This window comes from Diabrotica virgifera, chromosome 7 (assembly GCF_917563875.1).
Source record: "Diabrotica virgifera virgifera chromosome 7, PGI_DIABVI_V3a".
Lineage (NCBI taxonomy): Eukaryota > Metazoa > Arthropoda > Insecta > Coleoptera > Chrysomelidae > Diabrotica > Diabrotica virgifera.
The window spans coordinates 174936889-175050471 of NC_065449.1; the positions used below are offsets into that span (position 1 = coordinate 174936889).

Consider the following 113583-nt stretch of genomic DNA (forward strand, 5'->3'; position numbering starts at 1 on the left):
ATTCCTATTTTTAAGTAGTGGGGGGGCTGACTCAGCCCCCCCCCCCACTAAAGTATCAAATTCCTGCTCAGTGGAACGAGCTCAAAATTTTTAGTTTGCGGAATATGAGAGCTCATAAATAGCTCACAAATCAGGGCTATTTGTTTTTTGATTTTTGCAAGTGGGGGGGGGGGGCAGCTCAACACGGTTGGTCAAAAGTCAGACCATAGGAAAATGAGATCATATTATTAGACATGGGATGGGATTCGTTTTTTCGCATTCGTAAGATCCACATCACACAAGAGACACATCACTACGCGAAGCTACCGACATTTTGTAACGTCGTATAATTATCTAATTGTAATTATATTTGTTTGTCTAACCGGACTGCCCTTAAAATAATTAGTTCATTTTGAAGTTGTTCGTTTTTAATTTTATTTAAATAAATCATTCTAACAAGTGTTAAGTTTTTCATCACCTGATGCTAGCTTACACAAGGATAAATGCGAAGATACAAATCCGCCTTCTATCCAGATTTTCTAGATTTTTCTGGCGGATTTTTTTTGCTAGTGCAAGTTTGTCTAGATATTTTACAGTTAGGTATAGCCTCCCCTATTGTAAAAATCACGAGCCGCCACTGCATATACTATTTTGGTACATATTTTGGTTCTTCTGGAGACAACACTCTACGTTTCTCCAAATTATTCATTTTACTTTGAAGTACCGCTTCACTACACTACTATAAAAAAATAGGTATGTACTTATATACAACTACTACACCCTAAAAAGGACGAGGGTTGTACAACAGACGAAACAATCGAATAAAAATTATTTAACAGCCAATGCTATAATAACAGGCATAAACACTGCATTGATTGTGATTGCAAAAACCATTGGCATGTTTTAAATAAGATTTTTGCTTATTATGTATTAAACAACACCAATACAACCCACGACCATCCATTAATTTTTAACGATACACAGAATTGTAATTTGATGACAAGTTTGAATTTGATCTCCTTTGTTGATAACAGTGTCATTAACAGAAAGATATTTTTAAATAGCATGAATCATTTTTCAATGATTGTGTGTCTTTAAGAAATACATACACACTAAACAAATTTTTAAAGTGTGAATAAAGAAGATTGCATTTATTATGACACATGGTATATACTCCTTATTTTTCAAATAATATGTTCTTGTAAAGGCATAACTTTGATTATTGGGTAAACCTACTACCTCAGAAGAAATTAAAAAAAAATAACATGTAATAAATTCACTGTTTACATAAATATTCCGTACTCGTACTATTGCAAAAAAATATTAAAACCAATAAACGATAACTTGTTGAGGAGTGCTGATTGAAACAACAGACCAGTAAAATGTTATTCATAAAGGTAGTGTAAAATATATCGCCGCTTATCTGCTCCGCTAGTAACAAACTTATCAGCATTTAATGGCAAAGCGGTCTTGTTAGCTGAAAAAAACTTTACCTATGTAATTTTTTATTAGGATACTGAAACATTTACAATAATTATTACGTACCTGTCGCTTTTAAAAACTATTTAAAAAGTCACTACAATTGTAAACTTGCTTTTTCCTTTGCCATCACAACAATAAAAACTAATATACACAACATTTTTGTTTATCTATAATCTCCATATTGAACAATTAGTGACAGATGATTTTAACACCCAATCAGATCCCGTATAACGTTTAAGCGACTAATACCATTTAATACCATGCTGTCGGTGTGCGCATGCGCCAGGGAATGTAAAAATTCAGCCTCGTGTCTAAAGAAGTATAACTTCAAAAATGTAACACTTTGCATACGGTTACTTATTATACTTATTTGGCTCGTTCAGTGTAATATACGAGAAACGACGCGTTGTTATTCGGTGGAGGGTTTCTTCCCGGTCCGCGTTTCTTTAACGAGTAGTACAGACTTGGTGGTGTTGAATAGAGGTAACATCAAGCTCATCAATATATTATTGACTTTCTTCAAGACCATGTTTTGGCGAATCATTTGCCCTTATATTGGCGACAATTTTGTTCTAATGCACGATCATGCACGACTGCACATTGCAATTATAGTACAAAAATATCTAGAGGAAAATGTAATCGACGATATGAGATGGCTAACGAATAGTGCAGATCTCAATCCTATAGATATAGTCTAGTAAAATAAAATTACACTACATGTAAATCAAAATGTTAATTCCTACAGGTTGAAACAAATTTTATATCAAAGTGTAGGTGGGTACAAAAGATATTTTCGAGAAAGTATCCAAATCATACAAGGGGATCATTCTTTAAATAATTAAAAATGGGTCATTTTTGCAAGAAAATTACTTTTTTAACCGCTGAGGTCATTCAATTACTAATGAAGGTATATAGGACTGTTTTCTGCAAAGTTTAAGGGTAAATCTTTAACATAACACTTACTAAATTAAATTTGACCCCCTATTTATTTAAATAATAATACATAAAACTTTAAAAAAAAATTTGCAAAAAATTATTTTTAGCGTTTTAAATAAGCACTATAAAATATTTTGTTTTGCAGAAGAAGTTGCGCTATGTTACCAGTATTAGTAAAAAAAGATTGGTCCAAAAATATATAATATTTTTTGAGATATTGAATTTGTTTATTAAATGTTACTCTATTTTCAATTGAGAAAACGCGGTTGTTGCCAAAGAAATATTCACCTGTATTAAATGTTATTCTTTTTATTTTTATGTATGTTTTCGATAAATGTATTGATAAAGTCAAATTTCAATTAAACTTCCCCCTAAAATGGCACTTGAAAATTATTCAAATTTGTTTATAATTTGTTTTTTTAATAATGGTTCGGGGATTAAATATTTTGAAATGCCGTTTCGATAATTGGGTTCCTGGGAATTTTTCACTAATTAACAAATTTTTTTTTCTTTTTTTCCTCTTCTTTTTTTTTCTTGGAGTTATATTACTACCGGCCCTTTTAGGGTTAAGTTTCATTAAGAATGTCGAATCTCTAAGTTGTATATTCTAGACCTAAAAATATTAAGATCCATCTAAAATCACTTAAATAAAATGTGGCTACTTACTGAGTTACAAGGTGTTTTACTTAAAAATTTAAAAATTGTTTTTAACAAGTACTTTCAAACTATTTGACGAATCCTTATCATACTTGGCAGAAAGTGTGGGTACTATACAGTCTACTAAATGGTGATAAACAAAAGTTTCTAGCTACTACCAGAGGCGTACAACAGGGGATAGTTAATGGTTAACCCTTTCCAAATTCTACGCCACTGACGGAATTACTATTTTAGCAAAATTTTTGGATTCTCCAATAATTTTTATGTAAATTATATATTCTTTACTGGTAACGATTAGGTCATTAGTTTTCGAGATATTGGACGTTAAAAATGAAACGGCATAGTTATTTTGATTCATTCATTCATTTATTTTAAACTTCCAATATCTCTCAAACTGATGACTTTATCGATACTAATAAAGTTATTTACATCCAAAGTATTGGAGAATCGAAAAATTTCGCTAAAATAGTAATTCACTCAGTGGCGTAGAATTTGGGAAGTGTCAATCATTCACTATCCCCTGTCGTACGCATTTGGCACTAGCTAGAAACGTTTATTAATCACAATTTAGTAGGGTATATGATAGCCACACTTTCTGCCAAGTATGATAAGGATACGTCAAATAGTTTTAAAGTACTTGGTAACAATAATTTTTAAATTTTTAAATAAAACACCCTGTAACTCAGTAAGTAGCAACATTTTATTTAAGAGATTTTAGTTAAATCTTAATATTTGTAGGTCTAGAATCTTCAACTCAGATATTCGACATTCTTAATAAAATTTAACCCTAAAAGGGCCCGTAGTAATGTAACTCAAAGAAAGAAAAGAAGAAGAAAAAACGACAAAAAAATTTTGTTAATTAGTAAAAAATTCCCAGGAACCCAATTATACAAACGGCATTGCAAAATACTTAATCCCCGCGACGTTATTAAAAAAACAAATTATAAACAAATTTGAATAATTTTCAAATTTCATTCTAGGGGGGAGTTTAATTGAAATTTGAATTTATCAATATATTTATTGAAAATATACATAAAAATAAAAAGAATAAAATTTAATACAGGTGAATATTTCTTTGGCAACAACCGCGTTTTCGCAACTGAAAATAGAGTAACATTTAATAAACAAATTCAATATCTCAAAAAATATTAAATATTTTTGCACCAATTTTTTTTTATTAATACTGATAACATAGCGCCACTTCTCCTGCAAAATAAAATATTTTATAGTGCTTATTTAAAACGCTAAAAATAATTTTTTGCAAATTTGTTTTTAAAGATTTATGTATTATTATTTAAATAAATAGGGGGTCAAATTTAATTTGGTAAGTCTTAGGTGAAAGATTTGCCCATCAACTTTGCAGAAAAAAATCCCATGGACCTTTATTAATAAGTGAATTACCTCAGCAGTTAAAGAAGTATTTTTTCTGCAAAAATGACCCCTTTTTAATTATTTAAACAATGATCCCCTTGTATGATGTGGATACTTTTTTGAAAATATCTTTTGTACCCACCTAAACTTTGATATAAAATTTGTTTTAACCTGTACGAATTTACATTTTGACTTTTTTTTTATTTTATTAGGCTAATAACGTTTGGAACTTGTTTGGTAGACGTCTGTGGAATTTTCCGGTTCAACCAAATACTCTGCAGGAATTGGAACAAAGGCTTGTCCAAATTTGGAATGAACTGGATGAGAATATTTTAAGACCGTTTAGTTCGAATATGAACCGTCGATGCCAAGCTGTCATTCGTAGCAAGGGCGAAAAAGAGGGTAGGTGTAAAATTTCGAGCCAATACTTTTTAAATGCATTTATTTTTTTTTTTTTCGAATCTTGAAAAAAACTAATAAATATTTTTGAAAAATTTAAACGAAAAACGAAAGATTATATTAATACCGAGTATTACCGAGGACCGAAGGTCCCTTAAAATAAACAAAGAGTTTCTTTTGAATAAGATATTTGAAATTAAAAATCACACTCAATTTTCTCTTCTTTTGCACCCCTATAACTGTAATTAAAATAAACGTTTTAGAAGTTTTCAGGGACTTTCAACTCTCATTAGTAATGCAATCTTTCATTCTGCGTTTAAATTTTTCAAAAATACTTATTAGTTTTCTCAGGATTCGAAAAAAATTAATGCATTTAAAGAGCATTGGCCCGAAATCTTGCGCCAACGCTCTTAACCAAAAAATTTTAACAATTTCATTTTTTAGAAATAGCGATTTTGTTGTTTATTGTTTTAAAATTATGATAAGTTTATAAATATTGAACGTGGTTAGCTACAAAATCATCAAGTCATTTGTTTTACAAAGTAAATTGCTATGAAATAAACTTCGATTTATTTCAGTCATTATGTTCGTGTTAATATGGTAAGTTTTAAAGTGTTCTTTTAAAGTGTAAATTTCTTGAAGCAGTGTAGATTAACATTAATGTCCGGGATATAAGATAACAATTTTATCCAGCTAACAAAAAATAAAAAACATCATTCCTAAAAGATAAAAAAAAACCTAATATTTTTCCAGTGGGTGTTAATAAAATGATATATTGGTAGGACGGTGATAAACTTTTTCCTGTAGAATCTTATAAATAGTTCATCAATTTGACTGCAATTTTTAAATCAAAATGATCTCTCTACCAGTTCTTTTGATGATTTGTGTAACTATCGGAGAAATCTCTGTTTATGGAAGTAGGGTAAGCTTGGTTTTTTACTCTAAGTTTGATTTTTTGTTTTTATATAAAATTTAACAAAATAATAATAAAATTATTATTAGTATTTTATATTTAAAAATTATTTTTTTCTTTTTTATATTATTAGAGCTGTATGGGGTTAAAAATTTTAACAACAATTTTTAAATAGGTAAGCCTTTTTGGACAGCATCCTCATAATAAATTATTTAAAAATGTAAAGACTGAAAAAGTTTTGTACACACTTATGACAACAGGTGAACAGGGAAAGTGTACTTTTGAAGTGTGTAAAACAAATAATTCCTAGCTGAGCGCTTTCGGCTTATAAAGCCATCTTCGGATCTATGCTACCATAGAAAGGTCTCTAATGAATAATTGATCTTAGAATTCAAAAGTTTAACTTACGTCAAATGGTTCAAAATACCACTATGAAGAGAGATGGATCCCATGTACGCTATTCAAAAAATAATTCTATTACTTGTGCAGTTTTTTAATGCATTAAAAAAACTGCACAAGTAATAGAAGTATTTTTTGTATATCGTACATGGGATCCATCTCTCTTCATAGTGGTATTTTGAACATTTTGACGTATGTTAAACTTTTGAATTCTAAGATCAATTATTCATTAGAGACCTTTCTATTGTAGCATAGCTCCGAAGATGGCTTTATTAGCCGAAAGCGCTCAGCTAGGAATTATTTGTTTTACACACTCCAAAAATGCACTTTGCCTGTTCACCTGAATAAATTATTTGCTTATAATTATACATTTACTCAGTTTTCTCAGCCATGTCTTTTTATTTGTTCTTTGTAGGCACGTGCTACTTCTTTTTTTTTTTTCAAGATAATATCATCATCATAATTACTTCACTAATGTAACTTTATTAATCAAATATACACACCAATTATATAATACAGTTGAATCCGCTCACTAGAATACCATTTATAGGAATATCCCGCTTAAAATATAACGTTGAAATCTCGAAATGTTTCTTCTAGTGACCAGTGATCAGTTTTATTAGAATATCCTAGTTATAGGAATAGTCTGGGCTGATTATCGGAGAATAGGCCATTTTTGGGAAAAGTTATTTACCAGCAATTTTATTGCTGGAATCGAATCTTATAATTGTATATATTAATAATATAGACATGCAAAGTCCGCAGATAGTGTGCTACTTTTTTTATAAACAAAATGGCGCACGAAAATCGTGTTTTTTTTCAATTTTTGCTCTATAACTCCAAAGATTTTAACTTTAGACCAAAAACACTCAAATAAAAATTCACCGCAATTAAATTCTGCATAGAGACGTGTTTTTCCGATTTACTTCGACGAAAACTTTCCCCCGAAAAAGCAAGTTTTTCCAACAAAATCTTTAATTTTCAACTAAACTTTTAGATAAGTAGTTGTTAATCAATAATTAAATAACTTTGCAACTTAAAAGCCCTTTCCCTATATATTATAATTCCAGAAGTCGATGGAAATTGAATGAACAGTTTAGCAACAATTGAAATGTTAATTAAAAATTTACGGTCGCTATAATAACGACAATAATTGGGATACATAAGAATAACTATGATTTTTTCATAAAAACACACTATATCTATCTAATGTACTTTACAGAATTGAAATTGGACTATTTAAGCGGTCTCAGGAATATTTTAAAATTATAAACAATTTTTTGGCTTATAAACAAATAGAATAGCTCGGGAAATATTAAACTAAATTAAATTGGGAAAACGGTATTCGAAAAACAGAGGCAGGACGCTTCTTTTAAAAGAAAAAACGTTTAATTATGACGAGTGGTTCCTGAGCTACAACCGGTCAAAATTGACCGGAATTTACGGCAAAGATATAAACAATAGGATCATAATTTTCAAACCATCACCTTTTTGTTCTTATCCTCTTTCTCTATACCAATTTTTGTATCTTTAAAATTCTCATAACATATATTATTATAATAAAAACTATCGATAATACGTGTGAAAATTGCCAAAAATAGCAAAATTCCAATCAAAAATTAGGTTGGAGAAAATGTAACCCTCAAAGTTCAAAATCGGTATACGTTAAAAAAATGCATTTTCTCGGCTTCCCATGGAGCAATTTCCTTCATTCTTTTTTTGATCCCAAGTAACTCGAGTAGAGCCATCGAACTAACGCATTATTAAATGTCAAACTTGCTTTTGTTTTGTTATAATAAATAAATTTATTTATTATAACACAACATTTTAATTTGTTTAAATAAAAATTGTTTAAATAATTATACAGCTTTCAAATGAGAATATTTATGTTTTTAACTTTAAAAGGTACACTTGTAGTAAGTTTATCTAAAAAAAAGCCTACAACTGGCAAAGTTGTGACACAAAACAAAAGCAAGTGTGACATTTAATAATGCGTTAGATCGATGGCTCTACTCGCGGTATTAGGAACAGAAAAAGAATGAAGGAAATTGCTCCATGGGAAGCCGAGAAAATGCATTTTGTTAACGTATACCGATTTTGAACTTTGAGGGTTACATTTTCTCCAACCTAATTTTTGATTGGAATTTTGCTATTTTTGGCACCTTTCACACGTATTATCGATAGTTTTTATTATAATAATATATGTTATGAGTATGTTAAAGATATGAAAATTGGTGTGGAGAAAGAGGACAAAAACAAAAAGGTGATGGTTTGAAAATTATGATCCTACTATTTACATTTTTGCCGTAAATTCCGGTCAACTTTAACCGGTTGTAGCTCAGGAACCACTTATTACAATTAAACGTTTTTTCTTTTAAATGAAGCGTCCTGCCGCTGCCTTTCGAATACCGTTTTCATGATTTAATTTAGTTTAATATTTCCCGAGCTATTCTATTTGTTTTAAACCAAAAAATTGTTTATAATTTTAAAATATTCCTGAGGCCGCATAATTAGTCCAATTTAAATTCTGTAAAGTACATTAGATAGGTATAGTGTGTTTTTATGAAAAAATCATAGTTATTCTTATGTATCCCAATTATTGTCGTTATTATAGCGACCGTAAATTTTTAATTAACATTTTAATTGTTGCTAAACTGTTCATTCAATTTCCATAGACTTCTGGAATTATAATATATACGGAAAGGGCTTTTATATTACCAAGTTATTTAATTATTGATTTACAACTACTTATCTAAAAGTTTAGTTGAAAATTAAAGGTTTTGTTGGAAAAACCCGCTTTTTCCTGGGAAAGTTTTCGTCGAAGTAAATCGAAAAGACACGTCTTTATGCAGAATTTAATTGCAGTGAATTTTTATTTGGGTGTTTTTGGTTTAAAGTTAAAATCTTTGGAGTTATAGAGCAAAAATTGAAAAAAACACGATTTTCGGGCGCCATTTTGTTTATAAAAAAAGTAGCACACTATCTGCGGACTTTGCATATCTATATTATTAATACATACAATAATAAGATTCGATTCCAGCAATAAAATTGCTGGTAAATAACTTTTCCTTGTATTTTGCTAATTAGCCCAGAGTAGAATAATTTGGAACCTACTATTGGAACAAAAGCTGTGACTCTTCCAGTTTTTATTCTAAATATCTTTCAGTATTTTTTGCCTCTCTTTTTCTCTAGTTCTTTTGGAGTATTGGGCGCTTATGCGTTTCTTGGCCAAAAGTGTAAGATTGCTGTCTGGCCATGACAGCGCATCTTCTTTTATTTTTATTTTCTGAATAAACTGTAAACCCTCCCTCCATTGTCTTCTATTTTTTGCTCTGTTTTTGACTTTAACCCATATTAGTCCAATTTTTTCGTGTTTTGTCTTTTACCCTCTGGTTGGTATTGAAGTGCTTGTCTTGCTATGTTGCTTTGATCTTTCGTCAAACTGTGACCAATCCATTTTCATTTTTTTTTCTTTGGCTGTAGTAGATAAATGTTATTTTGCTGTGTTCTTTCTCATGGTTCGGTATTAGTTATTTTGTTGTGCCAGTTTATTTTCAGGATTTTCATTAGAGATTTGTTTACAAAAGTTTGCTGTTTTCTAATTGTATTTTCGTCCAGTTTCTATGTTTCTGCTCCGTAGAGTTAGCCCGATCAAATGACAATCTGACCCCCAAAAAAATAAAGGAAGGATAAAAATTTGGGAATAGGTAGTTGAAATTGTCTATTATTATATAAGAAAAAGTTTACAATTCTACATCCCCTCCATTTTTAAAAAATAGAGGGGAATACCTCCCTCTCGAAGTTGAAAATATACATTCAAAATAAGTCCGGAATTGGATAAAATGAACAATTCTAAGCAACTTGTGTTTTATAGAGCTTTTTCCCTAAGTCAATACTTTTTGAGATATTTGCAAGTAAATATGTTCATTTTTTAGAGAAAAAAAATTTTTTTTTGGACTGGTTTTTCGGATATAACTCAAAAAGTAAGTATTTCAGCGAAAAAAATATTCTTAGCAAAAATATAGCTTATAAAAAACTGCAAGAAATGGTGTATGCTTGACGTCTGTAGTCTCGTAGACCAAGTAGAAGCAGAGTTGTTGCTAATGAAAAGTATGTTCTTCTTCATAAAATTCCAAATCAAATATTTAAATGTGAAATAACCCAAAAACGGAGCACTTTTCGGGAAATTCATTTAAACATTTTAAAATGTTTAAAAAAAGGATTATTTTTGTTTTTAAAAAACTTGTAACATTAAAAGTAAGTGAGTTACGCTCAAAATATTGTTGGTCCCTTTTATTTTTTGTTAAAAAAATCGCGAAAATCACCCCCTAATTAGCATCACAAATAAATTTTATTATTACCACTTCACAAGTTACTTTGCTTATGTATTATTTATATGGTCTGTACGTTTCATCGGTTCAAAGTGCTTATTTTTGAAAAAGCTGTAATTAAAATGGCTTAAACGAGTAACTAATCACGAGTTTAGACAAATTTTGAACAGCCACGGCATAATCAATTTTAGTATAACAAGAAAACAAAAATGGAAAAATATTCAGAAAAGCAAAACGTACATTTTATTACACTTTAAAATTTTTGGTATTACTACTAATTTTTAAGATAATCCCATGAGCAATTCCATTTTTTCAAAATTAAAAAAAATGTTTTATGTTAAACAAATTTTTTTTCAAAACTGAGCACTTTGAACCAATGAAACTTATAGATAATATAAACAATACATAAGTAAAATAACTTCTAAAACGGTTACGATTAATTTTATTTGGGAAACTAATTAGGGGGTGATTTTCGCGATTTTTGTACCTAAAAATAAAAGGGACCAACAATGTTTTGAGCGTAACTCACTTATTTTTAATGTTTTAATTTTTTTAAAAAACAAAAATTAACCTTTTTTTAAATACTTTAAAAAAGTTTTAATGAATTTTCCCGAAAAGTGCTCCGTTTTTTGGTTATTTCACATTGAAATATTCGATTTGGAATTTGACGAAGAAGAACCTACTTTTCATTAGCTAAAACTCTTCTTATACTGGGTCTGCAGACCTGACACGTACACCATTTTTTGCAATTTTTTATAGGCTATATTTTTACTAAGAATATTTTTTTTGCTAAAGTACTTACTTTTTGAGTTATCTGCGAAAAACCGTCTATAAACATGTTTTTTTTTTGTTAAAAATGAACATATTCACTCGCAAATAACTCGAAAAGTATTGACTTAGTGAAAAAACTCTATAGAACAAAAGTTGCTTAGAATTAGTCATTTTATTCAATTCTGGGCCTATCTTGACCGTATATTGTTTCACTCACGAGAAAATGTTTTTCGCCCCGTATTTCCCACTTTGTGTAAAATGTAGGGGATGTAGAATTGTATACTTTTTCTTATATAATTATAAACAATTTCAACTACCTATTTCCAAATTTTCATCCTTGCTTTATTTTTTTGGAAATTTTCGTAAAATTTTGTGTTCCCTGATTGGACTAAGTGGTATACTTTTAATTTCTGTTGTTTTCGATATTTCATTTGTTTGCCAAATTCTATTTAAAGCGTTGAATGCATGTTGTGCCTTTATGATTCTCGTCTCTATATCATTTTTACACCCTCTGTTCCCTTCCATGACTGATCCCAGATATGTGAACTTATCTACCTCTTCTACTTCCTTACCGTTTATCATTATTATATTATTTGGATGGTTATTATTTTTTAAATGTTTAGTTTTCTCTGTAATTATTCGGAGTCCGATCGTGTCGGACTACTGTGCCAATTTGTCAATTTTTGTTGGCATATGATTTCGGTGCTCAGTTAGTAGGCAGATGTCATCTGTTCGAGATCTTCTAATTATTTGAATGGATTCCACCTGATGCCTGTTCGATCGTCAATTACTTTTCTCATTACCCAATCTATCAAAAGAAAGTATAGGGTAGGCGATAGTACACTACCCTATTTGACTCCATTTTCTATGGCTATATCTTCTGGTACTTCACCCGAATCTTCCAGTTTGGCTTTGTATCCTTCGTAGAAGATGAGTTTCCTTTGTGAAGTTTCTGATTTTTTGTGGTATCCCATATAATCTTAAAATTTTCCAAATCTGCATCCTATTTACATGGTCAATAGCCTTTTCGAAGTCGATAAAGGTCACATCTATATCTTTATTCCATTCGTTTGTTTGCTCCAATATAATTCTAAGGGTGCAAATGTGGACAATGGTGGAAATTTTGGCACGGAAACATGCTTGGTGGGTTGTCAGTTTCTTTTCTGGCTTGTTTTTTACTTTTGCGTTATGACCTTGTATTCCCTTTTCAGTGCCTGCTCTTCTTCCGATCCTTCCTTTTGTAGAATTTCTTTTTTGATTTTGTTTCATTCTTCTGTCAATAGTAGTTTTAATTTGTCTTCTTTTTAATCCGATTAATTCTTTTGCTGTATTTATCATTACGTGTTTAAAATGTTTCCGTGTTCCTTCGACTGACTCTCCAGTTTTTTGTGTTACTGTTCGCTTAATTGTCAGTTTTTCACTGAATGTATTTCTTGTGCATTCTTTTTTAGAACATCGACGTTGTATTTTCCCTTCTGTTGTTTTTTTTTTGTTACCTCTGGGTAATTTCATTCTTACTGTAGCTTTGACTAGCATATGGTCTGATCCCACATTAGCACCTCTGAAGCTCCTGACGTATTGCAACCAGCTCCTCCATTTATATTGAATTGTTATGTAGTCTATTTTGTTCTTGTATCTCCCTCCTGATGATTTCCATATTTTCTTATGTATCTATTTACCTTTAAACATATTTCCACCTATTTAAAGTTAATTTGGTTCGCAAAATTCTATTAATCGATATCCATTGACGTTTCTCTTTCATATTCCCTTCTTTCCCATCACTTGTTAATGTCCTGTAATATCGTCTCCTATTTTAGCATTAAATTCTCCGATTACTATTTTTATATCTCTTCTACATTTATTATTAATCCTATTAAAATTGTTTGTAGTTGGTCGTAAAATTCTTCCTTCACATCTTCGTTGTGTTTATTCGTAGGAGTATAATTGACATTTATTTATTACTATTATGTTATAGTATTATTTTAATAATCTGCTATGCGGACGATGCAATACTAATCTCTCAAAGTGAAGATGATTTACAACGTATGCTGCACCAATTCAACATAATCGCCAGAAAATTTAACATGTTAATTTCCTCAAAAAGAACAAAATGCATGGTTATAAGAGCAGATCCAATAAGATGTAAATTGGAGCTGGAAGGACAGATAAAATAAAAAGTGATGGAGTTTAAATACCTAGGGATCACACTATTTAGCTACGGAAGGCTCGAAACAGAAGTGGAAGATCAAGTGAATAGAGCAAACAGAGCCGCAGGTTGCCTGAATGACACAATATGGAGAAATAAAAATATCGTAAAAGAAATGAAAATCAGAATTTACAAAACAGTCATCCGATCGGATATACGCGGAATTTTACGAAAAAAAGTTATTTTTATAAAAGTTACGCATGCCTCAAAACCTAAGATTCAATCATCAGATATAAAATTTTCTCAATATTATACGAGGTATGTCAAAAAATATGAATTTCGGTCAAGGGTAAAGTACCTGTATTTCTCTCAATATCGAAAATTCTTATGATAAAATGTTGTTTGGAATTAAATACTAAGATCAAATATGCAATTACATGCTTCTAAAAAAAAATAAAAATTTTTTCTCAAAATGGATAGGTACCCAACATCGTTTTTAATTATTACAAATATGATAACTCGTTTATTATTCGTTTTACTGAAAAAAGTTATTCTTCATAAAAAGCTTTGCATGGTCTAAAATCTAAGACACAACCATACCATGAGATATCAACTTATATTAATTTTGTACGAAGTAGGTGTGTCAAAAAATATGAAATTCGCTCAAGATTTTAGTACCTTTATATTTCACAATATTTCAATTAGAAAGATGTAATTGCATATTGAAACATAGTTTTTAATTCTAAATAATTTTTTTAATGACCGTTTTGAATATTGTGAAAAATAAAGGTACTTTACTCTTGAGTGAAATTCATATTTTTTGACATATCTCGTATAAAATTAATAAAATGTGATATCTGACGGTTGCATCTTCGGTCTTAGGACATACAGAGCTTTTTATAAGGAATACCTTTTTTTCGTAAAAGTAATAATAAAAGAGTTATCGTATGTGTATTAAACAAAAACGAAGTTAGTATCAATAAATTTGAGAAAAATTTGGAAAATATTTTTTTCCAATTAGAAGCATGTAGTTGCATATTTGATCTTAGTTTTTATTTTCAAACAACTTTTCATAATAAGAATTTTAGATATTGAGAGAAATAAAGGTACTTTACTCTTGAAAGAAGTTCATATTTTTTGACATACCTCGTATAATATTAACAAAATTTGATATCTGATGATTGAATCTTAGGTTTAAGAGCATGCAGAACTTTTTATAAAGAATAACTGTTTTTCGTAAAATGAATAACAAAAAAGTTTCCCATATGTTTCCAACTTAAGTAGACACGCTGTATATCGTATATCTATATATCATTTACATTTGTGTTACCAGAATATATCATTAATTGTTGGTCTTCTACTCGGCTTGCTCCACTGCCATTCAGTTGATCCACTGCACTAATCTCTTGGCTTATTTGCTCCAATTTGCCAGTTCCATGTAGGTTTCTTACATTCCATGCTCCTATGAATATGTTCTCTCTTGTCTCTATTTCAGGTTTATCTTTTGTTTTTGCTTTATTTCTATTTTTATCCTTGCTCAATTCCTTTTTCTGTGCTGTGTCTGTTATTACTTGGTCTTCTTTTAGTATTTCTTACTAACCCTATATTATCAGCATACATTTAGGACCAGGGAATGTTGCCTTTTAGTTTGGCTGATATCTGATCCAACACTTTTGAGAATAATTTATGTAGTGTTTTGGCAATAGTTGATATGTGCATCTAACCTAATTTTTCAGTAGAGCATTTTGAAAGTTTGAAAGGTCCTCTAAATTCATTTAAAAATTTACAAAACGAGTTGCCATAGTGATATTCAACTTATCACATTACCGTTGTAATGAAATTGATTAACTAGTGTTAGATAATTGTTTAACCAATATCTCTGTTTAATGATTTCCTTCAGAATACACAAAAAACAGGATAAATAGCATGTTTTGCTAACCCAAAAACGGAAAGTAAATGGACATATCAATAACTGTCAACATAAGAAATTAAGTTAGATATCTGCTAATAAATGTTCTGCCCTACCTAATAAGTGCCACAGCGGACATATCATATATTGTCATTCTCATTTTTAAGGGTTTTACTTCCATCATAGACATACCAAACTCTACCAGTATAAATAAATACCTATTACTAAAGACCATAACAAGCAAATAATCTCATTTTGGCAAAAATCGGAGTTATCAACTTTTGCCATGCCACTACAGATTTAGAATTAAAAAATGAATAACCATTTTCAATTTCGTTGCAAAACGAAAATACAGCCGAACCATATTCCAGTCCAATCAGAGAGTGCTGCAAGCACCTCTACCGGTTTCGAAATCTCATCAGGAGGCACATATGCTGCTCTCCCTGATCCAACCAAAACAAACCCCAGCGTGCAGTCCCGAATTGCAACGAACGAAATGGCATAGATGCCCTAGCGGCAACTGCTAGCAAAAGACTAAGTTTTCACTCTAATGGCATATAACATATCCCACCAGAATGAAAACAATGGGAACCTTCTCTGGTTACACCTCCGAGGCTTCTACAATTTGCAAGCCATACGGATGCTGAGACTAAGGAAGATGAGGGAATTCTACAATTTACAATTCACGTCACATCTGCTCAGCGCGGTAAAGTTCCAACGAGACTGGTTCCCTTCATACTCCACACAGAGTAAATGTAAATCAAAAATGAATAACCATTTTCAATTTCGTTGCAAAACGAAAATACAGCCGAACCATATTCCAGTCCAATCAGAATCTCGTTGGAACTTTACCGCGCTGAGCAGATGTGACGTGAATTGTAAATTGTAGAATTCCCTCATCTTCCTTAGTCTCAGCATCCGTATGGCTTGCAAATTGTAGAAGCCTCGGAGGTGTAACCAGAGAAGGTTCCCATTGTTTTCATTCTGGTGGGATATGTTATATGCCATTAGAGTGAAAACTTAGTCTTTTTATTTAGAATTAAGTATTAATCCTGGTGCCATCCTACTTTTTATCATCCTCTTTCACACATGTCCTCACACTAGTTGTTATTTATTGTAAATCATAATATACGTCCCTAACAATATTCTTCCAGAACTTATTTTTTATTGAGCGCCTACCACAGAATCTCTCGATAAACTCTATATGGTTTCAATCAATACCATATGAGCATTTACTTCTTAATTTTTGTACTTTTTCATAAACTGACATTGATATTTTGACAAATACATACATTTATATCGGATACATCTATTGTGATTAAAATATTTTACTTTTTATCCCCTATTTGACTATTTTGTATATTTTTGTTTTAGCTTTCCAATTTTTTAGTCTTTATTACCCTTTTGAATCAGCTTTTCTTACTGCTACTTTTGCTGCATTTTTGGCCAACGTATACTACTGAAAATCTGTTTCTGATCTATTTAGTTGCCAGCGTTTATATAATTTTCTCTTTTTGTTTGTTTTGTTTGGCCACCATCAGGATTCTTTTTTATTAAATTTTTTTGAGGTATAGTAAGTTTTTCCAAGTATTTCAAATTATGTTGTTTCCTTTACTGGTTTTGCTTTGACTAGATTTTTTTCTCATCTTTTAACATGAATCGCTTCGGTTTCGCTGGCTTTATCCGGTATTTTGGTTCAGTTTCGGTTTTTACTCCTTTGTCCAGTAGAGGCAACTTATATGTTATTGGACTCGGTTCTGCTAACTATCACTTTGCAGTTTGAACTAATAACCTTCTTTTTGTTTAAAGAATATGTTAACAAGCGTCATATTTAATACTGTTGCTAATTCCAGAATATCGTTCCCAACCTCATAGACCTGGATCCCGCGTAAGAAAAAAAAGTTGATTAATAGCAAGCTGAAAATTTGTTAATAGCTTAACGGTGTCTAGTCGGACAAACATTGATGCACGGGAACACTGGAACAGGGGAAGTTTTAACGGTGACACATGATAAACGTGTCGTCCTGACAAGTTTATGATGGTGAAAAATAGCAAGTTGTTTTTAAGTTTATTCAATAGCCAACGTTATATAATATATGAAAAAATGTTTGTCCGACAAAAAGGTTGGGCATTTTAACGAGTCCGACACGTAGAACATGTCACATCACAGGAACTATGTTGGTGATGAATAGCAGTCTGATTTTTGCATGAGAGTTTAATGAAAGGTTAAAAAAGCAATTGGAAGTTCTGTCGGACAAAATGAATGGGAAATTTTCCTAGTCAGACATTCTAAACACGTAAGATATAGACAAAAATGTTGGTGATAAATAGCAAGCTAATTTTGATTTGTTTATGTACAAATTATATTTTGTAACGCAAAAAGTTATATGTCGGACAAAAAGTTTGGGCAAATCTAAGGAAATAAATAAAAAACATTTTTTCAGAATGACTTAGTCACATATTGATAAAGCTATTTTAGTTGTATATTATTATTTATATTCACATATTTGCATGTGCATATATATACATGCACACTCCAAAAACAGTGAGGTAAGTATCAATGCATGTATATATTGCAAAACAATTATTTTTTTGGGTGGAGTTTGTTCTAGATATTCTCAAAATGACAAAAAAAATGTCAAAGAACATGTGAAAGCAATCTCTTAGGGTTTTCTAATTAGGCGCATCAGAAAGTATGGAAAATTTCCTACAAAAAACGTTGTATACATTTTTTTCCATACTCAAATCCCTGTAAACGACATTGAAAATTCTGAAGAGTCTAAAACTTTGGTGCTTATAAGAATAGACGTAAATATGACACATTATGCTTAGAAGTATGTATTAGAAGGCTGCATTTAGTCCAGAGAAATAAGGTTTTTCTCGTGACACTTCCCCCTCCAGGCTGACACCAAATTTTTTGAGTAGTATGGACATCTATATTATTAACCTATATGTTTCCTGCAGCCGATTTTGATGATATACATAGTTATAAACAAATGAAGATCGAAAAACGGTAAATTATCGCTTTTTTCGTCTATTACCAAAAAGTTAAGCACTTTAAACAAATTTGAGAGTAAGAAACTCATAAATCGTATAAAAAACTTCAATATGGCATTCGCTGAATATGTCCATCCTTATTGGTTGCTTAGAAAATTGCAAAATAAATCATAAATATTGAGTTTTTATAAATATTCATAACTTAGGTAAAAATTAACTTAGAATCTTCTTATTACACGAAATACCGAGACTTCTTGTACTTAAATTATATTTTAAATTTCAAAGCAATTGGTCAAATAGTTTAAAAGTTATTTAATTTGTTTTTCCCAAATTAATTTTTTTTGCAACACTGTAAGTCAGAAAATTATGAGGTTACAATAATACTTCGGACAGTTTATGAAAGAAGAACATTTATACTATTACCTTAATTAAAAATAAATGACAAAAAATAATTTTAAACAGTGTAAAATTATTTTGCAAAAACATGTCGATTTTTTGCTTACTTATAAACAATTAGAATAACTTTTTAACCGTTACCCGTAGAAAAATTATTTTTTCATATTTAGAAAGACTGAATTTTTATACACATTTAGAAAGAAAAACAACTGTTCTAGGAGATTTAGGGACAAAGTTAGCCCCCCCATTTTTTTAATTCACATTTTTTTGCAAAATTATTTTGCAATATTTATAATTATTTTTTGTCATTTTTTTTAAATTAAATTAATACTGTAAATTTTCTTCTTTTATAAACTATCCAAAATATTACTGTAACTTCATCATTTTCTGACTTACAGTGTTGCAAAAAAAATTAATTTTGGATAAACAAATTAAATAACTTTTAAACTATTTGACCAATTGCTTTGAAATTTAGGGTATAATTTAAGCACCATAAGTCTCAGCATTCCGTGTAATAAGAAGGTTCTAAGTTAATATTTACATAAGTTATGAATATTTATAAAAACTCAAAATTTATGATTTATTTGGCAATTTTCTAAGTAACCAATAAGGATAGACATATTCAGCGAACGCCATATTGAAGTTTTTTATACGGTTTATGAGTTTTTTACTCTCAAATTTGTTTAAAATGCCCAATTTTTTAGTAATAGACGAAAAAATCTTCATTTGTTTATAACTATGTATATCATCAAAATCGGCTGCAGGAAACATATAGGTTATTATTATAGATAACCATATTACTCGAAAAATTTGGTTTCAGCCTGGAGGGGGATGTGTCACCAACACGATATTTTTTTTCCTTATTTCTCTGAACTAATTTGTCAGTGTGACACTTTGTGCTATACAAAGTAGTATTTGAAAGCACATGGTCTCTGAGTTTCTGTTTGCCACGTGTGTTGGAAATTAAATTTTATATTAACTATGGAGTGTTTTTGTGTCTATTTTTGAGTGTCAACAGTTTAAATTTTAAGTCGCCAAATCAAAAGTGAAACCATTCAACGGAACATTTTTGAGTAATTTTCGAACATTTTACAAAGTTAGTAAAATAATTGGTCATCAATTCAATGATATTCAGTTGCCAGATAATTGTGAAAATTCTATTGAATATCATTCTTCGTGCTATAATGCTTTGCTTGATTGAAAAAGGGTACCTAAATAAATTATTACTAAAATTGTATAACGTAATTTTTCTCATTTGTAATTTTTCTCAACTTTCTACAAATGAAATAATAATGTAATTAATATGTCACATGGCAAGAAATAATTTTCTGCCAAAATAAATCGATTAGTTTAAATTTGAAGTTACGATTGCAATTTATTATGAATTATTGTCAAAAGTGACAGTTTTTCTTAAATTAAAATGTATTCATAGACATAAGGGTAGACAGGGAATACAGTGCAAAAAGTCGATAGGTGGTCTATCTATCTCTTTTAACCAAGCGATCCCGCGCATGTGGCAGACAAAGATAGCTAGACCACTCAATCCATAATATAATTTGCCTGATCTACTATAAATGTATTACGGTGAGGTATCTAAATGATGTTGAGATAAATCGAAAGATATCGATTGTAATTGATTGCAGGTACTTTTGACATAGAATAATCACCCCTTATTGAAATTTCAAAAATTATTTTTTTAAATTGTCCGACTACAAAATCTAACCCTTATTTTTTTCCGACAACAGTCATTCTTGGTAAGGAATAATTTACTTAATTAAATTTCGTCTTTGTCGGAAAGCTATTTATCACCAGCATTTTTGTCTATATCTTACCTGTTTAGAATGTCCGACTACGAAAACGTCCCATTAATTTTGTCGAACAGAACTTCCAATTGCTTTTTTAACCTTTCATTAAACTCTCATGCAAAAATCAGACTGATATTCATCACCAACATAATTCCTGTGATGTGACATGTTCTACGTGTCGGACTCGTTAAAATGCCCAACATTTTTGTCGGACAAACATTTTCTCATATATTACATAACGCTGGCTATCGAATAAACTTAAAAACAACTTGCTATTTTTCACAATCATAAACTTATCAGGACGACACGTTTATCATGCTCCACAGTTAAAACTTCCCCTGTTCCAGTGTTCCCATGCATCAAAGTTTGTCCGACTAGACACCGTTAAGCTATTAACAAATTTTCAGCTTGCTATTAATCAACTTTTTCTTTCTTACGCGGGATCCAGGTCTATCATGTCTAGTTCCAAATCATAGTTCTTTTTGTATTGCTATATAATCTCTTTTGGATTGGTCCACATGTACACCCCCTATTACGACTTTCTCCTCTGATGGAATATTTCTCTTTATATGGAATTGGTCATGGAAAACTCTTTTATTCACACAGCTTAAATACACACACAATTATACAGATATTTAACACTTTTGTCAAGTACAATTTTCGCTGTTATTATTTATTGTTCTCATTTATTTCTCGTTTTTTTTACTCAGGTGGCTAGAATCCAATATTAATTTGGATAGGCGATGATCTCTCATCATCTGTAAATGTTCGTACCAAATAACCTGTTTTTGCTGCATGATTGTGGCTTTTATATACATGACTTGTTTTATTCTGTCATTTGTTACTTAAATAACTCTGGATATACCTGCTAATCTGCGCCAAACTCCATTTGCATTCAGATCTCTTAGTGAGTTACTAGTGTAGATGTGGTCGATGCAAGATTTTCTATCTCGAAATCCAGATTGCTATTCCAGTTCAAGTGTTTCATATTCGTTTTTGACTAGGACTAGAATGTTCATTACTTTTGCGTAAAATCTACACAGAGTGTTGGCAATTAAGATGTAGCGGTAGTTTTTGCAATTTGCCTTATCTCCTTCTGTATCTTAATTAATCGATGTTATCCATCCTCTACGTCAGGAAAATATATAATAGAAAATGATGAATACCTACATAAAACAGTAAATGTACATACACTGCGCGTCAGAGAAAACGGGCACCCCAAAAATGGGTCATTTTGATGTATTGAATTTCCTAAACCTTTTGTCCAATTTCAGCGATTTTTTAATATGATATAGCCTTATTTTTTAACAATATCGCTGTAATAATATTGTTGCTAGACAGGTAAATTGTCAATGTATACCGGGTGTACCAACCAAACTGCGTTTTTTTCTCAAAGTTCATAACACCCTGTGAAATATTTTAGTTTTTGCAAAATACTGAAACCCAAATCCTAACTATAGCGTCAGGTTTTCTTGGCATTCTATTTTTTGATTCATTCGCTTATGTTGAATAATAAAAAAGGGACTTTGACAACTAGCCGTGTTCTTCATCTATACAGGGTGTTTCTAAATAAGTGCGACAAACTTTAAGGGGAAATTTTGCATGAAAAAATAATGGTCGTTTGCTTTATAAACATATGTCTGCAAATGCTTCGTTTCTCAGATACGGGATGTTGAATTTTTTTTAACAAACTGACGATCCACTTACTGCTCTAAGAGTGGTTGAGATATGTAAATGAAAAGTAGGTTTTAAAAAATAGTTATTGCGCATTTTTTGACATACAATTAAAATTTTTATGTTTACCATAGGCATGCATTTACCATAGGATAAAATGACCCGTATGCACGCCAATGGTAAATACATAATTCTTAATTTTATATCAAAAAATGCGCAATAACTATCTCTTAAGACCTACCAGTTTTGGAGCAATAAATAAATCGTCAGTTTGTAAGAAAACATTCAACATCCCGTATCTCGGAAACGAAGCATTTGCAGACATATGTTTATAAAGCAAACGACCATTATTTTTCATGCAGAATTACCCTTTAAAGTTTGTCGCACTTATTTATAAACACCCTGTATTGATGAAGAACACGGCTAGTTGTAAAAGTCCATAACTTTTTTATTATCCAACACAAGCGAATGAATCAGATAACAGAATGTTAAGAAAACCTGAGGCTATAGTTGGGTTTGAGTTTCAGTATTTTATAAAGGATATAATGTTTTACAGGGTGTTGTGAACATTGAGAAAAAAACACAGTTCGATTGGTACACCCGGTATACATGACAATTTACCTGTCTAGGAACAATATTATTACAACCATTTGGTTAAAGAATAAGGCTATAAAATATTAAAAATTACTTAAATAGGACAACAGGTTTAGGAAATTCAAGAAATCAAAAATTACCCATTTTTGTGGTGCTCGTTTTCTCTGACGCGTAGTGTATTTTGGTATTTTGACATAATTTTTTTGACTTGCATATTTCTTGTTTGTTTATTTTTTTTTTTTTAATTAGGTAACTGACGATGACCCGATGAACTTTAAACTAACAAAATTACTGGATGTGAAATTAGAAAGCAAAACCGATTCTTGGAAAAATGATCTAAGTCGCTTATTTCATGAACAAATTGACAACAACGAATCAGGTATGTCAAATTTAATTACTTAATATTTTGAACAAAATAAAAATATTTGTTTGTGGACATCGCACACATCTTATGGAAAATATAATGTCACTCAAATTCAATAAAATTTATACGATTAGAATTGTCTTAAAATGACGGTCAATTCTTATCATTGCGCCAACTCTTTATTATGATTAATTATGGCGTAAATTGCAATTAAAATTTATCGAAATCACATTTTTGGAGTTCATAAAGTCCATAAATACAGAGTTGGCGCAATGATAAGATTTGACCGTTAATTTAAAACGAATCTATTCGTATAAATTTTATTGAATCTGAGTGACATTATATTTTCCATAAGATGTGTGCGATGTCCTTTAGTCCAGGAACCGAAGCTTTTCACCTCGCAATTTTTACAGAATGAATTGCTTGAAAATTTGAGAATAAGTAGTGGATAGTCCAAGGATCAAAATCTATATGATGCCGAAAAGGCGCTTTTACCATGGCGGTGGTTACCACCCCATCTCGGGGGTGGAAATTTTTTATTATATTTTGACCACAAAAGTTGATAAAAACGTTCATTCTAAGTAAAAACTGTTCTATACATTTTTTTGATAAAATTAACAGTTTTCGATTTATTCGCTATCGAAAGTTAGTTTTATATCGAAAAAATCAATGTTTTACCAATTGTACTCATTTACGATTCACTCAAATTTTGCTGTAGAAAATATTTTTTCAAACCAAGTTCTTGGAAATTAAATAACCTACAATTTCATATTTAAACATTTTTTCGTATCTCTGATGCTAATCTTTCTATTCTGAAAAAAATGGCATTTTTTACAAATTACAAAAATTCGTTATTCGCTTTTAACTCTAGTTTTTTAAAAATTAATCATTTTAAGCCACTCAAACTTCTAGAATCTATTAACAATACATGAATAAAGAAGAATGAATAAGGCCAATCACTAAAAACACCCCTAACTTACATTGTTTGGCTTCCAATTGGATTTCTCGTTTTTTTTTTAAATACATTGATTTTTTAACCGTAACTTTTTTATTTTTTATCTTAGAAAGTTTGGTAAAAAAGAATTTTGTGGGTTTTTACAAGATCTATAAGCGTATTATTACTAAATCTTTTAAAAATCCTCAGTCAAAAAGAGGTGACTTTGAAAGGGTTGGTAAAGATGGTTTTTGCATGTTATTACATGTTTTAATTGTCAATAGTCCACTGAATTTTTGCCGTAGAAAAAAATTTTTGCAAACCAGGCTCTTGGGAATTAAATAAGCTACAATTTCATTATGAAATATTTGTTCGTATCTCTGATGCTAATCTTTCTATTCTGAAGAAAAAGCCATTTTTTTACAAATTACAAAAATTCGTTAATCGCTTTTAACTTCATTTTTTTAAAAACCAATCATTTTTAAAAACCAATCATTCTACGCCGGTCAAACTTCTAGAACCTATTAGTATAATAATACATAAAGAAAGAAGACCAAATAAGGTCAATGACTAATTTTAATTAGGGTGGTGATTAGGGTGGTTGCTTCCGATCACTTTTTTGCTGAAAAAAATAGGGACTGACATTCTTTTCATTATAAGTCACTTAATTTTTGAGCTAGAGACTTCTTTTCTATTTCTGAAGATAGATGTTTTTAATTACTTTAAATTAGGTTTAACAAGTTATCCTCGAAAAACGCATAGTTGTCCCCTCTTTTGACTTTGAAACTACAATATTTAGCATTTGACGAACAAGAGCTAACATACAATAAAGTAAAGCTCGATTACTATTGGTATTAAAGAAAATTAAAAAAATGGTTTTTTAATTTTTTTTTCAAAAGCTACATTTTTGTTAAGTAAAGTTGTTCAGATAAAACGAAAATTTTGGAGTTATTAGCAGAAAACTTATTAAAAACATTGATTTTTTCGATATAAAACTACCACTTTCGATAGCGAATAAATCGAAAACTATTAATTTAATCACAAAAATATATAATTTTTTTTGCTTAGAATGAATGTTTTTACCAACTTTTGTGGTCAAAATATAATAAAAAATTTCCACCACTCAGATGGGGTGGCAACCACCCCCATGGTAAATGCGCCTTTCGACATCATATAGATTTTGATCCTTGGACTATCCACTACTTATTCTCAAATTATCAAGCAAATCTATTCATTCTGTAAAAATTGCGAGGTTTTGTCCTATTTTAAGCTTCATTACTTGGACTAATTTATTGAGTTTATACATTTTGTTACATACTTATATACACATCGGAAAGGTCTAGGGATATTTTCATAACATAATAAAATTATTAAAAATAAATTCAAGTGGTCGTTTAATTTAAATTGTATTTGTACTGTTGCTCATTCATTTTTGTGAGTAAAACATAAGGGCAAAAGTGATAACGAATATTTTACAAGCCTTCTATATTACATAACAACTGCCTGACATAACCTTACAACATGACTTTGACATTTATATTGCAGATAGTTATCTTTGTTTCACATTCTTAAAGACAAAGAGAAACAGTGTAGCCTATAGCTGTTTGGTAAATACACATACACATATGTTTTTACTGACAACAGCGCTTTCCTGTAAAGCCGCGTCCTCACTGGTACATTTTTCGTGCGTATTGAACTAATGGTTCGTCGCAAGAATTTTCGTCGCAAATTTTTAACAGTGAGGACTGGGTGCTCGTCCAGCAAAAATGTAAAACATACCGACAACCGATGGAGCGTGTGCGTCGAAAATTCTTGCGCCCGATTTATGTATGCGACGAACACGTCCACATTAGCACAATGTTTACCTCGCGCACGCAAATATTTGCGACGAACAGCTGGTTCGACGTAAATTTTTACCAGTGAGAACGTATCATAACGGTAGATGAAACTAATAGAAGTAGAAAGAAAGAAGAAACTAAGTAGAAAAACTAATATATGAGGAAAAATTTGTTTGTCGTTAAGTTTGTTGTACTGGTGGGTTATGATGTCAATAAATCTATAACGTGCATTCCTAATTATTAGACTTTTAGTTTTTTTATATAAACTTGTCAGTGATGAAAAATTTCGATATTTTTTAATATTTGTAACGATGCGTTACCTACTGTAAATTATTAATACCCAGTACTTGATACTCGTTAATTTTCGTACTTTTACATTTTCACGTTTTTTACGATTTACGTTTACTTTTAGTTTTCTGGTATTCTGGTAGTGAATGTACTCACTTAGTCCACTGAAATATTCTCAACTGCTCAAAATTGGCAAAGAAGACGAAAACCTTTTGCAAATATGTTTTCGACCCTCTGGAATCCGAATCTGAAATTAGTTTTGCGAGAAAATGCCGGGAAATCCGAAAAAATCGTAAAATAGGGATTTTCCGCAATTTTATCGAAAACTACAGTGGCTAGTGGAAAAATAATCAAACCATGGTGTTTATTGGACGGTTTTACATAAAAATATATGTGCTTTTTTGCGAGAAAATGCAAGGAAATCCAGAAAATTGTTAAATAGGAGATTTTACGCAATTTTCTCGAAAACTACAGTAGCTAGAGGAAAAATAATTAAACCATCGTGTTTATTGGATGATTTTACATAAGAATAGATGTTTACTAAAAAATAAAAGTAATCCCAACGATAAGGAATTAAATTCTTGTGTAAAGTGATAAAAACTTGTGTGATATCGAATGTAAACAAAGCAGGTTTTACAGTAGGTGGAAACAAAACAATATAATATTATTGTGAATGGTGTATTTCTGCAGGAAAATAAAGCATATTAATAAACAGAATCAGCTGAAAGTAGAAAACTTTATTATAATATAACTAATGTTATTATAAACAGATAACCAGGGCCGGATTTTGATTTTTACCTAGGAATAAAAGTGCTGGAAAATTAGTAACGGCCAGCGCGGGCGCGAGTGGGAATTTGAACTATGAGTAGAGTTCTCCACCAAACTTCACCCGTGACGCATTGACTAATAACTCTAGCACGAAAAATAACTAGGAATTAAGAACAATGAGTTCTGATAGCGAATTAGCTGATGAAATGAAAAGGAGAAGGGAAGAGGAGGAACATGATGAAAATGATGAGAGAATTAGCAATGGATATAAAAGACATAAAAAAGAACAATATAGATCTGGAGACGAAATCACACAACTATAAAATGAAATTAAAGAACTGAAAGATCAACAAAGCGGCTACAAAGATGAAATAAAAAAGCTGCGAGAAACAAACGAAAAAGCTATAAAACAAATAGGTCGATTAGAAAAAGAAATTAGTAAAGCAAATGAAAAATAGAGAAATTGGAAAATGAAAGAAAGAGGAAAAAAGTAATAATCATCATCATCAGTGGTGCTACAGCCCTATGAAAGAGCCTCGACCTTCCCAAGTCTATTACGCCAGTCAGTCCTATCCATTGCCAACCGTTGCCAGTTTGCTGCGCCTATTTTTCTCCCATCCTCATCTACGCCATCTTTCCATCTAAGTTTTGGCCTACCCCTATTTCTACTTCCCACCGGTTGTGACATAAGGATTCTTCTAAGAGGGTTGTTATGCTGTGATCTTGCTAGATGTCCTGCACATCTTAGTCTTCCTATTCTTATAAGAGGTACTACTTCTTAAAAAATGTAATACAAGGAATAAAAATTGATACAAATGATCAGAAAATTTTACGAGGGGCTATGGAGAATTTTATAGAAATAGAGCTACAAGTTTCAGTAGATGTAAATTGAGCAAGGAAAATAGGAGAAAATACTGTCATAGTGGAACTTAACAGCGTGAAAAACAAAATAGAAATAATAAAAAATAAAGGTAAATTAAAAACCAAAAAGGACGAAAGAATCTATATTAATGATGATATGTCAAAAGAAGAAAGATTTATCCAGAAAGAAATTAGAAGCAAAGCAAGAATCCAGAAAAAATGTAAAAATAGGATATCAGAAGCTAATCATTAATGGTGAAATATGGACATGGAATAGCAGTCAACAACAACTCATAAAAGAGAAAAATATACAACCAAAAAACTAGCAATACAACTAAAGCAGACTGAAATAACGGAGACGACATGGCAAAGTAAAGCTACACGAAATAGACAAAATGTACAGATTGTTAATGAAAAGAAGCCCGTAAACGAACATATATTAGTAGGAACATGGAATGTAAGAGGAACATACGAAGAAGGAAAACTGAAACACCTAGTAGATGAATGCAAAAAATATAAATTTGAAATAGTAGCACTACAAGAAACGAAACAACTAGGCCAAAACTCAATGGAAATAAATGACTATTTATTTTTTAATAGCGGAGGGGAAAATAGAATGTTGTGTGTGTGTGTGTGTGTGTGCTATCGGATTTCTTGACTGTGGACTTAATCCATTAGCCGAATAGAATGTTGGGCACAGGATTTGTAGTAAACAAAAAGTTGAAAGATCTAATCGTTAATTTTAAACCAATTTCAGAGAGAATATGCATACTAAGAATAAGAGGAAAATACCAAAAAATAACATTTTTAAACATACACATGCACCGATGTGGGGTGTAAGAATGTGTTATAGAGGTAGCACCTTTTATTGGAACGACCACATGAAACGTCATCGACGGGAGATTGTTTTTGATAACTTGTCCTCATAAGGCACTCAACTCTCACCACTTATGGCTTCACGTGCCACATCCCGGGCAACTGCATTGGTCTGCAGGCTAAACTAAGTGAGGGTAGCCAGACATGGTGATAGGTTGGACAGTGGCAGCTGGTTGTTACAAAACTGACCATGCGGCGAGAATCATAGCCACAGAAACGGCTCATATACAGCGTTGCAGAATTCAAAGGGAAGCCAATGCACTATTTTCCCAAGAGAATTTCTTCCCATAACGATGACAATTTCAGTAAGTGAAGATGGAATATGTAGCGATCCGACTCACGCCATCTCGGTTCCGGGTCGGATGGTGTGAAATTTGCTACCGGCTGCCAAGGTGTGAGGGACCAGGCACCTGGCAGAAATTGTGAGACTGAATCCAAATTTTCATTTAATTTAAGAAAATGTCAGCGAATTGGTACATGGAACGTCCAGGGACTGATCCAAAACCCAGGAAAGTTACACATAATTGAAAAATAAATGGCAGACCACAATCTTTCGGTACTGGGACTCTCTGAAACTCACTGGAGAGGTAAAGGGCATTTTAAAACAACTGCTGGCAACGTCGTCTATTTTTCAGGCCCAGATAACAAAAGTACAAATGGAGTCGCAATAATTGTACCCTCTAAACTTAAAGACTGCGTAATTGGATATAATACTATTGATGGCAGGATAATATCCCTTAAAATGAGAATATCCTCCAATAACCTACACCCTGTCTAGGTATACGCTCCTACAACAGCTGCACAAGAAGAAGACATCAACAGGTTCTATGGTCGTCTAGAAGAAACTGTTCGCGCTATTCCGAAACGTGAACTCATCATAATTTTAGGAGATTTTAACGCCAAAGTGGGGTCATCTAATGAAAATATTGAAGGAGTGCTGGGCAAAAATGGACTGGGACAGAGAAATGTGAATGGCGACCGTCTAGTGGAGTTCTGTGTAGAACAACATCTTGTAGATCAACATCATAGACCTAGAATGTAGAAACAACAAGGAATCAAATAGACTATATCCTAATAAGATCAAGATGGTAGTCGTCGGCCATCAACTGTAAAACATATCCTGGCGCAGACTGTGAAAGCGATCATCAACTACTCCTGGTATTGAACGTTCGACTTCGTTTTTAAAGTTCCCAAAAGAAGACCCCAGAGAAAAGTCATGTCTCTAAATCCATCAAAAATCAATTACTTCCAACACAACCTAGAAGAAGCTCTCTCTTTAGACCAAGTAGATAGTGACCCTGAAAGCACTTGGATTTATTTCAAAGATAAAGTAATCGACGCTGCAAAAGACTGTGAGACAGCGGTTTCCACTGGCCTTAAGCCATGGATATCCGATAATACGTGAACTGTTATTCAACACAGAAAATAACACAAAGCTAGACACGGAACAAACGATGAATACAGAGATTTATCGAAAGAAATCAAAAAACAGTGCCGCAAAGACAAAGCTGATTACATCTCTCAAATATGCAGAGAGATAGAGGAACATGGCTGTGGAAATGAACTGAGGGATTTATTCCAGAAGATCACACTCCTTACCAGAGAATTTAAACGTCAAACGTGGTCTGTAATAGATAAGGAAGGTAATCTAAAGACCGATACTGACGAAATATTGGAAAAATGGCGAAACTACTGTGACGAGCTATATAAAAATAACGAGGTATCAGCAGAAAATCAGTGGCCCTCTAACTACCCTAGAGAACCTACTGTCTTATTCGCTGAAGTCAAAGATACAATTAAATCACTAAAGAGAAATAAATCCCCAGGCATTGATTCAATACCATGTGAAATACTACAGTTACTAGGTGACAAAGGACTACATATCATCCATTCTATCTGTGTCGCTGTTTGGAATTCAGGAAAATGGCCATCTGATCGGTGCACCTCAATTTATATCCCGCTACACAAAAAAGGAACTACTACCAGATGTGAAAACTACCGCACACTGTCACTAATAACACATGCTAGTAAAATCTTGTTGCAATCATCAAAAACAGATTAAAAACCTATCTACATTACCAAATACCTCAGGAACAAGCCGGATTTGTAAAGGGTAAAGGTACAAGGGAACAAATCCTGAACCTGAGACAACTTATTGAAAAGTCTAGAGAATTTCAAGTACCTATGATTATATGCTTCGTTGACTACCAAAAGGAATTTGATTGTGTAAGCTGGATAAATATGTGGTCAATTTTAATAGAAATGGGCGCACCAATGCACCTGGTGACACTTATTAAAAATCTGTACCAGTCTAATATAGCGACACTACGACTAGATCAGAAGTTCTCAAACCAATTCAAGACCGAGAGAGGTGTTAGACAAGGATGCGTGTTGTCACCTGACTTATTTAACATTTATGGTGATCATGTCATGAGGATGGTTTTAGAAGGATGGGCCTTTAGAAGGATAGAAAAATCTCCAACTTGAGATTTGCTGATAACACTACACTTATAGCAGCAAATGAGCAGTAAATGTTTGATCTTCTGCGAAGAGTTGAGCACGAAAGCAATAAAGTTGGTCTGAAAATCAATAAAGCTAAGACAAAAATAATGGTGGTCGGCAGATTCGACACTATTCAACTGACTAACATGTTACAGGAATACCAGATAGTAAACACCTTTGTCTATCTCGGGTCTAGTATAACTAACGATGGCAACTGTGAAGCAGAAGTTCGGAGACGTATTGGTATGGCAAAAAATGCGATGAGTCGCCTAACTAAAGTTTGGAAAGACAGATCTATCTCTCAAAATATCAAGATGAGACTGGTAAATGCCCTTGTATTCTCAATATTTCTATACGGAGCAGAGACTTGGACTCTTTTCGCATACGAGCACCAAAAAATTGATGCCTTTGAGATGTGGTGCTGGAGAAGAATGCTGCGCATACCATAGACAGCTCATAGAACAAACGTTTCCATTCTAAACCAACTCAATATTAAAAAAAGGCTGTACACAATATGTCTGCAACGAATTCTGCAATTATTTGGTCACGTGGTTCGCAGAGGTGACGACAGTTTGGAGAGATTAATAGTCTCTGGAAACATTCCGGGGAGAAGATCAAGAGGACGCTTACCAACTAGATGGTCCGATCAAATAAAGAATTCAGCTGGAAACTCATTCTGCGAAGCTCTTAGAGTAGCTGAAAATAGAGACCAATGGAGAAAGATTGTTAGGAATATTGGAAGAAATCACGATCCTCACTAATGGGGAAACGACAAGAGGGAGAGAGAGAGATGCACCGACTGAAGAGAAAAACATAGAGATAAAGGAAGACTTCTACGGTCAAATAGATACAGTATTCGAAAATATTCCCAAATACGATATAAAAATAGTACTAGGTGATGCTAATGCCTAAATAGGAAAAGAAGAAATATATACACCCACCATAGGAAAATAAAGTCTGGATGAAACAACGAATGAAAATGGTCACCTCTTAATAGATTTTGCAAAAGAAAGAAACGTGATCGTTATGAGCACGTACTTTCAACACAAAAGAATGTACCAAGGAACGTGGAGATCACCACATGGGAAAACCATAAACCAAATAGATCATGTGCTCGTCGAAAAAGACATGGAAAAATGTATAAAGAACATAAGAACATATAGAGGACCAGATGCAGACACAGATCACTTTATAGTCGGAATACAACTAAAACAGGTTATACCAGTTCTTAGAAACCAACAGAAAAAAAGGTACAAAGTAACTAAACCTATTAGACTACTGTCAGAAGAAGAACAAAGTAAATATGAAAGACTAGTCACTAGAGAACTGGAAAATATTGCAGAAAATGGAAACATCGAACAAAAATGGACGCAAATAAAAGTATGTATGACCAAAGTAGCGCAAGTCAGTAATAGAAATATAAAAGATGGATTCCAAGAATGGTTTGATAAGGAATGTAAAATAGAACTGGATGAAAGAAATAAGTTAAGACACAAAATGATGCAAGTGAAAACACCAGAGATGGAGATAAAATACAAAGAACAAAGAAAACGAACTAAAAGAATCATAAGAGCAAAGAAAAGAAAGTACAAGGAAGATAAATTGAAATGCATAGAGGAAAACTATAAAAATGAAGAAGTCAGAAACTTATATCAAGGAGTAAAAAAATGAGAAAAGGGGGTTCCAAAGAAAACCTGTACACTAAAAAAGCAAAAATGTAAGGAATTTAGTAAGCGACGAAGAAATACTGAACAGATGGAGAGAATACTTCGAAGAGCTTCTAAATGAAATTACCAAAACAGAATATGCAGAATAAGAAGAAGAAGAAGAAGAAGAACCGAATGAAAGTATTGATCAGGAAGAAATATAGGAAAGACCGCCTAATGAAAAAGAAATAACAAGTTTCGTGGAGAACTCTACTCACAGTTCAAATTCCCACCCGCGCCCGCGCTGGCCGTTACTAATTTTCCAGCACTTTTATTCCTAGGTAAAAATCAAAATCCGGCCCTGGTTATCTGTTTATAATAACATTAATTATATTATAATAAAGTTTTCTACTTTCAGCTGATTCTGTTTATTAATATGCTTTATTTTCCTGTAGAAATACACCATTCAAAATAATATTATATTGTTTTGTTTCCACCTACTGTAAAACCTGCTTTGTTTATTTCCGATATCACACAAGTTTTTATCACTTTACACAAGAATTTAATTACTTATCGTTGGGATTACTATTATTTTTCAGTAAACATCTACTCTTATGTAAAATCGTCCAATAAACACGATGGTTTAACTATTTTTCCGCTAGCTACTGTAGTTTTCGAGAAAATTGCGTAAAATCTCCTATTTTACAATTTTCCGGATTTCCTTGCATTTTCTCGCAAAAAAGCACATCTATTTTTATATAAAATCGTCCAATAAACACCATGGTTTGATTATTTTTCCGCTAGCCACTGTAGTTTTCGAGAAAATTGCGGAAAATCTCTATTTTACGGTTTTTCCGGATTTCCCGGCATTTTCTCGCAAAAAAGCACATCTATTTTTATGTAAAATCGTCCAATAAACACGATGGTTTTATTATTTTTTCGCTAGCTACTGTAGTTGTCGAGAAAATTGCGAAAAATCACTGTTTTACGATTTTTCCGGATTTCCCGGCATTTTCTCGCAAAGAAGCACATCTATTTTTATGTAAAATCGTCCAATAAACACGATGGTTTGATTATTTTTCCGCTAGCTATTGTAGTTTTCAAGAAAACTGCAGAAAAGCTCTATTTTACGATTTTTCGGATTTCCCGGCATTTTCTCGCAAAGAAGCACATCTATTTTTATGTAAAATCGTCCAATAAACACCATGGTTTGATTATTTTTCCGCTAGCCACTGTAGTTTTCGAGAAAATTGCGGAAAATCTCTATTTTACGGTTTTTCCGGATTTCCCGGCATTTTCTCGCAAAAAAGCACATCTATTTTTATGGAAAATCGTCCAATAAACACGATGGTTTTATTATTTTTTCGCTAGCTACTGTAGTTGTCGAGAAAATTGCGAAAAATCACTATTTTACGATTTTTCCGGATTTCCCGGCATTTTCTCGCAAAGAAGCACATCTATTTTTATGTAAAATCGTCCAATAAACACGATGGTTTGATTATTTTTCCGATAGCTATTGTAGTTTTCAAGAAAACTGCAGAAAAGCTCTATTTTACGATTTTTCGGATTTCCCGGCATTTTCTCGCAAAACTAATTTCAGATTCGGATTCCTGAGGGTCGAAAACATATTTGCAAAAGGTTTTCGTCTTCTTTGCCAATTTTGAGCAGTTGAGAATATTTCAGTGGACTACACTCAAAGCAACGAAATATTTTAAACAAAGTGAAATATTAGATCCTTTTTCTGGTTTCTGGAGCCTAGTTTTGACAATTTATTTTTATTTATATTAAAAAATACTATATTTTTTTTATTAGAGTTGTAGTACCTAATAAAGTAATAATAGTGGAATATCAAAGAAACCGTAAACCGATACTCTTCGGCAGGCCTGTTGTGTTTACATTTCACCGAAACCCAACCCAAATGTCTGATGAAGACATGGAGTAGAGATAGACGTTTAAAACGTAAAAGACATTAACGTAATATTCTCAATAATATTCTCTTTTTTCATTTTTTTCTTTTATCCGTTTTTTAAATCATTTGTAACGCCTTTGTGGTTCAGTGGTAGGAGAGCCTGCCTTTGGATCCAAGGGTTGTTAGTTCGTATCTCAGCTGGGTTGGGAATTTTTCTTTATTAAAAATTAATAAATAAAAAAAATTCTGTCCTTGTGGGATCGGTACTCACCGGAAGGACCGCAGACGTTCGGATACAATTAGCGGTTTGTTGTAGACAGTTAAGTCGACTTAACTAGGTAACAAGACATTTACTCAACAAACACACCACATACTACATCTTACTGAGAAATCATTTGTATCATTCCAATGGCCTTAGATATCGAGGCATAGATATAAGCTAAATTAAAAAAATATCATATATATTTTTTGTATTATTTTAGGTAAATCAGAAGACTCCTTCCAAATACCTATGAAGTTATCTTTTGCAGTTGAGAAAACTATCAAACAAAACGATGAAAAATTAGGAAACGATGTTTTAGAAGGATGTCACAATCTAGTTGGTAGAAGCAAAATACCTTTATGTTATATGAATTCTAAACCTCCATCTAATTCAACTTTTCCACGAAGTTGTAGAGAAGTTAAGGAAAGCGGTAAGTTGTTATTTATAAAAAATGATTCATTATCAGCTTCTTCTTTTTCTTCTTCTTCTTCTTTTTCTTCTTCTTCTTCTTCTTATTCTTTTTTTTTTCTTCTTCTGGATCTTCATCATAACCCTGGATGGGTGTTTACCTAGCTGGATATGTCTTCTATTCAATTATCTCTTATGTTTTTCTTCTCCATTGTCTTATGTCCACGGTTTTAGGTCATCTTCCACGTCATCCAACCATCTCGTTATGGGCCTTCCTTGGTTTCGCCTTCCTATCGGCTTCCATTGTAATATTTTATTTGTTGTTTTTTCATCGTCTTACCTCTACACATAACAGTCTTTGACTTTTCACAAATACGTAGTTCAATATCGTAACCTTCATTCATTTCTCCTGATTCTCCATGTGCTGTCTTCCTCTTGCACCGGGCCATATATCTGAGTTGGGCGTTGGGTTTCATTCCTTTTCCTCATTACCCAGGTTTCACAATCATAGGTTACTACGGGTCCAATTAATATTCTGTAGATAACATTTTGCTTTTGTTGTCTTTGGTAGACTTTTTCCTGACATGACATTACCCTGAACACAATACAAAGAAAATAAAAATGTATACCATTTTTATTCAGTTGCAATGCGAAGCCAAAACCGTCTTAATTTTTACCTACATTAGAGAGTGCAGCCAGCACTCTTATCGACAATTTCACGTCTTGTTAGGGGCTCTTCAGAGAATGCATAGGCTGCTTTCTCTACTCCAGGTAAAAATTCTCTGAAGAGCCTCTAACAAGAGGTGAAATCGTCGATAAGAGTGCTGGCTGCACTCTCTAATCTAGGTAAAAATTAAGACGGTTTTGGCTTCGCATTGCAACTGAATAAAGAAAATGGTATACATTTTTATTTTATATTAGTATTACTCCTATAGAGTAACTAGGTCCATTTTCCGTTGGAACTTTACCAAGCTGCACACGGGGGTTGTGAATTGCATAGTGTAGAATTCCTTCCCTTTTGTCTTCACTGCAGCATCCATCTGGATTGCATATTGTAGAACCCTTGGAGGTGTCACCAGGAAAATGGGTCAATAAGTTTTTCAATTAAAAATCTTTTAAAAATATTTTATTTTACAAATAATTTTATTAGGTTGAAAAACTTAGTTTTACAATACAAAGAGTTTCTAGGGGCTGTAGTTAAAAGTAGATTTATTCCGAAGTTTTTAGCGCTCTGGTCTAGAATAAAAAGGTATCACAATTTTTTGTGAAACAAACTATCACATAAAAACCAAATATTTTGGATTTAACATGTCCACACATTAAAAATGCTTTAGACCACTCATCAGCATGTCTATTAAGCTAGAATAGCCATTTCATAAGGGACCCATGAGACTAATCCTAAATTTTTTTGCTATTTTATTGCTAATTTATTACGAAAATGAAAAATTTATTGCTTCAAACCCTTCAGAGAAACAGGTAGCTATTCCAGCTTAATATTAAGCTAGAAAAGCCAACATTCATTTTTCCGGAACGAAATTAGATAGAGGGTCGCTTCCGGCGGCATATTTTATTGCTAATTAATTGCTGAAAGATTGGGTATAAAATAATTTACAAACTCACCCCCTTCAACCCCTACCGTTATCATCATTACCCGGCATCCACAAAAAGTGAAAATAACCAGTTTCAAAAACTGAAACCAATTGGGTATTTTTTTGCTTATTAATTACTATAGCTCCACGTCAAGAATGAATTTTTTCTTCATTCTCTAACGAGCAATAATGGCTACTTCGGTTGAATACTTAAGTTACAATACCCAACACTCCTATTTCAGGAACGAAAGTAGATAGAGGGTCGCTTCCGGCGGCAAATTTTATTGCTAATTAATTGCTGAAATATGGGGTATACAAGAATTTAAAAACTCACCCCCACCAACCCCTGCCGTTATCATCGTTCCCCGTATTTCACAAAGAGTGAAAATAACCAGTTTAAGGACTTAAAACCAAGTGGGTATTTTTTGCTAATTAATTTCCGCAGGTCTAGGCCAAAAATTAATTTTTTGCTTCATCCTCTAACGAGCAACAATGGCTACTTTGGTTGAATACTTAAGCTACAACACTCAACACTCCAACCCCTACCGTTATCATCATTCCCTGCATTTCACAAAAAGTGAAAATAACCAGTTTAAAGACCTAAAAAGGGTAATAAAATATGACGCTGGAAGCGACCCTCTATCTGCTTTCGTTCCTGAAATAGGAGTGTTGGGTATTATAGCTTAAGTATTCAACCGCAGTAGCCATTGCTGCTCGTTAAGGGATGAAGCAAAAAATTCATTTTTATGGCATAAACCAGCAGCAATTACTTATACCCTATTCCACGAACATACGCCTGTTTTGGATTACTTCGACAACGAATATTTTACTGTGCAAAATAAGAAGAACCAAAGTAAATTGCAAATTACATTGTTGTATATTGGAATAATTATTAGCGCCATTTACTTTCGTACTTCTTATGTTGCACAGTAAAATATTCATTGTCGAATAATCTAAAACAGGTATGTTCGTGGAATGGCCCATAGCAAGAAAATACCCACTTGGTGTTAGGTTTTTAACTGGTTATTTTCACTTTTTGTGAAATCTGGGGAATGATGATATCGGTAGGGGTTGAAGGGGGTGAGTTTGTAAATTGTTGTATACTCATTTTTCAGCCATTAATTAGCAATAAAATATGCCGCTGGAATCGACTCTCTATCTGCTTTCATTCCTGAAATAGGAGTGTTGAGTATTGTAGCTTAAGTATTCAACCGCAGTAGCCATTGTTGCTCGTTAGGGGATGAAGCAAAAAAAATAGTTTTTGGCGTGAACCTGCAGCAGTTACTTAGGAAAATATACCCACTTGGTCTTAGGTTTTTAAACTTGTTATTTTTCACTTTCTGTGAAATCCGGCGAATGATGATAACGGTAGGGTTGGAGGGGGCGAGTTTGTAAATTGTTGTATACCCTATCTTTCAGCAATGAACTAGCAATAAAATATGCCACTGGAAGCGATCCCCTATCTGCTTTCGTTCCTGAAATGGGAGTGTTGGGTATTGTAGCTTAAGTATTAATCTGCAGTAGCCATTGTTTCTCGTTAGGGGATGAAGCAAAAAATTTGTTTTTTGCGTAGACCTGCAGCAATTATTTAGCAAAAAATACCCAATTGGTTTTAAATCTTTAAACTGGTTATTTTCACTCTTTGTGAAATCCGGGGAGCGATGATAACGGTAGGGGTTGGTGGGGGTGAGTTTCTAAATTCTTGTATACCCCATGTTTCAGGAACTAATTAGCAATAAAATGTGATGCCGGAAGCGACCCTCTGTTTCGTTCCTGAAATAGGAGTGTTGGATATTGTAACTTAAGTATTCAACCGCAGTAGCCATTGTTGCTCGTTAGGGGATGAAGCAGAAATTAATTTTTGGCGTAGACCTATAGTAGTAATTAATTAGCAAAAAAATACCCAATTGGTTTTAGTTTTTGAAACTGTTGTTTTCACTTTTTGTGGATTCCGGGGAATAATGATAACGGTAGGGGTTGAAGGGGGTGAGTTTGTAAATTCTTGTATACCCAATCTTTCAGCAATCAATTAGCAATAAAATATGCCGCTGAAAGCGACCCTCTGTAATAATTTCGTTCCGGAAATATGAATGTTGGCTATTCTAGTTAATATTAAGCTGGAATAGCCACCTGTTGCTCTAAAGGGGTTGAAGCAATAAATTTTTAATTCTCGTAATAAATTAGCAATTAATTAGGAATAAAATAGCCTGCCGGAAGCGACTCTCTATCTACTTTCGTCCCGGATATATGAATTTTGGCTATTCTACCTTAATATTAAGCTGGAATAGCCACCTGTTTCTCTGAAGGGGATGAAGAAATAAATTTTTAATTTGCGTAATAAATAAGCAATAAAATAGCAAAAAAATATGGGTTAACGCTCATGGCTGCCTTATGAAATGGCTATTCTAGCTTAATAGACATCTCATCAGCGGTAAAAAACTCTAAATCTGTGGAATTTTGAGAATCAACACCGATTTTAATGAAAATTTGGATTTAAGCTCGGTTGACCCTTCTTTCTAAATCTACCCTATGCCGAACCGCGCTTTTGCCCTGGGGGTGAAAACATCCCCATCTAGGGGATGAAAATTGTTCAATCGAAATTGCTTTGGAAATCGATAGAGTGACCAATTTTGAGTAAATTTTGTTCAGAACTTTTTACTATTTTTAAAATTGATACTTTCCAAGTTGTTAGCGATTTAAACTATGCATTTTTCATGGAAAAACTCAAGTTTTATAAAGGTTTTTCGTGAATAACTTAAAACAATTTAGTTTTATAAACAAGTCGTTAAAAACAAAATTGTGGATAATAAAAAAACAAAGAGAATTGCGTCGGAAAGTCCTATGTAAACCCAATAACGACTGAGTTATTGCTCTTTAAAGGATAGATATTTTCGAAGAACTTCGAAATGGAGAACATTCAAAACAGTTTTTTTATAAGAACTGACTGACTTATGATGAAAATAAAATCGCTCTCTGCTTTTTTCTTTTTGAAATGTAAAAATTAATCTCTCGTCAATACAATCCTAATTGAAATGAATAGCTTCCCACTGGAAATTAACTTTATTCCGATATAACTGATACGTTCCATGTGATTTGGCCGGTTTGGGATGCTTAGTTTAAACAAAATAGTTGATTAAATAAAAAATGATATTTTTATTATTAAAAAAACAAGTGAATTTTTCTTAAATAAACCTAAAAGTATTTATGATACAAAAACAAAAAAATCATAATTTTCAGTAAAAGAAATCCTACAATAATTATTTGAAACATTTTTTTATATTATGAATACTTTTAGATTTATTTAAGAAAAATGCCCATTTTTTTAAATATAAAAATGTAATTTTCTATTTACTCAGCTATTTTTTTTAAACTAAGCATTTCAAACCATCCGAATCACATGGATCGTATCAATTATACCTAAATAAAGTTATAGGTCTGGATCCCACGTATGGAAAAAAAGTTGATTAATAGGAAGCTGAAAATTTGTTAATAGCTTAAGGGTGTCTAGTCGGACAAACTTTGATATATGGGAACACTGGAACAGGGGAAGTTTTAATTGTGGAACAGGTTAAAAATTTGGAAGGTCAGACCACGAAAACGGTACATGTATTTTGTCCGACAGAACAGACTTAAACTCTCCGAACAGAGATTAAATTCTCATGAAAAAATCAGACTGCTACTTATCACCAAATGGGCGTTTTAATGAGTGGAACATGTAGAATATGTCAAATGACAGGAATTATGACAGGTGTTAAATAGCAGTCTGATTTTTGCATGAGAGTTTAATCTCTGTTCGGAGAGTTTAAGTCTATTCTGTCGCACAAAATAATTGTGCCGTTTTCGTGGTCTGACCGTTCCAAATTTTTAACCTGTTCCACAATTAAAACTGTCCCTGTTCCAGTGTTCCCATACATCAAAGTTTATCCGACTATACACCCTTAAGCTATTAACAAATTTTCAGCTTGCTATTAATCAACTTTTTTTCATACGTGGGATCCAGACCTATTAATTTCAAGTGGAAAGCTATTTATTTCGATTAGTTTTGCAATGACGAAGGTTTTAATTTTTACATTTCAAAACGAAAGTAGGAGAGAGCGGCGGTATTTTCATCATAAGTGTGTAATTACGTAGGATGTAAAAGACGTGAGTAGCGATAAATACGTTTATTGATATAGACGAACACAAGGATATATTTCAATCCCGGGAGAACCGCCGAACACTGTAACTGATAAATGATACGCGATTAGCTGAAGACTGAATGAGAACTCTCTTTCTAGGCCCAAGAGCCTAGTTTTATAGAAGCTTAAATTGGGTCATAGGTGACGCTAGTCCCCCGTGATTTGTATATCTAATTAAGGTAAATAATTCTACTTTTGTCAGCAGTTTCGTGACATTTCCAAATTATATTGTTGATAATTGACCAATTTGTATCTAAACTAATTAATCTACGTGCGTGAATATAAAATAAATAAATTCGTGCGGTCTACTGGGTGATAAAATAATTCTGTTCAATATCGAATATGAATTCTGAATATTTATTATTGGACATACTGCCCGCCGGAAGCTGTCCCAAGTATCAGTGTTCGAGGTTTACAAGTATAACATAAATATAAAATATAACAACCATATCTCCAATATGACAACATACATAATTTATTAATTAGTAGTTTAAGAATAATCAATATTTTTCCAACTGTTAACTTAGCTTTCACCGTCCGACTCTATATTTAGATCAAAATTGGGACTACTAGATGAAAAAGTGTTGAGGGGGATGTCGGCTTTGGAAGTCGACGGGGAGGCGTCTTTCCGGTTACGAGCTAAAGAAGTTACCTCGTGGTCGGGTGTCTGCCTAAGTGCTTTGCCTGAGCGACATTTTCGTATACCAGGACAGTATCTCCACAATATGAGCAGAGCAATCACCACAATCGAAGTAATGACCCCGGTGGCCGTTAAATAAGTCCAATGTGACTCATGTATCTTTCGCCAGGGCGTATGCGCTACTTCTTGCTCCAGACTTTCTTCGTCCAATAGTATAGTACGGAATTCATCGCCTTGTGTGTTAATGTGTGTGGGTTGAATCGTATTTAACAGATGTCTTGGCATCGTCAGCAACTGCGCTACAGGAGTGATCGGAGTCTTCAGGTAGCTGGTTATCGCTGTCTCCACCCCGCTGCTAGTGGGGAGTAATGTAATGTTTTTCGTTTGGGCGATGCATCGGGGCGAGAGTTTCAGAAATGAGACTCGCTCCAGAACTCTTTCGTTCCGATTTCCATCACAGATAATGGACAGGTGTATCGGAATCGGTGTGATTATTAACCAAAGGTTGGGTGTACCCATCTTACTCCACTGAGCTTGATGTATTGCCCGGGTAACCACTGGACATGTGCTATTCTTAGATCGCTCATAAATTTCTTCCAGTATACAGTTTGGTTTGGTATCCATATTCATTACGGCCGTTGGAGAGCACGCTATCTGTGCCCGTGCCAGCTGTAAGCATCTTGCTTTATCTTCTGCGGTCAATTCGAAGCTTTATCTTCTCGACCTTAAGTGGTATCGCGGTGATCTTGAGCATGCTGTAATTATTTCTCCCTGTCACTATGAAGTAGCCGATGACCTTTATATACTTGTCGTCATGGCTGACCTCTGTTTCTATAATGGGTTGTCGTCGTATTTCCACTCCTTGTGGTAGTATCTTCCCCGCTCTTTCTATTAACTTGGTTATTTGACCCGGCTTTATTATATCAACGAAATGGCCGTGGTTGTAGTGCAGGTTTAATATTCCCTCGTAAAATTGAATATATTCGTTTATGAACTCCGTAACTTGTAATGCTATGGTTTGTATTCGTAACGTGCTATATTCGGTTTCTAGTCTTAATGCTTTGTCTTCTACTTCATTGAGTCCTTTTGATATTTCTTGTAGGCCTGTGAATAGTGCCTTGTTAAACTTGTTCATCTGTTCATTTATCCTCATCTCCGTGTGGTTTATTGACGTTATTGTCTCTAACATTATCTTTGCCTGATGCTGTGACCCCTTTATTAATTCTCTCTGGTTTTTGTCTAGTGTCTCAATGTCACTATAGGCTTCGTCGTTCACTCCAAATATGGAGGTTAATATTGTGCCTAATATTCCTCTTTTTTCTCTTCCTTTTATTTCTACTGTCAACGCTTCACTTATTGACTCCGCCTTCCTTTGTCCTTCCTCTAACTTCCCTATTATCTCCTTACAATTTACGATTTTTGTCTCTTGGCACAGATCCCGTATGCCTTGTATCATACTTCCTATCAGTTGATGCTCCTTTTGAACTCTTCCTTTTTCGATTAGCACTTTTATTCGGAATGTTCCTCGATCTATGTAAACCTCTCCAAGGTCTTCAGTAAATAACCCTGGTTCCGGATTATATATTTTATACAGTTCTGCATTCATGGGTTTCAATAGTGTTAAAAACATTATTGCGATTAATATTTTCTTCCATCTTGATCCTGATGAATTCTTTGGTTTTTCCTGTTTCTCTTCTTCTAATTTTATCAGCTTATGTATAGGTCTTTTTGTTATTTTCCCGTTAGCCTTTCTCACTGACACTACTCTGGTTAATCCCTCCGCTCCAGTGTGTGTTTCTATTACCCTTGCTAGTGGCCATCTACCTGGAGGTGTATCCTCTTCCTTAATTATGACTATTTCTTCTTTTTTTATGTTTGGGTGTGTTTTATGCCATTTATTCCTTTGTTGTAACTGTTGCAGGTACTCTTGCCTCCAAATCTTCCAGAAATCCCTTTTTATTTTTTCCAATATTCGCCACCTTGCTGGCATCTTCAAGTACGTCGTGAGCTCTTCTTCCCGATTCGGTGATACAATTTCTTTCCCTATAAGGAAGTGAGCTGGTGTGATTGCTATTTTTCCTTCTGGGTCTTCTGATGATTCACATAATGGTCTCGAATTCATACAGGCTTCTATTTGTGTTAGCACCGTACTCAGTTCTTCATATGTCAGTACTGTTTCCCCTATGATTCTTTTCAGATGATATTTCATTATTCGCACGGCGCTTCCCCACAATCCTCCGAAGTGTGGCGCATATGCAGGTATGACGTGCCACTGGGTGCCTAGTGCAATTAATCCTTGTTTTATCTCGTCCTCTAGGTTTTGATCTTCTTTTTTTAGTAAGTTTGCCGTTCCTACGAATGTGGTTCCGTTATCACTGTAAATGTTGACGCACTGTCCTCTGCGTGCCGTAAATCTTTTGAACGCCGCAATAAATGCATCTGTAGACATATCACTTACTACCTCAAGATGTACTGCCTTTGTTGACAGACACACAAATACTGCAATGTATCCTTTATAACTCCTTTGTCCTCTGCCTTTCGTAGTACTTATTTTTATCGGCCCGGCGTAATCTATCCCTGTATTCGTGAAAGGATGACTCGGGTTCACTCTGTCCTCCGGCAGGTCTCCCATTAACTGTTGTGCTACTTGTCCTTTATACCTCCTACACTTTATACATTTAGTTAACTGACTTTTCACGGTTCTTCTTCCGTTTATTATCCAATATTTCCTCTTTATGTATTGTAATGTCTGTTGTAGTCCGCTATGTAGATTTTTTGTATGACTGTCCGATATAATTAACTTTGTTAATGCGCTGTCCTTAGGTAAAATTATAGGATGTTTTTCCGCGTACTGTAGCTTCGTGTGCCTTAGCCTTCCGGTGACTCTTAGAATCCCTTGTTTATTCAGGAACGGTACCAATGATGCTAATTTGTTTTTCCTGTCTAGTTGCTGTTTTTTTCCAGTTTATTTATTTCTAGCTTGAAGTTGTTAATTTGTGTGAGTTTTATCACTTTTAACAATGTTTCCTCTAATTCTCGGAGTGTAAGTTGTCCTTGAGTTTTGTCCTTCTTTCTGCAGTTGTTTGCAAATCTCATACAATATGATACCACTCTTCTCATTTTTTCTAAATTCGAAAATTTCTCGCATATGTCTTCCTTTATCGTTACCATGTGCGTCGTTACTTTCGTTTTGACTTCCTCCTCATTTGTTTCAGGTATATCCTCTGCCGGTAACCTCAGTGCTTTTTTACTCGTTAGCCAAGTTGGTCCCTTCCACCATAACTCTGCTTCTAATAACTCTGAAGCTGTACTTCCACGTGAGAGGATGTCCGCTGGGTTTTCTTTCGTATCCACTTTATGCCAATTTTCTGGCGCTATAACTCCTTTTATCTCCTCTACTCTGTTGGCGACGAACATTTTCCATCTTTTTGATGATCCCTTTATCCAAGCCAGGGTTATTGTTGAGTCCGACCATGCATATATTGCCATGTTTTCCCTGTTCAATGCTTGTAGGGTTTTCTTCATTAAATTTGCTAATAGTACCGCGGCACACAATTCCAATCTTGGTAATGTCGTTTTCCCTTTCAATGGTGCGACTTTAGATTTTGCTATCAATAGATTTGTTTTAATTTCCGGGTCTAATACCCTAGAATAAATAACCGCTCCATATCCTTTCAGAGACGCATCTGCGAATCCATGTAGTTCTACTCTGTTTGTTTTATTTAAATTGTTCCACCTGGATAATGTTACTCTCTCAAGATTTATTAATTGTGCCTGATATGCTTTCCACCGGCTTTGTTGCGCGCTAGTTAATTCTTTGTCCCAACTGGTCTTTTGCTCCCAAAGTTTTTGTATGAACATTTTCGCCTGAATTACTACTGGTGCTATCCATCCTAATGGGTCATATAGTTTTGCTACTTCTGACAGTATGTGTCTTTTCGTTATTTTCTTTGTCGTCGTTATTTCTATCTTGAATCTGATTGTATCTTTTTTGGGTGACCAATGTATTCCTAACGTCTTTCGTATTTCTTCTTGCTTGAATGCTTTTGAGTCTACATTCCTCATTTCTTCCGGTACGTTCTCCATTATTTTTTCTTCGTTGCTCAACCATTTTCTAAGTGTAAATCCACCTTTCTTAAAAATTTGTATTAGCTCCTTTCGGGCTGCTTCTGCCTCTTTTAACGTCTCCGCTCCTCCTAATATATCGTCTACATACATATTTTCTTTTATTATTTTCGCTGCTGTAGGGAAATTCCCTCCTTCATCCTCTTGTAACTGTTGTATTGTTCTTAATGCTAAAAATGGTGCTGCGGCCGTGCCGTATGTCACCGTCTTCAATTTATATTCTTGCACTGGATCCTTTGTGTTCTTTCTCCAGAGTATTTTTTGATACATTTGGTCTTCTTCTGGCATTCTGATCTGTCTAAACATTTTCTCCAGATCCGCTGAGTATGCTACCTTATGGGATCTCCATCTCAATAGTATATCTGTCAAATCCTGTTGTAATTTTGGCCCCGTGTGCATAATATCATTTAGGCTTACTGTTGATGAGCTTTTATTTGATGCATCAAACACGGCTCTTATTTTTGTTGTAGTGCTGTCCTCCTTTCTCACTGGATGATGAGGTAGGTAGTAACCTCCTCCCTGGACTTCCGCTATTGCCATATGACCTTGGTTTTCATAATCTTCCATGAATTGTCTGTAATTCGTTTCTAACTGTTTGTATTTTGTTAACGTCCTTTCAAGTTGCATCAATCTGGCGAATGCCTGCTGCTTAGATTCTCCTAACTTTGTGACGTCTTCCTTAAACGGAATTCTCACTTCGTATCTACCTTCTTCATTTCTTTTTACTGTCTGACGATACATTTCTTCACATTCTTGCTCTTCTACTGATAAACTTGTTTCTTGATTCACTTCTTCTAATTCCCAGAATTTCTTTATTTGTATGTCCATTTCTTGTCTGGATATCATACAGCATACTTCTGCTTTAGTAGTCTCCCTTTCTTTCGCTATCCCCGAAATTATCCATCCTAGTTTGGTGTTTTGACTTAGTAGTCCATTACTTCTTGTGTGCATCCCTTCTGTCAATATGTAACTATATTCTTTTACTCCTAGCAATAAGTCTATTTTTCCTACCCTGTAGTATCTTGGGTCTGCCAGTAGCACATTCTTCTCGTTGTAATCCTGTAGGACTATGTCCTGTTCCGGTAAATCCCTTGTTATTTTCGGTAGTACCAGTGCCTCTATTTCCATCTCGAAGTCACTTTGGTAATGATTTCCGATCAATAGTTTCATACTCCAGTTGGCTGTCTTTTCCCCTGACGAGCCTATTCCGGATATGGTCGCCTGTATTGGCTGCCTTTTTGTTCCTAGCGCCGTCGCCGCTTGTTCCGTTATAAATGCACATTGTGACCCTTGGTCGATCAATGCTCTCATTATGTGAGGCTCTCCATTCGCATCCCTAACGCGTACCACTGCTGTGGCTAGTAATGCTTCACCTTCCTTATGGCTTGCACAGTTAACTGAGTTCTGTCCTCTTTGCTGTGTGTTGTTGTTTCTTTGCCCATTGTTCCCTTGCGTATTGTCTCGTCTTCCGTTATTTTGTTCTCTGGCATTGTTGGAATAATTATTTCCTCCTCTGTACCTGTCCGCTTGGTACCCGTTTCTTCTACTGTTTGATTCTCTTTCATTTCTTTCCTGTATTTGTTCTCCTCTTGTTTCATTTGTGTTTCTTCTGTTGCCTGTGTTTCCTGTTTCATAATGCAACGTTTGGTGGTGGTCTCCGCCACAGTGTTTGCACCTAACCTGTGAAAAGCATTGTTTCTCCTTCTTATGTGCTAGACAATTCGCACACCATTCTTTTTCTCGTATTATCCTGTTCCGCTCTTTTACCTTGAGTTCCAGAAATTCTCTGCAGTATGGTACTCCGTGATCTCCGTTGCATATCACGCAACCCATTCTTGTTTTCTTACCCGTTCCTCCTTGTTTCTCTTGTCTCTTTTCTGACTCCAGCAGTTCCAGTGTTTGGAATCGTCGCTGTAGAAACGTTTGTGTTGACTTGAACGTCGGTATCTCTCTACTGTCTCCGCTGTGGTTTTCGTATAGTCTCCTTGTCTCATTGTCCCATTTTGTTATGCTAATTCGCGCTATCAATGGGCTCCACGCTTCCGTGTCTGTTCCCAACCCTCCTATGGCTTCCAGGCACTCATGGAAGGTGTCATGTAGTGATTTCAGTGCTCTAGCGGAAGAATCCTTTACTTCCTGTGCTAGTAACATCCTGTCTATTAGTTTAAACAGTATCATCCTCGGATTCTCATATCTTTCCTTTAACATGTTCCATGCCACTTCGTAGTTGGCTTCTGATATGTGCAAGTGTTGTATCATCCTGTGGGCTTCCCCTCTTACTTGTGTTTTGAGGTACTGCATCTTCTCTGCTCTCGACAACTGTTCGTTTTCATGTATTACCTTTGTAAACAGATCGTGGAAAGTTCTCCACGTTTCATATCTTCCTTCATACACCGGGATTTTTACCCGCGGTAATGTTACTTCCTCTCTTCTCTGTGTGCTGTCTGGTCGTTGCATTGCAGGCCGCATTTTCTTTATCGTTTCCCTGACCTTCCTCCTTAGCTGATCTATCCTCTCTACTTCGTCACTGTCTATAACGTCTAGCTCATCATTTACTGTTGCTTCTATGATGAGTGTGTTTATTTTCTCCATGTGTTCTTTCAATTCTGCTTGCAGTTCTTCATCGTACTGCAACTCCTGTTCATATTCTTGTAATAATTCCTCGATTTTTTGTTTTCTTATTTGTATCTCCTTTCCTTTTGTTGTCTTTCCTCTTTTCAATATTCTTCCATATTCTTCCAATAGGGTTTTTCCCTCAATATATGTCTTAAAAACCTGCTCGTAGTATTTTGTTTCGAAGTACTTTTCTTTCGTTACTCCGCTATCTACTAATTTCTCGTGGTTATGCCCAAACCTTGTCCAATAATCCTCTAATCTATCCTGACGCTCTTTAATGTATTGTTGATTCTTGCGAGATCCAGGGTCTCTCTTAAGAGACGACACCTGTTTAGAAATCTCTCCTCCAAGCTCAGCTTGCTTGTTCTGTAACGCTTCCATGTTTAAATCCACGTACTTTCTATTTTATGCAGTAATAAATGTTTTTACCGTATTTTTTCGTAACTATTTATATTTTCAATTTACTGTGATTCACCTTTTGCTGAATCGTAAATAGTAATTCTGTAGACCTTGCTGAGGTTTGCTTATTTATCTGTAGGTCAGTGTTATATGTGGGTTAATGTCAATCAAAGTATTATGTTGCACAGTTATAAATAGAATAATAAGAATACAACCTCTGTATTACGATGAGTATTTAAAATAATGCGATCTAAAATTATGTAAATGAAATACCAAGCACTATGAAATTATTAGGGTATAATGTTTTTTCTTTATCAACTTGTAACATAAAGAAATAGGTAGGTAGTAAATATTTGTAGGGCTAACCGTTTATTATTATTATATAGTCAAAGTATAGTTAATATATAAGGCAAATATAGTTAGAATCAATAAATAAATATATGCAAATATAGTTAACAAAAATAAAAGAGTAAATAGTTAGTAAATATTTAAATTTATTTGAATGGCAACTATTGTATAGAATGCACTAAAATTTTTGTAAATATGTATAGGTCGAATAATTCGGTTTAAAATTGGAAAGAATATTGCGTTATACGATACGAAATAGTTGGAAAAATGTTAATTTGTTCAAAAACTTACGGTTTTTTTTTTCTTTTTTATGTTTCTGGACTGGCTCTGCATGCGCACCTGGATATGCCCTCTGACCTGCAGTTTTCTTTCTGGATCTGCAGTAACTCTTCTGGGTACGGCTTCTGGCCTGTAGTTTTCTGGATACGGCTTCTGGCCTGTAGTTGTCTGGTTACGGCTTCTGACCTGTAGTTTTCTGGATACGGCTTCTGACCTGTATTTTTCTGGTTACGGCTTCTGACCTGTATTTTTCTTGATACGGCTTCTGACCTGTATTTTTCTGGTTACGGCTTCTGACCGGTATTTTTCTGGATACGGCTTCTGACCTGTATTTTTCTGGTTACGGCTTCTGACCGTTATTTTTCTGGATACGGCTTCTGACCTGTATTTTTCTGGATACGGCTTCTGACCTGTATTTTTCTGGATACGGCTTCGGACCTGTATTTTTCTGGTTACGGCTTCTGACCGTTATTTTTCTGGATACGGCTTCTGACCTGTATTTTTCTGGATACGGCTTCTGACCTGTAGTTTTCTGGATACGGCTTCTGCTTCGCTCGGGTTCTGTTCTCCCGGGCCTAGTGTCCTCTATTTGCTACTGATTTCGATTGGTGTGGACTGTACTTGTAGGCCTCCTTTTTTTCTCGATAAGGCCCATGTGTAAATACGTAGGTAGCGATAAATACGTTTATTGATATAGACGAACACAAGGATATATTTCAATCCCGGGAGAACCGCCGAACACTGTAACTGATAAATGATACGCGATTAGCTGAAGACTGAATGAGAACCCTCTTTCTAGGCCCAAGAGCCTAGTTTTATAGAAGCTTAAATTGGGTCATAGGTGACGCTAGTCCCCCGTGATTTGTATATCTAATTAAGGTAAATAATTCTACTTTTGTCAGCAGTTTCGTGACATTTCCAAATTATATTGTTGATAATTGACCAATTTGTATCTAAACTAATTAATCTACGTGCGTGAATATAAAATAAATAAATTCGTGCGGTCTACTGGGTGATAAAATAATTCTGTTCAATATCGAATATGAATTCTGAATATTTATTATTGGACAATAAGTCAGTCAGTTCTTCTGCAAAAAACTTTTGTTAGAGCTTGTTTGAAAGGTTATTAAATGGGCTTTAAAAGATGTTTTATAAATTTTTCTAAAAAATTGCACTACGTTCGAGTTATTTGAGATTAAAGGTTCTACACTTCGATATTATTCGAAAATAACCATCCTTTAAAGAACAATAAGTCAGTCGTTATTGGGTTTACGTTACGTACGTCTCTCAGACGCAGGTCTGTTTATTTTTTTATTAGCTACAATTTTATTCTTTATAATTTTTTCTATAAAACTAAAATTTTTATGTTATTTATATGAAAAACCATTATAAAACATGAGTTTTTTCAATAAAAAATGCATAGCTTCAATCGCTAATAAATTGGAAAATATCAACTTTGCAAAAAAAGCTTATAGAAAAAAATTTACTCAGAATTGGTCAGTCTATCGACTTTCATTGTTATTTTGATTAAAAAAATTTTCATCTTCTAGATGCGGTTGCGGTTGTTTTCACCCCCGGGGCGAAAGCGCGGTTCGGCATAGGGTAGATTTTGACAAAGGTTTTCATTTACTATTGAATGAAGTTTATACTTTGTGCGATTCATATTCTATTTGACTCCATTTACGTTTATTTATTGTTTAATATTTATAATTTCAGGAAGAAATATATCTGGAATCTATGAAATTAAGCCTAGAACTAGCAGTAAACCATTTGCTGTCCTTTGTGATATGGAAACCAAGGGAGGAGGATGGACCCATCTTCAAAAAAGATTCGATGGTACGGAAGATTTCTACCTACCATGGAGAGACTACAAGCATGGTTTTGGTAATCTGAATGGAGAGTTCTGGATTGGACTTGAAAATATATATCACATGACAGGTAACCGCCAATATTTATTAATTAGTATATTGATCCATACTGAGAAGGTTATATATGTGGTTATATTATATTACACGAGCGGGACACCCTCAAAAAAGCGCTTAGTTTTGAAGATACTGACCACGGATGGCCGAAGGGCCACGTTTATTCATACTTTATATTTTCGAGGGTGCTGAAAGCGATAATGAGGTTTATTTTAAATTTCATGTGGGAGAAGATTGTCAAAATCGTAATTTTAACCTAAAAATGAAAAAAAAAATGAAATCACGTTTTTTTGCGTTTACCTCGCTACAACTCTGTTCCGTTTTAATATTTTTTTTCTGAAATTTTTACAGTGTATAGCTCTAATATTTCTGAAGACAACGGTACCTGTTTCAAGCTTTTATTCTTATCCTGATAAAGGTTATGAATTTTTCAAAGGAAAAGGTGCGGATTTGTGCATTGCAAAGTTTAATTGCAAAAGTTGTGTGACAAAGTTTAAAATTTAGCTTTTTAATTACGTTTATGTTAAAATAAAGAGTACAAAGAAGTTTTATGGAAAGTTTTAGATCAAAATGTTTTATAGAAAAAAAAATGGTGCAACTTTTAATGTAGACATTAGAAATGACCAATATAACGCTTATTTTTCGAGGTACTGACCAAGGGTGGAGAATGGCTAATTTTAGTCTTAGATTATGTTTTTGACCGTGATGAAAACGAAAATAAAATTTATTTTAAATTTTAGGTGGGGGAATACTTTCAAAATTGTAATTGTACCCTAAAAATAAAAAAAAATAAATCACGTTTTTTCGCGTTTAGCTCGCTACAACTCTGGTCCATTTTAATGTGTTTTCTAAACTTTCTACACTAAATATCACTCACTTTTTTTGAAGACAATGGTTTCTGCTTTAAGCTTTTAGTCTTCTTCTAGTAAAAGTTATAAATATTTTAAAGTACAAGGTGCAGATTCGTGAATTGCAAAGTTTAATCGCAAAATTTGACTGACAAAATTTGAAATATAAATTTTAAATTAAATTCAAAAATAAAACATAAGTACAGAAAAGTTTTCTGGAAAGTTTTGGATCAAAAGGTTTTATAGAAAACAAATGGTGCAACGTTTAACATCTGCGTTATAAATCCCCAAAATAACGCTAATTTTTCGAGATATTGATCATTGGTGGTGAATGGCTAATTTTGGTCTTACTTTATGTTTTTGATGGTGCCGAAAACGAAAATCAAGTTTATTTTGAATTTTAGGTGGGAGAAGATTGTCAAAATTGCTATTTTGCCCTAAAAATAAAAAAAAAGTTAAACCACGTTTTTCTTAAAATTAAAATTTGCACCATATTTTTTCTATAACACATCTAGACCTAAAACTCCCAATAAAACTTCTTTGAACTCTATGGTTTAACATAAACATAATCAAATAGATAAATTTTAAATTTTGTCACTTAATTTTTGCGATTTAACTCTGCAATTCACGAATCTGCACCTTTAATTTTTTAAAATTCATAACTTTTGCAAAGAAAAGACTGAAAGACTACAGTTATTTTCATAGTCCTCACAAAGGTAAGAAATATATGCCGTAGAAATTTTAGAAAAAAAAATATTAAAATGAAACCGAGTTGTAGCGAGTTAAACGTAAAAATTCGTGACTTCACTTTTTTTTCATTTTTAGGTTAAAATTGTGATTTTAACAATGTTCCGTCACATAAAATTCAAAATAAACCTCTTTTTCATTGTCAGCACTATCGAAAACATAAAATAAGATCAAAATTAGCCATTCACCTCCCATGGTCAGTATCTCGAAAAATAACCGTTATATTGGGGATTTCTAATGTCGATAATAAAAGTTGCACTATTTTTTTTTATATAACATTTTTATCAAAAATTTTTCAGAAAAGTTCTTTGTACGCTCTACTTTAACATAAACGTAATTAAAAGGCTAAATTTTAAATTTCGTCACTCAACTTTTACGATTAAACTTTGCAATGCACAAATCCGTACCTTTACCTTTGAAAAATTCATAACCTTTATCAGAATAAGAATTAAAGCTTAAAGCAAGTATCGTTGTCTTAAAAAATGTTAGAGCTATATACTGTAAAAGTTTTGGAAAAAAAATATTAACATTGAACAGAGTGGTAGCGAGGTAAACGCAAAAAAACGTGATTTATTTTTTTTTATATTCAGGTTATAATTGCGATTTTGACAATGTTCCCCCACATAAAATTCAAAATAAACCTTATTTTCGTTTTTAGCACCCCCGAAAATATAAAGTATGAATAAAATTAGCCCTTCGGCCCTCCGTGGTCAGCACCTGGTCATTTTAGGGGTATCTCCCGCTCGCCTATTAGTAGAGTCACTGAAGGTTTTCACCTCCGATTTCGTTGAACCTTCATCGATTTTCATGAAAATTGGTGAGTAGTTAGAAGATACTTCAAGGAACAAAGGTAATATGATGCCAACTTGCGCTTTTACCCTGGGGGTGGATGCCACCCCTCCTCGGGGTTGAAATTTTTTTTATTAAAAATAATACCAGAAATCGATAGAAGGGCAACTTCTAAGAAAAATGTGTTATGGCCCATTCCACGAACATGCGCCTGTTTTGGATTAAGTCTACAACGAATATTTTACTGTGCAACTTAAGAAGTACGAAAGTAAATGGCGCTAATTAGGGGAGTGCAATTAGAACGAAAAGATACAATGTTTCGGAAAAAATCAAACAAGGTTATATTTTTCTAAAACTTTTTTTGTTAGTTTATAAATATGTTAAAGTAAAAAGTTCTACTCACAAATTTCGCCGCTAATTGTTTATTAATTGTTTAAACAATAACAATTTTTTGTATAAATAATGTTAAGAATATGGGTGAATTCAACATTTTATTTTGATAAAAAATGTTTTTATTTTAGCTTTGATTATGCTGAACCCGAATCTGACATTACAATTTGCAAATTCAAAATGGCGGATTCAAAATGGCGAAGTTTTTCCTAAAAATCCTTTACATATATGTGGATATATATGTGTTTGTTTACATATATGTGGATATTTTTGAGAGGTTGCTGAACCGAAATCAAATTTTGATAATTTAAATTATAAAATGGCAGATCCAAAATGGCGGATAACTTAAAAAATAGTTGTAAAATCATAATTTCTTTACAAAATGTATTTATTTCTACATATATTTATTTCTGAGAGCTTTGATAAACCTAACTTAAATGTTAACATTATAAACTATAAAATGGCGGATCCAAAATGCGGATTTTCTAAAAAGAACATAAAAAATAACATTTTTCTAAAACATTTATTGTCTTTATTTTTAACAGGTTGTTGAATCTGAATTAAAGATTAAAAATTTAAATTTCAAAATGGCGAATCCAAAATGGCGGATATTTAAATGAAAAACAAGTAGAATCCAATCAAAAAAATATGGAATTTCATTCTTAAAAAAAGATAAACAAATAATTTTCACAATAATATTAAAAATTTAAATGAACTAGAAAGAAAGAACAAATTATTCAAAATCTATCTCTTCAATATCACCTCCAACTACGCTGACATCTTCGCTTTCTTCAATTTCTTGTTCATTTAAAACGGGACAATTCAAACAGTCTTGTCCGAAACAATGAGAATAATATTGATAAAATATAATATTTTATATTTGCATATTAAGTGTTAGACCATGCACAGCTATTTATGACGAATAACTTTCTTCATAAAATTAATAATAAAACAGTTATCTTAAATAATAAGTGAAAATAATGCTGTTGGGTATAATTAATTTGAAACAATATTTAAAAAAAAACAAATTTTCGATTAGAAGAATATAATTAGGTATTGGAACATAGTTTTTAATTCCAAACAACTTTTCTTTATAAAAATTTTCGATATTGTGAAATATACAGGTACTTTACTCTTGAGTGAAATTCATATTTTTTAAAATACCTCGTAGAAAATTAACAAAATTTGATACTTGATGGTTGCATCTTATGTTATATACGATGCAGAGTATTTTATAAAGAATAACTTTTTTTCGTAAAACTGATATTAAAAAAGTTATCAATAGGTTCCAAGTTACGCAGACATACTGTATAAGAGATAAAAAAATTTTTTTTGTTGAAGATTTATTATTGCTGAAGCTTATTATTAAATGTATTTTAGGTAAGTTTTACAGAAAAAGTTTTGATCACTCTGTATATACATTGTTTCAGCTGGTAATTTTCGGTTTTTGTATTACATTTTTGTTATCTTTCTTAGTTTTCTCAAAAAAAAATTATTTATTTGATCTTTAAACTAAAATAATTCAGTGCTTTTTAAAGATTTCATCCTAAGCTTTAAAAAGATATCAAAAAAATTGAATTAGATTTATTCAAGCTTGAGTAATACCGTCTTAAAGTGGTGGGAATTCTGTAAAACTACGAAGTTTTCAAAAATTACATTTTTTGAGACACCGTATTATTTGAATTAAATTTTTGAGATTTTTTTTGAATGAAACATCGTTTAGTAAGATGATTGAGAGGTAAGTTGTGCAAATTTGAGAGTTTTATAAGTAAAATTGTATTAGTTACACATTTTTAAATCATTTTTAAACAAAATTCATGTAAGGCTCACTTTCCGCCCACACCGTACTTATGTCCATACATTTTATTTCTCTTTATTACAACCATAAGATAGCTTATTTGATCTTCTTTCAGGTCCAATTTGTAAAATTTCTTTTGATCCATTAGTTAAAGAATTACATTAAAAAAACTCAACCGTGCACTTCTTCCAACGCTAGTTTACAGTGCGCCAATGTGTGTGAGAAGTGTGACTTTAGCGTTATAAATAAAAAATTACAGAAGCTAGAGATTTAATTTTAGAAAAATCTTTATATAGGGTTTTTTTGTAAAATTTTCTGAGTTTTTCAATGGTCAAGTCAGTTTTTTTCTAAAAATTACATTTTCGGAGTTATTTAAAAAAACATCTAACTTCGCTGTTCATTTGTTTAATAAAAAATGAAGCACCCACTTCTCGAGTAGAACTTTTTGATATGTTGTTTATTAAACATTTCTTAATAAAATTACAAAAAGTTTTATCTTGTTTGATTTTTTCCGAAGTGAAAATCTAAACGCACTCCCCTAAATAATTATTCCAATAAACAACAATGTAATTTGCAATTTACTTTCGTTCTTCTTATTTTGCACAGTAAAATATTCGTTGTCGAAATAATCCAAAACAGGCGTGTGTTCGTGGAATAGGCTATATATAAATTTATTAACATAAATCAATACTTTTTGAGTTATAGGTCTGGATCCCGCGTATGAAAAAAAAAGTTGATTAATAGCAAGCTGAAAATTTGTTAATAGCTTAAGGGTGTCTAGTCGGACAAACTTTGATATATGGGAACACTGGAACAGGGGAAGTTTTAATTGTGGAACAGGTTAAATATTTGGAACGGTCAGACCACGGAAACGGCACATGTATTTTGTCCGACAGAACAGACTTAAACTCTCCGAACAGAGATTAAACTCTAATGCAAAAATCAGACTGCTACTTATCACCAAATGGGCGTTTTAATGAGTGGAACATGTAGAATATGTCAAATGCCAGGAATAATGACAGGTGATAAATAGCAGTCTGCTTTTTGCGTGAGAGTTTAATCTCTGTTCGGAGAGTTTAAGTCTATTCTGTCGGACAAAATAAATGTGCCGTTTTCGTGGTATGACCGCTCCAAATTTTTAACCTGTTCCACAATTAAAACGGCCCCTGTTCCAGTGTTCCCGTATATCAAAGTTTATCCGACTAGACACCCTTAAGCTATTAACAAATTTTCAGCTTGCTATTAATCAACTTTTTTTTCATACGCGGGATCCAGACCTATTATTAAATATAGAAGATTTTATTTTTTCTTAAAAAAATGCATGTTTTAAAGCTGTTTTTCACGTATTACTCAAAAACTATAAGCTTCTGTAAAAAAGCTATTATTACCAAAGTTAAAGATAATACAAAATTTAATACACTTCCCACTTAAAGAACTAAACTAATGTTATTTCAAAGTGAGTTATGGGTAATTGAATATATATTTTTTTCGACAAGTACTCAAATCTAAGTATTCAGGCTTACATAATGGAAAAACGATGCATTTTATAGAATATACTTGTTAAACACTTGTCAAAGTACTTTGGAATACCTATCAAATGAGCTCCAGTAAAAGTTAATAGCATCAAAATTAAGCAAGTTATGATGAAAATAAGAGATCCCTTTCGATTTTTTTAGGAAAAAGTGAAAAATAAAATATACGCCATTTCCACAAAAATTAAAATTTGTAGTAATGCTCACAAGAATTTCTTTAGGTTAACATAGTTAATGATTTCAACAATTTTGACCGGTTTATAATGTATATTTTTGAAAAAAAGGTATAGTTAATTTAAAATAATCAGAATTTTTAAAATTATCGTACTTTTCATTTTCTTTTGATAATATCTCCAAAAATACTTAATATCCGTAAAAAATTATATATAATTGAACTGTAGATTTTTCTGTTAAAAATACTATACCCATTTTACTATTTCCGTAGAGTAAAAAATAACCGAGATAGAACCGTTTAAAATTTCAATTTTGCTGCGAGAACCATGTAACCGGGCCATTTAACCTTGTATTTTTAAAAAAGTAAGAGGTTTAAAAGACTAATTTCATCGTTTTTAATAGCTCTTGGAATAAACTTTTAATTAGTTATTAGGTGAACCTGATATCTTAAAAATTAACGGAGTTATTTACAAAAAAACAATAACATTTTTTGAAAAAAATTTTAAAAGATACATTTTGAAACATTTTTGTTGCATAAATTTTAATGATATTCACTGGTTCGAGGGCCCATTTGATAGATATTTCTATGAACTTTAGCAAATGTTTAATAAATTTATGTTATAAAATGCATCATTTCCCGGTATTTAATACTTAGATTTGGGTACTCGACGAAAGAAATATACATTCAATCACCTATAACTCACTTTTAGTTAACATTACAAGGTTTTTGTAGTAAGGTGTTCTTTTGATTTTTTATTAGCCTCAGTTTTGGTAATAATAACTTTTTTGTAAAAACTTATAGTTTTTGAGTTATTTATGAAAAATCGGTTAAAAACATGCATTTTTCTCACGAAAAATTAAAAATTTTGATCTTTAAAAATTCAAAAAGTTTTGATTTATTTTAGTAACTCTATATAACAAATTTTGCTTATAATTTGTGCCTCTATCGAATTGTGGTGTTATTTTTAATAAAATAATTTTCACCCCCAGGAAAGGTGGCATCCACCCCCAGGCTTAAAACCACTCACCAATTTTCATGGAAATCGATTAAGGTTCAACGAAATCGTAGGTAATAGCTCATATCCCCTTCAGTGACTGCACTATATATGTGGTTATATTTTTCATACTTCTAAAACTGTTTTTTGTGGGCATGTTTAATTTGAAGTAGCTATTTAGCCACAATTATTATTGATGTAACGAAAATTACATTTTTTTTAAATTAATTTATTATGCCTCTACAACTAATGGTCATTTGACCATTGACATGGTACAGTGATTTCGTAATCAGATAGTGTAATATCTGTAATTACATTTTTAATTGACAATGTTTTGAAGTTTCGATTTCCACCCCAGAAATAATTTTCAAAATGAAATGAAAAATAAGTCTGAAAAATTCTGGGAGTTTCCGTAACCTGATCTTTTCAGATTATGTATACTTTTCAAACAAATGAAATTTGGGTCTCGATATTATGGTCTCTAGCAATCTGTGGTTGAAAAACATTTTGAAACAATGTTTTTGCCCTAGTAGTATCAACTTCTGACTGTTTTTTGGGTTATTTTGTGTTTATTTGTTAGTGTAATCTGTGTTGTCGATGTTGTTGTTAAAAAAATAAAATTTAAATTACATTAACCTTCCGATGACCAACTTTTTTTTGTTACACGGATGACCAATTGTGGTAAAAAATGCCCCCAGTAAAAAATGACAATTGACAAAAAAAAACAAGTTGTTTTAAGAAATAAAATATTGCATTCGTAATTATAATGTTAGTAATGTATTAATAAATGATAAATAAACATTAGTAATACATATTTTGACCGTATTGGAGTGTAATTTTCAGGAGCAACTCTGAATTGAATGAAAATTTGGATTTAGGTTATACTTACCCTCCACTTCAAAGTTGAATGTGTCGTTGATTGCTTTGACTTGGGGGGTGACAATCACCCCTTCCCGGGGTTGAAAAACATACATTCAAGATAAGCCAGGAAATGGATAAACTGAGTGATTCTAAGCAACTTTCGTTCTGTAAAGTTTTTTATGTAAGTCGATACTTTTCGAGATATTTGCGATTGAAAATGTTTATTTTTCGACAAAAAAAAACTACGTTTTCAGACAGTTTCTCGCAAATAACTCAAAAAGTAAATATTTTATCAAAAAAAATATTCTAAGCAAAAGTGTAGCCTATAAAAAATTTAAAAAATGGTGTATCAGTAAAGTCTATAAACCGAGTAAAAGCAAAGGTTTAGCTCATGAAAAGTACGTCTTATTCGTCTAATTCCAAATCGAATATTTCAACGTGAAATCACCGAAAAATTAAGCAATTTTTGGGAAAATCTTATTGAAATTTTTTAAATTTTTTGATAAAAGCTTTATTTTTAATTAGCTTTATACTTACTTTGTTTTTCGGTAGATGGCCCTAGTTCATCCGTGACATTTCTTTCTTTGCAATTCGGAAAGGCCCAAAGTGTGGTACGTGGAAGAATCTGAGAGAAGAGGATATGGGACTACTGATGAGGGGAAACAACCCCCGAAAGCGGTATAGACTCTTTCTGCACTCTCAGATTTGACCATAGTATTATGCAGCTGCTGCATTTTCGTGTTGCAAAGAAATTGAGAATGTTTATACAATTTTAATTCATTTACTCTTTTGTTTGAGTATTAAGGAATCTTTCTTGTTGGAGCATTTACCACGCTGAGCAGATGACTTGTGAATTATTTAAAATTCTCTCATCTTAATTTCCTCGGCATCCTGTATGATTTATAAATTTTGAAAATCTCAGGAGGTGTAACCAAAGAAAGTATTCCACCTCTTGTCAATCTGGTGGTATCGAGACGATATTTATTGTCGTTTTCTGTGCCACTTCGGTTAATAACTTACTTTCTTTATTTTTAAGTTTTGCAAAAGTTTCTAGCACAAAATAAACGACTTATACTGAAAAAAAAGTTGGACCCTTTTTCTTGGCAACAAAAATCGTGAAAATCTCCCACTATTTAGCACCCTAAATAAAATTAATCGTTGCTGCCGCTTTACCATTTGCTTTAAATGTATGTGTATTTTTTATATGATCTGTAAGTTTAACAGGTTTGAAGTGTTTATTTTTAAAAAAATTTAGTTTTTTAGTAAAAATGGTTTTTTCTTAAATTTTAGGAAAATTTCCTTTTTTAAAAATAACTTAAAAAGTAATAGTTATACAAAAAATCTTAAACAATAAAAGTGTAGATTTTGCTGTTGTAAATATGGTAGTTTATTTTGTTTTTATATAAGACAAAAATTGGTTAAGATATGGTTGTTCAAATTTTGCACACACTCGTGATTAGTGATTCGTTTAAGCCCATTCAACTATAGGTATCCCTTTAAAAAATAAGCACTTTAAACCAGTGAAACTGACAGATCATATAAAAGATAGATAAGTTAAATAAATTTTTTGTAAAGCGGTGAAGATTAATTTCATTTGGGGAGCTAAACACGGGGAGATCTTCATGATTTTTTTACCAAAAAAAAGTTGGCCAAATTTCTTTTGAGCGTAACTCTCTTATTTTTAATGCCAGAAACTTTTGTAAACAATAAAAATAAAGCTTTTTTTAAACACGTTAAAAAGTTGAAATGAGTTTTTCCCGAAAACTGCTTAATTTTTCGGTGATTTTACGTTTAAATATTCGATTTGGAATTAGACGAATAAGAACGTATTTTTCATGAGCTACAACTTTGCTTTAACTCGGTTTATAGACTTTACTGGTACACCATTTTTTCATTTTTTTTTATATGCTGCAGTATTTCTCAGAATTTTTTTTTGATAAAGTTTTTACTTTTTGAGTTACTTCCGAGAAACCGTCTGAAAACGTAGTTTCTTTGTCTAAAAATAAACATTTTCAATCGCAACTAACTCGAAAAGTATTAACTTACATAAAAAAATCTATAGAAAGAAAGTTGCTTATAATCACTCAATTTATCCATTTACGTGTTTATTTTAAACACGCGTTTTTTCACCCCCAGAGAAGAAGTGACTGTCACCACTCAAGTAAAAGCAACCAACGGCACAAATTCAAATTTGAAGTTGAGGGTAAGTAGAACCTAAATCCAAATTTTTATGCAATTCGGAGTTGCCCCTGAAAAGTACACGGTAATATCCCCGTATTTCCCGTTCGTTTACTGGGCTATAAAGAAATTTTAAAATATACATTAATTTACGTCTTCACATATTTAACACACATTTTTTTTTAATATTGGAATGTTTCTTACAAATAATTCCACATAATAGATGGTATTTACTTAATATAAAATTACAATATTAAAGGCCAAGGGAGTTCGTCTTTGACCCCAAATTCACAAAATATTTTATTTTCGTAAAATATAGGGATTTTTTTTTATTACAAAAAATGAGGTTTATGTATAATGATATTAAAGTCAAATAAAACAATAATGAGTTTAAAATCGAAAATATTTCTAAATTTATTAAATAAAAACTTACATCGGGGTCAAAATTTACCCCCTTGGTCATTTGAAGATTAAATTCATTATCAAATTTTTAAATTTATCAATAATCTTAAAATTAACTTATTTCGTTAAATTAAAATTTAATTTTTGTTCATGTTGTCTTATGTGTTGCATAAGTATTGTCTATGAGATATTCAATGGTTTGTTCTTTAACTTCCTTTTATTCGGCTATTGTTGGTGTGTTCTTGTTTTCGACTTTTTCTTTTCGTATTAGCAACCAAAGCCTACTGCATTTTGCTGCTCGGTTTGCTACAGATTTTGCTTCGTTGAGTAGGAAGAGGGCGACTTCTTTCAACTTTTCTCTTTTTCGTGTCTGTGTCTTTCATGATTATTGATGCATCTTTTTATTGACCTCTTGTTCCAGGCATGTTTGCATATCTGGGATTTCTCGAAGTTTCTGTGCTTTATGTATGTTTCATGCTCGCTTACTCTCACGTTTAGTAGTCTTGCAGTTTCTCCCACGTAGAAATTCTTTTATTCACATGGTGTTTTCTAAATGCAGTTTTTAGATCTTTCTTTTGTGTTGTTGGTTTTGGTTTTGGATGGAATGGATTTCAAAGTGTTGGTGGTTTTGAATAGTGTTGTGATCTTTTACTTGTTTCCATACCGCTGTACTTGTTTTTCCATACTGCTGTACTTGTTTTTCCATACAATGGCAACTACAGATAGTAGTATTTTTTAGCACATTTATTAGCAGCCTTTTTTCTTCCTGGAATACCTTTTCATTTATACCATTGCTTCGTGATCTATCAAATAGGGATTTGATCATTCCTTTCTTAATATTTTAATTGATGGATTTGACGGTTACTTGATGGAAGTTAATTTTATCTAGCAATAAAACACTGAAAACTCTTGTTTTCGATACTTCCACAAAATTTATTATACATAATACTATGTGACTACAGCTGTTTTGGCAGAGTGCCTTTCTCAAGTGATCTTTTTATTAAAAAAATGATTATGATCTAGAAGGTGAAGTGCGTATGTAGAATCTGTTTTTCTACTGCTGAAAGCCCTTTTGTGTTCTGCTATCCGTTTGTCAAATGTTCTGCCAGTTTGACCGATGTCAGTTCTCGGACAGTCACCACAAGTCAGTTTGTAAGCACCACTCTGTAGTTGCTTTCTCTTTCGGCTCTTATTGTTCTAAGGGCCGGTTGTTCGAACGCTAATCAAAAATGATCATTATCAAATATTTAATTACTGTCACTAACTGTCAATGTCAACTTTGATTGGGTTGCTGAAAACATAATTATTGATTACAATTGGGCCATGTTAAACAAAAAGCAACCAACCCTCAATTTGTAAATTAAGAGAAAATTCACTTTTTATGTTTTTCTAAATACTTAATTTTCCGTCGTATTTTTTTAAATGATAACTTCACTAATAAATAGTTTAATTTTAGAGCAATTTTATCATAGTAGTATCAAAATTATCCTAATAAATTTTTACAAAAAAAATAGCCATATTGAGGGTTGGTTTCTTTTTGCTGTTGGAAATATATCTAATAAAATGCAATCTGCAAAATCCAACCAACCCACAAAATCCATGAATAAAACCGAATAATTTCAGTCAACTCAGTAATACCATACAGTAGAATTTCTACTATTAAACATAACAGGTAAAAGGGGGAGAAGTGTACTTTTGAAGTGTGTAAAATTAATAATTCTTAGCTGAGCGCTTTCGGCTTATAAAACCATCTTCGGAGCTATGGTCAAAAAGGTCAAAATACCACTATGAAGAGAGATGGGTTCCATTTATGATATGAAATACTTCTGTTTTTTATGTAGTTTTTTATTGGTTGGAAAAAACCTTGTCTGTCTGTTTAAAAAATTGTTCAATATGCTGTTGGTTATTTTTGTATCCAGAAAAGTTAAACATCAAGAACGAGCACAAAGGACTTTCACACGAAAATTACATTATATATAAAACGAATATTTGATCATGGTAAGGTCAAAAAAACCTTACCATTTGAATACTGCGGTGTTAGATAGCAGAATGCAGAATAGCAGAATTAAACATAATATCAATACAAATAAAAAATATGCGATAATCAGTCAAAACAACAAACCATAATATTTAAAAAGTAAGATAAACATAGCCTTAATCCTAAAACTTACCATTTTCTGCAATTTCGCGAGCCTCTTTAATTATTTTAACAGTTCTTGATTTAAACATATTTTTCGCATTAAAGATTCAAAGATTTCTTCATAATATAATAGATATAACAAAACAAATATTTTAATATTTAAGCACTAACTAATATTGGTCAGTACCTCAACGTAAAAACAAAAAGATGCAACATTCCAGGAACCGTAATCGGCATAACAATATCAACCCACTTGGCTGGTACTTTTCGACAGTGCAATGTAATAATATGTTCAGTCACACAAACAATCCAAGTGGGTTGGTTGTCCTATGCGAAATCTTAAATGAACTATTAAACAGAAATAATTTGGAGTAGTATGTTTCATGGTTTAATATTTATAATGGCTTGGTTGCTTTTTACACAATGTAGAATACACATTGTTAAATCGATATGTGACATTATTTTGTTTTCCTCAAAAATGTGGGTTGGTTGCTTTTTGCATAACAAGGCCCAATTATGAAATTAGTTAATCAATTATGTTAATAATTAGTATGTTAATTAATTAACTAACCTCATAATTATAATCAATTATATATGTCTTTTGCGACCCAATCAAAATTGATATTGACAGTTGGTGACAGTAATTAAATATTTGATAGTGATCATTGTTGATTAGCGTTCGAACAACCGGCCCTTAATGTATTTGCTTAAGTTGTTGTTAGTTCTGAAAGCTAGTATTGCTGGTTTGCTGTTGCTAGTTTCCTCTCTTTTTCATGTATCTGGCTAGTTTTGCTGATATCTTGCCTGTGTATGTGATAGAGCAGAAGGTACTGGGTTTTTTCTATGGTAGTGGATAGATTAACTTTAGGACTTTCTTATGGAGTTTGTGGTTTAAAATTTTATTAATTGTTTGTTCGTTGTAGCCATTATTTACTGCTATTTGCTTAATGATGTTTAGTTCTATCTCGACAATCTCGAAGTTATTTTTTGACATATGAATTTCTGTTAGTCTATGTATCATGCTATCAGATATTTGTATGAACCAGCTTCAAGCAAAAATTTCAAAACATTCCGTATTCAAACAGTTCTTATATTGGTGGAGATACGAGTTAAACTAGTATGCTTTACAGGAACTAACAGACAACTTGGCCAATTTTTATCATACATTAATTCACTTCATAGTAATATTTAGTTTACAACAGAAACAGAACAGAATATGTCTATACATCTTCTAGTAGTGATGTTGATTATAGTTTCTTTCGAGTACTCGTTACAAATCGTTACTTTTGTATAAAGTAATCTTTTAAAGTATTCGTTACTTTGATTACTTTTGTTACTTTTGTATTTGAATACCGGTAATCATATCGATAATCGCATTTCTCAGTATTTAGAATAAGTATAAGATCCGATATAACGACCTTCACCGATCTATTTAATGGATAGAAATTAAATGATATGTAATTGTTCTGTCATTGCTGCTCCACAATATCAGTAATCTCGAGTAATCCGTTTGCATCAATTAAGTGCCAAAAACAAACCCTCGAAACTCTAGATGACGTACCTTAGCAGTAACCCTGGGCACCCAGATGCTTCGGAGGTCGGTTCTGATTGCAAATTCGAGTTCAGTGACCCGAAATACCCCGAAATAAGAAAATCTGGCCCTTAATATACTGATTTTAATATGTTTATGCATTTTTCGATCGGTTTTGTACACTTCAAAATGTAACAATGCATTTCCACCTATTTTTGTATTGTAGACTTTTTTCCAGACGTCATCCTAATCCTAAATCCAATGCAAAAAGTTGCAAGTCTCTATGTACCTACTGTTTAGTGTTCAGTGTAAAATGCCCTGGTCTAATTAGTCCAGAAAGCCACTGCGCATCCGCTAGGAAAAATATTCTAATTCGGATTTTTTGCACAATCTTACTCAAAAAGGACTCCTTTTAACAAATTTGCATGTTGCCAGGACCAAAAGGTGGTCAAAAATTTTTTAAACGTTTTTTTTTGTTTTTTTCCTAAAATTATTTTTTTTGGATGGAAAAAAGTTTTTTTAGGTTTTTTGCATCATTCCAAACAGAAAAGGTCTTTAGTGACTTTTCTCTAAAAATGATAGTTTTTGACATATAAGCGATTAAAAATTGAAAAATTGCGAAATCGGCCATTTTTAACCCTCAAAAACTATCTGAAAAACTGAAAATTTGAATGTTGCTGAGGTAGGTAGATATTCTTTAAACATCGATTGATGAAATCCCAAAGAGCTTTTTGCAATACAATATTCAAAACTCCTTTGTTTTTTAATTGCTAATCAAGCGTGCGAGACACTATTTTCCACCGAAAGTATGGAGCAAATGAAAGGAATAAATTCGTTATTTCGTAAACCGGCGACTTTAAGGAAAAAACCCGAAACAGGTCGATTTTTATTTTTAAGTTATGATATTGTGGCATATATGGTATACTAGTGACGTCATTCGTCTGGGCGTGATGACGTAATCGATGATTTTTTTAAATGAGAATAGGGGTCGTGTGCTAGCTCATTTGAAAGGTTCTTTAATTCTCTATTCAGTAATATAAACATATACATAATTATTTATACAGGGTGTCCAAAAATTTTTTATTAAATTAAATTATTTGACAAAAAAAGAAGTAGAAGGACACCCTGCATAAATAATTATGTAAATGTTTACATTACTGAATAGAGAATTAAAGAACCTTTCAAATGAGCTACCACACGACCCCTATTCTTATTTAAAAAAAATCATCGATTACGTCATCACGCCCAGACGGATGACGTCACTAGCATACCATATATGCCACAATATCATAACTTAAAAATAAAAATCGACCTGTTTCGGATTTTTCCTTAAAATCACCGGTTTACGAAATAACGAATTTATTCCTTTCATTTGCACCATACTGTCGGTGGAAAATAGTGTCGCGCACGCTTGATTAGCAATTAAAAAACAAAAGAGTTTTGAATATTGTATTGCAAAAAACTCCTTGGGATTTCATCAATCGATATTTGAAGAATATCTACCTACCTTGGCAACATTCAAATTTTCAGTTTTTCACATAGTTTTTGAGGGTTAAAAATGGCCGATTTCGCAATTTTTAAATTTTTAATCGCTTATATGTCAAAAACTATCATTTTTAGAAAAAAGTCACTAAAGACCTTTTTTATTTGGAATGATCCAAAAAACCTAAAAAAACTTTTTTCTATGCAAAAAAAAATAATTTTAGGAAAAAAACAAAAAAAAACGTTTAAAAACTTTTTGACCACCTTTTGGTCCTGGCAACATGCACATTTGTTAAAGGGAGTCCTTTTTGAGTAAGATTGTGCAAAAAATCCGAATTAGAATATTTTTCCTAGCGGATGCGCAGTGGCTTTCTGGACTAAATAAAAACAATGCCATACCTACATGTAAAATTAAAGTTGATGATCATAGTCTAGAAATATTATTATTTCTACATACATATTTTCCGGTCAATCTAATCTATTCTTACTAGGCCTGATATGAATAGTGTGTATTTATTATTAAAATCTAATGTGTTGCATCTTTATTTTCAAAAAGAACTAACATCTGTGAAATTCTGTGAATTATCTACCTCGACAAATCGTATAGACGTGTTTCTGGGTGCATGCTTTGTTAAATGACATACCTCCCTCTGTTTCAGCTACTTCTCAGCGCACTGTAAAACTCTTCATAGCCTTCGTCCTTCGTAGATAAAATTTTAGTTAACTGTACTGATACCGAACACTCGTGGAATACCGGTCCGACTCCGATATCAACCGATATCAACCGAGTAGATACAATACTCAAAATCAAAATAGGTACTGGCTCTGATACGATTGGTACGAAGTAACGAAGTAATCAGAGCAATCAAAGTAATCAAAGTAACGATTTACCTCTCTATATAGTAATCGTTACTTTCGGTATTCGTAAGTAACGAGTACTTTGTAACGAACAGTTACTTTTTCAACTATTTTCTAGATGTAACAATTACCAGACTGCACAACAAACATGAGCTCTCCGTATTTTATAAACTTACCCATACTGACACAACTATACACAATTCATTATCCCATCCTACAAAACATAAATTAGCAAACCGCCATAGCATGATACATAAAATGACAAAAATTCCATGTCAAAAAATAACTTTGAGATAGAACTGAACATCATTAAGCAAATAGCAGTAAACAATGGCTACAACTAACAAACAATTAACAAAATTTTTAACCAAAAACTCCATAAGAAAGCCTTTAAAGTTAGTCTATCCACTACCAAAGGAAGAACCCAGTACCTTCTGCTCTATCACATAATATACAGGAAAGATATCAACAAAAATAGCCAGATACATAAAAAAAGAGAGGAATAACACCAGATTTTGGAACTAACAACAACTTAAGCAAATACATTAAGAACAATAAGAGCCGAAAAAGAAAGCAACTACAGAGTAGTATTTACAAACTGACTTGTGGTGACTGTCCAAAAACTTACATCAGTCTAACTGGCAGAACCTTTGGCAAACGGATAGCAGAACACAAAATGGGTTTCAACAATAGAAAAACAGATTCTACATAAGCACTTCACCTTCTAGATCATAATCATTCTTTTAATGAACAGTTTCAAGTTCTTCATATTCAAAATAAAGGCCGTAAGTTATCTTTATTAGAATCTATGGACAGTAATAAATCGAAAAATACAGATATAATTCGGAATGACCAACTTGTGACAAACAGTTCTGCACTCCGTTTTTAAGGTTTATTTTGTGGTCGGAGTAGAAATTTAAATTGCTGTTGGTGTAGGTTAATTTTCTGTAGACTTTGGTTGAATGTCCGTGCCTTCTTTTGTGATCAAACATACATAAAACAAAGTGTATTGCTGTTTTCCTGTACCATGGTGAAGTTGATGGCTTTTTCTTTATTGTTGATGTTCATCAGAAATTTGTTCAATGCCTCTGGTACGTGGTGCCAAATGAAGAACAAATCATATACTTATCTCAATCATAACGTGGGTAGTTTGTATTGTTTGTGTACTGTGTTCGGTTTGAAATCCTCCATGAATCGTTGGAACGTTAAAATATCGTTAAATAAAAATGTGATTCTCATTACACCAATAAATGTGGATAAATACCATATTTTTTGTAAACAAAATACATAAATATATTTTTCATATTTTTAGCATTTGAATCCAATGAACTGCTGATAGAACTGACAGAACAAGATAAGACAAAGACTTACGCCCAATATGCACTCTTTTCAATAGGACCAGAAAAAGATAGCTACGTTTTAAATAAACTATCAGGATATTCAGGAAATGCAGGGGATGCATTGACGCATCATTTAATGGCAAAATTTTCCACTCTAGATGTGGATAATGATAAACATGCCGATAACTGCGCAAAAATGTATGGTAAGTATCTCCAAATAATCCATAAAAAATTACTAAATTCTAATTACCGCTAAAAAAATTTCGAAAAAAATTTGTTCAGGAAATAGTATATTGTACAACACGTGAGAAAAAAGAGATATTTCTCACGAACGCAGATGTTTGTTGGCCGAAATCAAGCGATGGAGAAATATGTCATTCTATCACGTGTTGTACACTGTACTTTTTCTATGGATTCGCTTTTGTCAAGAGTTCAAACTTCAAATTTAAGTGCTTTTTGGTATATTATATGCCTAAATTGAAATAAAATACATGTACACATATGTAGGTATTTAATATTAAAAATATTTATATACTTTGGTTATTACAAATTATAATTTACAGTTATATTTGAACAGTTTTGAATGGTAATTCCTGGTGAGTTTTGCTTCAACACATTTTGTTTAACAACAATAATTTTGTTTGTATTGTGATTGTCGGCGATGGAAACGGCGATCATATGTATAGAAAATTGGCGGAAAACCAGTGAGAAAAATTTTTTCTCATTACAATGGCCGACATTTCTCACTCTGTGAGAAATTGTTTGTTTTGAATGTATGTAAGTAGTGAGAGAAGTTGCACATTGTATAGCATCCATAGAAAAAATTGTATATTGTACAACAAGTGAGAAAATAGACATATTTCTGACGAGTGAAGAAGTTTGTTGGCACGAGCCTAGGCACGAGACGAGTGCCGTAAATGAAGCGAGGGAGAAATATGTCATTTTCTCATGTATTGTGCACTGTACTTTTTCTTTGGATGCGGTGTTGTCATGAGTTCAAACTTCAAGATTAAATAATTTAGGTGCTTTTAGGTATATTATCTGCATAAATTGAAATAAAATACATATGCATGCAGGTATTTAATATTCCTAAAGTTTTGCAGTGATAAGCGCGCTAGTAACCGGAAAAAAAAAACGCTAAGGGTGGAATTGAGTTGCGAGGTAAAAAAAATGAAACTAGTGGAGATGGGAGATTTAGCGATAAAGACCTAAAAACTTACATTCTATTTATTGTTTCGCACCTTTAGACGTATCAGAGGAGTATGTCAACTAAAACTGTCACTGTCAGAGTGGCAGTTGCCAAACTCATCCGATACGTCTAAACGTGGGAAACAATAAGTAGAATGTAAATTTATAAGTTTTTATCACTAAATCTCCCACCTCCACTAGTTTCATTTATTTTTATCTCACAAGTTAATGTGTTTTCCATCTTTTGCGCTATTTTGCCGGATATTAGCGCGCGCTCATCACTGTATACGTTACTTATTTAAAATTATAATTAACAGTTATTTTTGAACAGTTTCGATAGGTAATTCCTGGTAAGGTTTGCTTCAAGACAATTTGTTTGACAACATTAATTGTGTTTGTACTGCCCATGTTATCATGGAAACGGCGACCATATTATAGGTTTGTTCCAACTCAATACAAAACCGTTCTTGAATCGTTACGCACATGCGCAATAACGAATAATTATGCGCAGCAACACATTTTTCGTTACTGCGCATACATGTAACCGTTTAAGAATGGTTTTGTAACGAGTTGGAACAAACCTATGGAAAACCGTAGGAGAACCCGTGAGAAAAAATATTTCTCACTGCAATGGCCGACTTTTCTCACTTTGTGAGAAATTGTTTGTTTTGAATGTATATAAGTAGTGGGAGAAGTTGCACATTGTATAGCATCCATAGAAAAATATAATTCCTTGCCTTATGTATTAGATCGGTTGCGCTTTATGATCATCAAGACAGATTATTTTCTTTGTTGAGCTGTATGTATGAAGTTATTGTTTGTACTCTTTTTTGCAGCCTTTTCTATAAGTAATAAAACCAAAAACCGAAGAAAAATTGGACGCGTTTTTGGTACTTCTTGCCAAAGTTTTTTTTACATAAATTAAGTAGGGAATATTGAAGAGTTGTAGAAGCATAGCAGAAATTGATCTTGCGTCTATGTCGCCAATTACTGTTGAGGAGTATTCGTTTTGATAACTATAGTACGTTCAGAACGAATAGTGGCAGATAAAGCTGCTACAAATCCGCGACATCTGACCATGCTCAATGTATGTATAAAACAATGGTAAAACTGTAGATAAGCAGCTATAGAGAGGGCGTAAAAATCCATTTATTATATTCCCACAAAGCCTGCGAAATATGGTAACAATATCTTTTGGGCATGCGACTTACAAATTGCTTAGCTGTTAAAATGAAAATTATATACTGGAAAGCAACCAGATGGCAAACGTTAAGGAAATAGGGAAAACATGGTTTTTGATCTGGTGAATCTACAGGATCTAGCTGAAATGTAACCACGAATATTTCTTTACTACACTGCAATTAGCCCTTACAGTGCATTTATGGCACATTATGACTTTAGTTGGCACAGTGAAAAAAAAACAAACAGCATCTATAACTTAGTTTCCGCATACAGCTTTAATTTCAGGCTTTTTTTAGTTAAAATCATTTATTTTTTCAGAGGGAGCATGGTGGTATGTAAGCTGTCATTTAAGTAACCTTAATGGAAAATTTATGAACTTGGTTCTGCCTGCTGCTTATAAAGGCCACGGAATTAACTGGACTGGTTATAAAATACCTGAATATAACTTCGCTGGATCCAGAATTATGGTACGACCAATTGGAGAATAATAATAGAGCTCACGCAATTTGTATGAATATCGGATCTTTATTAATATTAATACAAATATACACTTGTTTATACATATAAGTATCAAATAAAATTATTATGCTTAAATTGTATTGAATTTTTTTTATTTAAAAAAACACAAAGTCGCATCCACCCGAAGGTTATTAGCGACATTTCTGTAAATGTGTAACAATTTTAAATCAAAAATTGGTAAAAATGAATTACAATTTTTTGGAGCAATAATTAAATTCCACGCACTAACACTTTATTTTTTAAATGAACTTTTAGATTGCTAGCGACACTCCGACACTCTCTTTCTGATGGTTCATTAGTGATAGCGTTACGTGCACTAGTATCTGCTTGTTCATATTTCCTTCTATGCCTATGTGGGATGGTATCCACAGGAAGTGGATTCTTCTGAAACTTTCTTGAGCTTCCATTAGTTCGGCCTTTGTTCTTTTTTCATTGGGGTGTTCATGGTATATATTTTGCACAGCTTTGACTGTACTAAGTGAGTCGGAAAGGACTGGACAACAAGGGAGGTTTTTAATTTATACATGTTTGATGGCTTTAAACAAACCAAAGAGCTCTGCAGTATAGATGTTGGAATTCAGAGAAAGATGTAGGAGAATAGCAAGGCGATGAAAAAATCCATCAATATTCTTTTGAAGTAGAAACTTGAATCTTAGTGTTGGCTTAATTGAGATGTGTCACTTTCCCAGTCCGATACCTCACTGCCAAGATAACTATTGATTTTTTTCTTTATGGTCGTTAATTTTCGTTTTATGGATCTTTCCTTTAAATGGGGGTAAACTTGACTGAGCATATGGGCTAAAGCTGATAGGTCTGTGGTATATTCTTGAATTGTGGTTATAGGATCTGTTGATCCCGTGATATTCGTTAGGAGCATGTTAAGTTGATCAAAGTTTAGAGGGAAAAGTAGAGTGTGATTTTCTATGAAGTATTTAGCAGGGTCAAGTAAGAGAGAAAATGAGTATTCAGAAGTGCTTGCTGAACTACTTTTAGCTTTTCTAGATTTTGCTTGGACTTTAGGTGATGGAAAAATGTTACATTCTTTTGAAGATGGATTTGCTTCAGGTGAAATAATTTCATCAAAGTTACGTTTTGGTTGATTCATTATGTGACTGTCCTTATTTGATGCATCTACTTTGTTCGGTATCTCCGGGACATTAGAAATAGACATTTGTTCACACTAAGAAGGGTTTGTATCATTCGGTGCTTGCAAAGATATATTTGTTGCGCTGGATACCGATGTTTCATTGTTTTGGTTAGGGTTTAGTTGAGCTAGTGGTTCGGAGAAATAGTTCGGCTAGTGGTAGAAATGAATATTTTATACAGTGCTAGTCAAAAGTCCGTACCCCCCCTCGTATCTTTTGAACGGTTATACCTATAATAGTGAAATTTGGAGATAGGAAATAAACGGACATAAGCTTCTTAACTAGTCATGACAGATGACGTAATAGTGACAGATGACTTTACAGCGCCACTGTGAGAGATAATTTTAAATGGGACCTTATGGCAAGTGACACCTCGTTTTGTTTAAGTTTAAGCTAATTTTGACGAATTAATGAAATAAATATAAAATTGTAGTTTCATTTAATTAATTCAAAATTCAAAATTCCGCCTATGATTACTTGTCAAAAAGGTTGACGTTGACGTAAAAACTACTAGAGAATCGAAAAACGTCAACTTTTTTGACAAAAAAACCATAGGCGTACATTTGAATTTTTATTAATTAAATGCGAAGCTACAATATTATATTTATTTAATTTATTCACCAAAATCAAAATCAACTAAAACACAAAAAAATTAGTACGGCTGAGTAGGTATTTTGAATACCTTTCAAACGAGGTATCACTTGCCATAAGGTCCCATTTAAAATTATCGGTCACAGTGGCTCTGTAACGTCATCTGTCACTATTACGTCACCTGTCAAAACTAGTTAAGAAGCTTACGTCAGTTAATTTCCTCCATCCAAATTTCACTATTATAGGTAAAACCGTTCAAAAGATAAGAGGGGGGGTACGGACTTTTGACTAGCACTGTATATCGTGTTATCAAAAACAAGAGTAAATGACTCTGGTAGTGTTAGACTGTGAGGACTGATATAGATTTGTCTTCGAAAACTAAGGATGTGATTGTACTCAGGCATAGAAGCACTGATTTTGAGGAATGTCATGGGGGAGAGAGGAACTATGCCGATTGTTTGTAACTCATTAATTAGCAAGTCGTGCAGTATTGAAGGACATACGCCTGGAGAGTACAAGTCGTTCCGCTAGTGTAACTAACCTTCTTGCTCTGACAATTTCACCTTGTATTTCTATTTGACCATGATTATTCATAAAATCATTCCCTATTTGTTTATTGGATAAATACATGCATATGCGATTATTAGATAATCTAGGAGAGAAGATTATATTTTTCGGTTGAATTATATTTCCAAGTGGGAGAGGTAGTCTTGAAGTTTGGTGTTTTCTAAGGCACTAAAGATAATTGCTTGGGACTTTAAAGGAAATTGCACTCTCGACGCTACCAAAGAGTATGACTAGAATAGAAATATGCTTTATTGTCATGAAAAATTTAACAATTTTGTAGACAAAGCTTACAAGAATCATAAATAAGAACAAAAACAAATAACAAATACAATTTACTAAAATGATATAAATCGTCTACATAAATAAAAATAATGAAGATAAACAATAAAAAAACAGTAACAATCTATTGCAAAATTAAAAAAAAATTTGCAAATTGCATAATCTACCTTAAGAAATTTAATAAGTTAAGTTAAGCTGCTGCATATGACACTCAAATATAGATTAAGATTATACTTATAAATAAGAATACTGTACTTTCTTAGTTATTGGTTAAGAAACTCTGCTGTTGAATAATATGGTCTTTCAGATAAATAGGCTTTAGTCATTTTACGGAACTTGGGGAAAGATGACTGTGATGAGTTTATTTGACTTTGATGATCTTGTATTGTAGAACTGTTGTGCGATTTTATGTTTGAATTAATTTCGATAAACGTTAAGTTAAAAGTAAGTCCGACCCTCTACACCTGCTAAAACAGATATAACGATCTTTACTAAAAGCGGTTATTTGGCTGGTAAAATTAGATTTGTTTATTGACAACAATAACAAATAATTGCAATTTGCTGATTTTAATGCTAATTTAACTGGATATTATGTAAAGAGTTTGTACACTTACAGTTTATTTTAATATATCACTGAGATTCACAATTTATAACTTATATTAAACTTTGTTAATATTAAAAATATTTGGAGCCCACATTGAATACAACATTATAGTTATCGATGCAGGACCGGTCCTGTATTGAAATTATGATATACAGATATAAACTAATAACAAAATATTCATCATCACCATCAATGGCATTACAACTCTTCGCGACTTTTGCCGCGTTTGTTATTACCTTCAATGTTTGTCTCACTGTTATGGGATGTTACTGGGAGGAGCAATAAAGGAAGAGAAAAGAAAAATGAGAAACTAACACTAGGATACTGTCAAATGAAACAGACTCAACTATTGGAGCTACTATTTGCAGACGACATGGTATTGCTAGCAGAAAAACGGAGAAGAATTGCGGAAAAATGTAGAAATCCTAGAAGAGGAACTATCAAACATAAATATGAAAATAAATAGAGAGAAAACAAAAAGGATGATAATTTCAAATACGAGGAAGACACAAGTCGAATTTTTTTAAATACCTATAAGTAATAATGAACCACCAACACCAGAAGTTACGACAAACGAAGAAATACACATCGAGGAGGGAGAGGTAAAGGAAGCATAAAGAAAATTAAAAAATAGAAAATCTCCAGGAGACGACAAAATATCGAACGAACACCTAAAGTACGGAGGACAAGATCTAACTAAACAACTATTAAAACTAATACAAAAAATAATATAACAAAACCTCTGGGAATAATTAAAACCATAGAAAACATCTACCAGAAAAACACAATAAAAGTAACAGTGGAAGATGAACTAACTGACCCAATTGAAGCCGGCAATGGGATAAGACAGGGGGATTCCTTGAGTCCTTTATTGGTCAACCTTATCACGGACGAAATAATAAAAAAGTAAGAATTAAAAAAGGATGCCAAATGGGAGAAAAACAACTTAAAATAATTTGCTATGCGGACGATGTAATACTAATATCTCAAAGTGAAGATGATTTACAACGTATGCTGCACCAATTTAACATAATCGCCAGAAAATTTAACATGATAGTTTCTCCAAAAAAGACAAAATGCATGGTTATAACAGCAGGTCCAATAAGATGTAAATTGGAGCTGGAAGGTCAAATAATAGAACAAGTTATGGAGTTTAAATACCTAGGCATCACACTATCTAGCTACGGAAGGCTCGAAACAGAAGTGGAAGATCAAGTGAATAGATCAAACAGAGCCACAGGTTGCCTGAATGACACAATATGGATAAATAAAAATATCGGAAAAGAAATGAAAGGCAGAATTTACAAAACAGTCATCAGACCAATAACGACATACGCGGCAGAAACACGACCCGACACAGAGAGGACAAAAAGATTGCTCGAAACAGCGGAGATGAAAACCCTTCGAAAAATCGATGGTAAGACTCTATGGGACAGAGCTAGAAGTACAGATATACGATGAAGATGCAAGGTATATAACATTAATAACGTCGTAAGAAACAGAAGAATAGAATGGAATGACCACATAAGCCGAATGACAACAAATAGGGTAGTCAGGACAGCGAGAGACGGTTCCCCAATAGGAAGACGATCAGTGGGAAGACCACGAAAACGATGGAACGACAACTTTCTAGAGGCACATTGAAAAACAGAGTCATGTCTATACAAAAAGAAGAGGAAGAAGAAGAAGAAGAAGAAGAAGAAGAAGAAGAAGAAGAAGAAGAAGAAGAAGAAGAAGAAGAAGAAGAAGAAGAAGAAGAAGAAGAAGAAGAAGAAGAAGAAGAAGAAGAAGAAGAAGAAGAAGAAGAAGAAGAGTAATTTAGACCTGGATCCTGTGTACCAAAAAAAGTTGATTAATAGTAAACTGAAAATTTGTTAATAGCTTAACGGTATCTAGCAGAACAAACTTTGATGTATGGAAACACTGGAACAGGGAAAGTTTTAATTGTGGAACAGGTTAAAAATTTGGAACGCCAGAATACGAAAACGTTCCATGTATTTTGTCGGACAGAACTTCCAATTAATTTGTTATCATTTCAATAAATTTTTCTCATGCAAAAATCAGACTGGTATTTATCACCAACTGGGCATTTTAATGAGTGGAACACGAAGACCATGTCAAATGACAGAAATCATGTTTAGTAATAGCAGTCTGATTTTTGCATGAGAGTTTAATGAAAGGGTAACAAATCAATTGGATGTTCTGTTGGACAAAATACACGGGACGTTTTCGTAATTTGCGTTCCAAATTTTTTAAACTCTACCACAATTTAAAACTTCCCCTATTCTAGTGTTCCCGTACCTACATAAAAGTTTGTCCGACTAGACACCGTTAAGCTATTAACAAATTTTAACAGGTCTAGTAAACAATACATGGAAATAAATGAGAGAATGATGCGAAGAGGAAGCTTAAGTAACACTATAAAAACAACTTTTTGAGGAAAAAATAGATACCTCAGAAGGTAAAAACGGCAGTCGTTGGATCAGTAGTTATATAATAAATCATGTATAGCAGCGAGACATGGACATTTACGGAAAGACAATAATCCTGTCAATACTATTGACGTTTCCCATTAATATTGCAGCGCCAATGTGGCATTAAATTGAACCGAGCTAAGAGCCATTATAATTATTGTTTACATCTGGTATTTTGCATTCGATTTATGTGTTTGTAGTAGATTTGTTCGTTTATCAATGATTTTGGAAGCAATAAAAAATTCAAGATACATCCTACAAGTATATGGAAGTGGTCGTTTTGATTTTCTTTGTAGTTTTTGCATCTTTTTTGACAAATGATTCTATTAGTAATAGAAATCGGTTTTGAATTTTGCTTTAAGGGGAAAGGAACAAAATGCCACATTCTGACGGCTGTTCTCATGGCAAAAACTAAGTTCTCAATCCAGTAATACAGTAAACGGCAATAAATATCGTTCTCATACCACTATATTGGCAACAGACGGAAACTCTCTAGTTACTACCTCCACGACTTTCAAAAATTATAAGCCATACGGGTGCCGAGACGAACATTAAGATGAGGGAATTTTAAATAATTCACGTCCCATCTGCTCAGCGTGGTAAACTGTGGTGGAACATCATATTCAGCATTTGTAATTATTATAAAAAAAACATGTCAAAACCACCTGAGTTTCAATTTGGTTCGTTTTCTTTGGTTTTGGGAAGAGATAAAAACTTAATTATAGGTTCCTTCTTACCCAAGAATTACAACGGGAACACAATAATAGTTATTCATTTTTAAAGCTAAAATACAATTCTAAAAAACTAGAGAAACACGAAAACACAGTATACCTTCAACGTGAAAGAAAATAAATAATGGTTCTTAGCTCGATTACTACAATAGTCATTAGAGGGCGTAATGCTTCCGACGAAATGTCAATAGAAATGAGGTTCCTGAGAAAAATAGCAAACAGAAAGAGGATAGACAAAATACGAAAAAAAAAATCAGTCAATACGTAAAACTAGAACCAATCAGTGAAAAAATAGTAGAGGGACAACTATGGCATGTTTGCTCGTTCGGAGTTCAACTCAAATTCAGTGCCATAACCGAGTTCAAGGCATGAAGTGCGTTGTACGGTGCGTCGGATACTGCGCTGAACTTTATTTGAACTCCGAATGAGCAAGCGGGCCTTAGATGTAGAATATCGAACGAGAGACTAACAAAACGAGTCTTTGAACCGAGAGTCCAGACAAAAGGAGAAGACCAAGATTTATTTATTACCCAAAGTGGGCAGATAAAATCAGAAAAAAAGTTGAGAAGAAAGGATTGACATTGTAAAGTGCAAGAAACCTAGCACAATATCAGAAACCATGGAGACAACAATGCAAAACTCAACTTCACTAGCCTTACGCCTAAAGGTAGAACAGCTTAGGACTAAGTAAGTAAAGAAAACGGATAAATGTTTTCAAAAGTAAAAGATAAGACCAAATCTTTATAAAATCAATGTCATCTACAAGATGCCTTGTTTGGACTGTCATACTTGTTATGTTATCCAAACTACACTATGGCTTGTTCCAAAAATAATGTTTTTGGAAATGTGTCACATTAATAATAGCCTAAAAAAGTCATAATGTAAATTCGTACAGGTTGAAACAAATTTTGTATCAAAATGTAGGTGGGTACAAAAGATATTTTCGAGAAAGTATCCAAATCATACAAGGGGATCATTGTTTAAATAATTAAAAAGGGGTCATTTTTGCAAAAAAAAACCTTTTTAACTGCTGAGGTAATTCCCTTATTAATGAAGGTCTACGCGATTTTTTCTGCAAAGTTGAAGGGTAAATTTTTCACATAAGACTTACTAAATTAAATGTGACCCCCTATTTATTTAAATAATTGTATATAAATCTTTAAATAAAAATTTTCAAAAAATTATTTTTAGCGTTTTCAATAAGCACTAAAAAATGTCTTATTTTACAGACAAAGTTATGTTACCAGTATTAAGCAAAAAAAATGGTTGAAAAGTATTTAATATTTTTTGAGATATTGAATTTGATTATTAAATGTTACTATATTTTCAATTGCAAAAACGCGATTGTTGCCAAAGAAATATTTACCTGCATAAGATCCCATTATTTTTATTTTTATGTATATTTTCGATAAATGTATTGATAAACTCAATTTTCAGTTAAACTCCCCCCTAAAATGGCATTTGAAAATTATTCAAATTTGTTTACAATTTTTTTTTAATAACGTCGCGGCGATTAAGTATTTTGAAATGATGTTTCGATAATTGAGTTCCTGGGAATTTTGTACTAATTAAAAAAAATTTTTTGTAGTTTTTTCTTCTTCTTTTTTTTCTTGGAGTTATATTACTACGGGCTATTATTACTACTGAGTTGTAGATTCTAGACCTAAAAATATTAAGATTTAACTAAAATCTCTTAAATAAAATGTGGCTACTTACTGAGTTACAGGGTGTTTTATTTAATAATTTAAAAATTATTGATACCGAGTTCTTTAAAACTATTTGACGTATCCTTATCATACTTGGCAGAAAGTGTGACTATTATATACCCTACTAAATTGTGATTATTAAACGTTTCTAGCTAGTGCCAGAGGCGTACGACAGGGGATAACGAATGATTGACCCTTCCCAAATTCTACACCACTGAGTGAATTACTATTTTAGCGAAATTTTTCGATTCTTCAATACTTTGTATGTAAATAACTTTATTCGTATCGATAAAGTCATCAGTTTGCGAGATATTGGAAGTTTAAAATGAATGAATGAATGAATCAAAATAACTATGCCGTTTCATTTTTAACGTCCAATATCTCGAAAACTAATGACTTAACCGTTACCAGTAAGGAGCATAATATTTAAATAGAAAGTATTGGAGATTCGAAAAATTTCGCAAAAATTGTAATTCCCCCAGTGGCGTAGAATTTGGGAAGGGTCAACCATTAACTATCCCCTGTCGTACGCCTCTGGTAGTAGCTAGAAACTTTGATTTACCACAATTTAGTAGACTGTATAGTACCCACAGTTTCTGCTAAGTATGATAACGACACGTCAAATAGTTTGAAAGTACTTGGTAAAAATCGTTTTTAAATTTTTAAATAAAACACCCTGTAACTCAGTAAGTAGCCACATTTTATTTAAGTTATTTTAGACCAATCTTAATGTTTTTAGGTCTAGAATGTACAATTTAGAGATTCGACATTATTCATGAAACTTAACACTAAAAGGGCCCGTAGTAATATAACTCCAAGAAAAAAGAGAAGAAGAGGAAAAAAAAAAACAAAAAATTTGTTAATTAGTGAAAAATTCCCAGGAACCCAATTATCGAAACGGCATTTCAAAATATTTAATCCCCGCGACGTTATTAAAAAAAAACCAATTATAAACAAATTTGAATAATTTTCAAATGCCATTTTAGGGGGACGTTTAATTGAAATTTGAATTTATCAATACATTTATAAAAAATATACATAAAAATAAAAATAATAAGATTTAATACAGCTGAATATTTTTTTGGCTACAACCGCGTTTTTGCAATTGAAAATAGAGTAACAGTTAATAAACAAATTCAATATCGCAAAAAACATTAAATATTTTTGGACCAATTTTTTTTATTAATACTGATAACGTAACGCAACTTCTCCTGTAAAATAAGATATTTTATAGTGCTTATTTAAAACGCTAAAAATAATTTTTTCCAAATGGGTTTTTAAAGTTTTATGTATAATAATTTAAATAAATAGGGGGTCAAATTTAATTTAGTAAGTCTTATATGAAAGATTTACCCATAAACTTTGCAGAAAACAATCCTATTGACCTTCATTGGTAATTGAATGACTTCAGCATTTAAAAAAGTATTTTTTTTGCAAAAATGACTCCTTTTTAATTATTTAAACAATGATCCCCTTGTATGATTTGGATACTTTTTTGAAAATATCTTTTGTATCCACCTAAACTTTGATATAAAATGTGTTTCAACCTGTACGAATTTACATTTTGATTTACATGTAGTATAATTTTTTTTAAAGACTATAAAGAAATAGATGCAATAAATTACAAAGCAGAAAAGAGACAGTTAAGCAATACCTACTGTAATATTCTAAATATTTTAAACTATTTTTCCTGTTTTAGCAATAACATTTTAACCATCCTGTAAATTTTGATACGCCGATGATACGATGATACGGTGATATTATCAGATACACCGATCATGCGGTGTTGATTGCGAATTCCGACTTGATTCTACAACGACTCATCGACAAGACCAGCTTGACCTGTGAGCATTTGGTATGAAAATAAATGGGTACATTTTAGAATAGGACAATAGATTTAAGTACTTGGGATGTTGGATCGATAGCAGCCTAAGTCCTGATCTATAAATTAATAAGATCGAGAATAGAACAGAAATGAAGTAGAGAATGCGGAAAAATCCCCTTACGAATAATTCACACATCCACTACTTCGGGCTGGGAAAAAATTTTTTTGAATAGAATCAAAGATCCAAACACCAGTTCTTAGAAATGTGTTTCGCCCTCTTCAACCTCTCTGGGCTCATCAGTGAAGATGAGAGGTTGAATATCTTCAGACACATTCCAATCAAAAAACAACATTCGAGACCTAGACATAGCAGGAGCGTAAATCTACGCCCAATCTGACAATGCCCGTCTCAAGTTTTAATTCCCTAATTACTACTTAAAGTAAAATGTATGTTTTAAAAACAAAAAATGTAGATCTTTGAAACACACTCAGTGATCAAAAGATCCACAGTTACTGGTTTGGACGACCACTCGTACGAAAACAAACAAATGAAAATCGTCGTCCAAACCAGTAACTGTGGATCTTTTGATAATTGTGATCCTTGAATAAAACTCGAAATTCGACTACGTTTATCTAAATGCTCCGTCTGGTCGACTTTTCTCTATGCAGTTGACACATGAACCATTAAAACATCAAACGTAAATAAACTGGCCTTTGAAATGTGGATCTACCGGATAATGCAGAGATCTGTTAAAACATTCTCTCAGATTTTTAAGCCACCATGGACATCACATACCTCAAATGAAGAAGTGCTGCATAGAACAGATAAGGAAAGAGAACTTTACAACGCAGTGAAAGTTAGATAAACATAATACCTAGGCCACATACTGAGAAATAATAAGTACCAATTTTCTCAAATTACAGTGAAATGAAAGATCGAGGGACAGAGGGGACTAGGAAGGAAAAGACTATCGTGGCTCAGAAACATCCGACAATGGACAGGACTAAATTATGAACCGCTAATAAGAACAGCTGAAGACAGAAAAGAGTCTGCAATTATTGTAGTAGCCAACCTCCTTTTGAAGAGACAGCGCTTTAAGAAGAAGAAGAAGTATATTTTTAACGTATATAAAAATTATTGACTTTATTGTGTGTTAATAGTCCAGGAATCAAAGGTCTTCACCTCACAATTTTTACAGAACATGTCGATTTGCTTGAAAATTTGAGAATAAGCAGTTAATGGTCCAAGCATCAAAATCTATATGATGCTGAAAGGCTCTTTTATTATGGGGCCATCCCATCTCAGAGGTGAAAATTTTTTAATATATTTTGACTGCACAGATTGTTAATAATAAAGTAATAGGTTTAGATTTAATAAACTGCTATCGAAAGTGTTGTTTTATTTCGAAAAAATAAATGTTTTTTTATCAGTTTTCTGCTAATAACTCTAAAATTTTTCATCAAAACAACTTATTAACAAGAATGTTTATAAGCTATAATACTTTATTATGGGCTAGGTATTCTTCGCAAATGCCGAATTTTTGATTAAAGTTAACAAACGGAAAAACTTTGAATTTTTCGAGGATAATTGATAGAGACAAATCTAAAGTATTCAGAAACATCTTTCTTTAAAATTAATACAAGTCTCTAATTAAAGAATTCGGTGAATTATGATGAAAATAAAGTGAGTCTCTATTTTTTTAGCGAGAAATTGATCAGAAACAACCCACTAATTACCACCATAATTAAAATGGTCGTTAGCCGTGTTCAGTCTTCTTTATTTATGTATTGTTAATAGATTGCAGAGGAGAAATGAGAAGTCCCATATCTAAAAAATTAATCTGAAACTTCTCGTAGATCCATTTTCTAGTAACATCCTTCACCTCTGCCTTTTAAATTTATATGGCAATGAGACGACAATTAAAGAAGACGAAAGGGACTCTAAAATATGCAGTCACATTCCATATATTTGTCTATAGTTTTTTTTTAACCAAGAGGAGTGATTCAAATTTACCGCGCCGTAATGCTTGTTTCTAATTGGTCCAACCGCAGGCAAGGTTACTCCACTGTTATTAAATTTTGACACTAATGACATTTATGAAATTTTGCCACTTCTGTCATTTTATAGGTAAATTAAGTATATCGGCGATTTTTTGTTTCTTTGCATTATTCCTTTAATTTTTAGATTTTTAGTCTACTTTTATATAAAAACAGTTGTTTTTAGAACTCTAGCGATTTGGTAGTATAATATAATATGTTGATTCAGTCAATTTGTACTCTACGATCTCCCTAGTGGGAAAGTTTTGGGGTAGTTCTGATTTCTTTCATTATATATGGATTTTGGGCTGCTGAATCCGAATTGAGGTTTGCGGACAAAATTTCTTGCCGGAACATTAAAAAAATCGCGAGACAATCCAAAAATTTCAGCTCTTTTCCGCTTTTTTGCTCAAATCTCGAAAACTATTAACTTTTAGTAAATGGTCTGTTAACAGAAATTAAAGTACTAAAAATTATCTACAAATATCATTGTTTAATTTTTTTTTCAGACGAACCGTTCGGTCTAAAGTGCAAGTTGAAAATTGCCAATTTTTAACAGTCTTGGCAGAACCCACTTTTTACCTTCCAAAATTTTTTTTATTAGAATGCTGTCATTTGATAAATTTCTCCTAGTTTTCTGTACAAATAATAAATGTTAGTTCATAATATGAATATGGTATGTCTCTTCTCAAAGCTTCCATGAATCCCTTCCATCTTAAAATACCGAGAATGTCTCTGCTTTTCCCTTAGAGCCACAGAAGATCAGGCACAGATGGAGTCACAGTTTCAGTTGGTGTGAACACTCCCTTCGGATCTCGATTTCTGATAAACTTTGAGGTTTTTTCCTCTCAAAATGTATTAGTTGAACAGCTCTCCGACTTCCATAAACCTCAGGTGCGGGTTTGGTTTTTAGCCGAGGAATGGATTGGTTAGGAGCTGTTGCATGTTTGGTGCAATACAAGAAATGCCACCCATGACGTAAAAAGTGTGGTATCCGTAGATTGTATGTACGGTAACCTTTTCTGTCCCAACACTCCATATATATGTTTTTGAAAAAGTGGGTCTGTATTCCCAGCCGCCGTATATTATAGGTTCAAGGTGTTATGGTCTCAATTTACCAAAGCCGAAAATATGCATTGCAAATAAAATGTTACACTCATTGATGTCCCATTGCCGTAGAAATATGTCCGAAAATGTTAGATTAATGTTCCCAAAGCCTCAAAATGTTGGCATCTAAGACAGGTCATGAAGACCCATTGCCGTATATATTTGTTCACATATTTTAGATAAATGCTATATTGTAGCACTGGTGGCAAGGCTTATAGGTAGCTGCTAGAAGGTGCAGTGTTTAGAAAAGGCCATAAAAAAGAAGCGAAACGAGATACATGTGTGCAAGATGCGGAGTCGGCTTTGCGTAGTGTCATGTTTTTGAGGAGTACCACACAAAAGAAAACTTTAATGTTAATTTACATTACATTATTTTTTTTAAGTTAGTTACAAGTTGGTTTTGCTCTCTGATAAGTACTTTTGAAAAGAAAACGTTTAGCACGGCTAGTCAATTTTCTGCGGAACTCCTGCGATTGCTGACACTTCCAGATAAGCAACGCGCTTGCTCCAAGTCTTGTAGCGGCAGTAAGGCCCAGATAGTTGGTCTCACCATTCCTTGCAGGGTTGGCCGTTTTCTCTACAAAAAGTACGGCTCAAGAAAATAGGTTGGTGTAGTTTCCTTTTTGGGGTTTTGTTCATCCTATACAGAAGCTTCATTCGTTTTCCAGCAGTGGAAGTATACGGATGTATGTTTTGATTTGTTTTCTTGTGTTTACAAGTTTTGTTATTTGTTTTGATTTATGTGTTGTGAATACTAGCTGTAAGTGTTTCAATTTTTATTACCATCATCACATCGACCTAGTTAATTTTTGAACATCTAACCTTGAAAATGACGTACACTTGTGAACATTGTCTTACACAATATTCTGACTCGGATAAATACAACCAGTTAATATGTAATGGAGATTGCCAAAGAAACTTCTGTATGAAATGTACAAAATTTAACAAGACCATCACTAAAGCCCTATTGGACCAAAAGTCTTCTCACCTTAGATTCTTTTGTACCGTATGTGACTCTCCAAGTTTAAATTATTTAAATGACAAAATTACAAATTTATCAAAAAATCAAATACCTTTAGAGAACTTTGAGGCCTTAATTCAAGTTACTAAAAAACTAAATGACAATTTGCCTGTTTTCATCAAGACTTATGACCTATTAACTAAAAATGACGGCAAACTGGACTATCTTACGAAAAAAATTGACGAGATCCACAAACTAAACAACCTGCTGAATCCTGAGAAGGTTTTAAAATCTGTAAGGCAGATGGAACACGACATTTTTAATATATCGTCAGTTTTTTTCGGCTCTTCTTCAGATGAGACTATCAAGGTTGAAATCCAAGACACAAATTCAACTGAGATTAAGTTGGGATTAGAAAGGCTCTCTTAAAATATCGGTGAAATGTCAAATCAAATGAGCAGTCTTACAAAAAATCTATCTAATATACCAACTAAAAAAGAGATATTGAAGAAAAATACATCTTATGCCACCGCAAGTACCCAAACTGAAGAGCCCCGACATCTCGAGCCAAGTCCAGAGCAAAAGCCAAAAATTACAGAAGATAAATGTCACTTTGTAGTTATTAGTAACTTGACCCCAACGTACATCCCTATACAAGTTGTGCACTATATCAAAGAGAGGCTAGGCATTAAGGAATACATTAGATGTTACTCCTTAAAGATGCCGACACAGCAACTGGCTCTTCGTTCAAAATAGGTATAAAATCTAGAACAGCTATTAACCTATTATTTAATAAGGAAATTTGGCCACCTGGTGTTAACATCAAATGGTCTATAGAATCATCCAATTCTGAACCAACGCTTTCATCTGAGTCACATAAGAATCCGAAGAATCTCAGAAGTCCTGTCACCTTGTAAAATCCAATTACCAATTCTCGCAAGAACAAATATGAAGTAGAAAACACAAACATACGTACAGACAAGCAGGCCATCGAAGTTTGTAAATCTAAGAATCCGTTCCATTCGCCTGTAAATTTCATTAAGAAGGATACTTTAGAACCTTCGATAAATCTGGATCCTTTGACCCCACCAAGAGTTAGATTAACCAATAACTAGAATAGTCGATACCTTCTAGCCAGATTAAGGGAACCGGATATCTTAAAAGCCATTAAACTTCATCTTGCTTATCTACACGACCAACCAGCTTCAGTGTTTTACGATGGATTTACCAATACAAGCGTTAAACTCTTTTTGGCTTCCGAGGGATTTCCCACTAAGACTGAAGATCTACGACGAATTCTGCTGGAATTTAACAACGCCTATGGGATTGGTCCAGATGAGGTGGAAGCTGATCTTGATGCTTAGAGATCCTTTCTCACTTCTGAAAGAATTATTCACCTGCAGAAATCAAGGGAATGTCACCGAAATTACTATTCCGCTGCCTCTCCAAAACGAAATTTTTAAACATCACGACGTGTTCTGAGTGACTAGAATCCTCAAATTGTTTTAGTGATAACAACTTTAGCATGGTTCTGGTTAATATTCGTTCTATAAGGTACAAAACTGATGAATTGTTTTTGTTCCTAGAGAAATTAGGATTTCCCCCGGTAGTTGCGGTTACAGAGCACTGGCTTGAAGTCAACGAGCCTTTTTTTGTAGAAAAATACACCACAATTGCTAGGTATGATCGTCCAAGCTCAGCTTACGGAGGTACCCTAATTCTGTCTACGAGCAATGATTTTTCTTCGGTAACAAAATATGACTTTCTGCTAAGTGAAGCCTTCTTTGAGTTTTCGTTAATTTACAATAAGAATCTTAATCTTTATATTATTTGCATTTATAGATCACCTAACTCTTCCGTGGAACTATTTTTTCAGAACCTGCTAAATTTGTTAGATGACCTGCCCCATAAAAGTAGAAAAAATTTATGCGGGGACTTTAACATTGATTATGCTGCTGCTAGTGCTACACAAATATCCTTGGTCAACATATTTGAATCGTATGGTCTAACAATGCACGTTGATTCTCCTACAAGGATTACAAAAACTTCATCTACCATAATTGATTATACTGTCTCAGATTTTTCACCCCTTGATGTTCACTCTATAATTATTAATGCTGGACTATCTGATCATGAAGCAGTTTATACGAAGTTTAATATCTTGAGCAAACCCTTCTCGAAAACCCGACGTTTAGGCAGGATTTTTTCCACCCGGAACTTTCGTAATTTCCAAAATTTATGCTTAACCTCTGAGTGGCGCTTTCCTGCTATGGACGTGGATAATAATTTCAGTGCTTTTTTGGATAAGCTTGTCTGTATCTTCAATAAAGCATTTCCTTTAATTGCAATTAAGCCAAAACATCGCAAACCCTGGACTACTAAAGGTATCCGAATATCTTCCAAGAATATGCGTTCTCTTCTCTATATCAGGAAATTTACTACCAACGTTTCTATCAGTGAATATATCACCAAGTACAGGGCAACCTATCTTAAACTTATAAAATCAGCTAAAAAGGGCTACTACCATAACCGTTTGGGAAGCTCAAAAAGTGTTGCAAAAGAAACTTGGTCCATAATAAACGATCTTCGAAATAAAACCCACACCGCTAAAACAATTTCTCTTCCAGACCCTGAAAATCTAAATGAATACTTTGTTAATGTGAGTAAAAATATTACATCAACTATTTTGCCACAACAAGATCCCATTGCTTATTTCCCCAATTCAAGAAAGGTCTCGAATTCATTCTTTATAAATCCAGTCGATAAATCTGAACTGATCCAAACAATCAATAGTATCAAAAGCAAATCCTCCTGTAGTACTGATGGTCTATCAATAAAAATTTTTTCTAATCTCCCAGAAAATGTGTTAGAAGTCCTCATGTCACCAATTAATGATTCCTTTGAGAAAGGTAAATTTCCAGAGTGCCTGAAGACAGCCATCATTATTCCTCTTCATAAGGGTGGTGAAATATCTAATACCTGCAATTATAGACCTATTGCACTACTACCGGTACTCTCCAAAATTATTGAGAGACTCATAAAAGCCCGACTTATGTCCTTTCTAGTTGAAAACAACATTTTATCACAAAATCAATTCGGCTTTTTAAATAATAAATGCACCACTGATGCCATCGTTTCTGTACTACATGAAGTTTATCAAGCACTAAACAATAATCTTCACACTGCCACCGTTTTTTGTGACTACGCCAAAGCTTTTGATTGTGTAAATCATAACATTTTGATAAGAAAACTAAATTTCTACGGAATTCGAGGTATTTCTTTAGATTGGTTCCAATCTTAGTTGGATGATAGGAAACAACTGGTTAGAGCAAATGATACAGACTCTAGTCTCAAAAACATTGTATGTGGGGTACCTCAAGGTTCAGTATTGGGTCCTCTACTTTTCCTTATCTTTATTAATGACATCACTAGTTTAAAAATCGATGGAAAAATCTTTTTTTTGCTGATGATACCAGTATCACTTGGAACAACTCAAATATTGCAACTCTTCATGCTACTATAACTTCTGATCTACTTACAATAAAAACCTGGTCTGACTCTAATTTACTCTCGTTTAACGTAGATAAAACAGTAGCATTGTCTTATAAAGGAGTCCTTCAACCCTTACCTCTTAATAACAGCCAGATCAGTACCGTTGATTCTTTGAAATTTCTTGGTATTTTTTTAGACAGCAACCTTAAATGGTCCCACCATATCGATTTGTCAAGAAAGAAACTATCCTCAGCTTGCTATGCTATAAGATCTGTTTCGAATGAACTCAATTTAGCATCTTCCAAAATAACATATTTTTCTTTGTTCGAGTCACATCTTCGTTATGGTCTTCCTTTTTGGGGTTCTGGTACAGCTGCCCAATTCGATGTTATTTTCAAATTACAAAAAAGAGCAATTAGATACCTGTTTGGCCTCAGAAGAACAACACATTGCAGAAGTTACTTCAAAGATCACAGAATTTTAACCCTTCCATCTTTGTATATTTTAGAAACTGTTTGCTTAATTCGTAAACATCTACATGTCTTTCCACCAAGACCTAATCATGACTACTTCACGGGAAATTCTACGTTTGACGTCTATATGCCGACCCCGTCCTCTGAGTTAGTAAAGAAATCTATATTATATTCCGCAAAAAAACTTTACAACCATCTCCCTCTACAACTTAAATCTGCAGCATCTTTCCCCAAATTCCGTAAACTGACAAAAGCCTACCTATCTGGAAGACCATATTATTCAGTAGAAGATTTTCTTAATCAATAACTAAGAAATTACAGTACCCTTTGCACAAGTAGTATTTTTATTATCATTTTTTTTTTGTCTATATTTGGGTGTCATATGCAGCAGCTTAACTTTTAAACTTATTAATTACTAGGTAGACTATGCATTTGTAATTTACTTAAATTTTGCAATTGACTACTTCTGTTTAACTTCATTATTATTGTTATTATTGTAAATATATTGACGATTTATGTAATTTTAGTAAATTGGATTGTTATTGTTTTGTTGTCTTGACTTTTTATAAGCTTTGTCGATAAAATTGTACAATTTTTCATGACAATAAAGCATATTTCTAATTCTAATTCTAAAAGCTGTTCGCCTGGAAGTGTCAGCATTTGCAGGCGATCTGCAGAAAATTGACCTGCAGTGCTTTACACAGCAGGTGTACGATAACGCTGATTTTAACGTACATAAAATCGACGAATACCACACTTTTCACGTCATATGTGGCATTTCTTGTATTGCACCAAAACATGCAGTAGCTCCTAAGCAATCCATTCCTCGGTTAAAAAAGAAACCCGCGCCTGAGGTTTATGGAAGTAAGGGAGCTGTTCAACTAACTCATTTTAAAAGGACAAAACCTCAAGGTTTAACCGAAATCAAGATAACAGATCCGAAGGAAATCGCTATGGGAAAAGCAGAGACATTCCCGGCCTCTTAGGACGGAATGGACTCATGGAAGCTGTCACAAGAGACATACCATATCTATGAACTAACATTTATTATTTGTACAGAAAACTAGGAGAAATTTATCAAATGACAGCATTCTAATAAAAAATAAAATTTTGGAATGTAAAAAGTGGGTTTTTCCGAGACCGTTAAAAATTGATAATTTTCAACTTGTACTTTAGACTTGTACCGAACGGTTCGTCTGAAAAAAAGTAAATAGTGATGTTTGTAGATAATTTTATGTACTTATATTTCTGTTAACAGATCGTTTACTAAAAGTTAATAGTTTTCAAGATTTGAGCAAAAAATCGGAAAAAAGCTGAAATTTTTCGTTTTTTTCGCGATTTTTTCAATGTTCCGGCAAGAAATTTTATCCGCAAACCTCATATTCGGATTCAGCAGCCAAAAATCCATATAATGAAAGAAATGAGAGCTACCCCAAAACTTTCCTAGTCAAAACACAATTTTATAAAATCATGTATGGATTGTCATCGAAAGCTGATAGGATCAACGAAAAAAGAAGATGAATTTGGTGACTTTTCTAGTAACTTTTTTGGGTGTAAATCTGTCATTTTAGTTTACTCCTCTTGGTTAAAAAATCAGCATTAGGACAAATTCCAACAAAAGTTGATTCCGTGTACTCAAAATATGAGTAAAATTAAAAATTAAAAAACAGCTTATGTTTCATTTCGGTTCAGAGGTGATGTACCACCCCCTCCATCAGAAGGGATGGTGCATCATCTCTAAACATCATGTCTAAGGTAAAAATTAAAAAAGTTACCGTTAAAAAACTAATAAGTTTTTTGTAAAAAATAGATTAAACCAATTGGAAGCATAATAATGTATGTTGGCGATGTTTTTTGTATTGTGTATGGTGTACATTAGACACTTATATTATGCATGCATACATTGATTGGTATTCGATGCATGGAACCATTAAACACATATGAATACGTATATCTATATACACGCAAATTCGTATTGATAGGGAAATCTCTATACAAAATAAATTCTGCATTTAATTAATACTTCGAATTATCTCCAAGAGCCTGTATCCTGCATTTATTCTTCCAGGTATACTCTTAAAAACTTCATTCTGTGAAATTGTTTTCCACTCCTCAAAAACACCCATCATCATTCTCTTTGCCTTATCCCTATGCGGGGTCGGCTTCCCTAATTGCATTTCTCCACACAATTCTATACTGGGTCATATCAATATTAATCCCCTTTACCAACATGTCCTGGCTAACCGTCTCCCCCCACGTCTTTTTTGGTCTTCCTCTCCTACTCCTTCCAGGAATCTGCATTTCAGCTACTCTTCGTATTGGATGATTAACGTCTCGACGTTGAACATGACCAAACCAGCTCGACCTAAGGTCTCTCATTTTGGCATCAGTTGGTGCCACACCTAGACTTCCCCTAATATACTTATTTTTAATTTTATCCTTTTTTGTCACTCCACTCATCCATCTAAGCATTCTCATTTCCGCCACATGCCTTCGAAGTTCCTCTTTCTTCTTCACTGCCCAACATTCACTTTCGTACATCATAGCCGGTCTTATGGCTGTTTTGTAGAATTTTCCCTTTAACTTCATTGGAATTTTCCTCTCACACAGCACACCACTCGCTTCCTTCCACTTCATCCATCCAGCCCTAATTCTACTGCATGCATCTCCATCTATTTCTCCATTACTCTGTACTACCGATCCCAGGTACTTAAAAATATTGCTTTTTACAATCAGTTCACCATCCAAAGATACCATTTTATTTGTAGTAACTCCATCTTTAAATAAACATTGCAAATACTCTGTCTTTGTCCTACTAAGTTTTAAACCTCTTTTCTCCAGAGCTTGTCTACACTCTTCCAGTTTTTGTTCTAAGCCTCTTTCACTATTTCCTACTAACACGACATCATCAGCATACATTAAGCACCATGGAATGTTACCCAGTAGTTTCGCTGTTATCTGGTCCAAAACTAATGAGAATAAATACGGACTAAGCACCGAGCCTTGGTGCAATCCTACTGTCACATGAAATTTATCAGTCTCTCCCACACCTGTCCTAACACTAGTCGTTACTCCCTCATACATATCCCTCACAATCTTTACATATTCACCAGGGACTCCTTTCTTATTGAGTGCCCACCACAGAATCTCTCGAGGAACTCTATCATATTATGCTTTCTCAAGATCAATGAATACCTTAATATGGGCGTTTGTTTCTTTACTCCTGTATTTTTCCATCAACTGCCTTATAATGAAAATTGCATCTGTTTTTCATCTGCCCTGCATAAAGCCAAATTAGTTCTCGGATATATCGGTCTCTTCACGTATCCGTATATCAATTAGTCTTTCCCATATTTTCATGGTGTGGCTAAGCAGTTTAATTGCCCTGTAGTTTGTACATTGTTGTATATCTCCCTTGTTTTTGTAGACAGGTACTAGTGTACTGCTTCTCCATTCGTCTGACATTTGTCCTCAAAAATTTGTCTGGCATTTGTTCCTCAAAAATAACCAATTTCAGTTAATCAAAGGAAAGAAAAGCAGGTACCCGGCGTAGAATATTTCTACCAAACCTTTCTCAAATATGTTCGATTGGATTTAAACCAGGACTGCGCGCTGGCCATTTCCTAGGGGCAATCAACTTCATTAAGTATTCTCTGAGAATGCGGGTGACATGAGGGCGTACATTGTCATGCATCAGTGTAAATTTTTTTCCAATAAATAGTGTATATAAAACAACATATTGTTGCAGTATCTCATTTATATACGTATCGGTGGTCAGAGATCCCCAAGGGACAATTTGCAATTCTGTACGCACCTACGAAGATTAGTGTTGCCCAAAATCGGTCTTGGTCTCTTTCTTGTATTTTCGCAAGACGAGGACCAAGACCAAGACCGCCTAATTTTAGTAAGACCAAGACCAAGACTGACCGTGCAAGATTTGAGCAAGAACAAGACTAATTCTGCGAGAGTCTTGCCTCATGCAGTTAGGACCAAATGTCGTTTTATAGAGTATAGTAGTTGGAGTATATGCTTAGATGCATAGAGGCTCTATGAGACGCAAAAAAATATGTAACAAAAATTTGGAAAATTGGACTTACGCGGAACAATACCATAAGCATACATAGCCAATCAAAATATTCTTTAAAAGAAAACTTGGCACATTTGATACGTACTCAGAGGTCATAAAACTAAAATGTAAAAATAAAACATTTTAAACATGTCCACGTGGAAAAATTTCCTGTAGTTGGCTGTATACCATTACAAAAACATAAAATCCTTTATAAAAGGTATATTTGTTAAAATCCCTATACAGGGCTACATCAAAGACAGAACTAGTTTTCAATCGGTTGACCGATCATCATCAGTGCAATCTTAGAATCTACATGCAAGCCACCAAAGTAAAAATAACAGGGTAAAAACCCTTTACAATTGATCCGTCATCGGAACATATGACTAAGATGTGAATTATAACATGGATGATTAAGATATCCAATGTATTTCGCCCGAAAAAAAGATATCAAAAAAAAAACATTGGATATCTTAATCATCCATGTTATAATTCACATCTTAGTCATATGTTCCGATGACGGATCAATTGTAAAGGGTTTTTACCCTGTTATTTTTACTTTGGTGGCTTGCATGTAGATTCTAAGATTGCACTGATGATGATCGGTCAACCGATTGAAAACTAGTTCTGTCTTTGATGTAGCCCTGTATAGGGATTTTAACAAATATACCTCTTATAAAGGATTTTATGATTTTAAACATGCTTTCCCAGCAGACGATTTTTTCACTCTGAAATTAATTGTCCAGATTTTGATAATAGGCGCCACAATGGCCGCCGTCTTATCGTTTATAAATATATGTCATCTTAGCTAACAATAGCTGATGAAAAATATAATAATATAAATCTTGTCGGCCCAAATTATTAAAGGGCCCTATTCACATGCGTATTTGTCCGGCGGATATGTACGGCGGACAGATCCGTTGTTAGCTATACACAGGCAGATGTGTCTCCAGACAAATTCGTTGGTGCTACACATTCACGGACAAATCTCTCAGTTGTACTTGTTCCCGCGTTGTGTTTATCTGTTTTCCACTGTGCTATGAATAACAAAAGACAACTAGCAATAATTGGAGTATATATGGTTTTATTTGATCATAGAAAAAAGAAAAGACTATGGCCAAACGATGGTTATTGGAAAGAAGAAAGTACTCACATATGAATTTAATAAGAGAACTCGAAACAAGCGAACCCGAATATTTACCCAATTTTCCGCGAATGGATAATGAAGCATTTGAAATATTATTAAGATATGTTGTCCTAAAATCGAAAGAAATAACACACACATAAGAGAATCAGTAAGTAGCAGAGAGAGATTAATCGCCACGCTACGATACTTAACAACTGGACGAAGTAGTGAAGATTTAAAATTCAGTTGTGCAATCTCCCCACAGCTTCTTGGACAAATAATACCTGAAACTTGTTGGGAAATATTTATGGCATAAATACTGTCCGTAGATGACCCAGTTCTTTTACTCTTCCTCATTTCTCTTAACTCACGTCGAAATCCAGCACGCAAGGAATCTATTTTCTTTCTTACATACTTTATATCTGCATCTGGACAAATTTCTTGTCATTTTTCCACTAATTCTTCATATGCGTAGTTTCGCAGTTGCCTGTTCTTTATTCTTTACTTTCTACATTCTTACTAATATTCTTTACTTTTTACATTCCACAAGCATGGCTTCAACTTATATATCGAAATAAAATTTTCCCAAATAAAAATAATTTATTATCCGAAAGTGTCATTTTAATGTAATATAAATAAACGCCTACTACCGTGGTTAGAATGAAAATTGACACAAATTTAACTCATCCGGCGAACAAATCCTTGAAACGTTCACACACATGCGTGTATGTCTGGCACGTTGTCTGTGGTCGTCATCTTGAACCACAGACAGCGAGCAAGACACATACGGCGAGGTCCATGTTACCAGCCCCCCCTTTTTCAATTTGAGGGTAAAAAAAAGCTCATTCGTTTGTATCGCGTTAGTACTGGATTGTATCACCCTTCATTCGTTTGTACTGCCCCCACCCTTTTAAATCTGCCTGGAGGGGCTGGTGACATGCCATCCCCCCCTTTTTCGATCTAAAGGTCCGGGATGGGTATGTTCGTTTGTACTGCGTTAGTATCGGATTGTATCGTCCTTATTTTGTTTGTACTGCCCCTACCCGTCTAGATTGGCCTAGGGGAGCCAGTGACATGCTACCCTCTACTCTGCACTGTTTGCCTTCTGAATGTCGAAAATAGGCTATTTCGTCTGTACTGCGTTAGTACTGGATTGTATCACTCTTCATTCGTTTGTACTGCCTCCACCCTTTTAAATCTGCCTGGAGGGGCTGGTGACATGCCATCCCCCCCTTTTTCGATATGAGGGTCCGGGATGGGTATGTTTGTTTGTACTACGTTAGTATCGGATTGTATCGCCCTTATTTTGTTTGTACCGCTCCCACCCATCTAGATTGGCCTGGGGGGGCCAGTGACATGCTACCCCTCTAATCTGCACTTTTTGCCATCTGACGTCGAAAGTAGGCTATTTCGTTTGTACTGCGTTAGTACTGGATTGTATCACCCTTCATTCGTTTGTACTGCCCCACCCTTTTAAATCTGACTGGAGGGGGATCGCTTTTTTCGATCACGGGGTCCGGGATGGGTATGTTCGTTTGTACTGCGTTAGTATCGGATTGTATCGCCCTTATTTTGTTTGTACCGCCCCCACTCGTCTAGATTGGCCTGGGGGGCCAGCGACTTGCTACCCTCTACTCTGCACTCTTTGCCTTCTGGACGTCGAAAATAGGCTATTTCGTTTGTACTACGTTAGTACTGGATTGTATCACTCTTCATTCGTTTGTACTGCCTCCACCCTTTTAAATCTGTCTGGAGGGGCTGGTGACATGCCATCCTCCCTTTTTCGATATGGTGGTCCGGGATGGGTATGTTCGTTTGTACTGCGTTAGTATCGGATTGTATCGCCCTTATTTTGTTTGTACCGCCCCCACCCGTCTAGATTGGCCTGGGGGGCCAGTGACATGCTACCCTTCTACATTTAAAACAGGGGAGGATTAATGCTAGGAGTGAGGACACAAAATTAGCCAAAACTATTATAGTAACACCGCGGGTGTAAAATTTGGTAAATTCGTCAAAAATGTAACGAATTACATTTTGAAACTGAAAAACAGGCTTGCAAGCCACTCTCCATGGGGAATGGAAAGTTACACCCTCAGATGGATCTCGGAGTAGTTCTACGCTACCGATTTGAAAAATGGTACATGTATTTGTTGGAGATATTTTGAACACCATTTTCGATCAGAAATCAGAAGAGCGACCTTGCCTTTTCCTACTAGGAAGAAATTTATCCATCCCCTCAATAAATTTTACAGTTTTACACGCTATCGATATGAAAATCAAAGATCTCATGCGGCGCATTCCGAAATGCACTCTTCGTTGTACAATTTCAACCTCTCTGGATAACTGATTAACTGAAACATACATACGGCAGAATTCATTGGAATCGAAAATCATTAAAAGTATTTGGAACATTAAATGAAAAATTCCCACAATCAACGTCTTTCTTACCATCTAATGCGAGAGACCAGATAACAATAATTGCCGTTGCTATGTTATGGTAATTTGTTTTCTAGAAAGGTTTGTATTGTTCATTTATGACTGCAATGAGATTCAGAATTTCCGTATTCCATTTGCAAAATAAATATAGTGTCAAAAACTTGCTTATACATTTGACGCACTGTCCGTCAACGTGTTAATTGACTCTACAGATTCAGTGCCAAAACGAGACATTTTTATAGAAAAATATTTGCAAATATATGAAATGCCAAACTGACCTATTAAATAAACAATGAAAGTGCAATTTTCGATTTTTTTTAGTATGGAATTATCGCTGTATAGACCAGGGCGGATCTGTTTTGAAGTGGATGTGAGAGGTGGCATTCTGATTTTTGCAGATAAAATTAGGTGACAACTTCAGTAATTATAATTGGCTTATGGTCCTTCTCAAATATGTCCGGAACATTAATAAAAACATTCAAATATTTAAAAATTTCGAAAAACATCTATTTTTTTCAACTTTTCAATCGTTTTTAAAACGATTCATTTTGGAACAAAGTCGTAGGGAAATAAAATAAAGATAATTAATTTTTTATGATACACGACTATAAAATACACTTAATAGATTTTGCATAATAATTTTGCAATCTAAAATTTTTTAAAAAAGTTAAAATTTTTTATAAACTTTTTGAACAAGAAGTAGACCATTATTTAGAAGTTTGCTAATTTTTTACATATAAAGATACGCCCTACCTATCTAATACACTTTACAGAACTTAAGTTGGTTTATTTAATCGGCCTCAGCAATGTTTTAAAATTATACACAATTTTTTGGCTTATAAACAAATACAGTGAGGACGGTTGAGTTAATAAATACGAATAAATTCATTTTTCTGTTATTTATCAAATAAACATTTTTTCTGTTTTAGGACAACAGTAAAATGTATCTCGAATTAACTAAATTAAATACTTTCTTCTGTTTGTCTCAATTAATTAAAAAAAATTTGGGCACCCTGTATAAATAATAATGTAATAAATAGAGAATTGAATAATTTTTGAACACATTTTCATTTAAAAAATCATCGATTACGTCATCACACCCAGATGGATGACGTTAGTAGTATGATAGATATCCCAAAAATTATAATTTAAATATAATAAAAATCGACCTGTTTAGGGATTTATCTCCAGAGTTGCCCATTCTCGAGAAAATGAATTTATTCCAACTCAAACGTCCTCACTATATTTGTTTATAAGCAAAAAATTGTTTATATCCTTAAAACAGTGCTGAGGCCGCTTAAATAATCGATTTTAATTTTGTAAAGTGTATTGGTTTGGTAAAGTACGTCTCGATATGTAAAAAAATTAGCAAACTTCTAACAGGTCTACTTTTTGTTCTGAACGTTTTTAAAAAATTTGAACTTTTTCTAAAAAAATTTAGATTGCAAAATTGTTATGCAAAATCTATTATGTCGATTTTAATGAAATTTGGTGGACGGATTGAGTATGTTGTAAGAATTTTCTAAGTAAAATACGAAGGTTCTAAGTGCAACCAAAGTGGTTGAAAAACATTGAATAAAAAGAGGCTTATTTTGCCCTCTTATTTTGTATTTATTTCTATTTTGCAGAAAGGATAATCATTTAAGATATTTTATACCAGTCGTGTCGTATATCATACAAAATTCAATTATCTTTATTTTATTTTCCTATGACTTTGTTCCAAAATGAATCGTTTTTAAGTTACAAGCAATAAAATTTGAAAAAAATCGATGTTTTTCCAAATTTCTGTTCCAAACATGTTTGAGAAGGAGCATAAGTCAATAATAAATACTGAAGTTGTCACCTAATTTTATCTGCAAAAATCGGAATGCCACCTCTCACATCCACCTCAAAACAGATCCGCCCGGGTCTATACAGCGATAATTCCATAGTAGAAATCGAAAATTGCAATGTCATTTTTTATTTAATAGGTCAGTTTGGCATTTAATATACTTGCAAATATTTTTCTATAAAAATGTCTCGGTTTGGCACTGAATCTGTAGAGTCAATTAACACGTTGACGGACAGTGCGTCAAATGTATAAGCAAGCTTTTGACACTATATTTATTTTACAAATGAAATAATAGACTGGGCAGTATCGTCGCCCCCGCTAGCGCAATTATTCCGATTCGATTTTTTTGCACAAACTTACTCCAAAAGAGGTCCTTATAACATATCCACAGGGTGCCGGGCGGTGCCGTGGTCGAAAAATTTTTTAAACAATTTTTTTAAACAAATTCACAAAAATAATTTTTTTATTTCCAACAATTTTTTTTTAGATTATTTGGTTCATTGTGAGCAAAAAAGGTCTCCTGTCATTTTTCTCTAAAATTGACTGTTGTCGAGTTATACGCGATTAAAAATTTGAAAAATACGAAAATGGCCAATTTCAAGACTTCATAACTCGATTAAAAATTATTATTATGAAATTCAAAAAGTGACAAAATCAAGATTCAAATATCTTCTTCAACGTCCTGAAGAGATTTTTGTCACTATTTTATTACAAAGCTGTTATTTTTAGTTATTAACAATTAGCGCTATAGTTTAACTGTATCGTCGCCCCCGTTAGCGGAACAATTTCGATCAGATTTTTTTGCACAAACTTACTCAAAAAGGGGTCCTCATAACATATCCACAGGGTGCCTTGCGGTGCCGTGGTCGAAAAAAATTTTAAACAATTTTTTTAAAACAAATTCACAAAAATAATTTTTTTATTTCCAACAATTTTGTTTAGATAACTTGGGTCATTCTGAGCAAAAAAGGTCTCTTGTAATTTTTCTCTAAAATTGAATGTTGTCCAGTTATATGCGATTAAAAATTTGAAAAATGCGAAAATGGCCATTTCAAGGCTTCATAACTCGATTAAAAATGATTATTATCAAATTCAAAAGGTGACAAAATCAAGATTGAAATACCTTCTTCAGCGTCCTGAAGATATTTTTGTCATTATTTCATTACAAAGCTGTTATTTTTAGTTATTAACAATTAGCGGTATAGTCCAACTCTATCGTCGCCCCCGTTAGCGGAACAATTTCGATTAGATTTTTTTGCACAAACTTACTCAAAAAGAGGTCCTTATAACATATCCACAGGGTGCCGGCCGGTGCCGTGGTCGAAAAATTGTTTAAACAATTGTTTAAACAATTTTTGTTTAAACAATTGTTTAAAAAAATTGTTTAAACAATTTTTAGACCACGGCACCTGCCGGCACCCTGTGGATATGTTATGAGGACCCCTTTTTAAGTAAGTTTGTGCAAAAAAATCTGATCGAAATTGTTCCGCTAACGGGGGCGACGATACAGTTTGACTATAGCGCTAATTGTTAATAACTCAAAATAACAGCTTTGTAATAAATTAATGACAAAAATCTCTTCAGAACGCTGAAGAAAGTATTTTAATCTTGATTTTGTCACTTTTTGAATTTCATAATAATCATTTTTGATCGAGTTTAAAGCCTTGAAAATGGCAATTTACGCATTTTTCAAATGTTTAATAGCGTATAACTCGACAACAGTCAATTTTAGAGAAAAATGACAAGAGACCTTTTTTGCTCAGAATGACCCAAATTATCTAAAAAAATTGTTGGAAATAAAAAAAATATCTTTGTGAATTTGTTTAAAAAAATTGTTTAAAAAAATTTTCGACCACGGCACCGCCCGGCACCCTGTGGATATGTTATAAGGACCTCTTTTTGAGTAAGTTTGTGCAAAAAAATCAATCGAAATAGTTCCGTTAACGGGGGCGACGATACAATTGGACTATAGCGCTAATTGTTAATAACTAAAAATAACAGCTTTGTAATAAATTAATGACAAAAATCTCTTCAGAATGCTGAAGAAGGTTTTTGAATCTTGATTCTGTCACTTTTTAGATTTCATAATAATCATTTTTGATCGAGTTATGAAGCCTTGAAAATGGCCATTTTCGCATTTTTCAAATTTTTAATCGCGTATAACTCGACAAAAGTCAATTTTAGAGAAAAATGACAAGAGACATTTTTTGCTCAGAATAACCCAAATTATCTAAAAAAAATTTTTTGGAAATAAAAAAATTATTTTTGTGAATTTGTTTAAAAAAAATTGTTTAAAAAATTTTTCGACCACGGCACCGCCTGGCACCCTGTGAATATGTTATAAGGACCTCTTTTTGAGTAAGTTTGTGCAAAAAAATCGAATCGGAATAATTGCGCTAGTGGGGGCGACGATACTGCCCGGTCTATACGGAAATTCTTAATCTTATTGCAGTCATAAACGAACAATACAAACCTTTCTAGAAAACAAATTACCATAACATCGCAGCGGCAATTATTGCTATCTGGTCTCTGACATTAGATGGTAAGAAAGATATTGATTGTTGGAATTTTTCATTTAATGTTCCAAATACTTTTAATAATTTTCGATTCCAATGAATTCTGCCGTATGTATGTTTCAGTTAATCAGTTATCCAGAGAGGTTGAAATTGTACAACGAAGAGTGCATTTCGGAATGCGCCGCATAAGATCTTTGATTTTCATATCGATAGCGTGTAAAACTGTAAAATTTATTGAGGGGATGGATAAATTTCTTCCTAGTAGGAAAAGACAAGGTCGCTGCTCTGATTTCTGATTGAAAATGGTGTTCAAAATATCTCCAACAAATACATGTACCATTTTTCAAATCGCTACTACTCCGAGATCCATCTGAGGGGGTAAATTTCCATTCCCCATGGAGAGTGTAGAGTGGCTTGCAAGCCTGTTTTTCAGTTTCAAAATTTAATTCGTTTCATTTTTAACGAATTTACCAAATTTTACACCCGCGGTGTTACTATGTGCAAAGTTTGGCTGATTTTGTGTCCTTACTCCTAGCACTAATCCTTCTCTGTTTTAAATGTAGAAGGGTAGGGGTAGTACAAACAAAATAAAGGCGGTACAATCCAGTACTAACGCAGTACAAACGAAATAGCCTATTTTTGACATTCAGATGGCAAAGAATGCATAGTAGAGGGGTAGCATGTCACTAGCCCCCTCAGGCCAATCTAGACGGGTGGGGGCGGTACAAACAAAATAAGGGCGATACAATCCGATACTAACGTAGTACAAACGAACATACCCATCCCGGATCCCCATGTCGAAAAAGGGGGGATGGCATGTCACCAGCCCCTCCAGGCAGATTTAAAAGGGTAGGGGCAGTACAAACGAATGAAGGGTGATACAATCCAGTACTAACGCAGTACAAACGAAATAGCCTATTTTCGACATTCAGAAGGCAAAAAGTGCAGAGTAGAGGGTAGCATGTCACTGGCCCCCCCAGGCCAATCTAGACGGGTGGGGGCAGTACAAACAAAATAAGGGCGATACAATCCGATACTAACGCAGTACAAACGAACATACCCATCCCGGACCCCCAGATCGAAAAAGGGGGGGATGGCATGTCACCAGCCCCTCCAGGCCGATTTAAAAGGGTGGAGGCAGTACAAACGAATGAAGGGTGATACAATCCAGTACTAACGCAATACAAAAGAATGAGCTTTTTTTGACCCTCAAATCGAAAAAGGGGGGGCTGGTGACATGGACCTCATACGGCGTACGCCCGGATACACACATGAAGATCTGTCCGGAGTATCTGTCCGGAGTACATATCCGCCGGACAAATACGCATGTGAATAGGGCCCTTAAGACTAAACATCGTTTGTGCTGAGTGTGCGATATCGGTTAAACACACCAAAATTTGCTGAAAAAGCGCGGCTTGTAACTATCAAATAACAGTCTATTGAACATAATGAACAATAAGTTTCTTTGACATTGTTTATGACACCGACACTTATTACGTTGAGTCCGCGAGTCTTTACCCGTGCGTCATCATTCTTCTTCTTCTTCTTCCTTTTTTTTTTTATGGGTTTCGATTATGCAATACGCTATCATTTACCCAGTACATGTATGTAGGTTATGCGAGTCTTGCTCGAAGCAATGCACAACCTACGTTTTTATCCTTAAAGATAATATATATAACTTTTCTTCAAATATCCATTATTCCATTTAACTAAGAACAAACACATTAGCAATCATGCTCGAAAATAATTCTTCCTTAATAAAGCTAAATTGCCATAATTTTACTACAATAACTATAACAGACTACACTAAGCTACTTCACTTTCACGAACTATAACTAAAAATTAACTTTTCTTTAGGGATTATTTAGATAACTTCAAATTAATTTTTCATTCTACATAAAACATCCTTCGGCGGCCATTGCCGCCGAATCCCCCCCGTGCGTCATCATTTAAAGCATACGAAATAAGTCAGAAATCTATTTCACGCAACAACAACTGACAGAAAGTGGCTACTGTTCCGATTAAGGGTTTGATTATAAAATTTGACGTTATCAAATATATAAAATGTCAAATGTAAGTTTTGCTTCAAAATTTTTGTGCAGAATTACAGCTACATTTGAAGTAGCTTAATAAATTCTTTTATTATTATTGATTAATAAATAAATAAACAATTTATAAAAAAATTCAACAACATATTTTATTTTTGTTATTTTATTCACCTTGACGGAAATCTAAACACAATCATTTCTTTACTGTGTGAATGACGTTAGCTTTGTATGTTTTAAATATTAATTGCCAAAACATAATTATTTACCTTAAAATTTCAAAGCCCAATATACAATTAGTTGTGAAAACAACTGTTTGTGTAATATAAAGAAACTTCAAAACGCAAAAATTCGACAAAAACCGCAAAAAATTCAACTGACTGACAGCCACAAAAATAAACAAAGCAGAAACGTCAAACAAATTGTGCTTAAAATATGAAAACATACCGAATCGTCTTTTTTTGTACCTATCTCTTTTCAATGCACTGAGTCTAGATGGTTCATAAAAATAACATGTGTTTTTACTTAATAACAAACGGAAGCTGGTTTGTCATGAGTTTCATGGGTGGAAGAGAATGATGCTAGATAAAAAGTATGTGTTTTATCTCGCCAGGTATTAATGACGCACAGGTAAAGACTCGCGGACTCAACTGTATGTATGTCGCGTTGTTAATCACGAAACAGATTATGTTACCTTTTCGATATGTATATCTTTGATACAGATACGTCAAAATAATTGTCAAAGTTAATTTAAATTTGGAAATCTCTCCGAAAAATATTAATTTTTGGCGGATAATTTGATTTATACCATTCTAATTTAGTTTTGTTTAGTTTTGTTAAACTTTTCCTTATTTAGTTTACATTTTGAAAGTGTTCATAAGTTAAACGTTACTTGAAAACTCCTCTATGGAGTCATCTAGTGGAGGCGAACCGCCTGATATTGAGAATTCGATGGATAGTAGCTGTGATTTACAAGATTTAAATGGATTTCTACCCAACCAGCCTCAAAATAAGATAAGTAGTAGTATTAATCTTAACAATATTAATGAAAAACAAAATACTTTAGTAAACTCAGATCAACCAGAAAAAACCAGGCCTGTTTATTTATACGAAAAAATTGATTTAGGACCTTTTTACATTTTCATTGAAAACTCCAGTTTAAATTTTACAGGAAAATTAAACGCTGTTAAAATAGGCGAGATCCTATTTACGTTACATCCAGAAATTGACAATTATATAAAAAAAATTGACTCAATCGGACGCAACCGAGTTAGGGTCTCATTTAAAAATTATAGTAGCGCAAATGCTTTAGTTACTTCCAAATTCCTTATTCAAAAAAATCTGACCGCATACATTCCAAAATTTCAATTGTTTAAACTAGGTGTAGTAAGGGATATAGATTCAGATATATCGGAAGAATATCTTAAAAATAGAATAAAGGATTTTGATCACCATTGCAAATTCTCGGTTGAGTATGTGAAACGAATAACAAGAAAAATAGTAGCAGATGACAAAGTAATATTTAATCCAACAAAATCAGTTATTGTGTCTTTTAAATGCCAGAATATACCAAAGTATGTAGTAATTAATCATGTCTTACACACTGTTGAAAAATACCAGCAAAAGGTAATTATCTGTTACCACTGCTATAGGTATGGGCACATGAGTAAGCAGTGTAAAAGTAATCCTCGCTGTTTTAAGTGTCATGAATCTCACCTTTCCGATTCTTGTCCTTTATCATCGTTTAACAAAAAATGTCTATCCTGTGAAGGTGAACACTTCACTAATGAATGGGAGATATGCCCAGAATTTGATCGCCAAAAGAAAATAAAACATTATATGTCTGAAAACAGCTTATCTTTTAAGGAAACAATTAAACTCTTTCCTAAGATAACTTATGCATCTATAGCAGCCAATAATTCCTCAATAAATTCTCATCAAACTCCAAATATGAATGCACCATCCTCTTCATATTCCTTTACTCAATTGTCCACGTCTCAAACATCTTCCAATCAGTTCGCTCTACCTTCAGTTTCAAATAGATATACAATAATAAAACCACCAAAATACAAACGACCTATCTCTTCCTCACCAGACCAAGTAACAATGGAACATCAAAAAATAATAAAGTTAAACCCCATGTCCAACAGACCTGGTGGTATTATCACCTCTTCTTCGTATCAATCTACATTTAATCCAGAACAAGGATCTAAAATACATGAACCATCAAAAGAATTAACAGAATTAATATCAAATATAGTTACAAGTATTATCTCGAATATAAATCACAAAAATTTTGAAATTCCAGAAAAATCAGTTCTAGTAAATTCAATTCAATCAGTTTTAAGTTCTCTCTTATATGAATAGATTGGTAATTTGTCAATGGAATTGTAGATCGGCTAACTCTAATAGAGAAAACCTTATCCACCTATTAGAAGACCAGAAAGTTGATATCGCATTATTATCAGAAACTAGATTTAAACCAGAAAAGTATTATAACTTTCACGGGTACAATATTGTCAGAGACGACCGCTTTTCAGTAACTGTTGGCGGTGGCTCAGCAATTTTAATAAATTCAAACCTATATTACGAGGAAGTCACCATGAAAGTAGATTTAATAAACGTCAATAAAGTAGCAATAAAAATAAAGTTTAAGTCATATACTGTCACATTTATATCTATGTATGTTCCCCCAGGAACCAAGTTATTGTTACAACAATGGAACAATTTCATAACATCTATAGAAAGACCATTTATAATAGGAGGTGACCTTAATGCTCACCACATTGCCTGGGGCCTAGACAACCAAACAGATATGAAAGGTAAAATCTTGATGGACTGTATAGACGATAATAATTTAATATTCAAAAATGATGGCTGTCCTACTTTCTTTAGGAACTTCTCGAAATCGGCAATAGACCTGACCATTTGTACTCCTGACTTAAACCACCTGATCACTTGGAAAACACTTCAAGACCTATTTGGTTCAGACCATACACCTATAAGAGTAGAGTTAGAGGATCAACCAACTCATACATATAATCCATATTCACAAAAGTGGAATTTAAAGAATGCCGACTGGAAATTATATGAACAGTATTCGGAAGATGTATTCTCTCAATTTAAAGATATAAATTCTTATGAACAAATTTTGCACAATATAAATACAACTGCATCCTACTGCATCCCCAAATTTAAAATAAAAAAACCGACTTCCAGAGGAAAATACTGGTGGGATTTAGAATGTGAAGAAGCAGTCAGAAGAAGACAGGAAAGTTTTTGTATATTCAAAGAAAATCCAAACCATGAAAACCTACTTAAGTATAAAAAAGATGATGCACATGTCAAGAAGATCACTAAACAAACTAAAAGAAATAGCTGGAGAGATTATGTCGGATCCCTAAATAGGTCAGTCCCTATTAAAGATGTATGGTCAAAAGTTAACCGAATAAAAAATAGAAAAACAAAGAACAAAGTCCCTGTTATTCTGTCGGAAGCTTCGTGGATAGAAGAGTTCCATCAAAATATCACACCGCCGTCTGCAGAATTAGTAATTCCTGATTTACAACTAAATGCTCTGTACGACTATCCAGAACCAATCCGTTTCCTAGTCAAACCATTTTCTGCCACTGAACTAAACTTTGCGTTGAAGAAAAACTCAAATTCAGCACCAGGTGCCGATAATATCCATTACTCGATGCTATCAAATCTTTCAAGAATTGGTAAGGCTGCACTACTAAATATATATAATGAAATTTGGATGCGCCGCATAAAGATTCCTGACGATTGGCACGTTTACACTATTATCCCGGTTTTAAAACCAGGAAAATCATCAAAGAATTGGGATTCTTACCGTCCAATCGGTCTGGCTTCCTGTATACTAAAAACATATGAGAGACTTATTAAAAACCGTCTGGAATTTTGGCTAGAAAAGAACGACCTATTACCAAGAAGTCAGTTTGGTTTTAGAAAAGGTAAATCCACACAAGATAGCCTCTGCCACTTTTTAATAGACATTTATAGTTCCTTTACTTATAAGAAAGCAGTTAGTGCTTTGTTCTTAGATATAAAAGGGGCTTACGACAACGTTAATCTTCACATACTATACGCGAAAATGTTGGAAATAGGAATACCCGAGATAGTAACATGGAACATCATTAACTTATACATTAATCGAGCAGTTCACGTTAGATTAAATGGAGATCAATCTAACTCCCGATACACATCTTTGGGACTACCTCAGGGTAGCATCCTAAGTCCTATATTATATATACTGTATACTGCTGACTTAGAAACTAAACTTCCTCAACACATAAAAATCCTACAGTACGCTGATGATGTTGCGATATATGCAGAAAATAAGTCAATAGATAGATGTAATAACTACCTTAAATCGACATTGAATATTATAAAAAAATGGGCTACCGATAATAACTTAACAATATCAGAGAGTAAATCAACCATTGTTACCTTTACTAAAAAACGATATGTTCCTCAAAGCCATCTACAATTTGATAATACTAGTATTCCTTATAAAACTTCAATAAAATTTCTTGGCGTATTTTTAGACTCCAAATTAAATTGGAAAGAACACACAAATTACATATTACGAAGAATGGAAAATGCAATGAATATCATGAAGACTGTAAGTGTCAGTAACTGGGGAGCTGATCCAAACATATCAATATTACTATACAGAAATTTGATAAGATCAATCTTAGACTATGGATCTATTTTTTATGGCTCAGCATCAAACTCTGTACTCCAAAAAATCGAGAGGATCAAAAATAAGGCACTTAGGTTATGCACTGGTTATCTTCGTAGCACACCTATATTGGTCATGGAATGTGAGCTTAATGAACCTCCACTTTCATTACGCAGGGAATACCTAAGTGAGAAATTTATAGTTAAAACAGCGGTTAACGATAAACTGCTATTAAATAAAATTGTTCATTTAACCACCTCATACCTAACTCATTATTACTGGGAAAAAAAGAAACTGCTTTTAGTTGTGGAAAGCTTCCTCAACGTTTCTAATTCCATTGGCGACATACACCAAATTGAACAAAGCTCGTCTCGAAAGCTAAATTATGAAGATTATTTATCTCCAGTTAACTGTCATTTAAGTAATATTCGTGCGACAGACTTCCTTACTAAAATAGACCACCTTCAGTGTGTACAAAAAAACTGGGGGAGTTATCAGAAATTATATACGGATGGTTCAAAAATGGAAGGAAAAGTTGGATATGCTATATATTACCCACAAAAAAGTATAAAAATTAACAACAGATTACCTGATAAAATGACAATTTTCACAGCTGAACTCATTGCAATCAAAGAAGCATACAAAATATGTATTAATCAAAAAGAACTCAATTATGTTATATTTACAGACTGCCAAAGCATTGTAAAGAAATTGAAATATAATGTACATAATTTTGCAGAAAATTATATCATCAGTGACATCATAGCAATGAACAGTGAAGCTTTGAAATCGGGCAAAAATATAATATTGTGTTGGATAAAAGCACACATTGGTATAAAAAACAACGAAATAGTAGATGATCTGGCTAAAAAAGCAACAACGAAGGAATCCACTCTGCATACTTATCAACTTCCTATGGGAGACATAATTTCTATTATGAGATCTATCAAACGGACGAAATGGCAGGAACAATACAATAATTCAGACAAAGGAAATTATTACAAAAAAATCCAGCCTACACTTCCCATCAAGACATGGTTTAATCAAGTTTCCAACAAAGGCTTTATCAAAACTATTTGTCGAATAAGAAGTAATCACTGTCTGACTCCAGTCTACAAAAGAGAAATAGGACTTGTAGATAATGATGAATGTTTATGTGGAGAGCTAGCTGATCTACAACATATGCTATTAGAATGTCCTTTACATTTTATTGAAATATCAAACTTTTTTGCCAATCTAGTTCAAGTTAATGTACAATTTCCTTTTAATCTTATATACCTTTTACAATCAAACAATCTAGATGTTTATAAAATTTTGTACAACCATGTTAATTGTTTAAAATTAAAGCTCTGAGAAAAAAAGAAAAAAAAAATAAAAAAAAAAAAAAAAAAATTAAATAAAATAAAAAGTTACTAAGATCTAAACCTCCGCGAGGTTGAATCGGGTTTAGGTCTTAGCGCGATAAAAAAATATACAAAAAAAAAAAAAAAAAAAAAAAAAAAAAAAAAAAAAACTAAAAAAAAAAAAATAAAAAATGTAATAAAAAAAAATGTTAAAAAATATAATAAAAAAATAATAAAAAAAACAGAGTAAAAAAAAACAGTAGTACTAATAGTTTTAAATTTAGATACTAAGCATATATTTTGTAAAAGAGAGAATTCAAAACACATTGACTGGCCAGTTGGTTGCTTAAACCAGTGCCAATAAAACATAAACACACACACATATCTTTGATAAAGAAATTTAAACTCATCATTCGACAAACACAACAATATCCTACTTAGGGTATTGGATAGTAACGAGTATAAAAGAATCTTTGTATTAATAATTCTTGGTTAAAAAAATTAATATAAAGATAAAGTAAAGTCAAAGCAATTGCGTACTGTTCTGTAATTTAATTTGTATTGTATTTTACTTTTTATTTACATAAATGGCAAATTGTGTAACTCTTTTATTCCATTTCATATAAGGTGAGGGTCGATCAATCTTTTTCTAGACAGATAATATTCTTTGAAATACAGTCAACTTTATTTCATTGTCAATAATTTGGTTTTCTGTATTTTAACCATGTTTTTACTACTCTGTAACAGTTGACATATTCTAATGGTGCCAGTGGGGGATGGCGTCTATGGGCAGTATTATAGTCGGTGTAAAGAGAGAACCTATTCGAAATAATGAAATAACAAATAGTATAAAATTTATTATTTCATGATTTTGAATACTTTCTCTCTCATAGATCGACTATAATACTGCGAATAGACGGCGTCCCCCACCGGCACCTTTAGAATCTGTGCACTGTACCTACGTTGTTCTAAGATTTAAAGTAACTCTTAAAGAATAGCAATAGGCTAATGTGTAACTGCGAGGCTTGCAAGACTCTTGCTGCAAGACCAAGACCAAGACTGTCTAAGTCTCGTCTTGGTCTTGCATTTGGGCAACACTAACGAAGATATACTAGTCCACATCTTAACTGAACCCCTTCAAAAAGTTACCGTAGGGCTAAAAGTGTACTCAGTATATCATTCACCATCTCTTTTCCAGACTCTTCCTTGACCATCAGGGGAACGTAGACAAAATCTGGACTCATCGACTAACATCACATTTCTTCAGTAGTCCTATGAATGTCTATCGCGATCCTCCCTAGTAAAACGTAAGCTGGCTACACGTTGCAGGTTCCTTGGAAAGTTGAGGTCCTGCATAGTATGAAACTCCATAGCAGATGAATGACGATTTGGTAGTACTGAAGACACTATAAAACGCTCGTTCTGATGAGTAGTTCTTCTCTGGGGACCTGTCTAAGAAGTCGGGTCTAAGCTGCTGTATCTATAAAATAAACAAAGACACCGTGATTGTTAGCTACGTTCTGAATAAAAGCAACAATATCCCAACAATTTCTGCATTCAAAGACATTTTCAACTTGCCAAGAATTGAAACACGCGGAATAACAATACACACTTTTCACAATAATAAAAAATGTCATAGCAAATACAATTGAAATTGCGCAGGCTCTTTGTAACACTGAAGTAATTAAATAGATACCAGTTTTGTTTTTATTTTCGTATTAACTTGTAATTTCGTATACTTAAAACAAACTTAAAACATACCTTTATCGATGATTGGCATGTTCTATCAACAGAAAATATACGAAAATTTTGATAAACTAGATAATAACGGCTACAAGAAAAACCAACAATGGGAAACATTAAAAACTGCCTCCATGTTCCATGCAAAGAGATTAAAAGAACCGATAAGGAAGAGAAACAACTGGATGGTCGACGAGATACTCGACATGATAGACCAGCGAAAATAAGAGACAGAAACAATGACAGTAAAATAATTAACACTGAAATCAGAAAAAAGACAAGAGAGACAAAACAAACCTACTATGAGGAAAAAAATGTAAAGAGATAGAAGATCTTCATAACAAATAAGACCTATTCAACTTGCATAAAAAGATTAAAGTATTGTCATGTCCGCAAAAAATAAACCATAACACATTGATACCCTTAAAATAATAAATAATGGATGGATGGATGGATGGATGTCTTCTTAAAGCTCTTTAATGGAATTTATAAGTCGGGTGACATACTCAATGAATGGTTGACCTCAACATTTATTTGTCTCCCAAAAAAGAAAAATGCTAGACAATGCTGAAATCTCACACACTTAAAATGTTTTTAGAGATTATTCATAAACGCATTTACCACACACTTAATATGGATATTGAAGAAATCCAATTTGGATTTCGTAGAGGCCTAGGCACCCGTGAAGCTCTCTTTGCATTCAACGCACTAATTCAGAGATGCTTGGATGTGAACCAGGATATGTACATCTGCTTCATAGATTATAATAAGGCTTTCGATAAAGTCCGCCACAAAGAGCTAATGGAGGTCCTCAAAGCAAAACAATTACAATACAATGACCTTCGAATTATAACAAATCTATATTGTAAACAGCAGGCACACATACGCATTAATGAACACATATCAGAAGAGTTCGAAATTAAAGGAGGAGTGCGACAAGGGTGTATATTGTCACCACTACTTTTCAATGCATGTTCTAAAGAAATTATGAAAAGAGCTCTTGAGGGAGAAACAGCGAGAATAACGATCAATGGAACGCCAATTAACAACATTAGATATGCGGACGACACTATCATAATAGCGGACAACCTCCAAGATCTCCAACAGGTAATGAACAAGATAGTTGAGAATATGGAAGAATATGGATTATCAATAAACATCTAGAAAACTAAATTTATGAGGATATCAAAAACCCAAAATAATGATAAAAGCCTGACAATTAACGGTAAAACTTTAGAACAAGTTGAAAACTACAACTATCTTGGCACAATAATTAATCACACAAACGATTACTCCAAAGAAATCAAAGTTCAAATAG

General features: G+C 33.1%; 1 protein-coding gene across 2 annotated transcripts; it reads left to right on the forward strand.

Moving 5' to 3' along the window:
- Positions 1–5648: 5648 nt before the first annotated feature.
- Positions 5649–72540, forward strand: LOC126887983 (microfibril-associated glycoprotein 4-like). 2 transcript variants are annotated; one of them, XM_050655955.1, is made up of 6 exons: positions 5649–5746; positions 23009–23138; positions 35228–35437; positions 51306–51527; positions 69549–69779; positions 72265–72540. In XM_050655955.1, exons 1-6 carry the CDS (start codon positions 5678–5680, stop codon positions 72432–72434), a joined length of 1032 nt encoding a protein of 343 aa, XP_050511912.1. In that variant the 5' UTR covers positions 5649–5677; the 3' UTR covers positions 72435–72540. The 2 variants fall into 2 exon arrangements, with proteins under 2 accessions (XP_050511912.1, XP_050511913.1); XM_050655956.1 differs by having other exon boundaries at positions 69549–69774.
- Positions 72541–113583: the final 41043 nt, after the last annotated feature.

Bases quoted from the DNA above. Each gene is read 5' to 3' on its own strand.
- LOC126887983 (XM_050655955.1), top strand. From the start codon at position 5,678: ATGATCTCTCTACCAGTTCTTTTGATGATTTGTGTAACTATCGGAGAA. The intron at 35,438-51,305 runs GTAAGTTGTTAT...TTATAATTTCAG, and splicing joins TAGAGAAGTTAAGGAAAGCG to GAAGAAATATATCTGGAATC. The intron at 69,780-72,264 runs GTAAGTATCTCC...TTATTTTTTCAG, and splicing joins TAACTGCGCAAAAATGTATG to AGGGAGCATGGTGGTATGTA.